The 121,896-nt window shown below is 46.5% G+C and overlaps 2 protein-coding genes across 7 annotated transcripts; one reads left to right on the forward strand and one right to left on the reverse strand.

The window, feature by feature from the left end:
* The first annotated feature begins 14,223 nt into the window (after positions 1–14,223).
* On the forward strand, positions 14,224–103,252 carry ADAM19 (ADAM metallopeptidase domain 19). 6 transcript variants are annotated; one of them, XM_032627789.1, is made up of 23 exons: positions 14,224–14,419; positions 17,056–17,141; positions 21,767–21,837; positions 48,238–48,316; positions 53,600–53,676; positions 62,636–62,828; positions 63,507–63,572; positions 68,210–68,281; positions 71,673–71,839; positions 73,971–74,055; positions 74,743–74,882; positions 76,995–77,172; positions 80,866–80,955; positions 83,368–83,563; positions 84,840–84,948; positions 86,162–86,366; positions 87,106–87,183; positions 87,297–87,405; positions 88,445–88,589; positions 89,431–89,515; positions 89,804–90,028; positions 98,627–98,779; positions 99,584–103,252. In XM_032627789.1, exons 1-23 carry the CDS (start codon positions 14,353–14,355, stop codon positions 99,635–99,637), a joined length of 2,730 nt encoding a protein of 909 aa, XP_032483680.1. In that variant the 5' UTR covers positions 14,224–14,352; the 3' UTR covers positions 99,638–103,252. The 6 variants fall into 6 exon arrangements, with proteins under 6 accessions (XP_032483680.1, XP_032483684.1, XP_032483679.1 ...); XM_032627788.1 differs by lacking the exons at positions 14,224–14,419; positions 17,056–17,141; positions 21,767–21,837 and adding an exon at positions 37,370–37,527; XM_032627790.1 differs by lacking the exons at positions 14,224–14,419; positions 17,056–17,141; positions 21,767–21,837 and adding an exon at positions 38,122–38,126.
* On the reverse strand, positions 102,436–118,558 carry NIPAL4 (NIPA like domain containing 4). The gene is made up of 6 exons (XM_032627797.1): positions 118,249–118,558; positions 114,852–115,091; positions 111,344–111,400; positions 110,079–110,169; positions 107,686–107,846; positions 102,436–106,498 (listed from the first exon to the last, which is right to left on the reverse strand). The coding sequence occupies exons 1-6, from the start codon at positions 118,499–118,501 to the stop codon at positions 105,870–105,872; spliced, it is 1,431 nt and encodes a 476-aa protein (XP_032483688.1). The 5' UTR covers positions 118,502–118,558; the 3' UTR covers positions 102,436–105,869.
* Between the last annotated feature and the right edge of the window lie 3,338 nt (positions 118,559–121,896).

The raw sequence follows: 121,896 nt of genomic DNA on the forward strand, positions 1-121,896 counted from the left end.
GACTTGAAGAGACTTTTCAGAAAAGAGGATGTCCAGTGGCCAATAATCATATGAAGAAGTTTCAACCTTGTTAATCATTAGGGAAATGAAAATTGGAACCACAATTCGATACCACTACCAGATGGCTACAGTTTTTTAAAAGGGGAACTATCAAGTGTTATCAAGGATTTGAAGAAACCCGAACTCTCTTACAAAACTGGTGGGAGTGTACATTGGTGGAATCATTTTGCTAAACTGTTTAGCAATATCTGCTAAAGTGGATCATATACTCTGACCCAACATTCTATGGCCCAGCAATGTCTCTCCTAAGCATATACCCCAAATAAATGCAGACATACATTAACTAAAAGAATGTTCACAACAGTATTATTTATAATAGTCTCAGTCTAGGAACTATCCATATGTCTATAAATTGCAGAATAGATAAATAATTTGTGGGACATTCCAGTAACGGAATATTATACAGAATGAGCAATCTATAACTACATGAACAATATAGTAGAATCTGACAAACACAATGTTAAGCAAAAGGAGACAGGGCATCCCAACTACCCCAGCCCCGCCACCCAACTGCAAATCACATACTGTGTGATTCCATTTATATAAAGTATAAACAGAGGCAAAATTAATCTATACTGTTAGAAGTCAGGCTAACATTTACCCTTGGTGGGAAGGGGATTTGTAACTACAAGGGGGCAAAAGGGGGCTTCTGGAGTTCTGGTCTCATATTCTTTTTCTTGATTTGCATACGAATTATATAGGTGTATCTAGGTTGTGAAAATAGTTGAATTGTATATTTATGATATGTGCACTTAACACATGTATGTATGTTGTACTTCAACAAAAAGTTGAAAAAATAAGTAATTCTGTAATGAACATCCTTGTAGCTATATCTTTTCAGACATTCCTGTTTTTTTTTTTCTTTTGACTAAATTCCTAGAATTGAATGGTTTGAACATTTTTACATCTTTCAATGTATCTTGCCAACTTGTCAGGGACTGCTTTTATTTCCCTTTGTCTCCCAGTGCCTAGCACCATGTCACTGCCTACTAGATGTTTGTTGAATAGATGAACAGATGAACAAATGAAGACCTTCCTTCAGTCCTTGAATGAATCAAGCCCTTTGAAGCCTAAAAGCAGTTCCTGTTTGCTCTGCCCAGAAGTCTTTTCCCTCTGTTCTTCTTATTGCTGACTCTCAGCTTAAAATACCGAGAGCCTTTCCCAAGCATGCTAAGTAGTCCTCCTTTCTTATTCTCTTTCTTAGCTCCTTTTATTTACAAATCCCAGTGTGTAATTATTATATTTTATTTATTTGTGTAGTTGCTTGCTTATTGCCATTCTCCCACTGGACTCTAAGTACCACGAAGATAGGAATGACATGTGTCTTGTCCACTATTGTAATCCCAGCACCTTGCACAGTGCCTAGGATGGAGAAGGTCTTTATGCTAGTGAGACATTTTCAGCCGCAAAGGACAGACTCCTAACTCAGACAAGCTTAAGCAAAATAGAAAATTTTGGCTCAGTAATTGAGAAGTTCCGGGGGTAGGTTCACTTCAGACATGGTTGCAACCACAGGTTCAAATAATATTATTAACACCCCCACCCCCCTCTCTTTTTCTATCTTTTGCCACTATTTGGCTTAATTTTCAGACAGATTCTTTCCTGACGTGGTAGTAAAAGGACCACCCACAGCTCCAAATTTACTTTGCTCACCATCTCAGAAGAAAAGAAAGCAACTTTTTGGTAGGGTTGTCAAGAGTCTTGGGGAGGATGCTCATTGGTCCAGCTTAGGACCACATACCCATCAATGAGCCAAACACAGTGGGTCTGGGGATGGAGTTGTACATACCCAGGTCTCGGTTCCTTGACCATCTCTGAGAGGGTTAACGTTAAGTGTGGGGTGGCTGCAGGATCAGCCACATGATTTGCAGGTCCTTCTGCAAAATGAAATTGCAGTTTCCTTGGTCCAAGAATTATTAAGAATTTCAAGATAGCAACAGCAAGGTATTAAGCCAAGTATGGGGACCTTTTGAGACAGGGGTCCTGTGCAGACTTCCTGAGTCATACTTCTGTGAAGCCAGCCCTGGGTGTCTGAATTAATCAGAGAGGATTAACCAGCTATGCTCATGCCCCTCCTCAGAAGTGGGCCTTATGTCTCTACCATGTTTTACAGGAATAGCAAAATCAAATGCCTATAACATAAATGAGTGATGTGGGCTAGGGGTGGTGGTGACCATGGGAGAATGTAAGTTGACTATTGCCCAACCTTCTAACTTTTCAAGAGAAGCCAGGATCAAGATTTAAAAAAAAAAAAAAAAAAAAAAGCAAACTCCTGATTTTTTTTTTTTGTGGTTACAAAAAGTTTATTATCTTGTACACCCATACAAGTAATATGTACTCATTTATACCAAATTAACAACATGAACGTATTGGTGGGTGACATGTGATCACACACAGGCACTGGGCAAAGTGCTTTATATACATTTCCTCATGTATACTCACTGCACGTATCGATGGAAGAGGAAACCAAGACACAAAGAGATTGAATAACTTACCTAAGTTTGTACAACTTGGAGCTGAGATTTGAACTCAAATCTGACACCAGAGCCTATGCTCTGAACTTCTACCCCATTTCAGCTGCCTGCATGCCGGCCAATCTGAACTCCTGCAGTTCCCTGATTGGTCCAGAGCCTGGCAGTTAGTGGGAACTCAGTAAAGGTTGGTTGCGTAAATTTTGTTTTAATGAAGAGGGATTCACACCACTATGCTTTTATAAATACTGCTTTCTCTTCCTGAAACATTCTTCGCTCACAACTATTTTGTCTACCTGGAAAATATCTACTGATTCTTCAAGATTTATCTTAGTCATTACATAGCATCATGAAAAGACTTTATAGAACAGTCCCCTTCCCGCAACCAGTGGACAGTCTTAATCATTTCCTCCACATTTTAAAATATCTTTTTTATGGCACACTTCTTTATGTATTGACAACTTTTTTAATATAAAGAAATTTGCTCTGAAATAGAATAAAGTTTCAGGGGTACAACATAGTGTCACAATTTTAAAGGTTATACTCCATTTATAGTTATTATAAAATATTGGCTATATTCCCTGTGCTGTACAATATAGCCTTGCAGCTTACTTATTTTATACATGGTAGTTTGTACCTCTTAATCCCCTACTCCTATCTTGTCCCTCCCCTGCTTTCCTCTCCCCACTGGTAACCACTAGTTTGTTCTCTATATCTGTGAGCCTGTTTCTGTTTTCTTATATTCACTAGTTTGTTTTGTTTTATAGATTCCACATATAAATGTTATTATACAGTATTTGTCTTTCTCTGTCTGACATATTTTACTGAGCATAATACCCTCTAAGTCCATCTATGCTGTTACAAATGGCAAAATTTCAATCTTTTTCTGGACGAGTAGTATTCCATTGTACATATATATACCACATCTTCTTTACCCATTCATCTGTTGATGGACACTTAGGTTGTTTCCATATCTTGGCTATTGTAAATAGTGCTGCTATGAACATTGGGGTGCATATATCTTTTAGAATAAGTGTTTTTGTTTTCTTTGGGTGTATACCCAAGAGTGGAATTGCTGGATCATATGGTAGTTCTATTTTTAGTCTTTTGAGGAACCTCCATACTGTTTTCCACAGTGGCTTCACCAATTTACATTCCCATCAACAGTATACAATGGTACCCTTTCCTTCACATCCTCACCAACACTTGTTATTTGTGTTCTTTTTCATGATAGCTATTCTGACCAGTGAGAGGTGACAGCTTATTGTGGTTTTGACTTGCATTTCTCTGATGATTAATGATGTTGAGCATCTTTTCATGTGCCTTTTGGCCATCTGTATGTCCTCTTTGGGAAAATGTCTATTCAGGTCTTCTGCCCATTTTAAAATCAGGTTGTATTTTTGATGTTGTGTTATATGAGCTGTTTATATATTTTGGATATAAGCCCCTTATCGGTCACGTCATTTGCAAATATTTTCTCCCATTCAGTAGGTTGTCCTTTCATTTGTTGATGGTTTCCTTTCCTGTGCAAAAGTTTTTAAGTTTAATTAGGTCCCATCTGTTTAGTTTTGCTTTTATTTCTTTTGCCTTAGGAGACAGATCCAAAAAAATATTGCTATGATTTATGTCAAAGAGTGTTCTGCCTACTTTTAATGTTCTGATTTTTTAATGTTGTTAGAAATTATCCAAAAATTGGAAATGAGGGAATAGGATTACTACAGTTTCTTTCAATGACATTCAAAAGCAGTGGCTCTCAAAATGTGCTCCTGTCAACACCATCAGCATCACCTGAGAACAAAACATCAGAGCATATATGTGTGTGTGTGTGTGTGTGTGTGTGTGTGTGTGTGTGTGAAATGAATGAAAGCCATGATACAAGGGAGGAATTAGGATTATTCTGTTATTATAATGTACTCATACTACCTGTGAAGTGGTGGAGTGTTATTTGAAAGTAGACTTGAATTAGCTGTAAATGTGTGTTGCGAACTCTAGGGGGACCACTAAGAAAGATAAAAAGAAGTATAACTGATATGCTAAGAAAAGAGAGAAAATGGAATCATATATGGTGTTCAAGTAAAACCACAAAAGGTAGAAAAGAGTGGAAGACAAAAACAAAAATCACAAAAACAAAACAAAAAAAACCCCCAAAAGCAATGAACAAAGGCAACAAATAGAAAACAGTAGCAAATATGATAGATATTAATCCAACTATGTCAATAACTACTTTGAATGTCAATGGTCTAAATGTACCAATTAAAAAAAAAAGATCATCAGAGTGGATCAAAAAACAAGACCAATTACATGTGTACAAGAAACCCTATACATATATATATGTATGTATATATGTGTGTGTATATACATATATATGTGTATATATATATGTATATAAATTAAATGGATGGAGAAAAATATACCATTCTAACACTATCCAAAAGAAATCAGCAGGGGCTTCCCTGGTGGTGCGGTGGTTGAGAGTCCGCTTGCCGATGCAGGGGACACGGGTTCGTGCCCCAGTCTGGGAGGATCCCACATGCTGCAGAGCGGCTGGGCCCGTGGGCCATGGCCGCTGAGCCTGCGTGTCCGGAGCCTGTGCTGCACAACGGGAGAGGCCACAGCAGTGAGAGGCCCGCGTACCGAAAAAAAAAAAAAAGAAATCAGGAGGAGCTATATTAATTTTAGATGGAGAAGACGTCAAAGCAAGGAAATTTCACGGATGAAGAAGCGGGGAGGTTGTGCATGTGTGCAGAAGTACAAGGAATTCTTCCTACCTTCTGTTAAATTTTGTGGCAAACCTAAATCTGCTCTAAAATAAATAAAGTTTGTTAAATAAAAAATATATTTCTTTTAGGGTCTAGTGAGAGCAAACAAGTATCAATGCCTCTTTCCAGGCTATAGGGGCACTACCCTGATGGAAGTGCTCCTGAGGATGGTCTGGATTCAGCCCAATTTCCAGAGTGACAAGCAGGTGATGAGGAAAAAAAGGCAGTTTGGCCAGGAATCTGAAGCTAGGATGCCCTACAAATTTGGGCATGGTAGATCCCACAGTCACCTCAGGCAACTTCACCTCTTCACTCAGTTTGCTCATCTGTAATAATACCAGAGTATACGTGGATATGTATGGATACGGACCACTATGGGCTTCAGGTGGCTCTGAGTTCCCCACATTTCAGTTTGAATTCAGGCTTTGTCTCCAACTTAGCAGCTGCATGATTGTGCTTAAGTTACCCTTCCATCTCTGCTTCCAGACTCAGCTGCATCATCTATAAAGTGGGAATATCAGTAGTACCCACCATAGAGGGTTATCGTGAGGATAAAATGAATAATGCACTGGGCACATTGTAAGCCTTGTGCAGTCAATTACAACTCTTATTTATTAGGTTGAACCATATTACACTGACAAAGTTTGACTCTTTATGACCTATAAAATCAATAATTTCATATGGTTTGACCTAGTATCTCTTATGGGACTGTTACGAGAACTACATGAGATAATATAGGCGCGGTGCTTAATTAAGCACCATTTGAGGTGCTTAATGGTGATGATGATGATGATAATGATGATGATGATCCACAATCCTGGAGACATTACCTGGTGTTGGGAAATCAAGAGACCCAAGTCACACATCAAGAAACTTGATCACTGTCTGTAACTAGCCCTTTAAGTTACTTGTCAGTTCTACCTCCTTCACTCTTTCCCCCACCTCCTCCTGCCCTAATTGTTATAGTGGAGATCTTATCTTAGAAATCTTTGTATTGATAGATTCTAGCAAAGACCAGGCATATAATAAATGCTGTTGGTTGAATGAGTGATTCCAAGAGCTTTATGGGTTTCCCATGGGTTAGGGAGATTTGCTTTTTCTGTGGGTAAAAACTCAAAATTAAAGACTAAAATCTTGAATATAACCAAGAGACTTGGGTAAAAGATCCTTTTTAGACTTTAATTCCTTCTGTCAAAATGGATCCAGTAATACTAACCTGCTACCTCAAGGAGTATTTGAAGAGCAAGAACATTGTTGGGGAGCTACACATCTATTAGAATGGCTAAAATTAAAAGACTGACGGTATTGTGGCCAGGATGCAGAGCAGCTGGAACTCTGATACATTGCTTGTGGGAAAGCAAAATCATACAGCCACTTTGGAAAATACTTTTTGTAGTTTCTTATGAAGTTAAACATATATTTAACCACAAGACCTAGGAAGTCCATTCTGAATTATTTACCCTAGAGAAATGAAAATTTACATTCACATGAAACTTGAATATTTATAGTGACTTCATTCATAATCGTCAAAAACTGGAACCATCTAAATGCCCTTCAGCTGGTGAATGGGTAAACAACTAGGGTATAATCACACAATGGAATACTACTGAACAATAAAAAGGAAGAAGTATCGGGAGTTCCCTGGTGGTCCAGTGGTTAAGACTCAGCACTTTCACTGCCGTGGACAGTGGACACAGGTTCAATCCCTGCTCAGGGAACTAAGATCTCACAAGCCGCACGGCCAAAATAAAAAGGGAAAGAAGTATTGATACATGCAGCATCGTGGCTGAGTCTTAAATGCATTATGCTGAATGAAAGAAGCCAGACTCCAAAGGCTACATTCTGTATGGTTTCATTTATATGACATTCTAGAAAAGGCAGCACTATAGGGACATAAAACAGATAAGTGATTGCCAGGGGTTAGGAGTGACAGGAGACAGGAGGGTGATCTTGATTGTGGAAGTGGTTATTAGATTATATGCATTTGTCAAAATTAATAGCAATGTGTACTAAAAATAATGGAGAATGTTAATGTATGTAAATTATACCCGAATAAACCGAACTTTAAAAAAAAAAGAGCTAGTTGCTGGGAAAATGATTTACAAAGGAAAGCTATCACAGGGCCAACACTATTTTCACAGTAAGGGCCCATGAAGAAAACTCTCCCATGAGCAACTTGGAAGTCTGTGCTGAGCCAGAATGAAAGAATTATTATTAGTTATTTAATTTATAATTAATTTAATTAAACATTTATTGTGCCTTCCAGATGCAGGGGGTAGATGAGAGAAGAAAAAGGTCTAGCTCCTGTTCATGAGGGGCTCACAATGTCATGAATGTGGGGTAAGAAAAAGACAGTTACAATATAATGTGATCATTATCTTTGATAATAATTAAGGAATCAGTATATAATTAGACTCTTCACACATTACACAACTAAAAGCACAAGTTAAGTGTTATGAATATGGTCCCCACCCCCATACTTATTAGCAGTAGAATGAGAATTATTACAATTAGCAGGTGTCAACTGCTTACTGAGAGGTATTATTCTAAGCATCCGTTTAAGCCTCACAAAAACTCTATGATCTAGGAACTATCATTATTAGCATCTTTTATAGATGAGGCAACAAAGTCACAGAAAAGTTTATTTGCCTGTTGTCACACAGCTGGTAAAGGACAGAAAAGGGATTTAAACCTGGCAGGGTGGCCACCTCCTAACCATGATATTATACTGTAGTTAGAAGGAACAGTGACCTCGGTCACCTGCACCCCTGAAATTTGGAACTGCGTTGCTCTAACTCTGCCTCAGTTTCCCTAACATCAGAGGAGAGAATCAAGCTTGTGTAGAGAGGTCAAGTATGCAAAACTCTCTGCATAAGACACCAGGATAAACCATTATTCCTTTTGTGTTTCTTTCCTGTGTTTCCCATTTGTCCACCCACCCCCATTACTAAAGTAACACGTAAGTAGAAAAGTATTGTAGAAAATGGAAGGGGCAAGACAAACAAACAAAAAATAATGAAGAAAAACCAAAAAAAGACAAACCAAACAAAAAACCTTCATCCATCCATAGTCTCACCATCCAGAGGTAACTGCCATTAACATTTTGGCACATTTCCTTCTAGTGTTTTTTTTAGTCTTTTATTTACATAGCTGAGATCATACTTACATTTGTAATTTTGGACACTGATTTTTTCCCTTAACATCAGAGCATAAACTCTTTGCAAACACTATTTTAAATAAATGGCCACATAATAATCCATCATATGAATATTCTATAATTTATTAACTGTTCCTTCACAGTTGGACATTTATGTTGTTTCCAATTTTTCACTATTATAAATAACACCACTATGAACATTATAGTCCATAAATCTTTGTGTGCATTGCAGATTATTATTATTTTATTAAAGGAATTATTTATTTACTTATTTATTTATGGCTGCGTTGCAGTGCCTCGTCGTGGTGCCTGGGCCTCTCATTGCCGTGGTCTCTCCTGCAGCGGATCACAGGCTCTAGGCGCACGGGCTTCAATAGTTGTGGGTCACGGGCTCCAGAGTGCAGGCGTAGTAGTTGTGGCACATGGGCTTAGGTGCTCCACTGCATGTGGGATCCTCCTGGACCAGGGCCTGAACCCACGTCCCCTACACTGGCAGGCGGATTCCCAACCACTGCGCCACCAGGGAAGCCCTGCAGATTATTTTTTTAGGCTAGTTTCCCAGAAATGTAATTAGTAGATTAAATGTCATGAATACTTTAAAGATTATGTAGAGGTGTAGTATTCTTTATAAATAACAAATACATTCTTTACAAATAAATGGAAAGTCTTTTGGGGGTCAAAAGTTGTGTATATGTTTGTTACTGTGTATAAGTGTGAAGGGCATAGATGAGAGACAGAATTGGGAATCATATTTTGGTCAGTGCAGAAACCACTGGACTCTTTCTCTTGTGAGCTACTTCCCAATTTTCAGGGGCACATGCTGATTAAATATTGTTCAGCTGAGTGCCAGCAATTGGGAGCAAATTTCAGATACGGAGCTTGGATGCCTTTTGCAAGTAGATTGTCCATAGAATGAGTTAGACTTGATACTTCAATATTTTTTAACTGGCACAGCACTTTCACCACCATTATCTCAACAGCTTCTCACAGCTCCTGAGTGAGATGGATTGGGGTAGCCATTACCATTCCCAGGCCATTGGGTCAGAAACTCAGGCCTAGAAAAGAGAAGTGACTTACCCAAAGTCACAGAGCTGGTTGGAGAGAGCTGGGACTAGAATTCTAGTCTCATGGCTCTAGGGCTAGAACCCCTGTTCTGGACTAAATTATGTCTCCCCTCCCACCCCAATTCATCTGCTGAAGCCCTAATCCCCAATATGACCGTATTTGAAGATAGGGCCTATAAAGAGGTAATAAAGGTTAAATGAGGTTATAAGGGTGGGGCCCTGATCTGATAGGATTAGGGTCCTTAAAAGAAGAGGAAGACCAGTGTTTTCTCTCTCTGCATGCTCACACAGAGAAGAGGCCATGTGAGGACACAGCAAAAAGGCAGCTGTTTAGGAGCCAGGAAAAGAGGCCTTACCAGAAAACAACCCTGTCAACACCTTGATCTTGGACTTCCATCCTCCAGAGCTGAGGAAATACATTTCTGTTGTGTAAACCACCCAGTCTATGGTGTTCAGTTATGCAAAGCCCTAGAAGACTAATACAGATTTTGGTACCAAGAGGTGGGGTCCTGCTGTAACAAATGCCTAAAAATGTAGAAGTGGCTTTGGGACTGGGTAATAGGTAGAAGCTGGATAAGCTTTTTTTTTTTTTTTTTAACATCTTTATTGGAATATAATTGCTTTACAATGGTGTGTTAGTTTCTGCTTTATAACAAAGTGAATCAGCTATACATATACATATATCCCCATATCCCCACCCTCTTGTGTCTCCCTCCCACCCTCCCTGTCCCACCCCTCTAGGTGGACACAAAGCATGGAGCTGATCTCCTTGTGCTATGTGGCTGCTTCCCATTAGCTATCTATTTTACATTTGATAGTGTATATACGCCCATGCCACTCTCTCACTTCATCCCAGCTTACCCTTCCCCTTCCCCGTGTCCTCAAGTCCATTCTCTATGTCTGCATCTTTATTCCTGTCCTGCCCCTAGGTTCTTCAGAACCATTTTTATTTTTAGATTCCATATATATGTGTTAGCATACGGTATTTGTTTTTCTCTTTCTGACTTACTTCACTCTGTATGACAGACTCTAGGTCCATCCACCTCACTACAAATAACTCAGTTTCTTTTCTTTTTATGGCTGAGTAATATTCCATTGTATATATGTGCCACATCTTCTTTATCCATTCATCTGTTGATGGACACTTAGGTTGCTTCCATGTCCTGGCTATTGTAAATAGTGAAGCTGGATAAGCTTTGAGGTCCATGCTACAAACAACCTAGATTGCCTTGAAGAGACTATTGGTAGAAATATGATGTTGAAGGCAATTCTGGTGAGGGTTCAGGGAAAGAGAAGCACTCTAAAGAAAGCGGCTATCATTTTTGAGAAGACACATATCGTGAAGACAATGTTTGTAGAGCTGTGAATATTAAAGGTGATTTTGGTGAGTTCTCAGATGAAAAGGTAGAACATGTTACTGGAAACTAGAAGAAAGGTGATCCTTGTTATAAATGGACAAAGAACCTGGTTGAATTGTGTCCTAGTGTGTTGTGGAAAGTAGAAATACCAAGTTTCGAACTTGGATATTTGGATGAGGAGATTCCTGAGCAAAATGTTAAAGGGCTGACCTGGTTTCTCCTTTGCTTATAGTAAAATACAAAAGGAGAGAGATAAATTGAAGGAATTCTAAGCAAAAAGGAACAAGAGCTTGAAGATTTGGAAACTTCTCAGCCCATCTACATTGCAAAAAATGAAAGCACATGTTCTAGAGAAGATGCTGAGGGTGTGGCTGGACAATCACCTGATAATGAGATGACTCAAACCGTTAATCAGCCATCTCTGCAGCTGCCAGAAATAGAGATGGGATTATGCTAGCAGAGACAGTGCCAGTTCGGACCAAGGAGAACAGAGATAAGACAAAATAAAGGAAGGCTTTTGAACTGGGATTCTATAGGACAGGACAATAGAGCTATTTGGCTGTGAATGTGCTTTATCCTTTAAGAAAAGGGAAGAACCCTGAAGGTGATTCAGAGATCAGCAGGGCTGCCATTCCCACTGTATGCGTAGAGCATACAGGCCCAGAGGGCAAGGCTATTTGTTTCTTGGTTTCAGAGGGTAGCAACCCCTCTTGGTTTCAGGGAGCCAGGCTTCCCCTGCCCAGTGCCTCGGGAGCAGAACTGCAGCAAGAAGCCACAGGGTGGGGCCGCTGCCCAAAGCAGAGGGGGCAGTGCCACTGCCTAGGGCTGTGGGGATGACACTACTGCCCCAGTGGGCTGGGAAGGCAGAACATCCAGCCAGAGGATTATTCTAGAGCTTGAAGATCTAATGGAATTTAGACTAGGTTTCGGACTTGCATGAGAAGTCACCCCTTTCTTCTTCCGGATTTCTCTCTTTTGGAATGAGAATGTCCCCCTAAACCTGTATTTTGGAAGCATATAACTTGTCCGGTTTCACAGGTTCACAGATGGAAAGGAATTTTGTCTTAGAATGAATCATACCTTGAATCTCACCCATATCTGATTTAGATGAGACTTTGGGCTTGGAATTGATGCTGGCATGGGTTAAGTCTTTGGGGGCTGTTGGGATGGGGTAATTGCACGCATCAACTAAAACTTGGCACTTGCCATTAGCCTCTACAAGAATGAAGTAAGTCACTAGCCACTGCAGTCGCTGAGCTTCAACACCCGCTGAAAGGAGTTCAGGGTGGAGATCAGGAATGAGGCACTCCGTGCTCTGGGAAAAACTGGCAGAACAGGCCTTTAGATAGTTAGATATCTTCAGGAGGAGATTTTATGAGCCCAAATTCTTGCATCTTCTCACGTCTAGAAAAGCACTAAAATCATTAACGGTGACATCTGCTCCTCCTGACTAGCAGCAAGCCTCTGCCAAAATGTGTGCTTGATGTATGTAACCCCTTCACTAAAGTCATATATAATTCTGACCTTCCCCCTTACTTCTTTGGAGCAGTTCCTCAGAACTACCTGAGATGCTGTCTCCCAGTCTATAGTCCTCATTTTGCCCGAAATAAACTTAACTCACAACTCTCGCATTGTGCATTTTTTTCAGTTGACACATGTGAGAAGGACATGAACTTTGGGGACCACAGGATAGAATGTTATGGACTGAACTGTGTCCCCACATTCATATGTTGAACCCCTAACCCCCAGTGACTGTATTTGGAGATCGAGCCTATAAAGAGGTAATAAAAATTAAATGAGATCATAAGAGTGGGGCTCTGTCTGATGGAATTAGTGTCCTTAAGAAGAGGAAGACAGCAGAGCTTGCTTTCTTCACACAAGCAGAGAAGAGGCCATGTGAGGCCACAGCAAGAATGCCTTCTACAAGCCAGGAAGAGAGGCCTTGTATGAAACCAACCAAGCCAACACCTTAATCTCAGAACTGTGAAAAAATAACTTTCTGTTGTTTAAGCCATCCAGTCTGTGATTTTTGTTATGACAGCTTGAACAGAATAATACAGCCTCTAAATACATCAATGGCAAGAGCAGTGTCTTTTATGTATGTCCAGTGGTTTCAACAGACATACCTACTAATCTTCAGGAGTGCCTTTTCCTCCCCCAAACACAGCATCTTGTTTAACTGGACAAACCTGGGTTTGAAGAAGGAGACTCAGTGAAAGGAATACATGACAAGAGGTCTGAGGCTTTAGAAACAGGCTTTGCCAAACCTTGCTAAGGGATCTTAGGCAAGGCAGTTTTTTCTGATTATCAGTTTACCCATCTGTAAAATAAGGTGTGCTGTAAGAGGCTCTGGAGTTATTCAGATGTGGACTTGAATCCAGACTCTGACTTTAGCTGTGTGACCTTGGGCAAATTACTTAGCCTCTCAGGTTTGGTTTTCTGTCTCTAAACCAGGAAACTATTAGTACTTACCCCAGGGGATCATTGGGCTAATGAAAAGAGATGATGTATAGAGAGTCCCCAGCACATATTAAAGGACCATAAAAGGTAGTTCTTTTCCTAGATCGATTAATTAAATAAGTTGATATGTAAAGTGCTGAAGACAGTGTCTGGCACTTAGGAAGCGCTCTAACAGTCTTAGTTATTATTTTCTTTTTCTAGCAAACAGTAAACCCTCAGTAAGTGACAGTCATTATTATTATTTTCAAGTCTCATCTCCCTCCGTTCCCTCCAAAGCCCTAAATCCTAACCATCCCAAATTCCAGTTTTTCCCCAGTACAGACCATGGACTTTCCCGCCCTAGTCTGTCTGTCTCGGGTTTTCTGCCTGGTGCTCCATTTCGCCTCCTCCTGAGCTCAGACGTCTTCTCCTCTGGGAATCCTCTCTTCACCACCCCGTTCCTCCCAGTCAGAAGGAAAGGATCCCTGATTTGTGTCTTGCTAAGAAAACAATTCCATATAGCACTTAGTTCTCTGTGCCAGGTTAACTCTTTCAGAACCTGCGTCCAAGCGTGGCGGCCTCTAGAGGACGGTGCTGGGTGAGTAGCCCCTGAGTGTCACCCAAGGCGTCTAGCCCAGTGCGGGACAGAGGAAATGGGCCGCTGTACCCAGAGGGGTCCAGTTTAATTCCTACAAACCCAAGTCCCCGACCCTCCTCAGGCCGCGGCAACCGTTAATCCCTACCCTTCCTCCGGCTCGGACTCGCCCTCCCCTGATCGCCAGCACCTGAGCACCGCCGAACACCGCCCCCCACCCCGTCCCCCGCCCCCATCTCGCCTGGCTCCCAGGGGTCGCGCTGGCTCCGCCCCCGGCTCCTCCCGCCCCTCCTCCGCGGAGCCGGGGGCGGAGCGTCCCGGCCAATGGCTGGGAGCAGGGCTGGGAGCTGCTGGGCGACCGTGGGTTCTAGAAGCGCCGCGGCCTGGTTAGGGTGCTGGCATGGCCGCGTGCTGGTGAACGCAGAGTGCGCGAGGGGCCAGCTGACACCATGCCCCGGGGCGTGGGCGCTGCCCAGCTCTGTCTGCTGGCGCTCGCCCTGCCGGGGTGGACCAGAAGTAAGTAGCGGGGCGGGAGACGGGGGGCTTTGGAGGTGGGTGGGTTGGGGGAGCTGGGAGTCGCCCCCCGCAACTCCTCGGGGCAGCGCCCCCGCCGACCCCCAGGCCGGGAGCCCCGGCTTTGTTCCCACGTTGTGCGCCAGGGGAGGTGGTGGAGATGCGGGAGACCCGGAGCAGGCAGAAAACAGTCGGTCCCTCCCTGGCTTGCCTCCCTCTCTCTCCTTTTCCTCGGTTTTTCTGCTTTTGGCTTTTCTTTCCGCTGCTTTCCTAGTCTCTCCTCTTTTCTCCAGTCTTTGTGTGTGTGCCTATAAATATATTTTGATAAAATTGGAGCCGTACCATAGGTACTGTTTTGTGTCTTGCATATGCCACTTCACATTATGAGCATTTGCCACATCATTACATTCTCCAAAAACATGGTTTCAATGACTATAAATTCCTTCAAGAAATCGCAGAAGTATAATTTTTCAAAAAGTAAAACATGGCTCTTATACAAAATATAGGATGAAAGGTTGGCAAAGATTGATTTGATTCATTAATGAGGCAGTGAATAGAACGGTAAAGCTAGTTCAAAGCATTAGAGGAACAGGAGTGATACAAGCATTGGAGAAAGAATGTTGAAATCCTGTGCTGGGACAGATACACAAGTGGTCAATGCTCCATGGGGCCAAACAACCATAATTCTTAGTTATCTTTCTACTATACTGAAGTCATTTGCATCTCTACCAGACTGAAAGCTACAGTTAACAGATAACTTCACAGAGTATAGCCTTTCATTAATAGGAAACAAAAAAGTCAAACAAAGGTACCTTCCTCTCGATAATTCACTAATATGTGGGAAGGCCCGTTAAACAGTGCTCCAAATGTGACATTGAAAGGACATCCTGCTTGCTCTTTTTGCCTTATTTCCAAGGTTTGAACAATTTTTCTTAAGAGGTACTGTGTTCCTGTTATTGAGCCTTGCTTTCAATAATTTTTGCAATCATAAAGATCATTTCATTCCTTTGAATGTTCCATTGACTAGCATAACTCCTTTTTGTTGCAGAGACTCTAGATTGATCAGAGCCACTAGATCAGAAACTATGCCTGATTCCCCAGTGAATATCAAGCACCTAGCATAGCATTTGGCATATAGTTAAGCGCTCAGAAAACATGTAATGAGTAAATGAATGAATTGCTTCTCATTTTTACTAATATGATGAAACTAATGCTACTCTAATGAGGTTATTTTTTAGGATCTATTTTGATTGAGATATATCATATCAGTAATCTCAAAGGAAAGTTAATCACTCATAATTGGGCCCAGTCTAACAGAACAACTAGGCCATCTTCTGTGTCACTCATTGTATTCTAGGGTGATTGATGTGGTTGGTTTAGAAAGAATAAATTTTGGAGTCCTCACTTCAACCCCAGGAGTCCTGTGGATTTGGCCTATTCTTACGGAGACTAATTTGCCTAGGTCCTGAGCAATTACCACTTTATTAAGATTGCCTGCGACCAATGTTTGAGGTCTGCCCTGCCTGGAACAAGTCTCCTCAAACAGATTTCAGTTCACCTTTCTTGAAAAATAGGAATCCTCCTACCTCGCTCCCAGGGTTGTCTTGAGTACAGAGAACTGGGTGGTGAGAATCATTTGGAAAGTAGAAAGTGATATGAAAATGCAAACTTGCCCTTAGGAAGCTCAGGTTAACGCGATGATGCTTTGCGGATTGGGAAGCACTTTCACAGTAACTCTCCCCAGTAATGCTGTGAGATGGGCAGGTGGGTATCATTGTCTTCATTTTACAGATGAGAAAACTGAAACTCAATGGAAATAATACCCAGGGGCTTGCCCTCCAGATATACCCAGAATCCAAACACTTCATTCCTCTTTACTGATGTCATTCTAGTCTGAGCCACCAGCAACTCTCACTAGGGCTCCTGCAAGTCTCCAGCCTTGCCTTCCTGCTTCTACTTGCACTCCTGCCTCCCTCCCCCACCTCCACCCTCTCCATCTCCACCCAGCGGCAGAAAGATCTTTTAAAAACCAAATACAGATCATATTGCTCTGTGTCTAAACCCTCCTGTGCCTTCCAAGTCTATTTATAATAAAATCCAGACACTTTCCATGCCCTCTGTGATACCAGACCCATGGCTGTCTTGCTGACCATATCTACCAATTTCCCCTCTCGTTTGCTACGTTCTAGCTACCTCTAACTTCTGCTTGTTCCTTAAACAGGCCAAGGCCATTTCTGCTCTTGCTGCCCTGTCTCCCTGGGACACCCTTCCCGTAGATCTTTGCATCTTCTTTCTGGTCCCTCAGGTCTCAATTAAATGCCATCCTTGCTGATCATCCTCTCTAAAATAGGTACCTCCTCTTCAGGGTCTCTTTATTTCATGACCCTCTGGTACCATTGGAGAATATTTGTGTTGTCTGCTTCCCATCTCTAGAAGATAAACTTTCTGAAGTATACACAGACCAACCACGATATTATCAGCACCTAGCAGAGTGCCTGACCCATAGTGAGTGCCAAGAGCCTGGAATCCATCAGGTCTCCTGACAACCCAGTATGGGTCTTTCCGGTTGGCAGTGCATGCCTGGCTTAGCTAGGGTGCAGAGGTCTGGGATTCCAATGGTGTGCTTCCTGTGTTGGCAGGAGGAAGTGGGGAAGGCAGCCCCCAGCCACAACATGAACTAATAATACCTCAGTGGAAGACTACAGAAAGCCCCTTGTGGGAAAAGGTAAGACAAAGAATCTCATTTTCACAGGCAGAAGCTGACAACTCCATTTTGTGAGGCTTGAGGTCACCTACTCAACTTTCCTGGAAGCCCAGCTATCACCACTAGTTCCGTTTCTGGCCCACTCTTTCTGCTCTGTGTTCCAGTTTTGGAAATCCCAGATGGGGCTTTCCTTCGTTGTGTGACAACCTACTAGAAACACTTCTAAATGCAAGTAGTTGAGGAAATGAAAAATCCATGTTAATGCTGACATAAGCTAAGTGCAAATATGTGTCACAAAAATCACCGACTCTCTGCTGGGATTGATTAAATTTTGTCATTAGTTTTTGCTCTGCATAATATGTGTTTCAATTCATTTATTTATTTATTTATTGGCCACACTGTGAGGCATGCGGGATCTTAGTTCCCTGACCAGGGATCGAACCCGTGCCCCCTGCATTGGGAGTGTGGAGTCTTCACCACTGGACCGCCAGGGATGTCCCTGCTTCACTTTATTGATGAGATAATATACTTGGAGAGAAAAATGATAACCCAAACTATTTTTTTTTTTTTTTTTTTTTTTTGCGGTACGCGGGCCTCTCACTGTTGTGGCCTCTCCCGTTGCGGAGCACAGGCTCCGGACGCGCAGGCTCAGCGGCCATGGCTCACGGGCCCAGCCTCTCCGCGGCATGTGGGATCTTCCCGGACCGGGGCACGAACCCGTGTCCCCTGCATCGGCAGGCGGACTCTGAACCACTGCGCCACCAGGGAAGCCCAACCCAAACTATTTTTAAACTAAGACGCAGGGTAGGGACCTTATACTGAGGAATCTGTCTTCAAATCCAATAATCTTAAAATTCAGTAGGCTCCTTGGGCCATGACACCAGCAGAATGCACGGGCTTTATAAGGGGGATTGGGAATAAGACAGAAAACATTATCCTGTTCTTGCAGGAAGTATCTGTGCATCTAGGATAGTCTTTGGTTCTGGTTCTTATAGCTCAAGTGAGACAAGAAAGAACTGGAAAGGAAGATGTGATTGCTGCATGTCAGTAACCAGCTACTGGACTTTCACTTTCTGAACTCAGTTTCCTCATTTATAAAATAGGGCTTAGATGGGATAAGAAGGAAGAGGGCTGGAGAGGAGGGGTAGTTAACAAGAGCCCTTTGGGTTCAAATGGTCAGTGATTTATTGGGCAACATATAAGAGAGCCAGATTACGGTAGCAGAGAGAGGAGAGAGCTGTGTCAGGAAAGATTTCAGACTTGTGGTCCTTGAGTCTGGAAAGGTAAATGGAGAGTAGAAATGCCCAGAATACATGAAGTTATGCCTAGACTAATGCAGACATGTCCAAAAATGCTCCAGTTTGGATTTAATAAGGGAATTTACAGCAAAAATATTAGGACAAATGAAAGCAAATAATGTTTTATCCTAAAGACAATAAATGTGTGGCGTTCATTTCATCAAAAAGTAGGAGAGACTGAAAATAGCTTCAGGAAAAGTCTAGACAAATTAATGGATGGCCGTCCTAGAGAAGGTTATTTTTAAAAATTAAGATCTTGGATATTCCAACCTATCCATTATTGTCCGAGGAATGGATCTGATACTTTTATAGACGCCTCTCTGTTCCCTCCAGATGTGGGATGCTGGGCATCCTCAGGAAGGGCCTGAGAAACAAAGTGGAGCTCAGATCCTGTCTTTGTTCCCAGCCATTGTCTGCCCAGAATCTGGGTCATTGTATTTTGTAGGCATAGTTAGCACCGTGCCTGGCACCATAAATATTTGTTGAAGAACAAATGAATGAATGTCAAGAGAGGGAGAGGTAGGTCTCACTCAGGCATCTTTTTCTCATTTTGTAATTACTTCATTCATCAAACGTTAGTTGAACACTATATGCTAAATATTGTACTATGTCTTAAGGGGGGTACAGATATATAGGACAGATTTCCAATACCCTGTGGAGCTGAAGATCTGTTTAATCTAGCTCAAAAGAGAAAGGCATTTTAACCCTGCCCTGGGGAAGTATAAGCAGTGGGTCAGCTCCTATACTTCCTAGGAGAGGTGATGTTGCCCCTTCCTAGCACAGAGTGGAGTTGCAAGACAAAAACCGAGTGAATCTGGACAGGGAAGCTACATACATCCTTACGGTGCTATTTCATTGTTTTGCTTGAAATGTCCCCTGGAAACATCATATCTTAAATATCAGTGTCTGAGCATCTTCCAGACTAGAGAAATATTTTTGGATTACCCACTTAAAAATAAATGTTCATACTTATGTTGCAGCTTGTGTCTCTTTGGGGGAGAAGTGAAAGTGCTTTGATCTGTGTCAACTTTCATTTTTTTGTGTGGACTCTTGGCCACCTACCTCTTGGATAAGGGATTGATACAGCTCTGTTGCTGTGTGCTTTTCCTCAAATGCCCACTTGGGACTGTGTCTCTGATGCTTAATGTGATTGGGCAGGGCCCTTGCTCCAGACCCCCCAGAGTGAAGTGGCAAAGGACCAGCGACCAGAAATAGGTATTGGTGGAGCTGAATCAGAAATAGGCATCAGAAACAGAGAAGTGAATTTCTTAGTGAAAGTTATTGGGTAAACATCCCCCTAGCTTCCTCTCCCCATGTTTTTGAAATGTCCCTTGTTAAGAGAAGTGAGTAGGATAAATTAGCAAAAAATAGCAAAGGACAGAGTTGCATAAGCATCCTAGATCACAATGTTCAGATTTCATCAGAGCCCTCAGTGGCACGAAAGTTTCAGGGATGCCCAGGACCCTAATGGGAAGTGGAGTTTGAAGTTGATAAGAGAAACGTGCTTGGGAGAGGCAGGCCCCAGCCAGAGGTGGCAAAGCAGGTGACCCACTTTCTCATACATGCCAGAACTAAGCTTTGAGGTCAACCTTAAAAAGGGTAGAAGCTTGGGCTTCCCTGCTGGGCAGTAGTTAAGAATCCACCTTCCAGTGCAGCGGACACAGGTTCGAGCCCTGGTCCAGGAAGGTCCCACATGCTGTGGAGCAACTAAGCCTGTGCGCCACAACTACCAAGCCTGCGCTCCAGAGCCCGCGAGCCACAACTACTGAGCCCTCACGCCACAGCTACTGAAGCCCGCGTGCCTAGAGCTCCGCAACAAGAGAAGCCATCGCAGTGAGAAGCTCGTGCACTGCAACGAAGAGTAGACCCCACTCACCGCAACTAGAGAAAGCCCGTGTGCAGCAGTGAAGACCCAACGCAGTCCAAAAATATATATATGTATATATATAAAGCCATTATAAAAACATGGAAAAATGCACAAAAGGAAATAGAATTAACTCATGTTCTCACTGCTGAGAAGTAACTATGGTAACCTTTTGGTTTGTTTCGCTCTACTTTAGTCCCTTTACAAAAGTGTGAGTGAATAAAACATACAGTGTTATGTTTTTTTTGTGCTTAATCATTATCATATGTACTTTCTTGATAATTTAAAAATTATTGAAAGTCATCATTTTTAGTGACTGTGTAATGTTTTGCCATGTGAATGGATTATCAGTTATTTAGCCATTCTCCTATTTTTGGACATTTAGGTTCTATTTCATTAGTCATTATTGTAAGTAATGAGCATCCTTGTGTATAAACCATTGCCTGTGTTTCCATTTGTTCCCTTCAGATAGAATCTTCTATTTCTGAGTTAGAGAGCCTAAACATTTTAAAACTCTTGGTCCATACTGACAGATTATTTTCCGGTGAGCCAGTATTCATTGAAATTCTCACTGGTAGGGTGTGAGAGTGCCCATTCTATAGTATATTCCACTGCATTGTGATTTATGGTTTTAAAAAAATCTTTGTTGCTTTGGTTTTTTAAAAGATATCTTAAAAAAGAAATCTTTTTGGGTGAGGGAAAGTTACCAGTGATGCTGAGCATGTTTTTTATGCTTATTGGCCATTTGTATGATACTTTAAATGGTCTCTTCTGGGTGTGTAGCTACTTTGGCCCTCAGCACATTTTCTCCTGTGTGTAAAATGTATCTTTCAGACCTTTAAAACCTTAGTAGGAGGTTCTTCTACTTGTCTCCTCTGAGATGATTGAGGGGTATCCAAACAGAGCCAATATAAAATAAAATACGAGACCATGATGAAGAGGCTTTCCCTGGTACTTTAGATAACAGCCAACATGTAACGGGCTTCCTGTATGCCAAGCGCTGTAATAAAATTCTTTACATTTACCATGTCATTTAGTCTTTACAAGAGCCCCATAAAGTTGACTATTACTCCTCTGTCTTATAAATGAGGAAACTGAGTTGTAGGGAGGTTCGGTAATGTGCCCAATTCACGACTATAGTGTCGGAGCCAGCACTTGAAGCCAGATCTAACTCCGCTCAGAATTTGTCTTCCAAGATCGTGTTTTTCAGGGTTTGCCTTTACCAGGCCTGCATGCAGGCGCTTAAAACCACATTTCGGCTTGGAGTTTCTCTCCTTTGTCTTTGAGGAGAATGCAGGTGGGGGAGGGGAATTGGGTCCTTCTGGGAGTGAAGATATTTCATGTTTGGGCTGGAAATGAGATTGAGCCTTTTTGTGGATCCACTTCCTGTGGATCCAGGTCAGAGCCCTGTGCTAGATCTGCGCCCCTTCCTGGTAGCCTCGTCCCCGCTTTTAGGAACTGACATTCTTTGTTGTTGCTTTTAGCATCCACTCAAAGCTGAGCTCAGGGTGATGGCTGAGGGGCGAGAACTGATCCTGGACCTGGAGAAGAATGAGTAAGTGGACTTCTCCTTTGTCTGAAATGAAACAACCCACTTGCATGTCAGTGCCGGACGCAGGTGCCGCTGTTTTGGAAGGAAACCGTTAGCGAAGTGACCCAAGCTCTCAAGCTAGGGTTCCTTTGTGGGGAGCATCTTATAGAGCCAGTATTTCCACAGTCTCTTGACTTGCTGTGAAATTAGTGGACTGTGTAACGTCTTCCTTGAAATTTCTCAGGCTGTATTTCTGGGGCCTCTTAGAATTCACTGCACGTGAGTGTGTGTGAGTGTGTGTATGTGGGAGACATGAAGGGAGGGATGGGCTGGAGGACTTTGGCAGCTGTCTTACTAGCTCCAGCACAGCGCACAGCAGGAAGTGAAGGAGATTAGAGGAAGACAGCAGAAAGGAGAGAGGCAAGGTGGAGTGTTCTGGGATTTGATGCTCACACCCTGGCTGCTCTGTCCATTCTGGGTCAGCTGCATCTGAGCTCCTGCCAATAAGGGCATATGGTCAGCAGTCTCCTGGCTTCATCGGGCTGGTTCGTCCATCTTCCTAACCTCACTCCTCTTGGATGGCTGCCTGGCTCAGAAATATTTCCACGTTGATTTGCCATCAAGTGCAGCTGTATCTTGATTCACGTTATCGAGCCGGTGAATAGACATAAGGCACGGCTGTGTCTTTTGCCCATTCTTTGGCCATTCCCAATCTGCTTTGGCCACTGGAGAGCTCTCCTTACTTGGCCGGGGTCCTCTGAGGGCTTCTGATATTTCCCCACCAACAGTCCCACTTACATTCTGCCGCACAGACCTTGCAGATAAGGCTGCATGGCTCTCAGAACTGCCTGTCTCCTCTTGGCAGCCTCCGGAGTCCCTTGGAAGCAGATGAGTAATGACATGCATCCCTGCCAAGAAGGCGATGGATAGGGACCTTCCCATATCCAGGAGGATGGGAATGACTGCTAAGCTTGGGTGGAAAGCAAGAATATAAATTATTCCAAATTTGGGCTTTTTGGACACTCGCAGAGGAGGATGAGTGGTGTCGGAAGTGTAGTAAAAGTATGACTTAAGCAGCCTGTGCAGTAATGGGCTTCATCCGAGTCTTTCCTCTGCCTCCAGAATGTGGTGGCCTTCGGGAAGCCAGAAAGATGGGCATCTCAATCATTTTTGCTACTTTCCTCCTACCTTACTCCTGGAGTAAAACCAGCCCAAGAATGTGTTCCTTTTGTCCCATTTCCCTGGAATAGACCCAGCTGGCTGTGTCTGCAGAGGGCGCAGGCCCAGAAATCTGCCTGGGATTTCTCCTTGTAGTGTCTTCCTTTGGTCTCGCAGGAAAGGCCCCCAGAGGGTCTGTTCTTAGTCTCTCTCAGGGGCCTTCTTCAGTTTCTCATGGCCCTAACCCTCTAGCTCTAGTCTATTGTTCCCTATCACCACCTCCGTCTAATCTGTCCTATTCTGCCTCCAGCTGGGGCATTTGACCCCTCAGCTTCCTCTGGGCTGCCTACGTGATGGGGTTAGTGTCATGGGCAAATCCTTTGGAGTTGGACTGGCCAAGCAGGGATCCCAGGACTCATCCTTCCTTCGTATTTTGGAGTCTTTGCAAGAGGTCATAGGAAGTTAGAGCGTGAAGATGCCATAGAAAACACTGAGTGCAGCAGTCTTATGCATGGAAGCAGAAACTTCGACTCAGGGAAGGATAGGCACTTGCCTAAGGCCACACAGCAAGTAAATGAGAGAGGTGAAATGAGGATCACTTGTGTTCTTGGATTTGGAGTCACAGAAACGCAGTTTCAAGTTACTAGCCGAGTAACCTGGGGCATATTGCTGCGTCTTTTAGAATCTCAGTGTCCCCACTTATAAAATGAGACTAGTAACACCAGCCTCATATGGGTGGTTGTGAGGGCTGAGAACAGTGATGTACACAAAGTGCTTACAGAGAGCACAGTAAATAGTTGACTACTATTGTGATGTTTTACGGTCCCACACTGAGGTTCCAGAGGAGAGCCTGGAGATGTGGTTCTGTTGTCTGTTGCCTGGAGCTCTTTTGTTTCCCAGTGATCAGCAGTGGCCTGGATGTGATTCCTGGCGTCCTTGAATTGGCAGCAGGCAGGAGACTTGACAAAAGTGGAAGCAGCAGAGCCAAGCAATATGACCTCACCAGGTATCCCTGGGGATGGCTTCCTGCTATTTTCGTCTAAATTGGGCTTTTTGTTTTTGAACGTGTGTTAGCAAGCGGAACTCCAACTGCACACGACTTGCTAGTGTGTTTACTTCCCAAAGCCCTCTCATTCATGGTGCGTGCAAGTCTGGATTCAAAACAGCTTGGGGGTGGTGGTGGTGCTGCTTTTCTGATTTTTCACATTTTATCAAAATTATGAAGTTTTTATAATCCCATGATATTTGAGGGGGAAACTAGGCCCTGTGCTAAGTGATCCTCAGGCTCTGGTTCTCAACTTCCTCAGTTGATTCATTTATCTTTCCCTCTTGGATGCATCTGTAGCATTCCAGGCCCCAGTGCAGGTACTACAGATATAGTTGTGAATAAAACAGTTCTGCCTTCCTGGATCTTATATTTCAGTGGAGGGGAACAATAACTACACAAGTGAATGTGTAGTATGTCCAGTGACAACTGCCGTGGCAGAAACAAAAGGAACATAAGGGCTCTGGAGAGCAGGGGTTCGGGAGGGAGGTGCTGGGAACGGTGGCCAGAGCAGGCCTTGGTGGTGAATTGATATTTGAGTCCAGACCTGAAGGAGGTGAGGAAGTGAGCCACGTGGACAGCGGGGAGATGACAGTTCCAAGGAGCAAGAACAGCCAGGTTCAAAGGTCCTAATAGGTTATGAGGGTTTCCATTCCCTCCCCCTGCCCCCATGTACGTCTCCTCATATGTTGGATTCTCAGGCCTCCTAGGAGCTGTGGACAAGGGCTTCTGGGACTCTGAGGGGAGGGAGAGGACATTTCTAATTTCTTTTTCATCATCCTGAAGTGTCTGGCCTTCTCTCGTCTAATCAAAGCCCATGTGCTAATGCATGGCCCGAAATAGCAGTGAGCAGGCCTCTAATGGAATTCACACATGGAGAGATAGCCAAGAATAGTGAGGATGGAGGAACATGGGGGTTAGGCCAGGAGAGAGGGGCACAGCAAATGGGCCTTCAGCTCAGGCAGCAGACACCCCAAGGTGCCTTAGTTCCATAGCACAGCAGCTGGCAGCCTTTTTCTGCTGTGAAGCAACACGGGATAAACGGATGACATTCCCATGGGGGACACACACTCTCTTCTCTGTTGAGTGCAGGTGGAATAGAGTGACATCGTAGGGCTAACCTCAATGCGGCTTTCATGTTGGAGGGTCCTGGTTCAGATCCTGACTCGCCACTTACTAACCGTACGTCCTCTTCAAGCCTCAGTTTCCCTATCTGGGGTATAATAAGAGTCCCACACCGCAGAGCCGCTGGGAGGATGAAATGAGATGGTGCCTGTCAGGGGGTCAGCATAGTGCCTGGTTTGTACTCCATACCCAGTAAATGGCAGCCACTATTTTTTTCTAGCTTGTGCTTTTTTAAATTGCAAAAGCAGTACGTGCTCATTGTAAAACATGTAGCAATACCAGAATATAATGAGTGAAAGAATGAAGGTCTCCCACCCACAAGGAGAGTCCACTGTGAACAGTTGGTGAGCCTGCCATGGACCTTTTCTCTGCGTGTGAGAGCACGCACGTAGATACTCATCGGCACGATCACACAGAAGCACACCAGGCTGCTGTTTTTGTGCTGAGGGAGGAGCAGAAATAAGATTATACTCTACATGTTGCCCCACACGTGTTTTTGTAGACTCACCTGTATGTGATGAAGGTAGTACTCTGCTCTGATATGTTCCCTAGTCTTACATTTACTCACACCTATCCATCATTTGCCACTGTTGGTACATAGCTGTTGTTAGGAGAACCTGACTTGTGATTAGGGCTGTGTGGTACAGTGGAGAGAGTACTGAGCTCAGAGACAGACAGTGTGGAATCGGTCAACAAGCCAGTTGGCCCTCCTGGGCCTCAACTTTCTCATCTGTCGAATGAGGGTTTTGTCCCAGTTGGGTTCTAAAAGCCTTTCCTGTGCTACCTATTGAAAGGATACCACATAAGTGGAAAATGGAAAAGAGGTCCCTGCCTCAGGGCATTTACTCTCCAGTTCTGTAGACATTCCTGGAAATAGGGGGCAGTGGGATAAAGGCAAATACCCCCAAAACCACAGACCTTGAAGTCGGGGATGAACTGATAGCTCAGGCCCCACCGTTTAGGCAACATAAGCACGAGAAGGGAAATTACAGGGAAGAAATTATAGGCTGCTATTTCCACAACCCACAATTTTGAGGTATAAATCCATAATATTTTTTTCTCCACGTAATTTCCCCCAGGCTCTGAGGACTGCCTCATCAATCCAGAAACCCTATTGGACAACAGTTTGTTTGCTGAAATCAAATGGAATCTTCCTTAGCTGTAGGCATCTGGGGAGTTGGTCGCCTCCAGGGAGATGTAGGCCCTGGCTCTCTCCCTTCTCCACTTTCTCCCAAGAGGAGGGCACACTGAACTGTTGAACCTGCTTGCGGGATGCTCACTGGCTCAATTACTACATTACAAGATCACCTTCAAAAGCAGATGAGCAGCTCAGCCAGTGGGCGCTGTGCCCAGAGGATCTTTGGCCATCTATATACTTCTCTCTGCTAGCCTCTGAAGCACATTCTGCAACTCTCATCTCTTCAGTGGACTTCCTTCCTGGAGTCCAAATGAGGCCAGATTTAGGTTTTGGCTTGGGAAAAGGAGAGATGTCCTTTGGTCTCACCCCATTCATTGTGCTCCAGCTCAGCGAAAGAGAAATCCTGTTTGTATAAGGCTAGCTAATAAGAATGGATATTTGTTTTCTTTTGTGTGCATATCTACCTCCAGACCTCATGGGGAATAGTAATGGTCAAGGCAGAATTTAGGCATTTGGAGGTTTACTGATTATTGTACCTACCACTACTTCCGACTTTCATCTCACTTCATATCTTTAACTTCTTACCAGTCCCTCAGAGATATCTTAGGGATGGAGACTGCTTTTGTTGTCTTGGAAATCAAGCAACAAAATTAATTGTCCTGGAAAATTAACATTCACTGCTAATGGAGTGATCTAGCTCCTGGGCTTTTCCCCCTTCATCCCTATTTGAGTTGTATAATACTGGAGGACCCAAGAAGGGGGGAAATAGGCAGAAGAGGAGTGTTTTCAGCAATAGACGGGGTAGGTTAGTTACCACCGCTTGTTGCTGCATCTCTCTTCCAAGGAGGCCTGGTGGAAATGCGTAGCTGATCTGGAGCAAAACTCTGCATATCACCCAGGCTGTGGAGTTCTCCCCGGCTTCCTCCTGGGTGAGGAATAGATTTTAACATCTTATCTAGGATAAAGGACAGCTCTCTTAGACCCTCTCTTGTCAGGAGCTTCATTTGTCGTTGGCAGAATTCAATTTCCTGGATCAAAGAGAAGCTTACGAAAGGCTTAGACATATCCCAGCGCTCTTGGTGAACCATGCTTCACTGAAGTGCATTTAAATGAGTCACAGACATATGGATTACATTTCACTTAAAATACACATGGCTTAAGAAATTAGAGGATATCGTTCTTTAACCAAGTATTTGGCAGAGCTAAAGTATTCAGAATGTTTTTTCCAAACTCTGCACACAGCTGGGCTCCCCATTCCCCGCAGCCGACGTTGTATAACCCGAGGAGACCGGTGCCGAGGAAACGGTTGGATGGATGGGTGGGGACATGAGAACTTGAAGAGAGCTCCCTGTGAGTGTCTGAAATTTTCTTCAAACATTTTTTTGAAGTATCAGGAACTGGAATGAACCCTGCTGCGTTGACTCTGAGGCAGCGAATGCCTACGTGGATTTAAATTCTAAGTGCTGGGGCTAGGCACCTTGCCCCAGAGAGACCTCATGGTCCTGTTTGAAATGCAGTTTCCAATTGTAGCTTTGTAGATGGAGATTGATTTCGGTTATAATTCCCATATTGTCCAGAACCCCTGGAGTTGCAGACCAGATGGATTGCCAGCCAATCTGATGTGATTTTGTACAAGCCAAACTCTTAACCGCACCCCTGCATAAGCAGGGTCTCCAGTATTTCTAAATCATTGGAAACATGATATTGCTTTCTTAGGGTAGACTGTGTAAACTCAGTAAGTAGAGGTGGTGATCTGAAGGGATGCAGCTGTACAGTAGCCGGAAGAGAGTATGAAGCAGCATCCACAATTGAAATAACCTAGATGTGTTGACTCTTAAGGTTGTGAGCACATAAGCCCGAAATGCCTAATCCATAGGGTAGAACATGCTCGGGCTTTGGTGCCAGAGAGACCCAGATTCAGTTCCAGGCACTGACACTTTCTGGTTAGGTGGCCTTCAGCAAGTCACTTGCCTTCTGAATGTTGTTTATTCATTTGTGTTCACGATAACGCTCACTCCTCAGTGAGCATTTACTGAGAGCCAGGCACTGTGCAGAGGCATTTCACATGCCATCTTATTTAATCCGCATGGCAGCTCTTTTTAGAAGATATTACTATTATTCATATTTTATAAATGGGGAGACTCAAGTGTGAGGAATTTGAGTAATTCACTCAATGTCAGGCAGATCCAGGAGTCACACTCAGGTCTGTCTGTTTCTTACTATACTCTATGTCCTGCATAGAAAATAGAAAATAACTTCATTGCGGGATGAGGTAGGCTGAAAAATGTTCCCCACCCTCCCAGAGACCCACATTCTAATTCCTGGAACCTGAGACTATGCTGTCTTACGTGGCAAAAAGAATCTTTGTAAGTGTGCCTATATTAAGGATTTTGAGAAGGGGAGATCATTCTGGATTTTCCGGGTGGGCTGTAAATTCAATCACAAGTATGTCTGTAAGAGGAAGGCAGAGGGAGATTTGCTGACAGACAGAAGAGGAGAAGGCAGTGTGCCACAGAGATGAGAGTATGTAGCCACAAGCCGAGGAATACAGGCAGCCACTGGAAGCTGGGAGAGGCCAGGAATGGAATCTCTTAGACTGAGTGCAGCCTTGCTAACACCTTAACTTCACTCTCTTGACCTCCAGAACCGTGAAAGAATAGCTTTCTGTTGTTTTGAGCCACGTAGTTTGTGGTAGTTTGTTACACATCAGGCACAGGAAACAAATACACCAGGTTTGTGAGCCTTAGCAATAATGTATTTAAAAAAATATATTTATTTATTTACTTATTTGGTTGGGCTGGGTCTTAGTTGCAGCAGGTGGGCCCCTTAGTTGTGGCTCACCAGCTCCTTAGTTGAGGCACAGGGGCTTCTTAGTTGTGGCATGTGAACTCTTAGTTGTGGCATGCATGTGGGATCTAGTTCCCTGACCAGGGATTGAACCTAGGCTCCCTGCATTGGGAACGCGGAGTCTTAACCACTGCATCACCAGGAAAGTCCCAGCGATAATGTATTACGCTGTGCGTAGTATCACTCGTGGCACGTAAATAAGCTGGTTTTCAATACATGCTAAGCTTCATTAATGCAGAGTCAAGAACGGATATTTTCTAAAGTGTCTTGGTGACGCAAAGCATTGCATGTGGCCCCTGTGACTGTCTTCAAGTAAGAGTGGCAAGAGAAAAACATATTGAGACATAGCATGTGTGGTTACCATTCATCAGCATTTCCTAAGTTCCAGCTCGTGTTGTCTGATGCACAGTCTGCCTTCAGGCAGCTTCTGGCTGAGGAATGATGGTCAGATAGGAAGAATGATATCGTCAGCCGTAGTAATAGCTACAACATAGGAAATGCCTATGTAGCAGGCTCTGTTGTGCAGTCTATTATTGAATCATCCCAGCAACCCTGTGAGGTGTAGGTACCTGTGTTAGTCCTGTTTGGCAGATGGGAACCCTGAGGCATGGAGCCATGTGACTTGTTCAAGGACATCTGGGTGGGAAGGGCACTCCAAGCCCGGGGTCTTAGCTGTGGCCTCATACTGCCTCTTGGATGCCCTGTCCTTACTTGGTATGCTCTTCTTCGATGAACACTGGTGTTACTTCTCTGTTATTCTGCCCTACTTCTTCCCTTTCCTCCTGCCTTCCCTAGGCCTAGGTTAGAATTTGGATTTCAGTGGACTGTAGTGCTGCAATCCAGGCACATAGGAGTCAGGCTGGCTCCTTGCACCTCCTGGAGGTGTAAGCTTTGGCAAGTTGCTTACCTATGCAAGTCTCAGTTTCCTCATCCACATCATGGGGCTCATAATAGTGGCCACCTCATCAGGTGTCATGTGATATTCAATAACACAGTTCTCTTAAAGGACACTGTGCCTGGTGCACTGTGAGAGCCCAATAAATAGTTGCTATTATTTGTATTTTGCAGGATGGGAAAAACATTTAAGAATGAAGTAAGAGGGAATTCCCCTGAGCTGGTTTCCAAATGTAATTAGGAAGATGACCTTAAAACCCATTGCCCCTGGGAGGAAACTCAATTCTGCTCCCCTGCCGTGCCCAGTTTGACCTAACTGTATCTCGAGAATACAGCTGTGCAGGGTTCTCCAGGCGGCCAAACTGTACCTCTTGTCTCTGCCTGCAGAATCAGTGCCCGGGCACTCCCTTGGCAAGGTTCTGAGCTGTCTGATAAGGAGGTCGGGATTAGTTCACCAGTTCCGGCTCTATCTCCTTTCAGGGACCCGCAGCCAGGGCTGCCTGTGTAGCCAGGAAGGATGTCCATGGTTTTCTTTTGTCTCAAGCTTATTTCTCCTGGCGGCCCTTCAGCAGGAGCACAGGGTAAAATGAATGGGAGGAAGCTGTCAGCTGCCCTGTTGGCCTTAGATGGACCCTTGTCAGAGCGAAGGGAAGCTGTGTACTTGGAGGAAGTCGAGAGTTGATTCTTGAGTTTGAGGAACCCTTGACCATCAGGCTGTTTACCTTAAGATAACAACGATAGCTGGCATCCAGTGAGTGAACATTTACCCTGAACATACTGTTTCATATGGATTTTTATTTTAACCCTGTATAAATTTCCATGTAAGTTTATCCAAATGGGGTTATACTATATCCTAAGTTTTATTACCTATTTTTTTTTCATTTGGAAATATAACATGGGCAATCATCAATTATTTTTAAAAATTTACAGAAGAACTTTTTGGAGTGTTTGAAACTTTGATAATAAAATTCTAGCAAAAAATTATATAAGTAATAGAGTTTTAAAATAAATGAGATCATACTTTATGTACCATTCTATAATTTGCTTTTTTATTATTTCTCTTCAATATCTTTCCACATTAGCATATTTATAGACCTACTTCATTCTTCTTAATCATGACATAGGATGCCACTGAATGGATGAACCGGAATTTAAAAATTTGCCTATTAATAGACAGTTTTCTAATTTCTTGCTATTACAAATAATGCTGCAGTAATAGGTTTATACATAATCTTTGAGTACATTTGCAAGTATTTCTGTAGGATTAATACCTAGCAATAGAGTTGCAAGGTCGTATAGCATATATGTCTAAAATGTTTTAAATTTTGACAAATCGTACCTCCCATTCCACGGGTTCCTTGCCAAAGGCTATACCATTTTACGTTCATACAGCACAGTATGGGAGTATATTTTGGATACATTTCCATGTAAATTTTTGAGATCATACGGCTATGTGATGGTACATTGTATGCATATGCCATAATTAACTTTTAGAACTTCGTATAATGAAAAATTATCAAATGCACATAGAAGTAGAGAGAATGATATAATGAATCCCTTATACCCATCACTCAGATTCAGTAATAATCAAGATGTCATGATCAATTTAATCCCCCCATATTGATGGGCATTCAAACTATTTTTTTCTTTTCTTTTTTTTTTTTTTTCATTTTTACAAATAGTACTGGAGTGGACACCTTCATGTTCTTTGAGAGGTACTTCTAGAGAATCACCTCCTAGATGTGAATCACTGGGTCACAGGGAATTTACACAGAACAGGTAGATAAAGGCACTTTGCCTTTGGCTTCTCTGTAAGTTAAATCCACCACCTGTGTTGAGAGAATTTGTTTCACACACTCTCACCAATGGGTTGGTTATTGAGCTTGGGCAGAATCTTTAAACCCAACTCTCCCGCTTTTTTTTTAACAGCTTTATTGAGATGTAACTTACATACCATACAGCTGATCCATTTATATAAATATGCCATTCAATGTTTTTTAGTATATTTACAGAGTTGTGCCACCATCATCATATTCTAATTTTTGAACATTTTCATCACCCCAAAAAGAAGCCATTAGCAGTGTTATGGATTGAATATGTCCCCGCCCCCCTCCGCAAATTCATATGTCAAAGTCCTAACCCCTTGTATTGATACCTCAGAGTGTCCTTATTTGGAGATAGTCATTGTGGATGTAGTTAGTTGGGATGAGGTCACCCTGGAGTAGGATTGCACCTAATCCAATATGACTGGTGTCCTTATAAATAGGGGAAATTTGGACACAAACACGCACAGAGGGAGAATGCCATGTGAAGATTAGAGTTATGTGGCCACAAGCCAGGGAAATGCCAGAAGCTTGGAGAGAGGCCTGGAACAGATCCTTCCCTAGTACCTTCAAAGGGAGCATGGCCCTGCCAACACCTTAATCTTAGGCTTAACTTTTAGAACTGTGAGACAATAATTTCCTGTTTTTTAAACCTCTCAGTTTGTGGCACTTTGTTAAGGCAGCCTTAGCAAACTAATATGACCGGTTACCCACAACGTTCCCCCAACGCCATCAGCTCTAGGCAACCATTAATCTGCTATCTGTCACTATAGATTTGCTTATTCTGGGTATTTCATATAAATGGGATTATACAATATTGGTTTTTTGTGACTGGTTTCTTTCGCTGTGTAATGTTTTTGAGTTTTATCCAAGTTGTATAGCATGCATCTGTACCTCATTACTTTCTATTGCTTTATAGTATTCCATTGTATAGATGTACCACATTGTGTTATCCTGTTCATCAGTTGATGGATCTCCTGCCTTATAAACCAGAGCTACTTGACTCTACTCTACAAGTTTGATTTCAGCAGATTTTTAAAAAATTGAAGTATAGTGATTTACAGTGTTGTATTAATTACTGCTGTACAGCAAAGTGATTCAGTTATACATATATGCATTCTTTTTTTTAATATTCCTTCCCATTGTGACTTATTATAGGATATTGAATATAGTTCTCTGTGCTATACGGTAGGACCTTGTTGTTTATCCATTCTATAAAAGCTTACATCTGCTAACCCAAACCTCCCACTCCATCCCTCCCCCGACCCCCCCTCCCTTGGCAGCCACCAGTCTGTTCTCTATGTCTGTGATTCTGTTTCTGTTTTTTTTCATAGATAGGTTCATTTGTGTCATATTTTAGATTCTACATATAAGTGATATGATATGGTATTTGTCTTTCTCTTTCTGACTTGCTTCATTCAGTATGATAATCTCTAGTTGCACCCATGTTGCTGCAAATGGGCATTATTTTGTTCTTTTTATGGCTGAGTAGTATTCCCATTGTGTGTGTGTGTGTGTGTGTGTGTGTGTGTGTGTGTGTATGCCACATCTTTTTTTATGTTATTAACATTTACTGACATATATAGTTCTTTTTAAATTTTTTTTAAATTTTTTTTACAGTAGGCCCTTGTTGGCTATCTATTTTAAAAATAGCAGTGTGTACCACATCTTCTTTATCCATTCATCTATCAGTGGACATTTAGGTTGTTTCCATGTCTTGGCTATTATGAATAGCCGCTACTATGAACATAGGGATGCATGTATCTTTCTGAATTATAGTTTTGTCTGGATATATGCCCAGGAGTGGAATTGCTGGATCATAGGATAATTCTATTTTTAGTTTTCTGAAGAACTCCATACTGTTTTCCACAGTGGCTGCACCAACTTATATGCCTACCAACAGTGTAGGAGGGTTCCCTTTTTTCCACATTCTCTCCAGCATTTGTTATTTGTAGACTTTTTAATGATGGCCATTCTGACTTGGTGTGAGGTGATACCTCCTTGTAGTTTTGATTTGCATTTCTCTAATAATTAGTGATGTTGAGCATCTTTCATGTCCCTATTGGCCATCTGTATGTCTTCTTAGGGAAATGTCTGTTTAGGTCTTCTGTGCATTTTTGGATAGGGTTGTTTGTTTTTTTTGTTGTTGCGTTGTATGAGCTGTTTGTATATTTTGGAAATTAAGCCCTTGTCAGTTGCATCATTTGCAAATATCTTCTCCCATTTTGAAGGTTGTCTTTTCATTTTGCTTATGGTTTCCTTTGCTGTGCAAAAGCTTGTAAGTTTGATTAGATCCTATTTGTTTATTTTTGCTTTTAATTTCTATTGCCTTGGGAGACTGACCTAAGAAAACATTTTTATGTCAGAGAATGTTTTGCCTATGTTCTCTTGTAGGAGTTTATAGTGTCAGGTCTTATGTTTAAGTCTTTAAGCCATTTTGAGTTTATTATTGTGTATGGTGAGAGGGTGTGTTATAACTTCATTGGTTTACATGTGGCTGTCCAAGTTTCCCAACACCACTTGCTGAAGAGACCGTCTTTTTCCCATTGTATATTCTTGCCTCCTTTGTCGAAGATTAATTAACCGTAGGTGTGTGGGTTTATTTCTGGGCTCTCTATTCTGTTCCATTGATCCATATGTCTGTTTTGTGCCAACACCATGCTATTTTGATTACTGTAGCTTTGTAGTATTGATTTCAGCAAATATTGATTGAGCACCTGTGTGTAAAGTCCTATGCTTGGTGCTGTAGGGAGCAGATGCAAAGACCATATCCTTGCCCTCTGGCCGTTTACTCTCTATGGGAGAGAAAACGCTCAAACAGCATAATCCGAGGTTGGTTACAAATTTCCTTAATATCGTTAAAAGTAAAGTGCTGAGTGGGCGATAAGGAAGGGGGAGTTTCTCACTGGGGGTTAGAGAAAACTTCCCTCAGGAGGGTACCTTGGAGCTCTGTCTTGTGGGAGCAAGGAGGGGAGGCTTCGGATGAGGGAGGGAAGAGAGATGAGTGGAAGAATGAGAAAGGAATTCAGACTGAGAAATTAATATATAAATATTTGGTCTGGATCTAGGGGAACCAAAACTGGAGTGCTAATAAGCTCTTAGGAATTCAGTATTCCAGCTAACCAAATCATTATAATTCAGAAGAGTGGTATGTGGCAGTGGGAAAGGGGTTTCTCTCCCTTCCACAGCTGGGCTACCTGAGGATTTGAGTGGCTTAGAGTTCAAATTTTTTTGTTCTCTTATTTTTGACTTTGAGTTGGGCTTTCTCTTGCCTCTGGTAAAACCATATTGTCAGAGAGGTAGATGGGGTATTTTTAGGAAAGAGGCTTGAGGTGCAGTTTAAAGCTGAGCTGTGTTTTCTGCACCTCGGATGAGAAGAAGTTCTTCCCCAACCCCTCGCCGTCGAAGGGAAATTTGGGCTGAGCCCAGTGGGTGGAGGTGTACCTGGCGGATGGAGCCATGGACTGCAAGGGGCTGAGCCCAAGGCAAAGATGGCTTCTTCATAACTCGGGAGTTGGGGGAGTCTCCTGAGAAGCAGGGTCTGGTGGGCGGGATGGGATCTACATTAGGACTTGGGAGGTGTGCTGAAAGTCCCACCTTCCAGACCTCTGTTTTCATCTTCAGGATGTGCCTAGGCTCTTCGTCCAGACTCCCTGGAAGCTGGATTTCTACTCTCCAACCTTTGTGCCTAGGACATGGAGCATGATTACCCCCCGGGGAAATGTCTATAGGAGGAGGCCAGTTCTGAGGCCTCTGGACTGCTTCTGTCCTCAGAATGAAGCCACGTTTACATTTTGCCCGGGAGATACTCTGATTTTAAGAATGTAACCTTTACTCTTTCTCTATTTAGAACTCAGGGACGTACGCAGACCTTTGGCTGATACCCTTGGATGCTGAATGAATAGGCTTTTGGGCACCCTGGAGCAAGTTGCAGGTCTTGCTCAAACTCAACTGGGAGTAGGTATTGGGTCAGAGAACCCGTGGTTTTTCTGACAAGAGTCTCCAGTGTATTGAGTCTCCAGGGCTTGAGCTCTGGGTTACTCGTTGGGAATTCTTAACTTCCTTTCTCTCTTACCTTCTCTTCCTCATTTAGCAAATATTGTGCGTGCCAGCGTGGTGGCTGGCATTGGGCTAGGTCCTGGGTATTCCTGGAAGAGTAACGGCAAGCAAACACAGCTTGCCATCATGGGGGCTTAGAGCTTAGTGGAGGAGAGAGATAATCCAACCATTACTGAGCAGTGTGGGACAGGCTATGTTGGGGGAAGTAGAAGGTACCATGGGAGCATGGGGAAGGGGAACCTACCCTGGATTGAGGGCCTGCGAAGGCTTCTCGGAGGAAGGGAAGTAAAAGGAGAAGTAGGGTGGTGGTAGAGTTGTGGCTTATATGAGGGGGATGGGTTCCACGCAGGGCAAGTAGCAGGAACAAAGGCTCTAAGGCCTTTGTTGATGATGAAACGATGTTCTTTGTGGTTAGAGCAGAGAGCAGAGGGAGGAAGGAAACGGTGAGAGAAGAGGTTGTCCAGGTAAGCAGGGGCGAGTCCTCGAAGGGCCTTGTAGGCTCCTTAAAAGGATTGGGTGTGTATCTTGATGACAATGGGGAGCCGATGAAGAAATTTTAAAAGCCAGATAGTGACAGCATCCAAAGTGCATGTGAGAAAATTACTTAGACTACAGTGTGGAGGATGGATTGGAAAGGGCAAGACTGGCGATAGTAATAAGACCCATTCTAAAGCTTTATTTTAATCTGAGGGGGGTAATTATGGTGATCTAATATAGGGAAGTGGTTGCAGATATGGAGAGAAGGGGACAGATTCCAGAGATACTTATAGGGTGGAATCATGGAGACTGGGAGATGGGTTGGATATGAGCTGAGGAAGGGGATGGATTCAAAGGCCAATCTGAGGTTCCGGGCTTGAGTAAGTAGCAGGACAGTGGTACAAGTCCCCGTGTTTGTCCTTAGTTTGTGGTGGGACCTCGGATAAGCCACTTCTCGGATCTTTAGTTTTCTCATTAGTTGAAGGTAATAATCTCCAGTCATCAACTTCTGGTGGTGGGGAATCCACTGATAAAATCTATGTGACAAGTAGCATCCTATACTCTTTCCGTGACCCTAAAAGTCCTGGCAGAAGCAAAGTCTGTCCTTACCCTGGTTATCTCTGTAATCTGCACCCTTACATAGACTTCCCCCCCATATCTACAATTCTGAGCACTTGATTGATCTCCCAGGAACTGGTGAGGCCTCGCTGGGGGTCTCCCTTCGGGTTCTCAAACCAGCTTTTGTTGAAAACAATGATATCATTGAGTGGGTGGAGCTGGGCCCAGGCTTTCCTGAGCCAGTTTAAGGAGAAATGGGTCTTTATGGCTTCTGTACTTATGGCTCCCTTCCAGTCCCCTCCATGGCTCCCATGTGCCCCACTGCCCCCTTTTCCTCCTTCTTTTACCCCCGAGGTTACGGGTTTGCAGGAAACTGGCGGCCCCCACGTTTTCTCCTCTTGCATCAGTCTCCCTGGAGAGAGGTCGAGATGGGCCAAAGGGGCTATAATGACTGCATTATATCAGGCTTGGTTTCTTTTTCCAAGGCCGCCCCCCCGCCCCCCTTCCCAGGAAAGGAAGGACAAGTCATGGAAAGGGATTCCTTTGGAGGAAGACTGGCGTGCTAGAGAAGGAGGAGATCTAAGTGTTGGGAAAGATGTCAGACCCCTTGTATTCTAGAAACTCTTTATCTCTTATCGATGCTGGCTTTGGGGCTTGGGTAAGAATGCGAAGGTTAAACTGGCCTTTCAGTTATGTGGTGATAGGAATATGGCTGTGGAAAGGGAGATCAGCAGTGTGGAGGATACTGAGTTCCTGATCCCTAGGCGGCCCTTTCTCTCTGTGCTCAACATACGCGCGCACACACACACACACACTCACTCACCCACTCACGCACGCACGCACGCACGCACGCACAGGCACCCCTCCTCCGAAGCTGTGTAGGCAGCTTGTTAGGGGAAATTGGAAGTTGATTGCAGCTGTGGTTTGCAGCAGTTCTAGGAAGGAAGGAAGATAGGTTGTAATATAGAGACTTGGTTTCTAGGGACCAAAGAGTAATACCTACCTTGTGTGTGGCCTGTTAGTGTTTGCAAAGTACTTTCACAGATGACTTTGGAAAGGAGGAAATAACTTTCTGTCTTCCTTTCTAAGTTCTCGGCTGGGTACCCTGTAACAAAAGACAGATTAACAAGAGAGAAACAAACAGAAGTTTATTAACATGTATACATGGGAGATACCCAGAGAAAAATGAGTGACACAGAATTGAGGCTTCTGTAGCATCTTTAACAAAGAACGATAAGTTTGTAGAGAAATGGTAGGAAAAAGGAAAGAGGTTTTAGGCTTCTAAAGGCTGTACACTGTGGGAAGGTAAATATTTGGGAAATGATAGATAAAGGCTAGTTTTTAAAGTTTGTTGTGTGGATTCCTCTGGTGCCGTCTCCAGGCTGACGGGGTCTAAAGTTGTCTCTGGTGATTAACTTTTGTCCTTGCTGGTAGAGAGAGGAGGAGGGACACCTTTGAGAAATGATGACCCGCTTTTAGGCAAATAGGAGGGCAAGGAGCTTTTCTTGTATCTGCCTTCTTCTCAGTTGCCTTCAGCTCAAAATGATCCTTATGCTAAAGTGGCATGTCTGGGGTGGCATAAGCTGCCACCCTTCAGCCTCCTCTCATCTTCATGAGCGAGATGCCACGCGCAGGGCAGGAAAGCTGTGCTTGCCTCCTTCACGTCCCCCAGCACAGTGCCTGGCACATGATTGGCCTCAATTAAATATTTGTGGAATGGGTGTTCCGAAGAGGCACTGCAGCTTGGCCAAGATTCCAGAGCAAATACGTGATGAATTCAAGCCAGGAGGAGCTTGGTCTTCCCCGAGGCCATGTGCCCCGCAGTTTGTACCACATTATGCTGCTTAAAAAGCGTTCATTGATGAGTTTGCATGAGCATCCTTCCTCTCTGCCTTTTGGGAGTGTCTGGATGGCCTAACTCTTGGCTTATCTACTGCTGATGCTGATGTTTAGGTAGCTTTCGTTCATTTAGACTGACGAGTTTAGAAGCAAAATATAATTCTGTGATGTTGGGAAGTTGCTTTTGCTCTTTTTCATCCATGAGAATTGGAATGGGGGTAAGCACTGAACAGAGAGGGTGACATGTAAAGATTTTTTGTTGCAGTAGACTCTGCCATTTATTCACCCAGTCCCCCTCCCCTCCAAAAAAACTTTATGGTAAGCGTATGAGGCAACAACGTAGAGTGAAGGAAAAGCTGAAAGAACTAGGGCTTGAAAAGGACAGGGGTCTAGGAATTCATAGAGTCTCTTTGAAACCGAGCAGGACCCTGTGGGGCTCCAGGGCACGGAGGCCTTTTTGTTCCCCATTTCTTGTAGGCAAGACTCCAGCCTCCATGACCTTCCTGAGTTCCAAAAGGCAGATTCGAACAGCTGCTAATCAAGGGAGGAGCAGCCCAGAAACCACCTGAGGCGAGATTAAAGGGACCCGAGAAGCTCCTCAAGATTAGGAGACCTGAGACCTGGGATTAAGGGAGTGCAGGCCCGTGTGTACACCCTAATCTTGTCAGCGACCCCACCCTTGAACCACTGTTATAAAACCCCTCATCAAATCCAGGTTGGGGACTTCTCTGGTGGCGCAGTAGTCAACAATCTGCCTGCCTGATGCAGAGGACAGGGTTCAAGCCCTGGTCCGGGAAGATCCCACATGCCGCGGAGCAACTGAGCCCGTGTGCCACAACTACTGAGCCTGCGCTCTAGCGCCTGTAAGCCACAACTACTGAGCCCACGTGCCTAGAGCCCGTGCTCCGCAAACAAGAGAAGCCACCACAATGAGGAAGCCTGCGCACCACAAGGGAAGAGTAGCTCCCCACTAGCCGCAACTAGAGAAAGCCTGTGTGCAGCAACGAAGACCCAAAAGCAGCCAAAAAAAAAAAAAAAAAAAAATCCATCCGGATTGGGATACGTGGTTTTCAAGTGTAGGAGCCTGCTGTGGTCCCCTTTGCCTGGCACAGCAGTAACACTGTTCTTTCTACTTCACACCGAAACTCTGTCTCTGAGGTTCGATTCAGCATCAGTAAGCAGAGGCTGAGATTTCAACATCATCTTCAGGCACCACCAATGGTGTGTCTCAGCTCCAGCCATTTTTACCGGTGTCACTCATCTAGAAATTCAGTGAAATGAGACCTGATTGTCCTGACTTGTTATGACCGACTCCAGGTGGGCCCAGTCAGCATGCAGCAAGAGGGGAACATTTCTCTAAATGTAAATTTGGCACTGTTTTCCCAAGAAAGTGGCAGGGCTTGCTGGCAGTGCAGGACAACATATATCTACTATGTTCTAGGAGGACTTTTCAAGTTCTGACCTTCTTGACTTGCACATTCACTGTGATTTGTGCTTTAGGATGCTAAGAAACATTGGTCAAGGTTTATCAGAGTTACTGGGATATTTAATCAGAGCCTAAAAGGGACCAAGAACCCACATTTAGGGCAGGTTGGTTTGTGGTCTTTGCTTTTTCTTTGTTTGCTTTTATTCATGGGATAGCCCACCTACTCCCCTTTTCTAAGCATATTTTCATAAGTCCTGTGATCTTAGAGATTTTCCTTTCTTCACTTTTCCTGTGTCTTATCCGCAAAGTTTATCTGTACAAACTGAACCATTGCCTCTTGCGTTGGCCCTTCCCTTCACGTTAATCTGATAACTGTGGTGATTTACCAGAAACTTGTTGCTATGGGAAATGGGTTTGGTTGCTCGTGGTAACTGGTTTCCACTTCTTTATTTTTCTCAGAAGTAGTAAACATAGTACCCCATTTCCCTGAACTGTTCTTATCCAATTCCAATAAGTGCCTATAACGGGTACTTTACAGGACATTGCAAAACAAACCCGTAAACTCTTCTTGGGTGAGCCATTTGGAGGGCCTCTCGGGTCCCTGACGGTTAAGCATCTTGATCCCAAGAGGTCAGCCCTATTTGCACAGAGAGGTTACTCCATCTCCGTGGAGGCAGCCAAGAGCGAGGCCTGAAGAGGATTAAATAAAGACCCTGCTGGCCAAAGGAGTAAACAGTGCTCATCCAAACATCCTTTGGTCGACAACACAAAAGCAAAACACAGGACCAGGACCTGGTCGGAAGGGTGCCAGGTCTTGTGGGGACTGGGAGAAGATGTAATGGGATGCGTTTGGTGACAAGGAGTGTTGATTTAATGCATTGTTTGGACACTTCCTTAATAGAAGATTAAGACAACATGCTTCGGCTTTATGCCAGTCTTGTGGTGGCACCATCTTGCTTTGCGGCATTGCTTCTGGACCTGGGCCTCTAGCAGTGATGATGCTTGCTCAAGGGAGTCCTTGGAGTAGGAGGAGATCTCCTACTCTTTACATCAGGAGCAACCTTTAAAGTTCCCCTTCCTTAAACTTTCTGTTCCCTCAAAAAGGAATGCCTCTGCCTGTGGGCCCCTTATTTGGCTTTAGGGCCATGCCTTTGGCATGTTGGTTTGTTTCCATTCCTTTGGAGTCAGAGGTGGAGTGAGCACTGCTTTGGAAATCTTGGTTCTGAGACAGCTTGAGCTGTCTCTTCTCCCCTTTTCTTTCTTGCTCTTTGAAAACAAAAGACAACAAAACACTACTTATTGAATTTGTTATTTTGTCCCAAATATGGGCAGGGCACTAGCCATTACATTAGAATAATCATTCTCTGCTTTTCAAAAGCTCTTCCCAATGTCTGCCTGTCCTGGGCCTCACCATTTCCAACTGATAGAAAGGGAAACTGAGGCTGAGTAGCTTGTGATGTGTATAGTATCACCTTGCTAGTTAAAAAATGTGAATATTAAAATTTCTGATATACCCAAAAGGAGAGAGACTAGTATTATGAGCTCTCAGAAGCCCATTATCTTGGTTAACAATTACCAAGTTTTACTGCATGTGCACATAGATGGTCCTGAGAAAATGTTAACATGATATTTGTAGAAAGAAATACTTGATACTTTGCAAAAGATTTCTTTCACATTTGTTCATTTTATTTAGCAAATATTCATAGTCAGACACTCTTCTAACATTGTATAGCAACCCTATGAAGTAGATTCTATTATTTCCCCCATTTTATAGATGAGAAAACTGAGGCACAGAGAGGCTAGCCGATTTGCCCAAGTTCACAGAACTCATAAACGTCCTAGCTAGTATTTGAATGTATTTTCTCATTTGATCCTCTCAGTGGGGCAGTGAGATCATAATTATCACCCTGTTCATTTTCAGTCTGGGAAAAAAACAAAATTTATGTGGCTCAAGTGAAAACAGTTCTCATACAAATACAGATAGTGAGCGTTTGTCACAGTTTTTGTTTAATTAATGGGGGAACCAACAAAATGATAAAACTGGTTTAAAAATTGGATAGATAGGGAATCATATATATTTTCAATAGTGAAGAAGGAATGCTGAGACAACATTGCTAAATTATATACAAAACTGGTTAATATTCTATGGGCAATAAAATTATAACCTTGAGAGTTATCTTTTCTGCTAGATGGAAATCATTTGTATCTCTATTGTATCTTATTAGGTTTTTACAAGTTAACATCTGAGTTTACAGGGTTTTACAAGAGCTGCCCTAATTAATTGTAAATAGTCTTTCAAAGCTACATTTCCCCCCATGGAGTCCAAAGAACCTTAGAGCTCCCAGAGCCTGTGATTTGACGGTGCTCTTGTATGCCATTGAAAGGCATTACGGTGATCTTTTGCCTCATTTGCAGGGTTCGAAATGACAGTCATGTAGAGGGTAATGCAGCTGGTGCTCGAACCAAACCTTTCTGAGCCCGGGACTTCCCTCTAGGCTGTGCTGATATCATCTTTAGATTTTGAGAGGGTGCTTAGGAGGCTAGAAATAAGAAAAAGAATTAAAAATGTTAAAATTGGTACAGTGGAGAATTCCCAGAGACTGAAAAAGTATCACCTGGAAAAAACTATTAAAAATAGAGATTTCTGAGTCCTTCTCTAGAGAATGTAATTCTCAGTGGGGCTGGGATGGGGCCTGGGATTTTATATTTTTTAACAGCATTTCCGGGTGTTGTGTTACTGGGCTGAGTCCCGTTATGACAGCATTGTAAGTATAAGTGAGAAATGAAAGAGCCTATGTTATCACCCGCATGGATGGACAGGGTGAGGGTGAGGCTCCTCCAGAGAAGATAAGAGGGACCAGCAAGGCTGTACCTCCCCAGCATCACCAGTGTATAAGTGCCCCCAATACTCCTGAAAGAGCTAGATATGGAGCAAGACCTGGGAGAAGGAGGTGTCCGGTAACATAGCCGCTGGGATGAGCAGGGTGCTGTTTGTTTACACTGAGCATATCTGGGGTAGGGTTGTTTTTCAAGGTAGTTTGGAAATTATCACTTGTCTTCACCGATTTGCTTATCTGAAGCAGCATGCTGGATGGTGGGATTGGACTCAGGGAAGATGTTTTGCAAATTTTAGTCCTGCTGCTTCTCTCTCCCTAGAGGGGCTTTTAGAGAAGCTCAGAAGAAGCATTTGAAATTAGTCTGACAGTACATAGTCTTTAAAAGGGACGGTTCTGGGTTCGAGAGGCTGTGAGCCTTAGGAAAGGTGGGTCAGGGCTGTTGGAGCTGCAGTGTGTTTTGGGGGGTGTGGCTGCGTGTACAGTTACCAGGCCACCAAGGGCAATTCTGTTGTCCCTCCCTGGAGAGTGACCTTATGTTTTATGTCCAATATTTGGGGGACAGCTTATTTTCCCAGCTGGGATGCAGAAGATACAAAGATTCAGAAGATTGCTCGAGGACTTTGGGGTCTGGGCAACCTGAGTTTCACCCAAAGGGAGCACTGCAGTGCCGGCTGCTATTAGCATTGGGATGATGTGTGATCTCTGCTTGCCTGTGGGCTTGTGAGCCTTGAGGGCACGGGTGGGAGGCACTTCTTCAGAAATTGCTTTTCCAATCAAAGCCAGAAAAAGGAGGGGGCAGGGTGGGAAATCTTGGACAGTCCTTCTCTCTTCCTGGATGCACATCACTCACAACTCGTTTCCTGAAAATCCTAGCACACTCCAGTGGTGAGAGACAGCTTCCTGCAGATCTGCTGAGCCAGCCCCTTGTCAGAGAGGAGATGAGAACAAGATGTGGTTGGAGAAGGGGTGGCTGGGCTGAGCTGGGCTGCTCAGTGGCCCTGCAGCCCTGTCTCTGAGGGGATAGTGTCTTTGGGTGCCGAGAGCAGCGCCAAGGCACCACCAGGGACTGGAGGCATAGATGGGCCTGGCTTGGGGTGATGGGGAGCGTGTGAAAGCAGTGTCTTGTGAATCGGTACAATTGTGCAGATAGTGGTGATGGAACATGACCCTTCCTTTTGCTTTTAGAAGGAAGGATGACCCTCCTGGTCAACACCACGCAACCGCATTTGGGGAAAGGGTTGTTATTAAAAAAAACAAACAAACCCCCCCAAAAAACGACCCGTGACATCCTTACATGTCTATCCTCTTTATCTTGCCCTGGGCTTTGCTTACCCCTATGGCTCTTCTCTTGCATGTATTCACATCTAAGGCCCAGGAGCCTCCTTTTTGTGGCATCACATGTTCTCAAGGCTGCTGTCATCACTGTCAAATTGTGCTTTGGACTACTGCTGGCAGTGCTTTAGTTTTATGCTTCTACCTTCTAATAGAGACGGAGCAGAGAACTGCTTAAAACGTATGGTCTGGCCCAACAGACTTGGCTTTGAAACCCGGCTCTGACACTGTGCCATGACAGCTTGGACAAGTTACACTTCCGAGGTTGCAGTGTCCTCCTAGGCATGTTGTGAAGGTGAAATGCTTTCTCACTTAAAGGCATGTGAACTGTTTTGATGGCAACTTTTCAGGGTTTCTTAAGCTCAGAATGATCCAGGGTGTGGTGGAGGTAGAAGGGTGATGGAGGCTTGGGTAGTGAGACACGTGGATATTTCTGAAGTTTGCCTGCTTTAAAAGTATGTTGAGAACTTGTGGTCTAGGGTGGTGGTTCTGCCCGAGACTCACTCAGAGAGTTATTACAACAACAGATGGTTGGGCTCCAACCACAGAGTTTCTGTGTGCAAGGACGTTTGCAGTGGGGCCTGGCAATCTGCATATATATATATATATATATATATATATATATATATATATTTTTTTTTTTTAACAATCTGCATTTTTAACTAGTTCCTAGGTGATGCTAATGCTGCTGGTCCTGAAAAGGGCAGCTAGGTGGAAGAGGGAGCAGACTGTTTCTTGTAGATTCAGCAGACAAGAATGAGGCCAGTGGGTGCCGGTTACAGAGAGAGGTAGTTTCTGGTTCAGCGTAAGAACTTTCTCTAACTATTATATGTGGTCAGAAATGGAGTGGGTGGTCTCAGGAGCTCCCTGTCACTGGAGATGTCCAGTGCCGAATGGCCATCTGGCAGATTCCTACACAAGGTAGAAGATTCATTCATTCGTTCATTTATTCATTCATCCACTTTTCCCACAGAATAAACCTGCCTGGTACTAGGAGCTGGGGAGAAGCATTGAACAAGGCAGCCGTGCTCCCTGCTCTTAGGGAGTCCACAGTCTAGTGAGTTTGGCTTAATGATTCCTGAGGTCCCTCTCAGCACTGAGGCTCTGAGAGTCCTATGATGACAGTGGCAGAACTTCTGAATAAGAAGGTGCAGAAAGATGCTTACCCTTCTGAGGATGTGTGGCCAAGAACCGACGAGAATGTAGACTCCTCTGAGGTTCAGTCTGGATTGCTCTCTTTGGAGCATCTTGGTGTCACTGGATGAATATTTCCCCCCCTAAGGCTCAGAAGAGCCTGGGGAGTGTATTTTCCAGGAGTGCATTACTGTGGGAAAACTCACGTCTCCCTGCTGTCATCCAGGATGGACTGTTAAATTCTGAACTCCTGACTCGCCGTCCATTATGCAGTCTGTGAAAGCAGACCAAGGAAATGGGCTGCAGGAATGAGCTCATTGTTTTTTCACCTCTCTCAAGTGATATACTGGAGAGTTAATGGCTGGGGGGAATTGAAAGGAAATAGGTAAATTCCACCAGTTTTTCTGGGTTCTTCCCATCATAATCCCTGTTGAAAGCAATAATGATAACCACTAACCTTTACTGAGCTCCACTCTGAGCCAGGACTGGTTTTAAGCTCTTTTCATGCATTATGTTATTTTACTCAGATGACAACCCTGTCAAGTAGAAGGGATTTTGCAGAAGAGGAAACAAAGGTTTGGAGAGGTAAAACAACTCGCTCATGGCCATAGAGACAGTACATGTCAGAACTGGCACTGAAACTTAGTCTCTCAGACTCCAGACCATGTTCTAAGCTCCTAATATGCTCAACGACTCACTCATTCATTCATTCAGTAATTAGTTAACACATTCTTTCACTGAGTACATGTTAAACACCAGTATATACTGGTGAGCAAAACAGTTTGGCCTCTGCCCTCCTGGGGCTTACAGTTTATCTCGCTCAGACAAATGGGTGGCTCTTCCCTTCGATCCTTGAATGGTTAGATGCTAAGGAGAAAGAGAAAGGGAGACAGAATCTGGCAAGTTAGCTACTGAACCCAAGCTTTCCATGTGGATTGGAGTTTCTCTACACAAGCTGGGTTTTCTGTTTTGCTTTGTTTTTACATCTCCCTGTTGGGTTTCTTTTCTTCTCGTCCACGCCAGCACGTTGAAGGGCTTGACATAGTGCAAGAGACAACCCTTGTGGCATTTGCCTTCTGACTGCACTCTTTGGGTGGAGGGGAATCTGAGAGTCTGGGGTCCCGGAACTTAGAGCTGGAAGTGACTCCGAGAGACTCTGGAGATCCTCTTCAATGACCCTCTCTTGTGGGAAATGTCACCTCTTACAAAACCAGGGTGGTCCCTGCAGGTCCCTTTGGCTTTCTATGCTGGCCTCAGCTTGTATCTTCTTATTTAAAAAGCAGTTTCAAATTAGATTTTCCGTTTTCAGAATAAATACATGATAATTATTCTTTAAGATCAACCAGTTTTTCAGAAATATTATACAGCTTACATTGTGAACATCTTCCGTAATTCCCTGAGATAACCACCATTAACGACGGGCGTGCCCTCCTCCAGCTGTTGTTGATGTGTGCACTAGTGTGTACTGCTGTTACTTTTTCATTAAAAGGGATTTAAAAAGTACATACTTTCCTGAAATTTATTGTCTTTATCTAACTCCATTTTAGACATCTTTCCACGTTAGTAGATATAGATCCACTTAATTCTTTTTGTTAGACTCCAATTTTTAATGGTGCCTTCCATTACAAACTTTGCCCCGACCAAGATTTTCTTTAGATTCGTTCTGCTTTTAACGTGGCTGAGCTAGTTGAAGCATCCATTTGGCTCTTTTGTCTTTTAACTTTCAGGGAAATTCTAAAAGCCTTATTTGAGGTCACCTTGCCTTTGGTGAGGGATTCTTTTTTTTTTCTTTTCTGCGGTACGTGGGCCTCTCACTGCTGTGGCCTCTCCCGTTGCGGAGCACAGGCTCCGGACGCGCAGGCTCAGCGGCCATGGCTCACGGGCCCAGCCGCTCCACAGCATGTGGAATCTTCCCGGACTGGGGCAAGAACCAGTGTCACCTGCATCGGCAGGTGGACTCTCAACCACTGCGCCACCAGGGAAGCCCTGGTGAGGGATTCTTAACCCCAGCTGCAAGAGGTCTGTGGCAAGAGAGAAACCAATGTCCAATTTTAGGAAAGAAAAAACAATATTGGAAGGGTAACACGTAAAACTACCAGGTCTCAGGGGATCTGAACCACTAGGTCTCAGAAAAGATGGGCAAAGGAAACTCCGGGAACCCATGCAGCAGGAACAGGAGCAGATGAATAGCTCCCATTTGTTAAGTTCTCGCAGCATTGCTCCATTGGCTTGGCTCGCGCCGAGGGCCACTATTGGCCAAGGCCAGGTAGGATACCTTGATTGACAGTCTTACCAAAACATGCAACAGGGAAGAGGGGTTCCCTTAAAGAAAAACTGGTGTGCTGATACCAAAAGTTGGTGGATACACTGGAGAAATAATCAGTCAAGGTACACAGTAGGGTCCATAGACCCTGGGAAATTTTGTGAATGTGTTTGCACATGTATTTTCCTAGGACCCAGAACAAGTTAAGATCTGAGATAACTGCTTTTGTGGTCAACTCTATCTGGTTGTGGCTGACTTAAGCGATGATCCCAATGAACACAAAGTTCATAACAAACTTCACTCTGTTTTTCTTTTATTCCTTGAGCCGTTCCCTAGGACTGCCTAGTTCCTTCTGTGTGGAGACGCTTGGGGTGGCTCTACCAAGTTTAGTTAGAATCACTGGCTGCTGTTCCCAGGACCGTGAAGTCCATCATCTAAGGAGACAAATGCCTGTTTTTATTCTTTTCAGGCACCTTTTTGCTCCAGCCTACACAGAAACCCAATATACTCCAAGTGGCAACCCTCGAACTACCACCCTGAAATCCGAGGTAAGTTCAGGTCAATATCTATCAAGCAGATGCCCTATCCCAGACCCACCCCTAGGAAGTGAGGAGATGCTCAGTGGAGACAGTCCCTCCCCTGAAGAAATTGTTTCCCTGACTGAGACCCAGGGAGTGAGCAGGAGACACGAAATATGAATTTGTTGTTTCGTAAGCGCACCCTCCCGTTTGCTGGCTAAAATGGTGAAACAAACAATATTTTAAGCAAGTTGCATCTGATTAAAGTTGATATAAATCATTGTGAAGCATACATTTTCTTTGCTTTATGTTAATTACCCACATACTAACAAAAGTTTAAGTAAGAGAAATGATTTGCTGGTAATCCTGTCATCTCACCCAATCAGGTGTTTGTTTTTTTTTTCATGTGGACATGTAAGGTTTGTACTCTGCCTTTTTTTTTTTTAAGATGTTGGGGGTAGGAGTTTATTAATTATTTTTTATTATTTATTTTTGCTGTGTTGGGTCTTCGTTTCTGTGCGAGAGCTTTCTCTAGTTGTGGCAAGCGGGGGCCACTCTTCATCGCGGTGCGCGGGCCTCTCACTATCGTGGCCTCTCCCGTTGCGGAGCACAGGCTCCAGTCACGCAGGCTCAGTAGTTGTGGCTCACAGGCTTAGTTGCTCTGCGGCATGTGTGATCCTCCCAGACCAGGGCTCGAACCCGTGTCCCCTGCATTAGCAGGCAGATTCTCAACCACTGCGCCACCAGGGAAGACCTGTACTCTGCCTTTTTAATGTGGTTTTAGGATGTGAAGATTTTCTTATTTTGCTCCTATCTTCATATTGGGTATTTTTCCCCTCAAAGTTGAGTTTGGTTGTTTGCACAGAGATTCGTCATTCAAAAAAATGGTGTTTCAGTTTTAGTCTTTTAGTTTGCTCCACACACCATTTGGTCACTGGTGGACATTTAAGGTCATGAATCATACACATTTCATGGTTTGCTAGCTTTTCCTACAGGGCACCTTTTAGAATTTGTAGGATTAGAGTGGTGGTTCTCCACTAGGAGTGATTTTGGTTTAAATCATTTCTTTTCCTTAAATTTTTGTTAAATATGTTGGTAATGAACATAAAGCAAAGGAAATATGCTTCGTGATGATTTATACCAATTTTAATCAGGTGCAATTATCCTAGAATATTCTATTTGTCTCTTTGACTGTTTTAGCCAACAAAGGAGGGGACCCTTGGCAATTTGTAGGCACAGTTTGGGTTATCATGACCGGGAGGTGGATGCTACTGGCATCTGGTGGGTAGGGATGCTGCTAATTACCCTACAATGCACAGCCCAGTCCTCCACAGCAGAGAATTATCTGGCCTCAAATGTCAATAGTGCCCAAGCTGAGACATTCTGGACTTGAGTGACCCTTCTGAGACTCTGTGCCAAAGAGCAGGGGTGAAGGAGAAGGGAAGACCGACTCCAGCAGAAGGAGCAGTGTTTTGCCTTTGGGGCTGGATGTCATGGGCTTTTGTGGTGTGCATATCTTGGGGGTGTGGTGTGTAGACAGCACGATGGGCTCCTCCCACAGCTTCCCATGACCCTGAGGTTCCCACGTGATCCAGTCTCTACAGTAGCCCTGCCGGAGTGCAAAAGCCTAGAAGACAATGACAGCCACCAACAGTCGTTAGCAGCACAGATGAGTTTATCAGATCACCCTTGAATGAGAGGGACACAGGACAGTTAGGTTTCGATGGGTCTAAGAGGTCTGTAGTAAGTTGGTAGCTGAGGGGCTATGTTGGACTGTTGGGTGTGAAGATCAGGGCTGCCTTCTTCACCAAGACCTTCCTGGGGTGGGGGGAGTGGCTGGTGCCCACGGGAGGCAAGTAGGCTCTGTCTTCTCATCTCTGGGAAGGCTGGCCAGCTGTGGCTCCACACCTTCTTCAAGGCCCCTTGGTTGAAACTTCTTCCTCCCTTGAGACTTCTGTTCTCTGTCTCCAGCTCGGTGGGGAAGGGACAGACATGCCTCAAAAGCCCCTCGCCATTATGACCTCACAAAGCACCCTCCTCTGGGCTTGGCTTCTGCACTTCTGTGCTGAAGAATGGGTCTCAGTGCTCTGAATTTGCCATGAGCTCATGCTTCCTGCTACGAAAGCCCCCTCAGGGTGGCCCCCTTAGGCTGAGAAGCTGGGAGGGAATGCGATGACTTCATGGCTGTTGTGTACTTGTTCTTTGTGCTCTCAGGGTTAGGCAGAGATGTTGTGAGGGCCTTTGAGAAACAGAGGACAGTGAGAGAACTTCCCCTCCCTCCCAGAGAGCCCCTCCTTCCTGAAGGTCTCGTTGACTGAAGCACAGAAGCACATCTCGCCTGAAGCATGGGATGCCTCTTTGTTTTCTTACATCCGCTGCTCCTAGGCTCTTGCAAAGCCCCCCACCCAGCCCCAGGGGGCTTCCAGTCAGCTTTCTTACTTGGGAGCTGAAGACTCAAAGAGAAATGGGAATGGAATAAACCACTTAGCCTCGCTTGACCCAAATGTTGTAGATCACACTCTCCTACCAAACTTGGCCAGGGGTAGTGGGATTTGTGGGAACCTTATCCAACCCATTGCTGGGCCTGTGGGCTCCAGCCCTGATCTAGGTCAGATCACTGGGGGAATGGTCTGTGAGTGTGTTCCAGTAGAATGAGTTGCAGAGTTTGGGGTCTGAAGCCAGGGTTTTAGTCTTGGCTTTAACTAGCTGTGTGACCTGAAAAACCCTTTTGACCACACTAGTGTTGAGTTTCCTCATCTGAAAATTGGATATACTAAGATCTGACTCTCAGGGCTGTGGAAGGGTAAGATGAATCACTGATTTTTATGGGAATTTATAAACATCTCTTCCAATGCCACATCTTACATATGAGGAAATTGAGGGGAGAAGAGAAAAAGGAACATGCCGAAGTCGAGATAACCAGTGAGAGGCAAGGCTTAGACTAGTACCTCAGTCTCCGTTGGTGCCGGAAGGTAATAGAGCTTTGACAAACTAAGTTCCATGCACTTTGCTGGGTCTGCTTTTGCTAAGAGAGACAGAGCATGGAGTCTGAAGTCAGGCCGCTGGGGTTTGAATCTCCGCTTTGCCGTGTGGCCCTGTGAATGACCTAAAACCTCTCCAACTTTTAGTTCCCCCTTTAAAAAAATGAGAATGAGAGTATCTACCTCATAAGGCTGTGGTCAGAATTAAAGGGAAAAAAATCATGTAAATTGTTTATCCAGGAGCAAGAGCTGGGTAGATGTTAGCTCTTACTGTTAATAACAGTAAATGGCAGGCATTATTATCACATGCGGTGATGTGTGTGGCAGCCCTTTGTAAAGTGTGTTGCATTATACTCATGCCTGGAGCTGAGCAGAGGGTAGAACCAGAGAATGTAGACGAATGGGTTAGCTGTCTCCTGGGTCACATGCTTGCCTGCTGGGGACCAAGGAACAACCACAATCAAGTGTGGTCCTGGTGATGGATCCCTCGGACTGTTGTTACGTAGGTGAATGCCAGAGATTCCCGATTGGCCCTGCTCAGGCCCAGGACCGTTGGTGGGGAAAGATAAAGCTTCTGTGTCTGCAGCTACACAGCTTACATCCTTCTTAAGCCCTTTTTAAGAACCTGGCTCTGCCCTGGAGATTTTACCTTCTGTCTCTTCGGACCAGCTTATCTCTTTTGACCTTTTGGGAAGAAGCTTTAGGAATGTGCCCCTTGTTATCACCCGTTGGTGTGCTGGGAACAGTCCTGGTTTGTGTCCGTCTGTCTGGTTTAGCACTTTATCACTCTCAACGGGGTCCTGGTTTGCCTCATAAATGCTCTGGCTACCCTACTTATCAAACACTCTGCTGGCACCTCGAACTTTATTTCAAGCCATTCTTCATGATTTGTAATTATCTTTGTATGGCTTTTAAACTAATATTGGCTCTCACAAGACCATAAGTCCTACGAAGGCTGGAGCTGTGTCTGTTGCTCACTGTTGTGTGTCGGGGCCTAGTCCTGGGCCTAGCACAGAGTGGTTTGTAGCCATGAGGAATCCAGCCGGGTTCGGAAGACCAGATGACCGTGAGATGCCCTGGCTAGAGAGCAGCAGCAGACCTGCAAGCGTCCATGGACACAGGTGCCAAATCAAGTCTGCTCCAGGCGGGTAGGGATTCAAGGGGAGCAGGGAAGATGGGGGATAGACCAGTTTCCTACAGCTGCTGTAACTAAGTGCCATCAACTTGGAGGTTTAAAACAACAGAAATGTGTTCTCTCATGGTTCTGAAGGCTAGAAGTCCAAAATCAAGGTTATGCTCCCTCTGTCGTCTCTAGGGAAGGATCCTTCCTTGCCTCTTCCAGCTTCTAGTGGCTCCTGGCCATGCTTGGTGCTTCTTGGCTTCTAGTTTTGTCTAATCTCTGCCTCCATCTGCACATGGCCTTTTTCTTTGTGTGTGTGTGTCTCTCTGTGTCCTCTCTTCTTTTTATAAGAACACTAGTTCAGTATTGCCTCATCTTAATTTAATTACATCTGCAAAGACCCTATTCCAAATAAGATCACATTCTGAGGTTCTGGGTAGACATGAATTTTGCGGGGGACAGTGTTCAGTCCTTACGGGGGGTCAAAGATGTGAGTCTAGTGGGGAGGCAGGCTTTTGAGAAGCCAGTGTTTCCTGTGGCCAGCATCATGTCACAGAAAGACATCTGAGGGACTTCCCTGGTGGCGCAGTGGTTAAGAATCCGCCTGCCAATGCAGGGGACACGGGTTTGAGCCCTGCTCCGGGAAGATCCCACATGCCGCAGAGCAACTAAGCCCATGCGCCACAACTACTGAGCCCACGCTCTAGAGCCTGCGAGCCACAACTACTGAGCCCACGTGCCACAACTACTGAAGCCTGCGCACCTAGAGCCCGTGCTCCGCAACAAGAGAAACCACCGCAATGAGAAGCCTGTGCAATGCAACCAAGAGTAGCCCCCGCTCGCCGCAACTAGAGAAAGCCCACGCGCGGCAGTGAAGACCCAACGCAGCCAAAAATAAATAAATAAACTGTTTCTCTGAAAAAAAAAAAGAGATCTGAAATCCTGGGTTCCCCAGCTAGCAGTGAGACCTGCGGCAAATCTCTTTGCTCCTCTGAGCCTTAGCTTCTTCATCTTTTCAGTGAGGATGATGGCATCCACTCTGTCCCACCGCCTAGGAACATTGCGAGGGTCAGATAAAATGGTGGCTTAGAAAGCTCTTTGCAGATTGTAAGGTTAGGGTAGGTATATAATTATCCCTGACTTTCACGAGACACTGACACTGCCATGCTTATCAGTATCCTGTGGTCTGACCACCCGCTTTCTCCATGCTAGGATCACTGCTTTTACCATGGGACAGTGAGGAAGGCAGAACAGTCCAGTGTCACGCTCAGCACCTGCCGGGGAATGAGGTAAGAGGCCCTGACAGTGCTGGGTGGGGCGCACCTGAGACTCTCCCCAGCAATGGAATTTTTTAAGCTAAGCGGGGCTGGCCTTGGGCAGGGACTTTGAGAAGCTGTCAATTGAGAATGTATGCAAGCCAGCTCTGAGAAGGGCTGAGCTTGGGAGGGACAAGGGAAGTAATCCTTTGATGATGGTGATGGTAAAAATAATAATGTTAATAATAGATAACCCACAGATTCACTGGGGATTGAGCATACTCTTTCCTGAGGAGCTTGAGGTTTTATTATTATTTAGGTATGGTGAAGCCCACAGAGCAGGAGACAACTGCCATCGAAAAGACACTTTATTGTACTCCAGATCCCAGGAGGAGGGGCACGCCATGCTGGGGCTGGGGCACAGGGCAGCACAGGGGTCAGTCAGGAGGCAGACGGGGGAGAGGGAATGTGGGCAGGAGTCTTTATTGTGGGTTCTGTGGAAAGGAACAGGAAAGGCAGGGTAAGCAGGCTTAGGATTGGCTAGTTTGAATAATTTTGGTGGGATCTGGGGCATGGGGCTGTCCCTAGTTGTCTGGTACCTGGCCCTGGGGTGAACAGGCCCGGGGAGGTGGGCGGCCCAGAGAGTGAGAAGCCCATTGGAAAGGCATGCTGTGCTCACTGGTGAGTTACCATCTGTAGGAATTGGCTAACCCTGGGGGCAGGAGCAAGGTCCCAGTGTCAAAGCACCAGGATATAGGAAATAAAAGACATGGTTCATACACTTGAAATTGATGAATTTGAGCATTTATTCCCACTTCTCCTTTGCTCTTCTCTGGTAGAAGTGCTTATAGGCGGCAAAAAAGGAAATGGGCAGCTAGTGAAAAGAGCAGGAAGAGAAGGGAGAAGCAGGGATAATCTTCAAGACAGAAAATGAACTGAAAAGTTCCAACGAGGGGGCATGTTGGAAAGAGAGTGACTTCATTCTCTGAGCCAGACGACCTGGCTTTGAGCAACTAGCAGTTGACCAGAGGGGTGACCTTGGACCTTGATGGTCTCTTTTGTAAAATGTGGATAAGGGAAATATATATCTGTCGTGTTGTGAGGATTGCACGTGCTAATAGATATCTAACGTTTAGAACTGGCCAGTATATACAAGCACTCAGTCACCTCCCAGACCCGTGCTTCCTGGGCGGGGTCCGCAGCGGGGCACCATCAGTATCACCTGGGAGCTTGTTCAAAATGTAGTATCTCAGGTCCCACCCAGACCTACTGGATTGTAACCTGTATTTTTACCAAGATCCCCAGGTGATATGTGTGCACGTTATAGTTTATACCTGAGAATATGTGTTCCTTGAGAATATGAATTCTATCTCAATATCTGTTTCTCTCCTCCAGCCTACCCTGGTGCTTTGCATATAGTAGGATCTATACATGTATGTTGGAGTAATAAAAATCATTTATTTAGACTCTTCCCAGCCTCCCCTCCTTTTGGAAAAGAGATGATGATCTGAAAAACCTGTGTTCTAATTGCCTATACTAATTGCCTGGGTTTTAATTGCCTATACTATGTGGTACCTATACCCAGTGTGTTGATAACCTAGCTCTATGAAAACAAAAAGAAAAAAAAAGCACTGATACGTAGCATCTGCCAGTATGCTGGTAAAAATATTCCCACCATGACCAATTCGAAGCTATCAACAGGATGTTACTGAAGGCAGCATTGGGCAGATATGCACACGTTGGCTCTCATGAGCCAGTAGGAGGTGTTTCCACTGTGTACCCTTCCTCTCTCTTGATCGATTGAGCCAATGATTGTTTCTTTCATTCAGCAAATTAACAGTGGATGTCTGCTCTATGCCCATGTCCTACACGGGTGGAGGGAAGACAGGCATATAAAAGTAATTTCCTGAGCCCTCAGTTTCTCATCTGTAAAGTGGGCATGGATGATAGGCATGGTAGAGAATGTTAAGTGCTGTGTTAACGCTACAGCATGCAGACGGGATTATTATCATCTTGTAACAGTGAAACCATGCTAAGACTCACCCAGGCTCACATGCCAACGTGAGGCCCATCACGCTGCCGATCCCACGTGTTTGTTTATAAATCGAGCCATGTCTCGTCTGTAAGGCTTCATGGTGAGTTGGCCGGAGGGGATTAGGCAGGAAACAAGCTTTGGCTGGGAGGCCATAACAGAGACCCCAAATCCCCTGCTCAAGTGACCTGATTGAGCCTAGCCAACTGGCCTTCCAGTGGTGTTTACAGGCCCAGTCATCTGCAGTCTGCAAGTGAACAGCATCTGTCCCAAGAAGGAGGAAAGGGAACATGCAGGTGTGACTTGCTTCTCTCTGCCTGTTCCTCTGTCCTCTTGGTATGGGGCAGTGGGAATTTGGCTTGGCCTCTTGTACATCATTCCCACAGCTGTGCTGATAGGGGGGAACTGGGTGAGCCGTCCATGTGTTTCTATTTTGCACGCTTCCCTTTTATGGGGTCCACCCGCCTTATTTTCCCAGCCTTCTCACTACACACCTTAAGAAACCAAGGGTGTCTGTGGGCCCGACTGATTTAAGTGCTGGAGACGCCTGGCAGATGGCTCGATTCAGACTCTGGAGTAGGAGCAGCTGTAGCAGCAGCAGGCTTCAAACCCCCGGAGCACTCCAGTCGCCCCCCACTAAGGCTCATAAAGCGATGCTGCAATGGAAAATCTCCATAGCGATTGTGCTTCTCTCCTGGAAACATGCTCTTTGTGACTGGAGAAAATAGGTAGGATTTATACCAAGTGGGATCTTCAGGCTGATGATACAAATACAGAGGAATCCAGCTGAGTTTCTAGATCGTTGCTGGGCGTCCTCTTCTCTCCAAAGCAGTTCTTTAGGCTAATTTAATTGAAGAGGTAATACGGGATCATAGTAAAAATACATTCAAATAATACAAGAGCGTACAATGAAAGAGTACGCTTCCTGTTTCCCGAATCCCCCCACCCCAGTGGCAGCCATCGGTACCAGTTTCTTGTGTATCCTTTTAGAAATCTTCCTTCCAAAAAGGAACATGGATATGTAATATAATGCTCTGTAATCTTGTTTAGGCCACTGACCCCTTCGAGAATAGGGTGGCAGCTCTGGATAGTTATAAACTACACCAATGAAATGATGTGGCGCACCATTTCCTAGGGGTGTTCAGTGTCCATACTCCCCAAGCCTGTCTCCTATGAAGCACTCATCTAAATGTCCTATACGATGTCTTGTGTGCACAAATGCTTTGCAAATTAACATAAAGTGTAAATTTTAGGAGCAACGATTATTTGTGAAGAAATCTAGACATTACTGGGTTGAGGTGTCCTGACTGAGCCTGTGGGATTTGGCAGACACTGGGCGTGCGTGTACGCGTGTGTGTGTCCAACTCACTGTCTATCAGCAGGAGAGGTATTGATTGCAGTAAAAACATTTTTTAAACCTGAGTGGTCACTTTGTTTGTAAAGAAAGTGCTTAAAGATTATCATTACGTAACTAATGAGTGTGCTAAACATCCAAATAATACTGGAGCATAAAACTAAAAGAAGTGAAAATCCTTTATCCTGTCCTGCCCTTTCAATCAATCTCATTCCCCATCTGTAATCTGTTGGGGAGTATACATAATTGAAATACATAATTATGTGTATATATGATTTTTTAATCCAAGGGAGATTGGTTATAGGGTTATACATACCATTCTGTAATTTGTTTTTTTCTTTTTCCAATTTAACATTATGTCGTAGGCACACATAGATCTAGCTCATTCTTTTAATGGCTGTATAGTGTCTTAAGTACTAATGTCTGGCAAGTTAAATTACATAGAAAGTCTTTCAAAGACATACAGTAGATCACCTGTAGTCATCTATTTGATGCATCACTCTTTTTTTTTTTTTTTTTGTGGTACGCGGGCCTCTCACTGTTGTGGCCTCTCCCGTTGCGGAGCACAGGCTCCGGACGCACAGGCTCAGCGGCCATATGACTCACGGGCCCAGCCACTCCGTGGCATGTGGGATCTTCCCGGACCGGGGCACGAACCCGTGTCCCCTGCATCGGCAGGCGGACTCTCAACCACTGCACCACCAGGGAAGCCCTGATGCGTCACTCTTATAGCAGATCTGTCCTCAAAACCCTGGGGCCCATACTCATTGTGGTTATACCTTACCCCAGGTCCCTGGACTCAGACTTTGTGGGAGAGAGAGGGAGAGAGAGGATATGAAATTAAGAGTGAGTACAGGAGCCTGTGTGTGGACGTTATGTGATGGCTTAGAAGGAGCTCACAATTTAGAGTCAAGCGACCTGAGTTTCAGATCTAGCTCCATACCTCCCGGCTGTGTGATCTCTGAGCTTTCCTCCCCCTGTTTCGTTTCATTTCCTCCTTGTCTTTGCCTTGGCCAGCTCAGCTCTCTAGATGATGCCCACGGTGCAGGGGGCTGCTGAGTCCTGGGTGGGAGGCTGAGGGTGGTGTCATGGTTCCGCCCATGAGTAAGGAGCCTGGATGTCAGGAGACCTGGGATCTGCCCCCAGCTCTAACAGTAGCTCACTAGGTGACCTTGGGCAAGTTCCTACTTCTCTGGGCTTTGGTTCTTCTTATCTGAGAAAGCAGGGTAGACAAGACCATGGAAAGGACTCTTCAGTGTAGAAATTTCTGTGCTGCAGAGAGAGTGGGCAGAGTTTCCAGGAGGTGGGGCGCCTGGGACAGAAGGAGCCAGTCCATGCCTATCTGCCCTTTTGCCAAGGAGAGGCGTGGCCCTTTCCCATTTGAATACCTGGCCTTCCTTCTGCAGAACAGATAAGAAATGCTACCTCTGTGTCAAGCATAGAGTAAGCGCTCACAGGGCAGCATCAAGTTTTGTCAGGTGTAGATTCTGGAGCCAGGCAGTTCCTGGTATAAAACCTGACAGGTTGCTTCAGTTCCCTAGCATCAGTTTTCTCACCTGTAAAATGGGAGCAACAATAGTGACATCATTGGTGGATTTACATGAGGTGATGAGTGCAACTTCCTTGAGATCAGGGACTTTCTTTTGTTTTCCTATCACGCTGCATCCCCGGTGCCTAGAACTGTTCCTGGCACACAGTAGGTGCTCAATACATATGTGCTGAATGGCTACTGAATAAGATGCCTTGTACCCTGCCTTGTGTACCATACATGCTCAATGACTATTAGCTATCCTTTTTAAATATTACCCTAATTATTAGTAAACATTGCCTCTTACTTCAGTCAACTGTCATAGCAGCCCTGTGAGAGGGGAAGCTTTGTTGAGTAACTTAGCCCAAAGCTAGCAGACAGCAGAGCCAGAATTTGAATCCAGGTGTGTCCCACTCCCGAGCCCATGCTCTCCACTTGTGGCTTGCCACCCCATCCCAGAGGGACCACATCACCCGTGTGACCACGTCACCTCTGTGCTGCCTTTGAAGCTCCCTGTAACTCCTTCTCACTTGCATGCAGATTTTGGGGGAAGGAAAGAAGTGTGACAGAGTGATTACCTCTTAGGGCAGCTCTGGATGTAGGCATGTAGGGTGTGTCCCCTTGGGTTCAGCTCTGAATGGACAAATTCCTAAGAAGCAGTTCTTGCCTAGTTCCTGGAAGGCTGCATTCGAGCGAGTCTTGTGGTCATTCAGGGGTTAAACCTGCTGCCTGCCTGGCCTGCCCTGCCAGGGTTCCTCTGTACAATTTCATTTGTATCAAGCTCTCAACAATGAATAGCGTGTGAGGTCCTGGCCACCCAACCTCATGGGTCCCCCTCCTGCGCACCCCACCCCACCCCCACCCCCCGCTAAGCTCTGCCAGAGCTTACATTTAGCAAATTAGATCAACTGAGACACTTAGAAGGAGAAATGACTGGTGAGTGTTCAGGGGAGGGCAGCTAGCAGGGCTTGGGATTGGTGACAGTGAAGGGCCCTGGGAAGTAGATTCTCACAAATCCCCCCACTTTCAAAGCTGGACATGCTGTGACATGCTAGGGCTTGCGCCAGCCTGTTCTCCATCCCCTGGCAGTCGGGAAGGTGGCAACTGTGACACAGGCGCGTTACCAGCAGCCGCAGCAGGGGCAGGGGAGGGGAGCGGCCGCAGAGTCCTATTGCTGGAAGGACCTTCAGTGTCCTTCTGAGCTTGTGTTTCTCCAGTTATAATCTGCCCACTCCCTGGAACAGAATTGCTTAGAGCTCTGTGAAAAGACAGGGCCCTGCCAGAGGCTGGGCTCCAGGTCAAGGTTCCTGAGTGTGGCTGTGCAGGGGATTCCTAGGGGACTTGTTCACTTGCTCAGGCCTACAGAATCTGCATCTCCTAGGTGGGGCCTGGACATCTCCATTTTTAATACACCCTGTAGAATATTCTAATGGATAGATTTGATCCTAAGATCTCTGACCCCTAGGTTTGGAACTCACTGATAGAGGCAGATAGCATAGCGGTTAAGGGCATGGGGTCCAGAGTCTGCCGGACCTTAAATCTTTGGCCCCGGAATACCCATGAGAGCTTGTTATTTAATCTCTCTGGAGCTCAGTTTCCTTATCTATCAAATGGGACCCATAATGGTGCTTTACAGCATTGATGTAAGAATGAAATAAGAACGACAATTATAAGCACAGTGCCTGGCATATAGTTAACTCTCGAAAAATGGTGTCTAAAAATGAGAAGTGGACTGACTGCCTCTCCCAGCTGGTGTCTTACTTCAGACAGGCCCGTTGGGTAATGGCCGATCACGCCTCAGAGGAGAGTTGCTGATTCTTGTCACTTATAGCTACTGTACAGGGCTCTGGTGACAGAGGCAGTGTGAGGTCATGGTTAAGGTCTTGGGACCTAGAACCAGACTACTTAGGTTTTTACTGCCTGTGTGACTTTGGTCAGTTGATTAATCTCGCTGAGCCTTAGTTTTCTCGTTTGTAAAATGAGGATAATATTTGTAAGGAGCATAGAGGTTGGTGTGAATAATAAAATACTCAGCACGGTGCCTGGTCCCTAGTAAAGACTCAGTAGTTTATAACCACCATGATTGTTGTTCACTGTGCACCAAACTTCTGCGTTGTCTCTGTCCTGTTCGGCCTAGAGGCTTATTCAAGTGATGCCTGGTCAGCTACACTGGAACTTTCCACCCACTGGGTTTTATCTCCACAACCACAACCCAGTGCACACAAAGCCATCGGCTGGTTTGTAGTATTTGTAGCCATGGGGGGAAACTGAGGTGACGGGGAGGGGCCTTGGTCAGCCAAGATGAGAAGATAGCTTGAGAACAGGATGCCCACAGCAGCTCTGCCCTCTGCCCTTTCCCGTCTGGACTCAGGAGCGGATGTGACCCTTGCTGTTTGTTCCGCTCTCACCCCCAGCTGCACAGGCAGCCCATTGGGCGTCCCGCCGGGGGGCTGGTCTGGGATTGCTGCGTCAGCCTGGATGAGGTAGCCGGGAAGTCGTCAGGCTCCCTGGCACCGGAATGAGGTCAACCAGGGATGGATTCCAGGAAGGACTGCTGCTGATCAGGGCCTGGCGCTGTCTCTCCTGAGAGCATCACAGGCTCTTCCCAAAGGGCAAAACCTGGGTGGGGATCCGGAGGTGTTAGGGGCAGGGATGGAAGCCGAGACAGCCGAAGAGAGGTCCTGCCAGTTTGGAGTGGCAAAGACTGACTTGGCTACACTTTACCTTTTGAAATTTCTGGATGGATAGAGCCTGAGGTTTTGGAGCAAACGAAATGCTGTGGGGTCCCTGGGGTACATTGCTGGGACTTTCCTTCCCCAGGGCCCTAATAACATTCCCTTGCTCTAGTTTTCATCTCACGGTGTCAAGGATGGCAAATACCTGCTACGGGGGCCTCTGCTGTCCCTTCCATTGATTATTGGTGATAGTGATTGGTGATAAGCTGTGCACTCTTTCTCACCGAGTCCAGATAAAGCGCCCAGAAGCCTCATTGATGCAGCACCCCAGGCAGCAGCATCCAACATCAGTGTTAAGGGCGATGAAAGCTTTTTGCCTTTTCTGTTAACATACTGTAGTGATTTATTCCCATGTTCAGACTCTAAGCTCCGTGAGGGCAGGCATCTTGTCTGTCCTGTTCACTAGTCCGTCCTCAGCAACTAGCACGATGCCTGGCACATAGCAGCAGCTCAGGAAGTATTTGTGGAATGAATGTCTGTCCTCCAATGGAATGTGAATTACACAAGGGCAGGGATTATGTCTAGATTACATCTAATACAGAGTAAGGGTTCAATGAATGAAAAAATATAATGAATGAACACACATATTTATTGTGAGTTCAAGGCTAGTATCTGTAACCCAGAGAAAAGAGTAGTCACACATGCTTGGTTGTGGGTGTCACCTCACCGCAGAGCTGCCTTGCTGATACAGGGAAATTGGGGCTGGTAGGCATGCCATCAGTGACGTCTCTAGCTTTGGTTTCCAAGAGCAAGGACACTTGTCTTTCCATTTAATCATCCCAAGAGTCCTGTGAAGTTAGAAAATTATCATTTGCATTTACACTTGGGGAAACTGAGGCTTGGAGTGATTGAACAGGTTTGTTGAAGAGCATTTGGCAATTTAATGTTGGAGCTAAGATTGGAACTTGGGTCTCCTCATCCTCAGGCCAGCATTCTTCCTCCAGTCACCAGACTGTCTTTTTCTCCGTCTGTCAAGTTTTGACCTGTGATCTGTTGTATGCTATGTTTGGGTTTGGGAGGCTTTTTGGAATCCTCGTCCTGCCATCCTTTATGAGTATGAACTGTCCCTGGTCCAGCCCTTTTAGAACCTTCAAGCTCCTCTGTGATATGCTTTTGTACCCTGAAACCGTGCACCACATCTCACGTACATGTGCATTTCTCTGGAGAGGAAGTCTGAGTTTGCGTCAGATTCTCACCAAGGAGTGCATGACCCCATAATAAGATTAAGAAGCAATGATCAAAACCAACTGTGAAATTTTTTATAGGGGGAACCTGAGGCCTGAGCAAGGGACTTTTCCAGGACCATAATCTTTGACCAGAGATTCTATTTCTCCCGTCAACAGAGGACTGATTATGGTGAGCAGTAACCTCAGCTACATCATCGAGCCCCTCCCTGACAGCGAGGGCCACCACCTTATTTACAGATCCGAACATCTCAAGCTTCCCCCCAGGAACTGTGGGTTCGAGCACTCCAAGCCCACCGCCAGGGACTGGGTCCTTCAGTTTACAAACCAGACCAAGAAGCGACCTCGCAGGGTGAGTTTTTCTTAGCACAGGAGTTAGCCTGGGGATAGGCTTGTCCCTTCTGAGGACCCTTGCCTTGGATCCAGGAGTATTTCTAAATTAAAGGGAGATGGCTAAGAAGGAGGAAGTAGCTTTTTCCTCTTAGTCTGAGTCATTGTTGAGTGTGAGAAACCCTTGTTTTCGACAGAATAACAGCTTTGGGGGAAAACATTACTACCTTTAAAATAAGGTGCTGATTTCAGAAACTTTAAAATGTGAGAAAAAAATATACGCCTCCCTTTTTGGAATAGCCACTTAACCATGTGCACAAAATGCTTGTATTTATTTATACCGAAGATAGAGAGAGGTATGTGGTTTAAATATCTTTTGGGAACTTGACTGTCAGCATGTTCCCTCACGGTATGTCAGCCTCTGTTCTGTCTGCACTAGGCAGCCAGCTCGTTATTTCTGGAGACTAAAGGACTGGACCCACTGTCCCAGAGCAGCCTCCCGCGATAACCAAGATGGCGGGCGGAAGGTGTAGTGAGGGTGATGATGAAGTGACCATAGCTGGGGTTGTCTCTAGATCCCAGGTACAAATTTAGTAAGGAGGGCCGCTGCTTATTAACTGCACCATTTCTGAGCAGTTTTTTGAAATGAGGTCAAATCCACCATTTCTATAGCTCTGATCTGCTTATGTCTCTTTCTTAGATGAAAAGGGAAGATTTACACTCCATGAAGTATGTGGAGCTTTACCTTGTGGCTGATTATGAAGAGGTAAGGGGGAGGCAATGGGTTTTAGCAGAAAAATTGCTCTCTTGATAGCTTCCATTCCAGCCTTCAAACTGCTTTGGGGAAATACTAAAGCATTCCTCTTTTTCCGGTTTGTCATGTGATTTTGACCTTAAATCTGACCAAGGGCTCTTTTTGCTATTTTAAACATAGTTGGGAAGAAAACAAGGAGAAGTCTCTTCCAGCCCAGTGCATTAATCAGAACATCAGGATAGATTGAATGTTATTTGGGTTAACATTTCTTAGACTGGGTCTGAAGACCCTTAGGTTTTGGTGCTTATTCTTTGGGAGAATAGAGATAGACCTGCCCTTAAACCACAGGGTTTACAGTAGCAGCACAAAAACTCTCTAGTTCCAAGTGTGATGACTGCTGTAGGATGGTTCATTGTAGAGGATTAGAGCGCAGATAATGAATTGGGAAAAGCTTCCCAAGGCAGTAGTGTTGAAGCCGACTCCTAAAGAATGGATTCAGGCCCTACGGCCCATATTTGCCTAAATTAGCCGTATTTTACCCCATTCTCACTTTATGTAGTGGCTCAACCACAGAACTGACATATCTTCTGGGCATGGAAGGTCAGATGAGCTGAGCACTCCCCACGTTCTAACGCTGCACCTCGCCTGGGGCTCCCTTTCTGACAGAACTCGTCACAGTTCCCATCTGTCACATACCATCCAAATGGGTTAGTTAGCAGCTCCGCCAGAGGAGCAATCCCACAGCGCAGATCCTGGAGGCAGTGCAGGGAAGGGGGAAGAATACTAGACTTCGCGCTGGAAGAGCTGCCTTCCAGTGTTAGTGGCCCTTGAGTGTCTGCAAGGACACGGAGTCGTTAACTGCGCAGAGACGCGGAGGTGAAGGGCTTTCCCAGACCGAGGACACATCTTTTTTATATATATATATATATATATATATATATATATATATATTTCAATTTTATTTATTCATTTATTTTTGGCTGCGTTGGGTCTTCGTTGCTGCGCGCGGGCTTTCTCTAGTTGCCGCGAGTGGTGGCTACTCTTCGTTGTGGTGCGCGGGCTTCTCACTGCAGTGGCTTCTCTTGTTGCAGAGCACGGGCTCTAGAGTGCAGGCTTCAGTAGTTGTGGTGCACGGGCTCAGTAGTTGTGGCTTGTGGGCCCTAGAGTGCAGGCTTCAGTAGTTGTGGCATGCAGGCTCAGTAGTTGTGGTTAGTGGGCTCTAGAGCACAGGCTCAGTCATTGTGGCACACGGGCTTAGTTGCTCCGTGGCCCGTGGGATCTTCCCGGACCAGGGCTCGAACCCATGTGCCCTGCCTTGGCAGGCGGATTCTTAACCACTGCGCCACCAGGGAAGCCCCGAGGAAACATCTTGTTCTGCTTTGAGAGAAGTTTTGCTTTTTAATTGGTGTCGGTATTGGTTTTTCCAGCAGCCTTTCTTTCTTTCTTTTTTTTTTTTCTCTTGTTTTTCTTTCCAAAGACTGGTGTGTGTGTAGGATGGGGGAGTGGCGTGGGGAGCAAAATCCTAAGTGATTTAAAAGCCGCAGCTGCGCAGTCATGGGGGATGCTAATGGCGCTGGCCCCTGCCTAACAGAACTGCCATAGTGGGAGGGTTGCTGGAAGAGAGCTGAGCTTCCCCGGCTCCGGGACATCTTGAGATCCTCTAATACAGTGGTCTCGAACCTTTTTTGTGTGTGTGCTGCAGAATCCTTTGTTCAGATGAAAGCTCCTGGGACCCCGATAGTTAAGCATATAGAAACACAGCTGCTCTAATGGAAAGGTGGGGTGATGCTCCCCCTCGGCCTTGCACTCTCACCAGAGGACTCCTGGTGTGGGGATTTAAAACCCACTGGGTGTGAGTCTGAAAGCTGGAGAAGCGGGGGTGGGGTGAGGATCGGACATCTTCAGTCTCCTGACCTCCAGGGTCAAAGCAAACCCCCAAAAGGAAAAGTGTGCGCCCAAGGTGCCTCCAGAACTGTGCTGTGCGTAGAGCCATCTTCCTGTTCTAGAGGGAGGGTCTCCAGCAGCGCCCCATAGGTGCTGCCCACAGGCCGTGATTCATGCAGCTCAGTGGCTGGTGGATAGGGAATGTGCTCACTACTCAGGTCCTGGGCAGGGGTGGGTGGGGAAGTAATAGTCCAGGCTGGGCTCACAGGCTCACAAATCCCTGCCCCCCTCACCACCTCCTCCCCCACTCCCTCTCCAAGTGGCCTCTCATCCTCCGCGGGCAGAAATGTACTCCTGACAATTAATTAATCTGAGAGGACGGCAGACAGGGAAGAGGAGGGCGCCTTATCTGTGATTTATAACCTGGTGTTGAGACAGGCCAGGCTTCGCCTCTGGGCTCTGGACTTAGCACAGGGAGCAGAGACATGGATGGGGTTGCTGCCTGGAGAGAGGGTTTTCAGCAGTAAAAATGACCATGCAGCTCCCTGGGCCTAGGTGGGAGCACCTGGGGGTGGTTCTCAGTTTATTCATTCCTTAGGTGAAATGGGAGATCCAGGTGGGGGAAGAGCAAGATGGGATTTGGAGGAGGAGACAGGGCAGCTGTGAGAACAGGTATGCCAAGGACTTTTCAAGATACAGACAGAATGTGGGGCAGTTGGGAAAGACCAGGTGCTGCACCGTGTTTTAAGGCCCGTGTCAGCCCAGAAAGTGTAAGTGGGAGATACTCTTTTCTTTACATCAGAGGTCTGTAAACTATAGCCCATGGTCAAATCCAGCGCACTCTGGGTTTTTATAACTAAAGTTTTACTGGAACGTATCCATGCCTACCGCTGCATGTGTTGTCCATGGCTGCTTTTGAGCTACAATGGCAGAGTTGAGTAGTTGTGGTAGAGACTTTATGGCTGCAAAGCCTAAAATATTTACAGTCTGGCCATTTGCAGAAAGTTTGCTGACTCTTGCCTGAGGCTCTTCAGGATAGCATGGTACATTCCTTAAAACTATGGTGGTATTATCGGGCAGCTGTTTGAAGATAGGATTAATATATCTGAAAGACAATGAAGTCTGACTCTGATGTTCTAATAAATACTCCCTAAATGCTGCAGCACTTTCTGTGCCCGTGAGACGAGTTTAGAAATGGGATGACTGAGTAAAGAGAAACTTCAGGATTAACACCTTGGAAAGGTCTAAGTCCCAGGATCTTACACTGAATTTAACTCCCTAGAAAGCAATGGTGAAAGTGAGACGATTGCAGTTCTGATGAGTCACGGTTCCCAGGAGGCCCAGGAAGGTCCAGAAGCAGTGGGAGAATAGGAAACGGTGCGCTTCTCCCCCTATCGTGGCTGAGACACACCCCCATCTGGACAAATATCCCAGGGTGTTTCATTTGGCTGTTCTTTTCATTTCTTTCTTGTATATTCTTGTGGGATGCAGTGGAGGAAGGACGTGAAGGTTTGGACTGAAGTAACATATATCGTGTGTACACAAGGTAAATCAGATAGGTACCCAGGTTCTGTGTAACAATGGCAGCATATAGGACATACCCATCATTTTCAAATTTAGGTTTCAGTTGTAGCAAGTTTTATCTTTATGCTGTGAAGCTTTCCTTCATCATTGCAGCTGAAAGTGATCTACCCTTTTTTTTTTGCGGTATGCGGGCCTCTCACTGTTGTGGCCTCTTCCGTTGCGGAGCACAGGCTCCGGACGCGCAGGCTCAGCGGCCATGGCTCACGGGCCCAGCTGCTCCGCGGCACGTGGGATCCTCCCGGACCGGGGCACGACCCCGTGTCCCCTGCATCGGCAGGCGGACTCTCAACCACTGCGCCACCAGGGAAGCCCGTGATCTACGCTTTTGAAGCAGGCGTGATTAAGTGAGGCTACCTACAGAAATGTGCCCCTCCTGCTGCCCACGGCGGATATTTCTGATGGAGCACAGCATTTTTTGCTGCCGAGCCCCTTGCAGCCTTAGAATTCTTCTCACTGTGGAAGGCATTGCTAGTTGATCTGAGTAGCGTGCCTAGATGAAGCCTATTTCCCAAGGTTTTATGATCCTCATTGCCAGCACTCATTTTGTGTCATTCACACAGCCTCCTGTTGCAGTTATTTCTGTGCAGGTTTTCTCAGCCCGTTTCTATTTCATACTCCTTAAATATAGCATCTGCCATTGTTGTTATTTCTGGTCCGCGCTGTGTTTTAACTGAAGCTCCTTCAAGGCTAGGACCAGGACCACACACTTTGTATCCTACCCAGCACCAAGTGCAGTGCCTTGCACACTGCAGTTGTTCAGCAACAATTTGACCATGTTGACTGATCACGTGCACGGAGGCCTTGTGAGATCCCTGTGATGGTGGCTCCATGCTGGGGTGATGACCAAGGCAAGGATTGGATTGGTCCCTCTTCTAAGCCCCAGTGGAAGTTTACAGGAGGCCTTGTAATTAGGAGGACAGGAGAACAAGGTTGACTTCACAGGCTGGGGGAAGACAGTTCAGTTCACTGCACAACTGTTAACATGCCTACCGTGTGCCTGGAACTGAGCTAGTAGTTGGAGGTACCAAGATGGATGTGACCCAGGTTCTGCCCTCCCAAGGGAGATAGTCGTCATAGAAGACGGAAGAAAATGAAAAGGAATTCAAAGACCAGTAATGGGGCACACGAGGGGTCCTGGGAAGGGTTCTGGGGTCTCACCTAGTTCTGCTTACCCCATTTAGTTTCAGAAGAATCGACGAGACCAGGACGCCACCAAACACAAGCTCATGGAGATCGCCAATTACGTTGATAAGGTGAGACCAGGTGTGTCCTTGTGGGAAAGGTGCCAGCACCTTAGAGGAGCTGCAGGACAGGAGATCACACCTGACTTGCCTCTTGCTCAACTGGCCGCCCCACCAGCTTCTGGGAGGCAGTAGCGATGCAGCCGAAACTCAGTGGTCACGACAAGACCATCAACTGCATGGACCTAGCCAAGTAGCTTGTCTTGTTTGGGTTGCTGTTTTGTTTTGTTTTTTAATTTACAAAATGAGGGGTTGATTTAAATCAATAGCTTTGGATTGTTTTTATTTTTCTGATGGAATCCTTTTTCCAATGTCTAATATAGAAGTCCGATGACAACAGACTCCTCTAAGCTGAAGCAGGGGTGAGGACCCAGAGTGCTGTCCTCTGACCCCCTTCCCTTCATCCCTGCCTTAAAAGTTGAGGAGTGGGTTGTTTGGGGTCAATCTGTATAATCTCCCTCTGTAAAACAGTTCTAAAATCATTTGTTTTTGTCTCTTAGAAAAGCCATGCAGTTGGTTAACTTTCCTAGGTCAGGCTCTTTTAAGCAAGCTCTTAGGAAATACCCAGATTCTTGAATTTTACTAGAATAGGCTGGTCTGGGACTTGGAAATACTTTGTTTATATGAAAGAGTACAAAATGCAGAAGAGGTAACCTAGAATGACAGTGACCTCTTGATAGGCGAGTGGTAAATAGTTTTAAAAAGTAGATTTTAATGTTTGGGATCGCAGGTCTCTGAGAATCTGATCACATTTATTGTACAGTTTCAGGGCACTCACAAAATTGCTGAACCTTAACTCTGGGCCTGCTAGGGATTCCTGGATCCCAGGTCTCAAGGGGGAATATATATATATATATATATATATATATATATATATATATATATATATATATTTAAAAAAATATTAGAGGATAAGGAAGAGAACAAATATTTTTAGGGATTTACAAGCAAATTTGGTAGTGTACTGAAGTCATTGGATGGGCAGGTCTATGCCCTGTGTTTTTGCCATAGATGACTCTGGAAACGCTGGTCAGTGTTTGGTGCCTGGTAAAAGTCAAACACTGGCATTTCCTGGAAGGAAGGACTCCAGGGACACAGTCCAGTCCTCTCTCTAGCCTTCAGTTCGCTCAGCAATAACATCTAAATGATCCCACAACCCAAACACTCAGCATCTGGGAAAACAAGAAAAGCTTGTTTCCCTGGGGGTAGACCATGTTATCCCCCATGTGACATCTATTGTTCTGGAGATGCTGCAGGTGGGAGACTTGGCTGGGTCTCCGCTATGTAGATTCTGCAGCTGGTCTGGGTCATCGAACGAGGGGTACTGGTGAAAAGTGGAAGGAGAAGAGAGGCGTTAGCAAACCACATCCTTGCTGGAAGGCCCCCAGCCTTGCCAGCTGGTCTGCTCTGTGAAGCAGTCTCGGTTCTCTCATCTGCAGCTGAGGTTAGTCACTCCCGGCTGGGGTTAGGGAAGGCAAACTCACTTCTCTGAGGCTTGCTGACCCACCTACTTGAACTGAACTATTATGGAACTAAAACTGGAATGCACTGCACTGATCAGCTGAATCATGAACCCAATCAAAAATGTTTTTCCTTAACTGTGAAAAAAGCCAAGTTTAAGTCCTCAAAAAGCTCCCTAGTGAAGCAAGTTCAAGTTGAAATCCAAACCCTTTATTTTCTGTAATGATTGACCTAGCATAAAACAGGAAAATCAAAATTTCCATTGAAATCAACTGATACTCTGCTGAATCTGGAGCCCATTTACATCACAGTTTCTTGGGGGCAAGTTGATTCTCTGGATGTGTAAATATGGTAGCACTTCAGCAGTGTAGTGTCGTCATGATTAGACTCTGAGGTCTAATAATCCGGGCCTTAATCCTGGCTCTGCCAGCTTCCTGCTGAGACTTCGGCAAGTTACTGAACTGCTCTAGGCCTCAGTGCTTAATACATAGAAAGCACTTGATAAGCATTGGTGCTATGATTGTTATATTTACCTGGGGGCAGTACCTGCCACTTTCGGATTAAGATGGCATCTCCTGCTCACGTGACCTAGGTTTACCTGCAATTTTTTTTTTTAAGCTGCTGTCTCAGTATTCTCTAGGATAGGCCAGTCAAAGAATTCCTTGTACCTACGCCTTCCAGTACTTCGCTTTAAGGAAAACCCTCTTTCTGCTATGTGTGTGTGAGATGAAATATACTGTGTCATGAAAGTTAGGTGTAGCTCTAGCCTTAAGGAGCCCAAGGATCAAGGCTCGTGTATAGAATTTCAGGATCTCTGGGTTGGACAAAATCCTGAAGATTATCTGGGACCTTTGCAGCCTAAAGCTTGCGACCTGTTTATGGCATCCTTCACAAAACCCAAAAACCCCCAGTGATGGGGAAGGAAATTTTCAAAGTAAGCACATCTATCTACATGTATTTCATTTACACCCATTTACTTCCAAAATGAGTCGGAGACGTCTTCCAATAAATCCATTAATATATCCGCACAATGGATACTAGTCAGCAATAAAAAGGAATGGCAGCCTGATACAGGCTACAAGACGGATGAATCGCAGAAACATGCTAAATGAAAGAAATAACAAAAGACTACATATTGTATAATTTCATTTATAGAATATGTCTGGAAAAGGCAAATCTGTGGAGACAGAAAGTGGATTAGTGATTGCCCAGGTCTGGGGGTGAAAATGGGCAATGATGGTAAGTGGACATAAGGGATCTTGTTGGTGTGATGAAAAAAGTCTAAAATTGGATTATGGAGATCACTTTACAACTTGGTAAGTTTACTAAAAAATATTGAGCTGTACACCTGAAATGGGTGGATTCTGTGATATGTAAATTATACCTCAGTAAAGTTGTTTTAAAAATGCATATATAAGAGAACTTTTTAGACATGTATAAAAATAATAAGGGCCCTAAAGGAATTGGGAGGGATAATTGTACCAGACACCTGGGCCAAAGGTCCTTATTATAGATGACAGCGTGGCTTAGCTCACTTTGAAAGCTTTTTTCCTGTTTGAAATGAAATGTCTTCCTGTCTTTTTTACCTATAGACTGAGCCCCGCTTTAGGCTCATGTGCAAAAATGCTGATCCTTTCTCCACATGAGAACCCCGTGCATGTCTGAAAGCAACTCTGTGTCCTATCTCAGTCTTCATTTCTCTAAGCTAAGTCACCCCAGCTCTGCCACCAGGGGCAGAGCCTCTCTTAGGATGTCGTGCCTGTCTCAGGATGTCCCCCTTCTGAGAAGGTGAAGAGCAACACGTGTTCCCTCTTCCCCTTGGAGGCATGTATAGAAGAGAAATCTGGAATCTGTGCTCTGAGCGCTTGGGCTAGGAAGGGGCTCATAATCTCAAGTGGTGTTGACAGATGATGCTGTGACTCTCTTCTCTGTGTGTTTTCAGTTTTACCGATCCTTGAATATCCGGATTGCCCTTGTGGGCTTGGAAGTGTGGACTCATGGAAATATGTGTGAAGTTTCGGAGAACCCGTACTCTACCCTCTGGTCATTTCTTAGCTGGAGACGCAAGCTGCTCGCCTGGAAGAACCATGACAATGCACAGTTAATCACGTAAATAGCCTTTTCCGTATGTGTTGCCTTGGCCTTGGCTGCAAAGCCCCTGCCTGCAGTGCGTGTGCTGTTCGCCCTTTTCTCCCCAGTGCTGAAGGTTGGCTGGACTAAGCCATCCTTACTCTCCAGTCCAGGTAACGAAGTGTTCCTCAGGCATGTGCTCCGTACCCAGTATATCCAGGAAAATATTAAAAAGCCTGAGTCATAGCAATCCCAAGAAGTGTTTACAGCCCAAATAAGACAATTAGCCTTAGACATATTTAGTTGAGCCTCTGAAACAATTGGGTGTGTATTTGGGAAGTGAGTGACTATTGGTCATGGCTGCTTTGAAATAGACTTTCTAAGGGGCTCACCTTGATCTTCGTGGCGCTTTGTTCTAGAACAGGTGTTAATCGCCCAAAGCAGGCACAGGAGAGGGGCCTCCTCTGCTTGTCGTTCACGTCATTCCCAGGGGCTCAGGGTCGACTGCGAGACAGTCAAGTGGCAGGTAGCGCAGGAATAGTGTGTTTGGGGGGAGGGAGACATGGGGGGAGAGGGCGGATGTGTTGGAGTTTTTTCAATCCCCAGAGAGAAAAGAGCAGAAACTGATGGGGGTCGTGGTGGCCCGTGACAGTCCCCGGTGGTGATTATCTAGTATTTATTAGTGTTGACTTCCAAAGGTATTCTCAGGAAGTTACAACAAAAGGCACATACATAATAAAACCAATTTTTTTTTCCTGTTTCCTAAATATCTCTGAAACAACAATCATTGAAACCTTTGTTTACTCTTTAAAAGAGACCGGGGAAATAGCTGTACCAAAAACCCAAGTGCTTACTTCATGATGGCACGTTTACCTAGGAAGAGTCTTTGGTTACCAAAACTTTGGCCTGATCTTTGAAAGCCTGGAGTTCTGCTTTGGGCAAGTCCTTGAATCCAATTTCCAGTAGGACTTCCTCGGAGCCATGTGTGAGTTTATCAGATAACCAGTAGGGCGTCATAGAGCTTCGCATGTTTTTTTTGTTTGTTTGTTTGTTTTGTTTTTGCGGTACACGGGCCCTTCACTGTTGTGGCCTCTCCCGGGCGCGCAGGCTCAGCGGCCATGGCTCACGGGCCCAGCTGCTCCACAGCAACGTGGGATCCTCCCGGACCAGGGCACGAACCCGTGTCCCCTGCGTCGGCAGGCGGACTCTCAACCACTGCGCCACCAGGGAAGCCCTGCATGTATTTTTTTTGCGGAGTGTTTCTCTGAAGATAAGTGTGCCTTGAATTCAACAAGCATGTATTAAGCACCCACTACGTGTCTGATGCTTTGCTAAGTTCTAATGACCCCAAAATAAATGAGATAGCCTTGACTCTCTAAGATATCATGGTCTAAGTAAGAAGACAAAGACAGAGATATAAAAGCATGATGTAATGAACTTCCATGTAGATGCTTTAAATGAACTTCATGTCTGTGGTATGCACGAAAACACTGGTATTTTTTTCATTCCCTTGCCCCTGCCCTGGATGCGTACAGCTGAGAAAAGCGTGTGTTAAACTGGGGGAACGTAGCCGGCTGTTGGCAGATTAGGAGCACAGTTGCAAAACAAAGGCAGAAACAGTTCATCCTTGCACCCAGCTGCACTTTGTGAGGCTCCTGATGGGACACATCTGTTTCCTTGGCCCCAGAGTGATGCAGGAATGAAGCATCAGCCCCCACAGCTGCTGCCCTGACCCCCCCTCCCCATACACATACCACAGAGCCAGGGATATGGCAGGGCACCCTGGCAGCTGGCGGAAGTGGGCATGATTCACTTCAGCCTCAGAACCTGTGCCACCCTTCCCTCATCCCCACCCTCTGACCTTTTCCTCTGCGGCAGGAATGGGATGCAGCTTTGCAAGCCCTGCCCATTTCCTTCCAGGGAATGGGGCTACGGGCATATTGTGGGAAGAAGTGAACTTTTGCTCTCTCTTCTGTTTCTCTGGAGCAGTGAGAGAGTAGGTGAGAGGAAGTGAGAGGGGTGGTGACCTGGAAGTTGTCCAGCTGGCCTAGAGTAGTGGGATCTGTCCCCTTGGGAATGATCTGGGAATGTCAGCAGGGCCAGGGAATGCCGTGATGGCCACCCACTCTCGGTCCCCACTCCAGTCACCCTCTCTCCTTCCCTCCTGCAGGGGCATGTCTTTCCACGGCACCACCATCGGCCTGGCCCCCCTCATGGCCATGTGCTCTGTGTACCAGTCTGGAGGGGTCAACATGGTGAGTCTCAGCCAATATATTGATGCTACAGAAGGCAGAGAACTGCCCCACAAGACAGGAGGTCATCTTCTAAAAAATAATTTTGTATTAATTGTTGCAGGAAAAAGAGATTGAACATAAAGAAGGGCCGTTGTTTAAAATGAAGGCATTAAGTTCTAAGAGGTGGAGGTACTCAGGGATGAATTTTCATTTATTGTAATTTATTCCCAATTTTCAAGCTCAGGAGACACCTTGAAGCAATTACGTTAATCATACATCACTAGATGTCTTATATGTTCCAGACCAGGGGTTGAGAAATTGTAAGATACAGAGATGAAATGTTTTTTTTTTTTTATCTGAAGTCTCGTGTTGTTCTGTATATCTTTATGGAGGAAGAGCCTGTCTCAGAGTCACAGGAAATTATTGCCCTCTTTTGAAGTTCTCTCTGACTTTGTGGGAGTGTTTGGACTACTCATGTCTGACCTGTGAAGTAGACAGCAAGGAGGCTGCTGTCCATTTATTTGTCCACCCCTCCATCCACCTGTATTTATTGACAGATGCAGCAGGGTAGTTAAGAGCACGGGCTTTAGTCACCGAGCCTGTACGCACAGCAATTGTACAATCAGTGGAGGACTGTGAGGCTTGGCTAAAGGAGAGGCAGGGCTGTAGTGGGGAGATGTCCTTGACCTGAACTGTCTCCCTGAGCAGGACCACTCTGAGAATGCCATTGGCGTGGCTGCCACCATGGCCCACGAGATGGGCCACAACTTCGGCATGAGCCATGATTCTGCGGATTGCTGCTCCGCCAGCGCGGCAGATGGTGGGTGCATCATGGCAGCCGCCACCGGGTGAGTCAAGCAGGAAGGTGAGGACGGGGAGGACGCAGAGCACGAGAGGCCAGTGTGGCCCCTGTGTTGCTCCCGGCCCAGGGAGCCTCTGTTATACTAACGGGGGCATTGAAGAAAAAGGGGGTTTTGACAACAAAAGCATTGGAAGAAGACCAAGAAAACAATCATGTGGAAGGAGCACAGGTTTCTAGCAGGAAGTCTGGTGTAGTGTAACCTTAGATATACTTAGTTTCTGTCTTGGGGTTCTTTAGCTATAAAATTGGCATAACCACGTGTGTCTTTTCCACTTCATGAATTTTTGCTGAGAACCCATTTATAAACAGCCACAGTCCTTAATCCCTCCATGTGAACGAAGTGTGATCGGTGCTGTTATGCCTCGGGCCAGATTGAACGTGCTGAGGTGGCCTCCAGAACAAGGAAAGGGAAGGGGAGCATCCACACCCCCCCAGTGACTCCTCAGGGAATTTACAGGCTGTGTTTACCACAAGGAATAAGGACAAGGCAGCTCCATCTCCCTGTAGCTGTGAGGGGTCTTTAAACCAGAGCCTTTGAAGAGAATTCTGGAGTTGCTTAAAAGTCAGTGAGCAGAGAACACTGGGTTCTTCCAGGACCCTAGTCACTCTTCAGAAGGCACCATGGTGGGAGCTTGTGTTCCTCCCACCCCAAACCATTAGGGTCTGCTTATGCTTCTTAGGGAATGGTGTGTCTCCAAGAGGAGATGCAGGGGCTTCCCTGGTGGCGCAGTGGTTAAGAATCCGTCTGCCAATGCGGGGGACACGGGTTTGAGCCCTGGTCCGGGAAGATCCCACATGTTGCGGAGCAACTAAGCCCGTGTGCCACAACTACTGAGCCTGCGCTCTAGAGCCCGAGAGCCACAACTACTGAGTCCATGTGCCACAACTACTGAAGCCCGTGCGCCTAGAGCCCGTGCTCTGCAACAAGAGAAGCCACCGCAGTGAGAAGCCTGCGTACTGCTACGAAGAGTAGCCCCCGCTTGCTGCAACTAGAGAAAGCCTGCACACAGCAGTGAAGATCCAACGCAGCCTAAATACATAAGTAGATTAGATAGATAGATAGATAGATAGATAGATAGATAGATAGGAGATGCAGCTTTCTTGGAGCTCCAGTGTCCATTGCTTTCTCCTCACTTCTCAGAGAAAGTGACACACAAAGGATGACGTTGACATGCAGGGGACAACTCCATGGGTCACGCTCAGATCCCTGTGAGCTCACCATTAAGTCCACCTCTTTCTCTCTCAATCTAAAAAGCATATCTGTAGACAAATGGTTGAGAGAGTTATATTTGTTTTTAAGTTGTTCACAAAATTTAGTAGTTTAACAATTATTGTTAAACAATTGTTAAACAATAGTTTAACAATTATTAGTAACAAGTTCTTTGTGACATTCCTGACAACTGAAGAAAACCCTCCAGTGTTTAACCTTTAGTTGGTTTAGAGAATTGGGATCAGGATAACTCTTCCCTTACAGACCCAAATTGTGGTACTGACCTGCCGCCAGAGAGTGTGCGGCTTTTGATTCTTTTTCCCAATAGCGGGATCCAGGACCTTTTATATTCTTGTGATTAAAGACCATGTGTTTGTGAGTTAGCTGGTTGAGTTTGGAGTGCTGCCTGCATCCTTAGAACAGAGATCAGATCACTGGCCCAACAAAGAAATTAAACCCTTGAACTTGGCCTTTTTTGGCCTGGTCTTCTGTTCTAAGAAAATCTCCATCTAATATCAGCTTCAGGAAGAGTTTGGGTTGGCTGGTATTTTATTCAGCTCTAAGGCTCAAGAGACCGATTGTGACACACTAGTTATCCTTTATTTATTGCAACTCCTTCATGAAAACGGCTGAAATTGTTGCTTCAAATTCTCAAGTAAATCCTCCATGGGGCGTGAGAAAAAAAAGCATTATGGGGTGGTTAATATTTCTTAATTCTTAGAATGTTAATGTACAGGTGATGTTCTGGGGGGGGCACAATATATGTGCATATGGGACTATAGGGGTCTGAGTCCAGCTGGAATCAGCCTCATGGGCGGCAGGACTGATGCTGTTCTGGCTGCTTGATGCTCAGACTCCCAGCTAATTCCAGCCTTGTTCTTCTCCCAGGCACCCCTTTCCCAGAGTGTTCAATAGATGCAACAGGAAGGAGCTGGACAGGTATCTGCAGTCAGGCGGAGGGATGTGTCTCTCCAACATGCCGGACACCAGGACGCTGTACGGAGGCCAGAGATGTGGAAATGGGTACCTGGAAGATGGGGAAGAGTGTGACTGTGGAGAGGAGGAGGTAAGCTGTTGTGCTGGTGCTAGTGGGAGGGGAAGACTTTGCATTGGCTTCAAATCTCAAGGTTAAAGAGAATGCAAGCGAAAATTTAGTCATAGGCATTTCCTGCACACACGTGGCTATCAAAGACCCCGTCACAAATAAGATGTCTATAGGCTCTCCCGGTTTGAAGTTGACATTGTTTATGTTCAGATTGTGAGCATCAGGTCTACCCAGAAACCACAGTCTTTGCCAGTGATGCCACAGGTGGCCTCCTTGGCCCTCCAGCTGCACTGAATTTATTCTGAAGGCCGTGCAGCCAGATATATGCACTTGAACCTGGGCCTTACGAGGGTGCTTAAAATAACAAGCTCGTGCTGTTTGGCCTGGAGAAGAGATGATTGAAAGGAAGGGGGTGTAGGAAGTACTGGCAAGTCTGAAAGGGGCTTCTAGGAGGAAGAAGGAGCAGAACTCTTGGTGTATAAGCTCTTTCCTTCCTTATAATCTTCAGAATGAGAGTGGTGGGCGTACAGCATAGCTCTCTCACTTTTAACAGATGCTCGCTGTTCTGCAGAAAGCAGAACTGAATAGTTTCATATCTGTTTTTTGAAGGATGAAAATATGTACGTTAACATGCAAAATAATTTGTGGGAGAATGCGTGAGTATTCTATGTATTCAGAATAAACTATGCGGGTGAGATTGAGGGTCTGTATATGTGGGATAAGACTATTTGATTTTCTAATCTTCTCCATGGTTTGACTTTTTTTTAATGCCAGCACGTAACTTTCGTAATAAAACAAGAACTAGTTAAAGGCTCACCATCCACACCACCATGAGTTCAGAGATATCAGCCCAGACCCTTCAGAAAGGAGAGAGTTGTACTATCACAGAGGGCCCAGTGGGGTTGAAGAGCAGCCTGCGAGTGGGCTTGGCCAGCTGGCTTATATTCAGAGGAGCTTCTCATTCAATAAATATTTATTGAGTATGTGGTACTGTGTCATGTGCCAGGTATAGGAAAATTGATAGGCAGAAAAAATAGACATGGCTCCTGTCCTTATGGAGTGTATAGTCCGGTGGGGGAAACACACATTGACCAAATAATTGCAAAAATGTATAAATACAACTGTGGTAAGTGCTAGGAGGGCCAATGGCATGATGCTAGGAGTATATGTAATGTGAGGGGAACTGCCCTACTCAGGTGGGAGTGTGACCTCTGACCCCATAGCTGAAGGCTGAGGAAGGCGTTAGTGAGGAAGGCGTTAGTGAGGAGCGCAGGGAGGCCAAGGCGCATTTCAGCTAGAGGAGGAACCATGCCTTAGGGTGAGAAGAAACATGGTGTGCTAGAAGGGAAGGAACACAGGTCTACCTGCAGCCCAGGGTGGTAGGAGATTCATGGAAAGAAAGTGCCCTTATTCCTTCTCTGAGGGGGAGACAGGTGGATGAGTATCTGTAGTCAGGTGGTGGCACGTGTCTCTCCAACAAGCCAGACCTGGACAGTGATGGTTATGATATGGTTAATAAGCACGGGGTGGGCCCCAGGCAGACATGGCTTGAATTCGGCTCCAGCACTTGCCAGTTATGTGCCTTGACCAGCCACTGGACTTGTCTGAGTTGCGTTTTCCCCTTTTGTGAAATGGGCATAATTGTGCCTCATAATCCTGCTGTGAGGGACCCATGGATGGGCCTGTCTCTATAGTAGGAGTGTGATAGGGACATTTGGAGTCACTGGGCATCTCATCATCTTTTTTTTTTTTTCAATTTTATTGGGGTATAGTTGATTTACGATGTTGTGTTAGTTTCAGGTGTACAGCAAAGTGAATCAGTTATATGTATACATATATCCAGTCTTTTTTAGATTCCTTTCCCATATAGGCTGTTACAGAGTATTGAGTAGAGTTCCCTGTGCTATACAGTAGGTTCTTATTAGTTATCTATTTTATATATAGAGTAGTGTGTATATGTCAATCCCAATCTCCCTATTTATCCTACCCCTTACCCGCTGGTAACCATAAGTTTGTTTTCTACATCTGTAACTCTATTTCTGTTTTGTAGATAAAAGTCATCTTTTTTAAAAAATTAATTAATTTTTTGGCTGTGTTGGGTCTTCATTGCTGCGTGCGGGCTTTCTCTAGTTGCAGCGAGTGGGCTCAGTCATTGAGGTGCGTGGGCTTCTCATTGCGGTGTCTTCTCTTGTTGCAGAGCACAGGCTCTAGGCCCATAGGCATCAGTAGTTGCAGCATGTGGGCTCAGTAGTTGCAGCACGCAGGCCCTAGCGTGTTTGGGCTTCAGTACTTGCAGCGCGTGGGCTCTGTTGTTGCGGCGCATGGACTCTAGGGCACGTGGGCTTCAGTAGTCGTGGTGTGTGGGCTCAGTAGTTGTGGCTCACGGGCTCTAGAGTGCAGGCTCAGTAGTTGTGCTGCGTGGGCTTAGTTGCTCCATGGCATGTGGGGTCTTCCCAGACCAGGGCTTGAACCCACGTCCCCTGCATTGGCAGACGGATTCTTAACCACTGTGCCACCAGGGGAGTCCCATCCTCTTTTTTTTTTTTTTTTTTTTAAACATCTTTATTGGGGTATAATTGCTTTACAATAGTGTGTTAGTTTCTGCTTTATAACAAAGTGAATCAGCTATACATATACATATGCTCCCATGTGTCTTCCCTCTTGCGTCTCCCTCCCTCCCACTCTCCCCCTCCCACCCCTCCAGGTTGTCACAAAGCACCGAGCTAATATCCCTGTGCCTTGCGGCTGCTTCCCCCCCCCCCCGCCCCCCCCGCCGTCCTCTTTTTAAATCTCATTCTGTATGTCAGCAAATCAGGACCCGTAGGGCAGGAAGGAAGAGAGGAGAGCATGGAACCCCTAGAGAAGGGTCCAGGCCAGCGAGGGTTGAGGAGGAGCAGCAGATGGCAAGAGAAGTCTGGGGAAGCAGGCCCGGGGGCTGACATAAATTGTTCAGGAGTTGTTCCAGCATGCTCTGACTCCTGATGGCCTCTTTTTATCAGATAGTAAGGTTTAGGAGTGTGGGGGGTGCAGCAGTAGAAGACATGGTCTCTGGATGTTGTGTTGGGGATGAGAAAAACAAATCACAGAATTTCCATATAATGTAATACTATGCTAAAAACCATGTTTTAGAAGAATCCATGAGTACAAGGAGAAATGGGCATATTATGTTAAGTTAAAAGCAGTATGGGGCTTCCCTGGTGGCGCAGTGGTTGGGAGTCCGCCTGCCGATGCAGGGGACACGGGTTCGTGTCCCGGTCCAGGAAGATCCCAGGTGCCGCGGAGCGGCTGGGCCCGTGAGCCATGGCCGCCGAGCCTGCGCGTCCGGAGCCTGGGCTCCGCAACGGGAGAGGCCACAACAGTGAGAGGCCCGCTTACCAAAAAATAAATAAATAAATAAAAATAAAAAATAAAAAAAGCAGTATGGATACTATGATTTTATAAAATGAGTATATGTCTATGTGTGTGTATAGGAAAGTGCTTAGAAAAATACAAAATGTAGTTGTGTCAAGTTGTGTTACTGACGATTATGCATATGTATGTTTTTACGATGTATACGTATTACCTTAATGATAAAGCTATAAAGTGATTTTTTGGTGGAGACTTCCCAGGGGCCTGTGGGGCAGGGTAGGGGGTAAAGGCCCTCACCCTGCCTAGTCCCCTGTATCCCTGCCCTGCTGCCCCAGAGGCTCACGCCCCCTCCCACTGCCTCCCCAGGAATGTGATAACCCCTGCTGCAATGCCTCTAATTGCACCTTGAGAGAGGGGGCAGAGTGTGCCCATGGCTCCTGCTGTCACCGGTGTAAGGTAAGTGGCCCTTTCTTCCCTGCCCAGGGTTCTGACCTACCAGTCCAAGAGTCTGCTGGGGGGTAATGGCCAGGATTCAGCCTCTATCCTGGGGAAGCGGTGGCATCAAAGTTTCAGAAACATGGAGCTAGGAAGGGCCCTTGAACAAAGTTTACTTTTTTCTATATTGGGCCTCACTGAGTTCAGATCATCCCAGAGGGCTGTGTGTGCCTCCTGGAAGATGGGAGATTAAAAAAAGAAAAGGGTCCAGAAAGAGTAGGCTTGATTTTATTTGGAACTCATAACAGTCTTCATCACAGTTTTGATTAACATTAATGAATTGCTTATTAGGTGCCAGGCATGGTACAGAGAATTTTATATATGTCATCTCATTCAATCCTTATAAAAGCCCCATGAGATGTGTATTAATATCCTCAATTTAAGATGAGAAAACTGGGGCTCAGAAGGGATACGTGGCTTCTCTGGGATCACACAGCAGGAGGAGGCTGAACCAGGCTGACCTGACTCTGGAGCCCACTCTCTTAATATTGAGGTGAAAGATCACGTCATTTTTACCACTAATATTACTATAGGTCTGCAGTCTCTTATCTATAATTCTGAAATTTAGGAAGTTCTGAAAACTCAAAAAAATTTTTTTAACTTATTGGTGGCAAAATTTGACCTGAATTGACATGAGTCTAATTATAGTCTTAAAAAAAAATCATACTTAAAGTGAATATTATATTTCATTGCAGAAATATTAATGTGTGTGATTAAAAAGTATAATCCTAGGCCTTGCTGGTGGGTTATGTAACATACATATGTAATGTGTACGTGTGTGTGTATATATATATATATATACACACACACACACACACACACACACACACACACATATGTATGTACATCTGTGTAGTGTCTGCTTTCTAAAATCTGTAAAGTCTGAAGCCCATCTGATCCCAGGGTTCTGCATAGGATTGTGGACTGTGCTTCCACCTACCACTTGCTGAGGGCTCCTGATGTTCTGCATACTGTTCAAGTACTTTATTAGAACATTCCTTCTAGCAATAACCACGAGAGGGTTATTACCCTCACGGGTGCATAAACATAGGTCCTACTGCTGGTTAAGGAGCTGGGATTTGAACCCAGGCAGGCTGGCTCCATGGTAGGTCCTCTTCCCCTCCATCTTGCTCTCAGGTGGAGAGATGCATTCTGAGGCCACCCTTGAACTGAGACTGTCAGAAAGCTGCTCAGCTGGCCCATTCTTGCCTTCTGTCTTGGGAGGGCCTTGTGGGTGGCGTGGAGTCACCCGCGAGTGTGGAGGGGCGCTGTTCTCAGACGTAGCTCTCCTTGCCTGGCTCAGGGGAACTCCCACGCCATCTGGTTTGACTCTAGGATGCACCCGGCGTCCCCCAGGGAGGCTGTGCTAGCTGGGGTCAGGTCCTCGAGTCTCAGGCTAAGGCCTGAGAGTGAGTGTGGAGAGCGCCCATCTCCCAGTCCCAGGATATCAGCTTGGATCTTGAAAAGGAGTTCCTGGAGAGAAGTGTGTGGGAAAAGAGGAGGCTTGGAGTCTGAGGCCTTCAATTCAAGCCCTCTGTGTGATTTGGGGCAGCCTATTACCCATCCAAGCCTAGGTTCTTTATCTGTAAGACGGGAAGAGTACTAATAACTCTGACCACCCTGGGAGGCTGGGTGGAAACTCAGTGTTTACCAGTTGCCCAAGGTGTGCTATTGATCAGGTTATTTCATCTGCAGAATGAGGCAGATAGCAGTATATGTAGCTCATGGATATTGTGAGGATCTCACGACTTGAGTATGTGTAACATACTTAGCCTGGTGCTGGGATGTATTATTGCCAGAGTGCTTTGTAAATTCAAAGATGTATGAATGAAAAAAAAAAAAAGACGTATGAACGCTACTCTGTGTGTGTGTGTGTGTGTGTATCTCTACATAGGTATTAGTGGGCTTGGCTCTTGTGCCACTTACTAACCATGAGACTTTGGAGACATTATTTAACCTCTTTCGCCTCAGGTTTCGTAATCTGTGAAATAGGGATAATTATATTACATAGGACTATCATGAAAACTAAATGAAGTAATATTTGTACTGCACTTAAGTGGGAGCTCCATAAAGTAGCTGTGATTACTAAAGCACTTAGTAAACTGTAAATTGTTGCATAAATATTATTTTTTACCTACTTCTTAAGACTGCTATGCAGAGTTAGCATTTGTGAAAACACCTCGAAACCCTAAGTCACTATTCATATTGGATGAATGATGGTGATTTGAGCTAATGAGGTCATGTAAAAAGCACTCCGAAATAATGGTAATGGGAAATTCTGTTCCACGAGAGTGATGCTCATGAGCCCTTGCTGGGAGGGTTGAGGGCAGGTGGCAGATTGACCTTTTTTTCTGCTCTCGTTCCTCGGCTCAGCTGCTGGCCCCTGGCACACTGTGCCGTGAGCAGGCGCGGCAGTGTGACCTCCCGGAGTTCTGCACGGGCAAGTCTCCCCATTGCCCCACCAACTTCTACCAGATGGACGGCACCCCCTGCGAGGGTGGCCAGGCCTACTGCTACAATGGCATGTGCCTTACCTACCAGGAGCAGTGCCAGCAGCTGTGGGGTCCTGGTAAGGCTCTCCTGGGGGGAATGGCCCTCCTCCCACCCCACTGCTTCCTAGCCAGCCTCCCCCTTCAGGCACTCTGGGTAGCTTAGAATCCTTGGCTTTAAAACAACATCTCCAGATATTACCTTTCTTCAAACCCCTTGCCTCAGGGTAGACTTTCAGGGAGAGGCAGTAGGCAGTGTTCTTCCTAGTTCTTTGATGCTTTAAATTCTCAGAGTGGGTGAGTGGATAAGAATAATTCAACAGAAATGGCAGAGGATGGAGACAGAAAAGGAAATGCAAATGGCCTTAAGCTATAAGCAAATTATAACAACTGTGGGATGGGATTTTTTTCACGTATCATATTGGCAAAGACTGAAGAATTAATATAATAAGGTAATAATACTATAACAACAAGAACAATAATAATATAGTTGTGGAGGGTGTGGGAAAACAGGTAGGTACAAACCCAATGGAAAGCTGTTTGGAGATACCAGAATTTTAAGTGCACCTGTCATTGGGCTCATCCATACTACTCCTTGGGGATGTATCTATCCTACATTTGCACTTGCACATTTATGTGAAGATAGATTTACAACGATATTCATTGCAACATTGTTAGTGATACCAGTAACAACCTATAAATCCTTCAGTAGGGACCAGTTATTCTGGTACCTCCACACTATACAGCTGAATAAAAGGAGGCAGCTCTGTATGTACTGAATTAAAAAAAAAAATCTCTCATGATAAATTAAGTGAAGAATGCAAGACGCAGACCAGTGAATGGACTATGCTGGCACTCCTTATTAGCTGGATTATCTCTAGAAGATACACAAGAATTGTATCTAGACGGTAGAGATAAAATTATCTTTAGAAGATACACTGTTAATTAAGATTGCTTCACCAGGTTGTAGGAAGGTAGGAACTGGAATGACTAGGTAGAAAAAACTGAAAGACATGCTTTATTCTTTAAAATGTTGTGCAGGTATTACCTTCAGTAAAAAACCTGAAGTGGGACAGGCCTTCTTCATTAGAGAGAAGGCTTAGCACACAAACCTCCCACAGATATAAAACCCCAATAAGGTATAAAGAACTGATGTAAAACCTTTTTCTATGAGTAGGTCTTGAGGAGGTGGGGGTCGAATAACTGATAGGGGTAAAGAAAGAACAGGCTGAGTATTCCCTCCCCTAAAACTTTCTTAACCTTCTGATTTTGCCAAGGGCTAGCTCTGCCCTTTGGGGGCTTCTGGCTTCTGCTGACGTTGGCTAGTGTACTGATAAATGTTTCTTGCCCACCCAGGAGCCCGGCCCGCTCCAGATCTCTGCTTCGAGAAGGTTAATGTGGCAGGGGACACCTTTGGAAACTGTGGGAAGGACATGAATGGGAAACACAAGAAGTGCAACATGAGGTGATGACCATAGGGCAGACCCCATGAGATGAGGGTGACAAAGCAATTCCTGCTCCGTCCTCACTCCCGCCCTCTCAGCAGCTTGGCTGGCCCCAAACTGGGCCTTTAAATAAATCTGTTCCAGGCCCTTTTGGCAATGTGCCATTCAGCCCTAAGGGAGTCCGAGGGAGGGCGCGGATGGCAATGCTTCCTAGAAAGCTGGTCAGACCTCCTTCTGGGGCCTTCTTACAGTAGGGCGGGGCATCAGCCCTCTTGGGTCATTTCCACAGGGTACGACTTATACCCTCATCTGAACAGCCTGTTATTCACCCATTCATTCATTCATTTCAAACATCTATCCATCCACCCACCCACCCATCCACTATCTATTGTGGCTCTACCATGTGCCAGATACTGTGCTGAGTACATGGAACATAACGATACGGTGTAATAATGGAAACGTTAGTGGGTTGAGGTGGTCTCCCAAAGGAAGTTATGCCTAAGCTGAGATTTGGAGAAATTATCCAGTTGAACAGGATGGGGAATGGCGCTGGTACCTGGGAGAGTGTACCAGGCAGAGAGACGAGTAGAGAAAAATCCTTGGTAGGAAGAACTGATAACAATTTGATATAGTTAAAGTATAATGTTGGGGTGCAGTGGAGAGGGGGCTTCTGAGAAATGAGCCTAGCTAGTTAAGCAGGGACCAGATCATGAGAAGCCTCGAATGCACGGCTAGAGGTGTTTGGACTTTGGCTTGAGAGCAGTTTGGAAATTAGACTCTTACAGGGCAAGACTGGAGGCAGGGAGACAGATTCCTGGTGTGCAGGTGAGAAAGGATGGTGGTGTGAATTAGAGTCGGTATATGGGAGGGAGGGAGTATGGGAAGTCGGGGATGACACCAGGCTTCTGGCTGCAGCACTCGAGTGCATGGGGGTGCAAGGAGCATAAGGGGGCAGGTTGCTCAGGTCAGGCAGTTGTCCTTGCAGTAAAGAGGACTTTCCAAGGCCAGCTCTCTGGCCTCGACCTGCTTGGGGATAAAGATCTAGCATCCTATCCTTGGTCTCAGTCCACATGGGGTCTTTCCTGCTGAGTCCCTACAGCACACTCATTGCCCTTTTGCCTCTCCCCCATCCAAGCCTGCTGTCCTGGTCAAGAAAGATTGAAGCTCTTTGGTGCCCCAGCTCTTCCCCTGCCTCTGATTCCATCTCCTTCCCTCCTTCTCTCTCGGGCCCAGAGATGCCAAGTGTGGGAAGATCCAGTGTCAGAGTTCTGAGGCCCGGCCCCTGGAGTCCAACGCAGTGCCCATCGACACCACCATCATCATGAACGGGAGGCAGATCCGATGTCGGGGCACCCACGTCTACCGAGGTCCCGAGGAGGAGGGTGACATGCTGGACCCAGGCCTGGTGATGACCGGGACCAAATGTGGCCATAACCACGTGAGTGCCTTTCTCCAGCCTCACTCAGTCGCTGGGTTGCAGTGACTAAAGTGTGAATCTGGAGCGAGGGTGCCTGGGCTCAAGTCCCGGCTTCCCCGACCTCTCTGGCCCTGTGGCTTGCTTCCTTTATTAAATAAGCATGTTAGTAAGAGCAAGACCCACCTCATAGAATTGTTATAAGGATTAAATGAGATAATCCCTGTAAACCATTTAGAAGGCTGGCTATTATCTCTTTTGTCCTTATCATTAATTATCTTATGAATTGAGAAGTGGACTAGACTAGGAGTCAGGGAAGCCTGGGGAAAATAATGGCCGCGTCTCAGAGTTTACTATGAGAATGATGTTATAAAAAACATTTGAAGCACTTGGTATACTACCTGGCACAAAGCAGACAGCTGTCACCATGGTCATTATTTTTAAGTATAATATTTCAATTAGTGCATATTAATATACAATTAAGTAATTAACATATCACCAACATATAGTAATATAGAGTGGAATAACACATTTATTAAAAATATAATATTTGGTTTTTTCTCCCTAATCACACAAGTGATAGCAGAATTTAGTTAACTACCATCCTTTCCTTGGCTTTTTAGGTTGTTTTTAATTGTTCACAGTAATAACCTGAAGTAGGCTGCCTTTTTGAGTCCCGTAAGTTCTGAGTGCAAAACCCCAGTCTCCTAATTGCCAACCAGTGTCCCTTCCGTTGTACTGAGTGGCTTCTTCCTCATTACAGATTTGCTTCGAGGGGCAGTGCAGGAACACCTCGTTCTTCGAAACAGAAGGCTGTGGGAAGAAGTGCCACGGCCACGGGGTACGCGTGCCTGGGGTTTTGGGGCTCCTCTGCCATGATGACTGAGGGGGCAGGCCCTATGGGAGGCCAGAGCTCTCCAGGGTGCTGACGCCTCTGCCCTGCCCTTGCTCCAGGTTTGCAACAACAATCAGAACTGCCATTGCTTCCGGGGCTGGGCCCCGCCCTTCTGCAACACACCGGGCCAAGGGGGCAGCATCGACAGCGGGCCCATGCCCCCCGAGAGTGAGTGCCTGGCCTGTGTGGGCCTCTGCCCACCTTTGTGAGGAGGGGTGGGTGCCATGGGGGCGGGTGGCATGATGCAGAGAGATGATGAGTCAGCATCACTATCCTGATTTTGTAGATGAGAGCACAAGAGGGACCGAGTGGGAGGAGTGGCCCAGGCTAGCAGCCTGGTGTGGGGCTCAGCCTCAGTTGGTCTTCCTCTGTCCCTTCTATTGAGGGGCATGGTTCTGCTTAGAGAGAGATTAAGACAGACCACAGGCTACTGAATAATCACATTCTTTCTGGGGGGCGGTGGAGGCGACTACCCCTTCTCGGCCACTTAAAAATAATCATGAACCTAGGACACATTATAGTGGCTCAGATCTCCTTGGATGAACAAAGCTTCAAATGAGGAACCAGAAACTCAGAAACTGTTACAGTTTTTTTAGTGGAAATCTAAGGGATTCTAGCTCTTTGGTTTCCAAGCTTTTAAAAAGTAATAGAGAACTTTTTTTTTTTTTTAAGGAAGAAACCTCAACATGTAAAACATAAAAGTAGTGTGTCACTGTTCTCTATATATTTTGTGCACTTAGATTTATAATTTGTGAGAACATTGAGGCGGTTCGGTGAAACCCAACGTGAAATTGTGGATTATGTGTGAAAGTTCTAATCTTACATCACTCTATGACTCTCAGTGTTTTGTGTTGGTTTCTTTGTGTCCAGGAACATCATGATTCAGGCTGAAAGCTAGTGGTAAATAATAATAGAGCTGAAACTCCTCGCCTTAAAAGGCACTCTCTTCAATTAGGCAGAAGTGGCCGGAGAAGCTTTATTATGAGATCTGTGCCAAGCAAGTTGACCTGGTTGTTTAAGCTAATAATAGTGGCTTCGCAGTGGGACATAATGTGTGTTTTTTTTACTGTAGTTTTTAAGTTAAAGTAAGTAATACAATGTAAATGAAGATTAAATATCTGAAGAGTGTCAGGAATACATTATTTGAAATCCACAGCTAAAGCTCAGACCGCTTCTAAGTCTTTCACTTGGGTTCTATTTCTGGAAGGTGCTGGTCCTGTAGTAGCCGGTGTGTTTTCGGCCATCTTTGCGCTGGCGGTCCTCATGCTGATGTACCACTGCTGTAAACAGAACAACAAACTGGGCTACCTCAAGCCCCTAGCCCTCCCTTCCAAGTTGAGGCAACAGTTCAGGTATGACGGGGTACCGTGAAGGATTTGGGGTCCACTTGGAGATCACAGAGCTTTCCATAAGCAGTACCTGGTGAAAAAGTTGGTGGTGGTGGGTCTAATTCGGGGAAGGCAAATGCCAGGTACACGCCGCTCTCTCCACTGCTGCCATGCTCCTTGACCGTGGCAGACATTACTAGCTGATTTTTATTAATAAGTGAGCTTGGCTGAGCCTGGTCATCACTTCAGGATCCTTCTCAGCAGAATGCCCCAACCAATTCAAGTTGGAATAGAAATGAAACCTCTTTGCTAGCGTGTATCTATCTAATTGATTTGCTCCCCATTTTAAAGGGCAGGAAACTGAGGCAACAGAGAAAAACTGACTAACTCGTCAATCACAGGGGTGGCTGGACATCAGCTCAAGACAGAGTAATTTTTTTTCCTAAGCAGTTCATTCCTTTGAATATTGAAGGTGTATAGTCTCTGAGTCCTCTATTAGATGACACTTTTTCCGGAGGGGATTTTAAATCCCAGGTCCTCCTGGCACAACGCCTGAGGGAGATTGGTTGATGGCTGGTGTCATCCTCGTCTTCTTGGGGGAGAAAGGTCTTAAAAGGGTGAAGGAAAGGTGCTGAGGAACATTCTGCTTTGTATGAGGCCAATTGTCTTTCCTTGGGAGTTTTCCATTGGCCACCGTGTCCATGCCTAGGGAGCCGGGGTTCAGGAGGACCCATCCCACTTCCACCAGAGCAGACTTGGGATGACTGAGCTGCTCACTGCCATGCCTCAGTCAGAGGGATGTCAGGCACTGATCCTCAATGAACAACACCCCCTTCACTCTTCCTCTCTCCTTCCTTGTTACTAGTTGTCCCTTCAGGGTGTCTCAGAACAGTGGAACTGGCCACGCCAACCCAACGTTCAAGTTGCAGACACCCCAGGGCAAGCGAAAGGTAGGGGCTTTGCACCATGAACTTTGCTACTTTAACTTTGTCCCTCAGGACTCTGCTAGATTTTCCTAAGCGCCTCTGTGGGTCCACGGGATTGGTGATAAAAGACACTTTCTTGGCTTGAGAGATGGTCAGCTGGTTCTGCCATCCCCTAATGACTTTAAACGTTGCATCTGACCTCTGGGATCCTAGGCCTCTGTGCATGTCAGTGAAACACACAAGACTACCCCTGACTTTTTAAGTGCATTAAGGGTTCCTGTGTCTCAGGCATTCCTCGTCTTCTGCATACAGGTGACCAACACCCCTGAAACCCTACGGAAGCCCTCCCAGCCTCCTCCCAGGCCCCCTGCGGACTACCTGCATGGTGGGTCCCCACCTGCGCCATTGCCAGCGCACCTCAGCAGGACTGCTAGGAACTCCCCAGGGGCCGGACCCCCAGTAGAGAGGAAAGAATCATCCAGGAGACCTCCCCCAAGCCGGCCAGTGCCCCCCGCACCAAAGTGCATCCTCTCCCAGGTAAGTGGCTTCTCAGCAACCCTGGGCCGGAAGCATCACTTTTCAGGCCATCAGCCATGAGGAATGACAGAGGCTGGGAGGAGGGAGCTTGCTGACTCATGGGCTGGCTGCCTTTTCTGCATTCTGGTAGATACAGGGCACACAGAGAGTGAGGGTGATGAGCATGAGGAAGTACACTACCGAGGACTTCCTTCCTGGTTGGCCTCTTCTGTGACAAGCCGCTACCCACCTTCCACCCCAAATGTTAGTGTTCAGTTAATGGTGCAGTTCCCCGTGGTCTTTTTTCTCTCCTCTTGGCCTTCGCAAATGCTGTTTCTTCTGCCACATATACTTCCTTTTGCACGGCCAGCTCTTGTTCGTCCTTAGGTCTCCTCTTAGATGCCACTTCCTCTAAGAAGCCTTCTCTGACCCCCAAGCCTGAGTTTGGTGCCTCTGTACTTCTCTCATCATAGTACTTATTCCACCAAATTGTGCCTCTTGGTATCTTGCACTAGTCGGGAAGTCTTACTGAGGGACATATGGTGATGCCTCGCTCGTCTGGGAGGCTGGTCAAGGGGCCGGGCCTCTGGGAGGGCTGAGTAGGGGCTGGGCTATCCCCCCACCACTGGTGTTCTTTGGAAGCAGAGCTGCCTGCCCAGCAGTCTGTTCACCCGGTGTTTCTGTGCTCTGATGGCTCCAGCTCTACCTTCTGGCAGAAGTTCCTGTAGCACAGACACAGATGTTTCCAGGACGGTGGCCAGGCGTGGTGCCTTCCAGAGCGGCCTGTGTTTTTTGGTGTGGAGCCCCTCATGTGGGGTAGGGGACTTGCCCATTTTCCTCCTGGGACTGCTGTTCTTGGGCATGGTCCAGAGGGCTCCATGGGCCCCAGGCTGTCTCTGCCCCTAAGGACTGTGGTTGGCTCCAGGTGTTGGGGGGTGTCCCTGGGACATGGCAGTGTCATGGTTTAGCAGAGCCGAGAGCATCAGTTTTGGTTCTCTGATGATGCGAAGCTGCTACTATCCCACTTTTCTCATCTGGGGCAGCGGGGGGATAGAAAATTCCATGCAGAAAGGGAACGGAAAGACTGACAGGGAGAGAAGAGGGAAGGAGAAAGGGAAAAGAGCAAGAGGAGTAGAGGAGGGATGAGGAGACGGAGGGTGCGTTAGCCTCCTTGGGCGGCCAAAACAGCACAGACCGGGTGGTGTAAACAACGGGAAGTTATCCTCTGATGGTTCTGGAGGCTGGAAGTCCAGTAGGCTTGGTTTCTTCTGAGGCCTGTCTCCTTGGCTTGCAGATGACTGCATTCTGCCGTGTCCTCATATGGTCCTTCCTTTGTGTACGTGCACCCTGATGTCTCTCTGTGTCTACATTTCCTCTTATAAGGATGCCAGTCAGACCGGATTAGGGCCCACTCTAACGGCCTCATTTCAACATAGTCACCTCTTTAAAGGCCCTGTCTCCAAATACAGTCACATTCTGAGGTACTGGGGGTTAGAGCGGAAACGTATGAATTTTGGCGGGGCACAGGTCGGCCCATAACAGAAGGAAAGAGGAGAGAAAGGGAGGAAGAGGGGAGAAAGCAGCCACGTGCAGACAGGGGTGTGGGAAGAACAGAGGTGTAGGAGGAGGGAGCAGTCCATTGAAACCACTGGTCCTAAAAAACCCACACTGGAGGCCTGTTCAGTGGAGATGGTGTCAGCCTCACCCCAAGGTGCCGAGCAGTAGGTTGGGGGAGGGGTCTCCAGGGGCAGTGGACTCCAGCTGGGGGGACGGGAAGCCTGGAGGCTCCATGTCCTGCCCTGACTCCCACCTTCCCTGGTGGCTGCTGGCAGGAATCCAGAGCTCAGAGGGCCACCTGGCCGGTGGAAGTTATCCCAAAACACATGCCAAGCACGGCTTCTGCTGGGCCCGGGCCCAGATGGGGGTTTCTCAAGGGCGGGGAGTGGGAGGCAGCTTCTCTGAGCAGGCGGCGGGGATTAAATTGGGGCGCCGCCCCCTTCCTCAGAACCATTCCAAGAAGAGAGTCTGCTGCCCTCATTTTCGGTGTTGGGTAGCTGTGTCTCATGGAGTCGAAGGGGCTACCCCGAGGTGGCGGTTTGTAAGTGGAGTAGCCAGGACTTGCACCCAGGGCTGACTCTAAACCCTTTACCACCCTGTGGGTCAGGTCCTGGCTTAGGCCCTGGAGTCCAGAGCTGAGATACCACTTGCCCTGGGGGAATTCACACTCCACCACCTCCTAGCTTGGTGACATGGACCACTCTGGAGAGGTGGAGGGTGAAGCTTCGTAACCTCTTCTATTCTGTCTACAAATGTGTATGAACTTCTACTCTGTACTAGGCAGTGGTTAGCAAAGCAGATGCCATCTCCGCCTCCCAGAGCTCACAGCTTGCTGGGGACGAGACTGGTATACATGTAGTGACAGTAGTGGTAAGTGCTATGAAGGAGAGGTTCAGCATTCTTACAAAGAGAGTTATGGGGGACTTGACTTAGCCTGGGAAATCGGGGGAGGCTTCCGTGAGGAGGTGACATTTGAGCTGAGACCTGCGGGGTGAGCAGGCTGTGAGGGGTGGGAGAGGTTCTTGGACCAGGGACCTGATGGTAGAGAAGCTTTGTGATGGAGAGAGCCCACAGATGGAAGGAACTTCAAGGCCCCTTTGCCTGGGGCCCATGGAGCTATGATGAAAGGCTGGAGAGCCAGGGGAAGCCAGACTGTGCCACAGGCACGGACTAGGAATTTGGTCTGCATTTGATGGGAACAGGGCAGTGGTGGAGCATGGGTGACATCTACAGGGATTTCCATCTACAGGGAAATTTCCCTACAGATTTGCCATCTACAGGGATCTCACTTTGGGCTACATTTAGGCAAGAGGGAGGCACAGTGCCTGGGAGGGTGTCCAGAGATGCTTCTGAGACTATTAATCTTCCATTGTTTGACCTGGGTGAGGATTACATAGGTGTGTTCACTCTGATGATTCATCTGGTTGTATGACTCATTTCTTTTTATGTATATTATACTTTAATTAAAAAATTAGTTTTAAAGAATGAAAGGCTCACTGTAGCGGCATTGTGATCCGAGGGATGAGACTGGGTGCAGGGGTTACAAGTTTAAACAGCGTCCAGAGGAGAGGTGATGGTAGCTTGGAGCAGGGTGGGTGACAGCAGTGATGGGGTGAAGCTGATGAGGGATGTGTAGAAGAGAAAAGACAGGGGAACAGTTGCTGATGAGGGTTGGGAGGGGATGACAACCCGCCCCCCCCAAAAAAACCCCCCCACACAACTGCCCAGTGTCTGGTTTGTGCAGCTTGACTGATGGAGGTGCCACCCGCTGAGGACAGGAGCAGTGGGCCAGAGCGGTTCAAGGACAGTTTCTGCCTCTAGAAAACAGTGCTGGGTGAGGCCCCTGGTAGAGCCGAGCTGGGTCAAAGCAGACGTGGCCAGTGGCATGACCCTGCTCTGGGAGGCCCGGTGTTGCCATGCTGATGATCACCCAGATCACCCGCCCTGCGTGTGCACTCGCACACACACAGATTGTTCGTTTGGCACAGAAAGCAGCCAAGGGAGCACAGCATTTCCCCACGGCATCCTGACATCTGCCCCCAGCTGTTGCTTCCCCCAGAAGGTCTCTGTCCTGGCCTCCAGCAGCCACTGATTTGACAGCTTTCTGGGCTGGAAGCGTGTGGGATCGCATTGTCCTTCCGGGAAGGGATGGCGCTGGACAACGGGGCGCTTCGGTCATGAGAATCTGCTGCTCTTTTTTATTTCTGCTCTCACTTTTCTGCTGGCTGAGAAGCTGCTTTCAGACGATCTCTGATTTACTCCCATTCTCTCCCCATGCTTGCCTTTGAGCCATTTTTATGCTTGCTAGTGACCTTCTCAGGAAGGGGAGCGATCCAGGACAGTAGGCACTGGAACTCTCACCTGTGGAATCAGCTTCTCTCTTGCACCCCACCAGCTTGGGGATCTGTGGGTGGTGGCATGAGATCCATTCTTTGCCCCTTAAAATTTTTTTTTGGATCACAGAATAAATACAGTTATTTAAATTTTTTTGACAGGTGCAGAGTTTTATTATTTTTTCAGCTAATACGTGTTGAGTGCTTACTGTGTAGTAGGCACTGTTCTAAAGCTTGAGCTGTATCACTGAATCAAATAGAAAAGGACCCCTGCCCCTGTTTCTTATATAGTGGGGGATGGAGAGGCAGAAAATAAAAAATAAGTTGTATAGTATGGTGGCATGGGATAAGTGATATATACCAAAAAAGAAAAAGTAGATTAGGATAAAGGGGTCTGGGAATGCTGACTGGGGGAGTGTTGCAATTTTTAAAAATTGAAGTATAGCTGGTTTACAGTGTTGTGTTAGATTCTGCTGTGTAGGAAAATGATTCAGATATATATATAGATATACATAGATATATATATTCTCTTTCACATTCTTTCTGTTATAGGTTATTACAAGATACTGAATGTAGTTCTCTGTGCTGTAGAGTAGGTCCTTGTTGTTTATCTCTTTTATATATAGTAGTGTGTATCTATTAATTCCAAGCTCCTAATTTATCCCTCCTGCCTCTTCCCCTTTGGTAACCATAAGTTTGTTTTCTAAGTCTGTGAGTCGGTTTCTGTTTTGTAAATAAGTTCATTTGTATCATTTTTTTAGATTCCACACATATAAATGGTATCATGTGATAGTTGTCTTTCTCTGACTTACTTCACTTAGTGTGATAATCTCTAGGTCCATCCATGTTGCTGCAAATGGCACATTCGCTTGTATATATATACCACATTTTCTTTATCCATTCATCTATCTTCCATGTCTTGGCTATCGTAAATAGTGCGACTATGAACATTGGGGTGCATGTATCTTTTTGAATTAAGACATGACACCATAAAACTCTGGGTATATGCTCAGGAGTGGGATTGCTGGATCATACGGTAGCTCTATTTTTAGCTTTTTCAGGAACCTCCATACTGTTTTCCATAGTGGCTGCACCAATTTACATTCTCACCCACAGTATAGGAGGGTTCCCTTTTCTACACACCCTCTCCAGCATTTATTGTTTGCAGACTTTTTGAAGATGGCCATACTGACCGGTGTGAGATGATACTTCATTGTGGTTTTGATTTGCGTTTCTCTAATAATTAGCGATGCTGAGCATCTTTTCATGTGCTTTTTGGCTGTCTGTATGTCTTCTTTGCAGAAATGTCTATTTAGGTCTTCCGCCCATTTTTTTGATTGGGTTGTTTGTTTTTTGATATTGAGCTGTTTGTTTGTATATTTGGGGAATTAAGCCCTTGTCAGTCACATTATTTGCAGATATTTTCTCCCATTTCATAGGTCTTTTCATTTTGTTTATGGTTTCGTTTGCTGTGCAAAAGCTTGTAAGTTTGATTAGGCCCCATTTGTTTATTTTTACTTTTATTTCTTTTGCCTTAGGAGACTAACCTAAGAAAACATTGCTACGATTTATGTCAAAGAATGTTTTGCCTATGTTCTCTTTTAGGAGTGTTATGGTGTCATGTCTTACATTTAAGACTTTAATAAGACATTTCGAGTTTATTTTTGTGTATGGCGTGAGAGAGTGTTCTAACTATTGATTTACATGTGGCTGTCCAGCTTTCCAACACCACTTGCTGAAGAGACTGTCTTTTCTCCATTGTATATTTTTGCCTCCTTTGTTGAGATTAATTGACCATAGGTGTGTGGGTTTATTTCTGGGCTCTCTATTCTGTTCCATTGATCCATATGTCTACTTTTGTGCCAATAACACACTGTTTGATAACTGTAGCTTTGTAGTATTGTCTGAAGTCTGGGAGGGTTATGCCTCCAGCTTTGTTCTTTTTCCTCAGGATCGTTTGGCAACTCTGGGTCTTTTGTGGTTCCATATAAATATTATGATTATTTGCCCTAGTTCTGTGAAAAATGTCATGGGTAATTTGATAGGGGTTGCATTAAATCTGTAGATTGCTCTGGTCAGTATGGCCATTTTAACAATATTAATTCTTCCAATCCAAGAGCATCTTTCCATTTCTTTGAATTATCTTCAGTTTCCTTTGCCAATGTTTTTTATAATTCTCAGCATATCAGTCTTTCACTTCCTTCGTCAGATTTATTCCTAAGTATTTTTATTTTGGGTACAATTTTTAAAGGGATTATATTTTTACTTCTTTTTCTGATAATTTTATTATTAGTGTAAAGAAATGCAACAGATTTCTGTATGTTAACCTTGTATCCTGCTACCTTGCTGAATTCATTTATCAGTTTTAGTAGTTTTTTTTTTTTTGGCTGTGCTGCACAGAATGTGGGATCTTAGTTACCTGACCAGGGATCAAACCCACACCCCCTGCATTGGAAGCACGGAGTCTTAACCACTGGACTGCCAGGGAAGTCCCAGTTATAGTAGTTTTTGTGTGAGTCTTTAGTGTTTTCTTTATATAGTATGTCATCTGCATATAATGACAATTTTACCTCTTCCTTTCCAATTTCCTTTTATTTCTTTTTCTTGTCTGATTGCTTTGTCTAGGACTTCCAATACTATGTTGAATAGAAGTGATGAGAATGGGCATCCTTTTCTTGTTCCACATTTTAGCAGGAAGGCTTTCAGCTTTTCATTGTTGAGTATTATGTTGGCTGTGGGTTTGTCATAAATATCCTTTATTATGCTGAGATATGTTCCGTCTATACCCACTTTGGTGAGAGTTTTTATTATGAGTTGATGTTGAATTTTATCAGATGCTCTTTCTGCATCTGTTGAGATGACCATGTGAGTTTTGTCTTTTGTTGATGTGGTGTTTCCCATTGATTGAGTTGCATATGTTGAACCATTCTTGTGACCCTAGGATGAATCCAACTTGGTTGTGGTATATGGTCTTTTTTATACATTGTTGGATTCGGTCTGCTAATATTTTGTTGAGGATTTTTGCATCTATATTCATCAAAGATACTGGTCTGTAGTTTTCTTTTTTGTTAGTGTCTTTGTCTAGTTTTAGTATCAGGGTGATGGTGGCTTCATAGCATGACTTAGGGAGTGTTCCCTCCACTTCAATCTTTTGGAAGTGTTTGAGAAGGATTGGTGTAAGCTCTTCTTTGTATGTTTGGTAGAATTCCCCAGCGAAGCATCCTGGAAGCCACTCCCTTTGGTTTGCAGGGAGTTTTGTTTTGTTTTTTTTAACAGATTCCACTTCACTTCTAGTGATCATTCTGTTCAAATTATCTGTTTCTTCTTGATTCAGTTACGGTGGGCTGTGTGTTTCTAGAAACTTGTCCATTTCTTCTAGGTTGTCCAATTCGTTGGCATGTAATGGTTCATAGTATTCTCTTATGATTTTTTGTATTTCTGCAGTGTTGCTAGTTATTTCTTCTCTTTCATTTCTTATTTTATTTGGGTCCTCTTCCTTCTTCTTGGTGAGCCTGACCAGAGGTTTGTCGATTTTATTTATCCTTTCAGAAAACCAGCTCTTGGTTTTATTGATTTTTTTTTCTATTTTTTTAAATCTCTATTTTATTTATTTCCTCTCTGATCTTCCTTCTGCTGACTTTAGGTTTTGTTTGTTCTGCTTTTTCTAATTCTTTTAGGTGGTAGGTTAGGTTGTTTATTTGAGATTTTCCTTGTTTTTTGAGGAAGGCCTGTATTGCTATGAACTTCTCTCTTAGGCTGCTTTTGCTGCCTCCTGTTGATTGTGTATTGTTGTGTTTGGGGGTGTTATAATTTTAAATAAGGTCATCAGGGAAGGCCTTATTGAGAAGGGGGCAAAACATGAAGGTAATGTAAAAGCACAAAGGAAAGACTGTGCCACCCACAGACAAACAATACGGAAAATATGATTTCTTCTTTTTACAATTTTTATTTTTATTTGCACAAGTAATACACATATATGCTTTGTTAAAAAAACTGAATGTTCACTTGGACGACCCCTCTCCCTATGCACAGCCCACTCTGAACCTCTGACCTCTGTTATCAATTTGGTCTTCATCCTTCCTGACTTTCCTCTGTACCTCTGCATTTACATTGGTGGGGGATAGTGGGGTGACTTATTTTCTCTAAACTATCCTGTATAGCTTGTACTGCAGCTTGCCATGACTCTTGACCATCTTTCCACCTCAGCACGTATCAACCTACTTCCTTCTTTTGAAATGCTGCTTTATATATCACTGTATAATTTTAGTAATTTGTCTGTTGATGGAAATTTTAGTTATTTATAGTTTATTTTGGCTGTCACCAACAGTGCTGCAAGGAACATCCTTGCAATTTCATTTTTGTGCACCTGTGCAAATAGTTCTCAGAGGGAATGAAATTATGTATTAGGTCAGAGAATGATCATTTCTAATCTTAATAGATACTGCTAAATTGCTCTCCAAAAAGGCTTTTTCCTGAGCATGTAAACATGTATGCACACAATTTCTTTTTAAATGGGACCATTCTTTTTATATTTATTTATTTATTTGTGGTACACGGGCCTCTCACTGTTGTGGCCTCTCCCGTTGCGGAGCACAGGCTCCGGAGGGACCGTTCTTTTTAAATAGTATATCCCTTTTCTCATCTGCTTTTGACCTGTAAAATATTGAGAACATTTTCTTTCAAACAGGCCCCTCTGGCCTTTGAGTGAGGCTTGTGGCTTTCTCCCCAGGATTTCTCCAGGCCTCGGCCGCCCCAGAAGGCACTCCCGGCTAACCCGGTGCCAGGCCGCAAGAGTCTCCCCAGGCCAGGTGGTGTCTCCATTCTGTGGCCCCCTGCCTCTAGACCTCAGCAGACCCGGCCTCTGGCTGTGCTTGCCCCAAAGGTGAGTCTTCAGAAACACTCGAGGTAGAAGCTGGGGCAGAGGGATCCAGGGGACAAAAATAAGAGTTGAGAAAACAGACCAGCTCATGCTTCTTGATGTAGTGCTGAACTTCCAGAACAAAAGCAAAGGACAGAAGCTTAGCATTTCTTGGTGCCTGCATGACTGTCCCTTAAATTGGTGAGACCCTTGCACACCCCCTTTTTTGGTTTCATGTGAAAGGTGATGTTTAGGAGGCTGAGCTATGGTAGCTTCAAACCTGGGTCTGCAACTGATGAGCTGAGCTGAGCTGAGCGGCCCTGAGCAAATCACTCTCTTGAGTCTCCGTTTCCTTATCTAGAAAGAGGTTTTACGAAGCAGAAATAGCCAACCCCATCGGGTTACTGTGAAGGTCAAGGCAGTTAATTTACATTAACCGCTGGCCTATGGTAGGCTGTGCACAAATGGCCCCTCTTAATACATCTTCCCTGGGACTTAGTCCTGGGAGTTGGGGCAGAGGGGAGTAGGTGAGGAAGCTGGCTCACTGCCCTGTGTTCCTACAAGGCCCTGGGAACCCTGCAGACTGAGCTGCAGCTTTGCTGGGAGGGAGGAGGGGAATGGCTTGTCAGCTGGGGGTTGGGGGCTGCCACCATGCCTCTTACTGCAGAGTTGATGGTCTGGACGAGCAGACATGTGGACAGACTTCTGCGGAAACCCTTCTTCTCAGGTGACAGTCTGCCACTCATGCCCACCTGTCACAAGCCAGAGGACAGCTCCCCACTGATAGCACGGAGCTGATGTCTCTCTCCCTCTCTTTTTTCCCTGCAGTTTCCTGAATACAGGTCACAGAGGGCTGTGGGGATGGCTAGCTCGAAAATCTAGACTCGTCTGAAGGCGCTTCTCCCTTCCTGTGAGGACTCTGAACACCACAGAGGAGCCGTGGCCACGGAATCTGGAGGAAGCATGCCTGGCCACCTCTAAGCTCCCCCTCCCCCCCTCCCCTCCTCCTGGAACCACTGCATCTCTGAAAAATCTCCTCCTTGACTCAGTGCCACCTCGGCTTCCACAGAGGCCCAGAGTGCCTACCATCAACGGCATCCAAGTGTTGTTTTGTGCAATATTCAGCCCCAGGTAGGGAGGGTAGAGCCGAAGAGGTTGAGTGGCTGCTCGTCCCCTATCCGCCCTTCAGCTGGCCCCTCACCCCAGAGGTGACAGTCGAGCTGGTGCAGGCTGTCCGAGCTGGCGAGCCCAGCTGGGAGAAGTCTGTTTAGCCCTTGAGGCCAGGACTCAGCTTGGAGAAGCCATCTATCCACGTCCTATGGAGGAGGGTACGCATGAGAGCTTTCCTTTGCTTCCATCTTCCTCAGAGGTCCCAGGCTGGACAGAGGCTGGGCACTTACTGTCCCTTTTAGCTTTACTGATCAGGAGGGGTCACTCCAGCCAGGGCTTGGTTGAGGTCACAGCTCCTGGCTCTGTGGCCATATGTGAACACGTCACGTTCCCTCCTCACGCCGCCCCCCTCCCCCCACCAAAGCCCCTGCATCCCCTTACTCCCAAGGGTCACTCTGACTCAGACAGGTACTATTTGTAGGCAGTGTAGACAGCAGGGGGAGCACAGCCCCGGCCCCCTCTGAGCCGTCAAGCCAAAGGTTTTGACTCCGCTCGCCACTGTTCTCGCGTGCTCCTTGTTTTCTCTTCTGCGTTTTCCAAGTGCCTCACGCTTCTGATTTCTCTTTCTCCGCTGGGACCCGCCTAATGTGTGGTGCTGTGAAGAGTGAATCCCCAGCAGTCCCGCCTTGCTGGGACTTGGTGCTGTGACCTGCAAGTCAGGGTCCTGCCTGCGGGTTGGCCACGGGATCTCCTATGTTGGTTCTCAAGAGTGTTGACCTGGGTAGACTCGGGCCATGGCTGTGGGGTCGTAGCTTTACTTTCCATGGTGTGTGGTGACCGCAGCAGAGTGTGGGTCTTCCTTCTACTCCCTGACCTGAATCTGAGTAAGGTCCTCAGGGACAGTGGTGGGTGCAGGGAGGAGAGTAGACATCCTGGGAGCCCCAGCCTGTCTCCAGACCTGGTCACTGGCTTGAGGCAGGACCGTTGTCTTCTGAGCAGAGAGCAGACCTGTCTCTAGAGATCCCTAGAGAAGCAGCAGCCAGCAGCCTTGACGGAACAGAGTCTGTGCCGGGACCGGCCAGACATCTTCTCATCCTCTTCCTTGTGTTCTTTCCTCTGGTCCTGTCCTCCCCGCAGCAGGGAATGGGGGCTGTGTGGTGCTCTGCTAGCTGGGAGGATTTTCAGAGAACCACCGGAGATGTTCTCTGGGATGATCTCCCACCCCAGAAAGGTGCCGGGCAGCTTGGGGCCTCCCCGCCTCCTGCAGTGAACGGACGTTTGCTCTTGAAAACCTCAGTGCAAGGAAGAGGCTTGAGTTTTCACTCCCAACCACTACCCCGGGCCCCCCTTATCGTTCTCTGTATACAGTAGGTGCTCACTAGATATTCTTGGGTTTGTAGACAAGTGGGATGTTCAGGCTGTGCACTTGTGGGGGGACACTTGGGATAGATTTAGAAAGAGCTCAGGAAAATGAAGTTCTCTTTCCTCAGGTAGTCAGGTTGTGTTATTGGTGATGTTCACACCCCTGTCTTGCCGACAAGGGCCCTGGTTGCTCCCCACAGCCGATGTCCACCATCCTTGCTGCCTGATGAGGTCAGGGGACGGCCTTCCATGTTAAGTGTGCTACTCGAGATGCCCCAGGCCTCAAGGCTGGGCCCCAGAAAATTAACGGTGAAAACACCTCTCCACTGAAATCACCCTTAAACTCAACCCCCTGCCTCACTGACATTCCTGGGGCATGTCCAGCTTTTCTCCTCAACGTCAGGAGGTTGAAGGCTCTGAAGTGAAAACGCCCCAGCCACTGTGGCTGCATGAGCCTTTTGAACCTGAAATCCACCCTCCCTGGAACCATACCAGAAAGAGACCTGGATTGTTGCTTTCCTGTTTGTTTCCGTTTTTGTTTTCAATTTTTTTAATACCACCTCCATCCCATAAACATTGTACTGTGAACTGGAAAATGGTTGAATTTTCTAAATTTGATAAGACTTTCAGCAGCTGGTTCTATTTACTGTTTGTTTGACTCCTCGCTGTGTTCTGGCAGGCCGGCGGGGAGTCTGCCCAGGAGCAAGCCTGGCTGTCATAGCCCGTTCTTCCCCTCCTGTGTCCATGTGCTGCTTTGAGGTGACGGAAACCAATATGGACTTAGGGAAAGAGGCACTTTATTCTCAAGGATTACTGCAAGACTGGGGAAGGGAGTGTTGCGATAGGGGCAGGGGGCAGTTGCATTAGGAGAATGCTCAGGTGAGCTGAGCGGCTACAAGATCTATGAGCATCCCACAGCTCAGACGGAAGGGGCCTTTTATAGGAAGGAGTGAGCATGGCTGGAAAAAAACCACATTCAGGGACCATCTCTGTGGTCAGCCTTTGGGGGAGGGGCTGTATGCTGGCTCTGGCCAAGGGTGAGTCCATGCTCAGGGTCTGGGGGGTAGGAGGGGAGCCTAACTGAGGCTTGGTGGAGTGACTTAACCAGCCTTCTGTTCAGATGGAGACTATGTAAATCTATTTAGAAGCTAACTTAGCCTCCTGCCAGTTTTTCAACCCTAGGTGTGTTTTTTTGTTTGTTCGTTTGGTTTTTTTTTTTTTTTTTTTTGGTAGGTGTGTTTTCCTTAAGAGCCTAGGAGGCATCTGTGAAATGTAAACCTCAGGGGACATCAAGGGGGATTGCACCCTCTCTCGACCTGGCTCAGTGGGAGTTTTAGCCCAGGCACCAGGCTCCAGTGGTAACTGCCTGCTTGCCGTGGGTTCTTTTTAGCCTTATTGACTTCTCCCTATGAAAGAAAAGCTCCTTTCTGCCCCAGCTCTGAGAGGCTCGCAGATCTTAGGGTCTCACTGTAGACCTTACAGTACTGTCATAGCCCCATCCCCCTGTGGCCATGGCCCCTCGCCATCTCTTGCAATAATCCTTTTGAACAAAGCCTCCCCTTACCTAGGTCAGAATTTGTTCTTATTCGGCCGAGGGTATGGAAAACTTGCGCGTTTTAAATTGGGGACCAGTTCTAAAGTCAGTGATGGCGTTAAATGCGTATGTAACAGCTCTGCTGGACACGCAAGAAAGTCAAGAGTATGCCAACTGGAAAGGTGCTCCACCCATCCTTAGGGAACCGTGCAAAGGAGAGGTTCTGCAGAATCCAAGCCAAGTGCCCCCAAAGTCACCCTTCCATGCATCCTCTCTTACCATCCACTGTGTGTATGTACGTGTGCGTCTGGGATCCAGGGCAATGTGAATTTTCTTTTTATTTGGGAGATTGTTCACAGAAAACAGATCCTCTTTTCTCTCGTCCACCTATTAATTGTTTACAATATTTGTATATCTATGCAAAATACTTGAATGGGCTGTGGTGCCTTTTTTCCTCGTTTGTATTTAATTAAATTGTCATTTGAAATGTTGTCTGGTTTGGCAACTCTTGTTTGTTTCTTTGTTTTAATGTTGCACTGGCCAGCCTGGATAGGATCCATCACCGAGGACTCCTCAGAAGAGTTCCTACAGAGACCGTCTGTCCAGCCTGTGAGGCCACCATGGAAGATCTTGAGCCATAGAAAAGCCCTGGGTTTTCCCATGACCAGTCGAGGGAGCTGTTTGTCTTTGCACCTGGACACAGGCCAGTCTAGTTTTAATAGGTCTGGGGGTCACTCACGGCATGAATGATATAGATCGACTTGAGGATTTGTGAGAGCTTAAAAGTATTCACATGGGGCTTCCCTGGTGGCGCAGTGGTTAAGAGTCCGCCTGCCGATGTAGGGGACACGGGTTCGTGCCCCAGTCTGGGAGGATCCCACATGCCGCGGAGCGGCTGGGCCTGTGAGCCATGGCTGTTGAGCCTGCGCGTCCGGAGCCTGTGCTCCGCAACGGGCGAGGCCACAAGAGTGAGAGGCCCGCGTACCGCAAAAAAGTATTCACGTGAAGCTCTTAGCACTGTGGTTGGCTTCCCGTAAGGGCTCAGGCATGGGATGGGTGTCTTCCACTGACGCTATTCCCCAAACAGCCTTTCCCTCTCTAGTGAAGGCGTGGCTGTAGAAGGCACTGGAGGGACTTCCTTGGCAGCCAGAACTCTCCAGAGACTGGGGACTGGCCCCCCGGCACTAGAGGAACCACTTTAATTGTTCCGTGTCCAAGGAAAGCCAAGATGTAAGTATCAAGTAAACACACTCAGAGGTCTTTATTCCTGACCCTGCAGACCATGCTCTCAGGGCCTTCAGATTACAGTCATTCTCAAGATCCAACATGTTGCATTGATTTTAGTTACAGAGAGAAATCCACATTCATTAAAAACTGTGGCTTTGAGGCTGGCGGTGCAGGAAGCCAGTCTGTTCCTTGGAGCTACAAGACCAGCAACAGTTTGGCCTGGGCTTGGCTATGCTTAGGGCACAGGACGTAAACACAGGCACGGGTGTGGAGTTACACAGGGGAGGCTCTGCACCAGCTTGGGGGCTGAGGGCCAGGTCTTCCTTCTTTACAGATATACTGGCTCCCTTACCTCCCTGTCAATGGTCCTCATTATCAACTCTCACATTCTTGCTGCTGGAGAGAAGACAGGAAGGGAGGGGATATTAATTATGTCTCTCTCCAGCTGCTCTTGTTTTTTGACTGCCTCTGGTCAAATGTGAGGGGACCAAAGGCAGTCCCCAAAGCAGGTGGTGGTGGAGCAGTCGTGACACACTGTTTCCCAGTGTGGGCAGCTCATCAGTGGAGCTGGGGACTTGGTGGCGATCTGGTCAACAGCCAGATTGCACCCCGTGCCGAGCTTACACCCCCCGACTTGGTCACTGAAGTTCAAAGCTGATCCCACTGGCCAAGCCTCTAAGGCTTCAGCCCAGAAGTTACCCAGAGGGGACTTCCCTGGCGGTCCAGTGGTTCAGAGTCTGCACTTCCAATTCAGGGGGTGCGGGTTCAGTCCCTGGTCAGGGAACTAATAAGATCCCACATGCCGTGCAGTGTGTCCAAAAAAAACAAGTTACCCGGAGCCTTTTCCACCTGGGTTCTTGGTTCACCACCAGAGTAAACACAAAAGTTAGCCCCTGGTTTCCAGAGAGCCTGTGTCTGCTTTCCTGACTGCCCCTTACTCTTCTTCCCATCTCCCCAAGTCATATTGGTTTACTCCTTGAGGAAAAGGAAAGTGCATTCTGCTCGACAGCCAGGCTACTTTTAAGAGCAGTGCAATCGCTGTTCTCTTTGGAGAGTGAGGCAAAATGAAACACTGGGCTTGGCCAGCAGAGCTTGGCTGGGAAGCAAGCACCTTTTGTTGTTGCTGTGTTGTTTTGAGTTCTTAGATAACTGCCTGAATGTCTCCATGACTGACTCCTTAGGATGTGTCTAGAGAGGGAAGGGTGGCGAAGGGGTCGGGTGGATGGAGACAGATGCTGACCTCCAGGCTGGCTGCTCCCGGGAACGGGGCTGGTGGAAGTGTTTCCCTGAGACGTCAGGTGGCTTTCACAGTAAGCAGGTCAGCTGAGGTCTTGCCTCTATCTCCGAAGATGAGGTGGCAAATGCAACAAGACATTTTACAGTAATTGTGTGTCTGTTGGTTCTGGACGGGAGGCATGGCGAGTTGCTCTCCGGGCCTCGGAGGGCCAGCTGCACTTCAGTCTTGGGCTCAGGAATGGTGAATCAGTCTCAGGAGGAGAACCAGTGCGAAGGATTTCCTGATGACCAACATTTCAGGGAAGTTCTTGGCTTGTGCTACATTCAACGGATCAAATCCTATCTTCTTCCCAACAACACAGAGATGGCACCGAGGAAACAAGTAGGACGGGAGGTCCAGGGGACCTGAGGGCACCAATATGTAGTAGGGTATTTGGTCACTGAGGCTGTGTTTCCAGGAGGTTCTGCCACCACTGCTCACTGGGTAGGGATTTTTCTCCCGGAAACAGCGGTGAGGTATGAATGAACGTCTCAAGAAAAGAGAGCCCACTGGTAAGAGTTGTGTTGAAAATAACCAGGTGGCTCTGAAATTGAGCAGTCAGGCTGTAACACAGGGCTCACCCTCTCACTCATGTATTCCAAGCTTTACGAATGGATTATAAATACTTCGGGCTTCTTCTCTGGTGATGGGGCGCTGGAGAGTTCTATGTGGTCCACAAGAACATTCTTGTCTTCGAGTCTAACGATGCTGGGCTCTGGGGCGGGAGGCGGGGTTGGGTTTTTGTGCATGTGGGGCAGGCTGGTCCGGCTGACGTCCAGGTCTTTGAAAGCGTGAAGCGTGAACACACCCAGGATGATGGTGACAAAGCCAGAGAGGGTGCCCACAATGTCCACGGCCGACATGCTGTGCCACTCCTTGAAGAGGACGATGGAGGAGGTCACCACCATCGAGGTGAAGAACACGTAGTAGATGGGGAACACCAGGGAGGTATTAAAGATGTCCAGCGCCTTGTTGAGGAAATTGACCTGAGTGCTGAGCGAAAGGGCCAGCACGAGGGACAGGATGTAGGGGAGAGGGTGCCGCACAACCGGCAGCCCCTGGAAGAAGTTCTTAATGGTGATGCCCAGGCCCTTGACGGCGGTCACGGAGAAGGCCCCGATCACAGAGCAGATGACGATGTAGATAAGGATATTCCTTTGTCCATAACGTGGGGCGATGACGAAGATGAGGATGAGGCAGGACACCAGCAGAAGCACAGCAAACACGATGTACCCTTTGTGGGGGATGGAGACAGGTAACCTGACCTGGGAGGATGCCAGTGGCCTCTAGAGCCCTCCACTCATGGCAATGGGATGTCTCATTAAGAACCTAGGCTTGGGGGCTTCCCTGGTGGCACAGTGGTTAAGAATCCACCTGCCGATGCAGGGGACACGGGTTCGTGCCCCAGTCTGGGAAGATCCCACATGCCGCGGAGCGGCCGGGCCCGTGAGCCATGGCCGCTGAGCCTGTGCTCCACAACGGGAGAGGCCACAACAGTGAGAGCCCCACGTACCGCAAAAATAAATAAATAAGAACCTAAGCTTGGGACTTCCCTGGCGGTCCAGTGGTTAGGACTCCGTGCTTCCGACGCAGAGGGTGCTGGTTTGATCCCTGGTCAGGGAACTAAGATCCCACATGCCACCACCTGGTGTGGCCAAAAAAATTTAAAAAAAAGAGAACGTGGGCTCTGGAGTTAAACATGGGTCCCAGTTCCAGCAACACAACTTTTTAATAACTTGTACAAGTTATTAATTAAACCCCCAAGACCTCAGTTTCCTCTTTGTAAAACAGGATTAATATTAGGACCTTCCTCATAGGAGCTTTTTTGTAGGATTAAATTAATAACATGCAATTGACGGAATGCCACCCCCCCCCCCCCATTTACATGTTGAGTGCTAATCCCAAATGGGATGGTATTCGGAGGTGACGTCTTTGGGAGGTGATTCAGGCATGAGGGTAGAGCCCTCAGGAAGGGAATACTGCCCTTATAAAAGCGACTCCACAGAGCTCCTTTGCCCTCTACATCAGATGAGGACACAGCGAGAAGCTGGCCATCTATGAACAAAATCTATCGGGCCTTGATCTAGGACTTGATCGTGATCCCTGGAACTGTGAAACGTAAGTGTCTGTTGTTTATAAGCCACCCAATCCATGATATTCTGTTAAAACAACCTGAACTAAGACAATGCAAACAAGGCATTTAGAACAGTACCTGGCACATAACAAATACATAATAATAGCATCCCTACCTATCAGACTGGGAACCTGTAAGCTAGCCTCAGTACCCGCCCATCAGCTTTCCTCCCTGAGCTTGCTGCCTCCTCCTCCACATGGCAGCACCTGAGATGGCCAGAACCCAGTCAGACCTTTAACATGGTTCACGCCCAGTGCCTTCCTGCTCACTGGGAGCCTGGAGCCTACCTGTGTCTTTCATCTTGGCAGCCATCTCCACGATGGTGGTGATCTCCTCTTCCTCGGGGGCGTGTATCACCATCACTGTGCTACCGGCCACACAGATCACACAGCCCAGCTTCCCCAACAGGTTCAGACTCTCTCTCAGGAAATATGAGGAAAGGATGGCACTGCATGTGAAAGTGGAGAAAGGGATTACAGCAGCCAGCCCAGTTCCAGCATCCTGGAGAAAAGTGAGGGCTGAGCAAGGGCTCACTACTCTCACACGTGGAAGCTTTTCTAGACCCCCTAGGAAATGTGTGAAATAGAAACTTATTTAGGGGAGGGTTACAGTTTGGGCTGGAGGAATCGACGACATACATGTGAATTTCTTTCATTTTAGAGACTGACAGTATCCCCAAAGAGAAGAGTTGGAAGAGCCCTTCAAAGCACTCTTGTCTAACTTCCTACCCAATGAGCACATCTTCTCTTAACATTGCAAACAGAAGGCTTTCAGCCTTGGCTTGTATACGTCTGGCGGCAAGCAGCTCCCTCCTTCACAAGGCAAATGAATCCCTTGTAGGTTCATTCTGTTATTAACCCAAAATATGGTAGTTTCTACTCATCCCATATCTATTCCTTGAGCCATACAAAACATATCCATTCCTTCTTCCATTTGCATATGCCAATATAAACAACCACAGTGACACTTGGGCACACTTTACGTACTAGATATTGTGCTAAGAACTTCCCATTTATTATCTCACTAACGTCTTGTAACTCTGAGAAGTAAAATATGTCCATTTTATAGATGAGAAAACTGAGTCCCACAGAAGCTTAAATGATGGCAAGATCATACAACTGGTAAGACACGAGCCAGGATTTGAACTCAAGTTCTGTCTAATTATAAAGCCTATGGTTTTCCCTCTAAACCTCACTGAGAAGAATTCTCCTGACTTCCTTGAGTCTTTTCTGGACAAAACACCTCCAGTTCCTTGCTGTTCCTTGGTGATGTGACTCTCATTCCCGTCACATCCTCCAAATAAGCCAGCAAAGGTGAAGGAAGAAGGCTGGTGAGACAAGACAGGTGCAATCGCTGGGGCATGCTTCTGTTTCTTTAAACAGGTGGCATTAGTTTAGGGCAAAAACCTGTTGGCTGACCTAAGGTAACCCAATGAGCCTCATGAGTCCTGCTTAAAGGTATCAGGAAAGAGGGGATTGATGTCTAACCTCCTTTGTATGTCTCCCATCTCTCCTCTAAAACTCCCAAAACCATTTTACCCACAATGCCTGTTCATCAGCACCCGGTAGCATTAGCAAAGGCAGAGGTCACACAGTGGAGGATCCCCTGCCGCTCCCAACTTCCTGGGATGGGAATCTGTAAACTAATCAGATACGCAATACTGGTATCTCGGCTACATCAGCCAACCGTGCCATGTGAGTCACGGCTCTATCTGGTTTTTGACTGCACAAATGCTGTAAAATTGTCATCAAGCTGGTAAAACAAAACAGGAAATTACAGGTGCTGAGTGTGGTGGGCTAGGGACTTACCGGGGCTCCGAGGTTAGGGTGACAATCAGAGCCAGCTTCAAATGGGGCTCAGGACCCCCACAGAGGAACTGTGTTTGTAGCTTGGGAGGAACGGGGCAATGGGAAGCACACACATTTAATATCAGCTATCTTTAATACCATCAAACATCTTCCAGGCCATGGGGCCTAGTGGTTAAGCACCCAGACTCTGAAATTAGACTGCCTGGGAGGGAATCCTGGCCCAGCCTCCTGGGACCTGGGTGACCTCGGCCAAGATGCTTAACCCCTCTTGGCCTCAGGTCTCCCCTCCTTTCTAATTAGGAGGGATGCTGTGAGGATTAAATGAGGGAATACATTTAGAACATTTAGCACAGAGTAAACCCTCAATATATGTTAGCTGTGGTTATTCTTCAGTGCCTGTTCTGTACTATGCACTTTCTGTGCATCATCTCATTTAGTCCTTAAATCAATGCCTTCAGGCAGGTAATATGAACATCCCCACTTAGCAGATGGGAAATTGAGGCTTAGAGTAGTTAAGTGACCTGCCATGTAACTACAAAGTGGCAGAGATAAGGTTAGAACCCAGGGAGGGTTAATCTAGGGCTTGTACTTTCAACTTGTGTGCTTCTCCTATTGGGGCACCAAAACACTGACATGAGACATTCAGCCTTGTGGCAGGGGAAGCCCTTCCACCTGGTTTGGGCTTGGCCTGCCCCTTCACTGCCCAGGCAGCAAACCATCCAAGGGTGCGGAGCTCTGAACAGCACACTGCCTCTTTCTGGAAGCTGAGACTGACCCAGGTCCTTGACTGCAAGTAGCAATTGACCCCACGTGCAGTTCCGGACATCAACAAACTGAAAATAGGAAGAGACAGCAAGAAAGGTGACAACAACCTTATGAGGATACTCAGCGCTCCCAGTGGTGTGACGACTGTCGCAGGAGCAAACGCATAGGCCCCAAAGTTGGCAACTTCTCCGGCAGCCACTAGGAAATTAAGGGGAAGAGAGGTCACAGTGGCTCTGATGCGCCATCTCCAGCCCAAATGAATCTGGGTGGAGACGGCTTCATTCAGTGTTCAATCATTCACAGAATCCCAGACCAGCATTCCTTAAAATCCCCACCCTTATGCTGTCTCCCTGCAGAATCTGATCTGAAGGTCAGGCGCAGATGATCCTGACCAAATCCTCCCATGTTAAAGATAGGGAGGTGGCCTGGAGTCCAGGGTCACATGGTGCTTTCTGGTTCTCGAGGTCCCTTGGCTTCTAGCCTAGGCACGGTTAAGTGTATCTCAGGGACTGCGAATGATTGGTCTGTATCTTCAAGGTAAGCTCTAGAAAGTGTTAATTATCAGATAAAGACACAGCTACAGTTACTGATTCTCCAGGTACCAAATGGTCCACGGAGCCGTCTTTCCCAGAGGAGTTATGGATAGTCTAGATTGACAGGCGGGTGGTTAGAAAGTCAGACATTCCCAAAGGGCCTACCTCTCCCCATATGAGTTTCCAGTTTGCAGACTCCTGCAAGTGCCTCTTCTGTCTCCCTGCTCGTAGGGAATGACCTGGGTCTGCCCTTTGAAAGCAGATGATGAATGGGATAACTCTGGCTAAGACAGGGATCAAAACCTGACTTAGGGGATTACAAATCGAAAGCTGGCTAATTTTCCGTCCCAAAGAATTAGGGTTTGAAAGCCAGGGAGGGTGGGTGGAAAGGAATGTGTGAATGTGAAAATGTGGGCAAACCTTAGGTGGCAGACCAGCCATGTTCTAAGTGAGCCAACAATTGCCTGTGGAATGGGGCAGCTGACTTAGGAGTCCCAGGCTGTGCCCTGCAGGAGTCCAGAAGACTCCAGCGGGCAGTCATAGCTCCCTGAATTTCAGGGGAAGTTGAGAAATTACACCTTTATCACTACCAGCTCTGTACAAACCTCTCTGGGGACAGATGCTTTATGGATGAAAGACTGACTTTGGATGGGGAAAGTGACCTGAGATGCAGGTAAAATGTTCTACCTGCAAAGACTGTTTAGATTCTCCCCCTAGAAATCTGGGCCTTGGATTCATATTTTGCACAATAGAGACAGAAATGCCCCATCCACCCCTCCTTTCATCTCTGCCTCTGTCCTCAATAGGGCACTGTCCTTAGTAGCAAAGAACCCACTTACTGGTGAGAAATCCAGCCCACCACATTGCATCCTTCAGGTAGCCGTAGCCTCCGTCCACTGTAGAAAGGAATGGGCATGAAGTTAGAGGTTGGCCGTACTTTCTCAGGACCTTTTCCTTCTCTACCTTCACTCGCCAGTCTCTAAGGGTTCAGTATATGTCAGCTGTGGTGAGTCCTCCAGGCCTGCTTCTGGGCCCTGTCCTGGGTGAGTTCATCCCTTCCAAAGTTTTAAATTCCATCTAGATACCCTATGTCATATATACACCCTGATCCTTTCTTCTTAGCCCTGACGTATATCCAGTTGCTTACTTGACAACTCTTGGGTCTCGCACAGGCATCTCAAACTCTGTCCCGAATGGAACTCCTGATTTTTAAATGCTCCCTACCCACCAAACGAAGCTCAGTAAGCGGCACCTCCGTGTACCTAGTTGCTTAAGCCAGAAACCAGGGAATCACACCTGACCCTCCCACTACTCCACCTTCTGCGTCCATTCCATCCTGCTGATTCTGTCTCCAAAATGCATTTCACGTGTGTCCACTCCACTGCCACCCCCACCACCCAACTCCCAGGCACTATCACCTCTGGTCTGGGTTGAGGCAACTGCCTCCTAGGACTCCTCTGGTTCTTCTCTTGTCCCTTATAATCCATTCCTTTCATAGTAGCCAGGAGTTTTTTTTTTTTTTTCTTTTTTGCGGTACGCGGGCCTCTCACCGTTGTGGCATCTCCCGTTGCGGAGCACAGGCTCCGGACGCGCAGGCTCAGCGGCCACGGCTCACGGGCCTAGCCACTCCGCGGCATGTGGGATCTTCCCGGACCGGGGCACGAACCTGTGTCTCCTGCATCGGCAGGCGGACTCTCAACCACTGCGCCACCAGGGAAGCCCAGCCAGGAGTCTTTTAAGAATTATGTCACTCCTCAGCTTCTAGCTGGCCAGTGGCTTCGAAATGCTCTTAGGATAAAGACCAGAATCACTAACAAGCCTGTTCATAGTGTTGACCCTGCTCACTTCTCCAAAGGCTTCTCCTGCCACACTTCCTACTACAGTCTAGCTGCTCAGGCTGTCTTTGAGTTCTTCAAAAATGATGAGCTCTTTTTGGCCTCAAGGGCTTTGCATGTGCTTTTCCCTGTTTGGAATAGTCTTCTTAACAATATTTGCCTATATCTACACTTACTCTACAGGTCTCTGCTTAAATGCTGCTTCCACTAAAATGCCCTCCCTGGTCCCCTTATCTTTATTGTTTCCTCTTGGGATTCTCTCTCATCACACTCAGTTCTCCTTAATGACACTTGTCATTTATAATTTGATCTATTTATTTTCTGAAATTTCCCCCACTAAAATGGAAGCTCCATGCAGCCAAGAATTATGTCTGCTTTGTTCACACGATGGACTCAGAGCCTGGCACATGGTCAATACTCAGTATTGGCAACGAGGATGATGATGATTAGGGTGGGTTTTAGACAGTTTTGTGAAAATCCCAAAGTTGTATGTTGCTTTTTGTGAATGCCCTTTTTTCTAAGATGGTCTTTAACTTTCATCAGGTTCCGCAAGCAGGCAGAATCTCCCATAAAAGTGCTCTGAGAGCATTTTACTCTGAGTTGAAATCTCAGAAGATACTGAAAGAGCAGACTGGAGAAAAAATGGATTCCGGGGAAGCTGCCTTTCTGAATGGTCAGTGATACTTGCTCTGCTCTCTCCTGAGTGGAAGCAGCTATTTTTCTGGCACTCTGGGAGGTCTCTGGCCTTTCAAACCCTTGTCCAGAAGAGGAGATAGAGCAGCAGTGACCACTGATCCTGACTTCATGCCCACACCTCACAGCTCTCCATTTTTGAGCACACCCGGCTCTAGTCCTGGGTATCCAACTGTCTGTCAGGCTCTCCCACTTAGATCACAGTAAAACTAATACTGGTGCTTACTCCATGCTAAGCATCTTTCTAAACATACTACATATCTTCACAACAAGATATAGCTGGAACTATTCCTATCCCCATTTTTTCAGATGAGGAAACTGAGGCAGAAAAGCTATTTTTCTTGCCCAGGATCATAATCACCTGGAATTGAGGAGCTAGAATTGGAACACAAATAGTCTGCTTCCAAAGCTCAGTGTCCCGTAGAACATTAAACTGAACACGTCCAAACCTGAACACATCATCTTCCTATAAACCTGCTCCTCCTGCTTTCTTTGTCTCAGAAAATAGCACCATCGTCTCCCCAGCTGCTCAAAGCAGAGCGCTCTGAGTCACCTTGACTCATTTTTTCATCCTCCCCTTGGGGCCAGGCAACACCAAACCCAAACCCAGTAAGTCCTACCTTCAAAATCTATCTCTGGACTTCACCACTTGTCTCCATTCCCACTGTAATTTCCTGGCCCAAGTTCTGTTGTTTTTCTCCCCAAATTGGTCTCCCACCTTCCAGTCTTGTCTCCTAATCCACTCTGCACCCAGCAACCAGAGATCTTTTCAAATCGTAAATCGAACTATGTCACTCCCCTGCCTAAAACCTTTGTCACTTACAATTACACTCAAACTCTGGAGCCCGGTTTACAAGACATTTCATGAGCTGGCCCTCACCCCATCTCTTACCCCTCCATGCTCTAGCCATCCTGAGACAGTTTCAGCTTCTAATATCACTCATGCTCTCTCACCCCTGGGCCTTTGTACATGCTGTTCTTTCTGCCTGGAATACTACTTCTTTCTCTTTTCCCCTCACCTTGTTATCTCCACATCATGTAGGTCTCAGCTTCTAAATCAACTCTTACAGAAAACCTCCCCTACCCCTCAAGCCTGGCTTTACATGGCCCTCCAAAATATTGCCATAACATTCTTCATTTTCCCCATGATAGCATTTAACATGCTACAGAACAACTGTTTATCGACTTGCCTGTCTCTTCCACTCAACTCAATGCCCCACAAGGGCACTGTGTCCCCAGGTCTAGCACGGCACCTGGCACACAGCTGGTACACAATGAATGATGATTAAATGAACAAATTTTTTAACATAGGAGTCCTTTTCTCAACAATTGTTTCATGGATACACGTCTTATTTTTCAAACAAGCAAATCCCTGTGGACAGAGACTCAGTAATTCTTTCGTAGCCTATAAAGGAGCTCAGATTGATAGTACGTGAGGACGCACCAGTGTCCGACATTGCTCTGGGCAAAGGTATTATATTCCCATTTTGTAGGGAAATTGTGACTTGCCTATGATGACACAACTGGTAAGAAATAAAACCAGGACTAGACCTGGGGTTTCTGATTCTTGGCCCTGAGACTTTTCCCTGTCTTCACCCCAATTAACTGATCATGTAGTTCTCAGGAACTACTGGATTATAAAGGAAGGTCTCCTGTTGTCGGTGGATCGGCCTCCCAACGGGACTGACAATGAGCCTTTTGTGCCTATCTAGGACAGGTTCTCAAACCGCTACAGTGGACCCCGTGAAGGGAGGTTCACAGGGCTGACCGAGGGCTTGCCACCCAGCACCCCACCCACCCCCACCCCCCAGGAGCCTACCAGCCCGCGTGGCACCAGAGGCCACCAGTCGCTGGAGGCCCTTCTTCTTGAGGATGACGCTGCTGCCGATGAGGAAGCTGGACAGGATGGCCAGGCCCAGGCCGATGTAGAAGCTGTAGTTCTGCCTTAACTTCTCCTGCCAGCTGTTGGAGATGACACTGCTGGGCACCTGGGGGCTGAGGTCACCGACGATCTGGCACAGGACTTGTTGGGAGGAGCAGTACAGGCTGATCAGGGAACCTAGGGAAGACCACGGTGAGAGTCACGCTGGGGACATTTGCATGCAGGCTAGGGACCTTATCTTCATGAACTCATCAAGTGCTTCCAACCATGTGTCAGATAAGTGCTGTCTTTGATTCCCACTTCATAGATGTGGAAATGGAGGCCTTGCCTAAGAACACAGGCTGTCTGACTCCAGAACTCCAGCACCTCACCACTAAGTTAGACTGATGCCCCCCCCCCGCCCCAACACCACGTAGGGCCCCACAGCTCTCAGGCCTCATCGAATCCAACCTCTCGGCCTCCACAGGAATCCCCTCCCAGCCTCTGGGCACATGGGCCTCCAACAGCTCAGGATCATACAGGGATCCTCCCCTCCCAGAGGCCTCTTCACTTACGTATCCCTAACTGTTCAGCCACAGGGCAGAGTCCTGACAGGTAACAGGAGGGAGTGAGGCTGGAGTCCACAGCCCCTCCTAGGCCTGAAGATGATGAAATACGAGCATCCTTGTTTGTCAGAACCAACCATCCCCAGGCCTTACTTCGAAGACCTCTGGTGCTTGTGGTCAGGGCTGAGGCCTCCTTCAGGCCTCAGAGAGGTCAGTGTCCCTGCCACTCCATGCAGGATCTGTCTTTAGCTCTCCTTCCAAGTCCTAGAGTCCATGAGAGTCAATCAGTTCTCATGCCCTTGAGCCAGCACACCCTTTGCTGGCTCTTCTGGCACAAACACCAAGGACAACAGGACAAACTTGGGCATGAGGCGTAGACCCTCAGTCAGAAGAACTAAGCTGCCCAAGTTCAAGGAGACAGTACAAAGCACAGGCAATAATCCTCTGGTACTCGCAGGGCCCACCACCCTGGGGCTTCTCAGGAGCATCCCTTATCACGGAAACGGCAGAGTGGTCATGCCCAGGGTTTTAGCTGAAGAAACTGGGGCCCTGAGAAGCTTGGTAACCTGCCTAAGGCTACACTGGTGGTAAGTGGTGTAGCCAGAATTGCTTCCCTAGCCCATATAGTACCGAAGTTCATGCTCTCAGTCACCAGCGCCCCCCACCCCCCCCACCACACAACACACACACACACAGACACAGCAGGTGGCAAGGGGGATGGGGTGTCATTTAGCCTCTTGAGGGTTACCTTAAAACATGAGCTCCCTGCTAACATCTAAAAATCCAGAGATTTCCCATGAAAGTCCAGCTTCAGGGCTGCCTTTGCTTACTCTGCTGGGCACACGGTCCCATAGGCAACAGTAAGCTGTGGCTCAGCAGTGGTTTTACCCCTAGACAGGACGTGCTCTTTGCGATTCCCCTGAGTCCACACGCGGCTCCCTTCAGTCATTTTTGTTATGTGCTCGGCCCCTATAAGCATCTGAGTTTGTGACCTTTGGTAGTAGTAGGTCTTTTTCAAACTGTGGGTCACAAAGACCCAGGCTCGTGTGCCAAGGATGTAGGCCCGGGCCAGGCGCTTCTCCTTGAACCAAGCTAGATCTCTAGGCCTGCACTAGAAGGGCCCAAAGTCCAAAAGGTCAGGCAGCTTTAGCTTTGGCATATCTAGAGCACAGAGTGGCATTTTGGCGTAACGAAGGAAGGGCACTGTTGACCTTTCTTCCATGGCACAGAAGCATGGAACAGCAGAGCTGGAAGAGCCCTTAGAAGGCATCCTGTCTAACCCTCTTTCTTTTCAGCTGGGGAAACTGAGGCCCTGAGATGGGGAAGGATTTGCTTGAGTCTCATAAAAGCCTGGTGGCAGAGCTGGGTCTGGAACCCACCAGGGGACGCCCATGTGTCTTCTGCAGTGGGAGACCTCTCTTTCCAACACCTGTGTCACAATCCAGAGAAGATGAGACAAGAAACCATCTGGGTCCCTAATCAAACTTGTTCTGACTGCTCACTCCTGTTCCTCAGTTAGGGCAAGAGTCAAATCCTGGGAGTTCCCTGAATTCAGGAAAAGAGCCAGAACCTGGGAGGATGTGGGCCAAGGAGGGCGACTCCCAAGAGGAAGGCCAAGCCCATTTCCACCCCCTTCCCCGCCCTCCTGAAGGTTCATCTCCAGCAGGTGGAGCCAAAGGGTGGGCCTGGCTCTTTGGGGGAGGCTTGAGGCATCCAAGGGGCACAGTGCCCTCCATCGAGTCAAGTCCTCCCACAGGGGTAAAAAGAAAAGGAGAGAGGGCTGATGGCCAAAGGAAATCCAGTTCTGAGGAGTGTGCTCATCTTGACAAATGGGTGTTGGGCCAGATGATTCCTGCTTCTCTTCCCGAATATGCTAAGACTGGGGAACATGTTTCTCCCCAGGGGAAGACGAGGCTGAAAATGGACCGCATCATTGTTCAGAAAACCAAGGCCAGCTAACACCCAGCAGGCCCGCTTTGAAAGCTTCACTGGAGAGGAGAAGTTAGAAAAACAGGGATATCCCACAGGCTGCATACCAAGACCAGGTAGGAAAATGGAGAAATACCAAGAAAGGAGATGAGCACAGTACAGGTTTTAGAATCCAAGAGCCCTGGTTCTATATTCCATTTCCCCACTGTACTTACCTTGAGCAAGTTCATCAGACTTTTCAGAGCCTCATTTTCCCTACTTCCAGAATGGTGACAGGAAGGTAATAATATCTACCTGCCTTCTAGAGTTGTGTTAAGGATTAACTGGGATAATGCAGGTAAAGAGCCTAGTCCACTACCCAGGTTTATAATAAGAACTTGAGCATAAAGCCCAGAATCTTTCCTCATCCTTTCCTGGGTTGTTCTTTCCCTCCTTTTCCTAAAAGGTGGATGTGGGTTTGGGGGTGGTGAGTCTCTGCGCCCTCTACCCTGTCTTTGATGAGCCCCAGGGGGACAGACCTGGGCAGGTACTAAAATCTGAAGCAACTATACATAAACCCCCCCCCCCAACACACACACACCTCTTGGTAGACCCGCTCCAATCGATAAATCCCGCCTCTTCCCTCCCACGCACGTCCCCCTTTCTCCCATTCCCCCCTCAGCTACCCAGCTCCAAAGAGGGGGAAAGTCAGCCAGAACCCTGCTCCCTCCCAAGACGGGCCTGAGAACTGGGTGGGGGACGACGCATGCAGACCCCCTCCCCGTTTCGGTCCCCCAGGCAGGAGAGGACGCAGAGGAAAGGAGCAGCAGGGAGGGAAGGCGAAGCGCAGAGCGCACGGGTTCCCCGCTGCCCTCACGCACCGTTCTCGCAGCTGGTGTTGCTGGCCGGCAGCTCCATGGGGCGGACGGTGCCCCGGCTACCCGGCTCCGGAGCAGGTGGCTGAGATTTGTTCCCCGCGTGGCCGGCGTGCGAGGAACAGCCGGGGTCGGACCCGGGGGTGGGGAAAATGACGCGCCCCAGAGGGGGAGGGTCCCCGGGGAGGAGCCGCCCGGCCTCTTGGGCAACTCCGTGGGCCTGGGGCCCTGTGCTCGAGTTGCCCGCGGAGGGGCGCATGCCCTCCGGGGGCGCGGAGGCTGCCTGGATCCCGGAGCGGCCGTCACCACCTCGCCCCAGGCAGGAGGCGAGGGGGCGGGTCCCCGGGCGCCGCCTCTCCTCGAGACGCCGGACCAGCACCTAGACAGCTGATGGGCTCCAGGGTGGCTGGAGAGGGTTCAATTTTCTGGCTGAGGTAGAAGTGGGAACGTGGGGACTAAAAGGGGGGAACTGCTGCCAGTTGGGGCTCTCTCGGGCCATGGGCATCCAGGACATTGGGTTTTTTTCCCTTCCTGTCTGCCTTCCTGGCTTCCTACCTCCCTGCCTTATTTATTTATTTAACGTAGGTCTGATCTGCACTGGGGCACTAATATGCAACAGGCACACAGTAGGTGCTCAATAAAGGGCGATACATATATGTGGAATGAATGGGTGATACAAGCTTGGTAAATTGAATGAAAGAAGGAAATGAAGTAACTGGAGACCAAAATGAATCAAACATATTCCCTGTCCCCCAAGAACCTTATATATTATTAATAGGGGAAACAAAATGGGATCAACTAACTAGAGACTGGTGTTTTCCAAATCACCATCAAAAAGAAAAATGGAGGGCTTCCCTGGTGGCGCAGTGGTTAAGAGTCTGCCTGCCGATGCAGGGGACACGGGTTCGTGCCCCGGTCTGGGAAGATCCCACATGCCGCGGAGCGGCTGGGCACATGAGCATGGCCGCTGAGCCTGCGCGTCTGCAGCCTGTGCTCCGCAACGGGAGAGGCCACCAACAGTGAGAGGCCCGCATACCGCAAAAAAAAAAAAAAAAAAAAAAAAATGGTGGTGATGGAAAGTATATTTGTTACTGTGGGTGCTAGTAAAATAAGTTCGAGAAACACTGAGCTGGACCTTAAAAACACTTGTGTGTTGCTTGCTATAGGCCAGGCACAGCTGTTAGTGCTGAAAACTCCCAGTTCATTTAAACCTCATGACAAACTTACTTGTAGCTTTATGATTTATAGAAAGGAAACTGAGGCACAGAGTGATCTAGTAACTTGCCCCGGGGTCCTAGCTAGGAAGCAGAAGAGCCAAGATGAAATGCATGCTCCCAGCAACCACACCAAGCCTGGCATTTTAGGCTGAAATAACTCTGCTCCCAAGGAGTGAGGACTGCCAAGAAAATAGTGGTGGGTGCCGAGAGGTCACTGGCCTTCTGGAGCAAGTAGCTTTTAAAAGGGGTTATTTACTGAGTCTTCACTCGGGGACAGATACTGTACTAAAGGCTTACAGGCATTATCTCATTTAAGCCTTCTGTGAGGCAGGTGCTAATCTCCATGGTACAGATGAGGGAAAACGGTATTAAATTTTTTTTGATTATGAAGTAATTTTGAATTTACAGAAGAGTTACAAAAATATTTCACAGAGTTCCCATATACCTGTCACCAGCTTCCCCTAATAACATTTTGTATAGGAATAGAAAAAGCCATATTTTAAATACTGATAAACTACCCCCGCCCCGTCCCCACAAGGTCCCAGAGCCAATAACTGAGGGCGCCAGGAGTAAACAGAGCTGCTATATCCTCACCCTGTCTCCCAAGCCACCACCCTCCACCCTCTGCTGGTAGCCTTCTAGCTGGGCCTCAAAGGGAGGGTCCTCGCAGCACGTGGCTTCCCTTAACTTGCTGGATGACTTTAAAGAGTCACCTTCTCTCCAGAAGGATCAGTTTCCTTATCTGTCAAATAAGACAGACCTTCCTGCTCCTTTGTGTGTGTGTGTGTGTGTGTGTGTGTGTGTGTGTGTGTGTGTATCTGTGTCTGTGAACCACCATGGGGTCCAGGGCGGGGTGGGTAGGGCAGAGGTTAGAAAGGAAAGGGAAGCCACAGGTCTTGCCCACATACCAGATCCAAGTTCATGTACCTTTACCCCTAACACCCAGGCCTGTCCCTAACCTTGGAGGGATGTGGCACCAGAGTTCAAATGGAGGTGAATACTTCCAAGACTAGCATGAGTTCTTTCAAGACACAAAGGAGCCAGAAACTGGAGACTGGCCCTACTGGGAAATGATACTTCATTAGAGAAAAATGAATGTATCCATGCCACCAGGGAGGGAGGACTTGACAAGGAATTTAGTTTGTCTTTTCTCTTACCTAAGCATTTCTGCTGCTCAGATCCCACTTGTGCTATAAAAGAGCGTCCATCTCTGAGGCTGGCCAAGGTACAACCCTCAAACTCTCACTGCATTCAAACTCCATCGCTTTTGTTCCAAGGACATAGGATGAGAGAGATGGAGCGCTTTGCTTTGGCCTGGGCTTTTTAAGTCACAAGAGAAGATGTTCGGTTATAGTTGCCTTGTGCCAGAGATGGGCCTGGATCTTGGGAGACTTTAATACATTAATTGTGTATGTGTTTGTGATCTGTGGAGCTGCTAAAGTTCAGGGTAGGGGGCAGGGGCCTCTTTGCCCAGGTTAAGGACAATACTGAGTTCACCCTGTGACTTGAGACAGGGCTTTTCAGAGTTAGGTGGATTTCATGTTTCAGGGCAGTGGGCTGAGGTGGAGGGAACTGGGATCTATTGGAGGGCCTTCTACACCTTCTCTGGGCCTCAGGGTCCCCATTTGTTCTAGGAGGGGGTGGGGCCTCCCCAGGGCTGGCATCCATCCCGAGCATCCCGGGAGTGCAGACATAAAGGGCCCCATTGAACTGCAGGCTCCTCGGCTGCTGTCCTGACAAAGCCCTTTTCTCCCTGAGCCACAAAAGCCCTGTCAGGTAGGCAGCAGGGCCTGCAGCATTGTCTCCCCAGAAAAGAACAACAGGGTTCACTGTCCACCCCGGGCTCAGTCTCCCAGAGGAGGGCAGATAGCTTTGGAAGAGTCTAACTAGCCAGAGACAGATGGGATCTGTCCTTAGCCAGCCAGGGACGGGTGAACCAGCCACATCTCATTTGGTCACTTATTCAGGGATGAGCAGGAAAACAAATTTACCAAAACCCAAATTCCTAAAAATATGGCTTTTAAGTGCATGTCCAAATGTTTTATGTTCTAGAGCTGCACTGTCCAGTATGGTAGCCACCAGCTCCATGTGGCTACTGAGAACTTGGAAAGTGGTGAATCTGAACTGTGCCGTATGTGTAAAATAGGCAACGTTAACATTTGGGGCCAGATAATCCTCTGTGGGGGGCTTTCCTGTGCACTGTAGGATGTTTAGCATCATCCCTGGTCTCTGCCCTCTAGATGCCGATAGTACACACATACCTCTACCTGCCATCCTCTACCCCTCTTGGGTGTGATGACCAAAAACATTCCAGACAATTGCCTGAATCACCCCAGATCAAGAATCATCCAGATTTCAAAACTTAATAAGAAAAAAGCCGTAAAATATCTCATTAAATAATTTTCTAGTTTTGATTACATGTTGACATGATTATTTC

Source organism: Phocoena sinus, chromosome 3 (genome assembly GCF_008692025.1).
Source record: "Phocoena sinus isolate mPhoSin1 chromosome 3, mPhoSin1.pri, whole genome shotgun sequence".
Lineage (NCBI taxonomy): Eukaryota > Metazoa > Chordata > Mammalia > Artiodactyla > Phocoenidae > Phocoena > Phocoena sinus.

Bases quoted from the DNA above. Each gene is read 5' to 3' on its own strand.
- ADAM19 (XM_032627789.1), top strand. From the start codon at position 14,353: ATGCCCCGGGGCGTGGGCGCTGCCCAGCTCTGTCTGCTGGCGCTCGCC. The intron at 17,142-21,766 runs GTAAGACAAAGA...TGTTGCTTTTAG, and splicing joins AAAGCCCCTTGTGGGAAAAG to CATCCACTCAAAGCTGAGCT. The intron at 87,406-88,444 runs GTGAGTGCCTGG...TATTTCTGGAAG, and splicing joins CGGGCCCATGCCCCCCGAGA to GTGCTGGTCCTGTAGTAGCC.
- NIPAL4 (XM_032627797.1), bottom strand. From the start codon at position 118,501: ATGCGCCCCTCCGCGGGCAACTCGAGCACAGGGCCCCAGGCCCACGGA. The intron at 115,092-118,248 runs GTGCGTGAGGGC...GGTCTTCCCTAG, and splicing joins CAACACCAGCTGCGAGAACG to GTTCCCTGATCAGCCTGTAC. The intron at 107,847-110,078 runs GTTGTTGTCACC...TTTCACATGCAG, and splicing joins GCGCTGAGTATCCTCATAAG to TGCCATCCTTTCCTCATATT.